Here is a 132,988-nt window from a genome sequence, read left to right as displayed (position 1 = left end):
TTCTGTCAATTTTTGCTTAATTCATTTTAAGCTATGTTATTGAATACATACACATTTAAAATCACATCTTTCTAGAGAATTGACCCCTTTATTATTATGAAATGTTCCTTTTTTCTCTAGTAATATTTTTTGTCTTTCAGAGTACTTTGCCTGATATTAGCATAGTTATACCAACTTTTTTGGGGTGAATGCTTGAATAGTATATTTTTTCCCATCCTTTTACTTTTGATGTTTCTGTAACACTATAGTTAATTTGTATCTCTTATTAAGTTGAAGATAGTTTTAAAAATATTCAATTTGCCTTTCTCTTTTTTAAAAAAACAATTTTTAGGTAAGTTTGTGTTTATATCTACTACCTTATTATTTGCTATTTTGTAAAACTTACCAGTTTTATTTTCTTCTTTTCTTTCTTGCCTTTTTTGTATTAATTTAAAAAATCATTTCATTCCCACTCATTTCTTATTTATTAGTTATATGTTCTTTTACTATTTTTCTATTTTAGTAGTTACCATTGGAGTATACTTAAGTATTAAGGTTCTCCAGAGAACTAACAGGGATGGAGATGTGGAGGGATAGAGGGTGGGGGGAGAGAAAGAGAGGGAGAGAGAGAGAGAGTGAGGGAGGGGCAGAGGGTTAGGTAGGTAGATAGGTCTTAAGGAATTAGTCATATGTAGCTTTGAGGTGCAATCTCAAATCTGTCAGCTAAGCTGGTGTGTTGGAAACCCAGGAAAGAGTTACAGTCCAACCAAAGGTAGTCTCTGCTGGCAGAATTCATTCTTCTTTGGGAGAGGTCAGTATGTTCTATTATGGCATTCAACTGATTGGATGAAGCTCTCATAATGGAGGGTCATCTGCTTCACTCAAAGTCCACCAATTTATTCATCCAAAACACAGCTACACAGAGACATCCAGATTAATATTTGAAGAAATATCCGGGCACTGTGGCCCAACCAGGTTGACACACAAAATTAACCATTACAGCATGGAACTTTGAATGGTTACATGCTAATATAAATGGTTAATTTTACAATTTCCTTGACACAAACAGAACATTGGAATACTTAATTCTATTTAAACCCTTCCTGCCTTTGCATTTTTGTTATCCTAAACCTTAATTTGTCTCTATATTTTAAACCTTGCAAGTTGAATTGATGAAGCCTATGTTATGGAGGGTCATCAGCTTAACTCAAAGTCCACCAATTTACTCATCCAAAACACAGCCACACAGAGACATCCAGATTAATATTTGACCAAATATCTGGGCACTGTGGCCCAACCAGGATGACACCTAAAATTAACCATTATAGCATGCAATTTTGACTTGTTACACTCTAATATTTCTAATTACTTTTATTCTTTCCTTGACAAAAATAAAACTGTGGAATACTTCTGTTTAACACTTTCCTGCATTTGCTTTTTTGTTGATCTACACTTTATTTCTCTCTATATTTTAAAATGCACAAGTTCAACTCTTAATTAAAAAGTGTTAGTTCTTTGATACTAAAATGCCATCTCTTCCAAGCTTCATCTAGGTGGACACTGGCAGACAATGTTGATAAGCTGGACCTTTGTGATTCACACATTAAAACTTATCCTATTTACATAAATTTTATCCTCTTTAGTTCTAATTTGAGAATGAGAATTTGGTAAAGGATATGTATCTACTGTAAGAATTCATTTGACAAATATAAATGATATTATGAATTATAGCATTGTTTTTGATAGCACATGTTAGAAATGATCTGAATGTGTATCAGTAGAGGGATAGTTGAAAAAACTATGGAACAGCCATACACTGAGTACAATGCAGCCATGAAAAAGATGAGGGCTATTCCTATTTACTAATATGGGGTAATTTTTTGGATATATTGTTTTAAAAACGATACATAGAGAATCAACATCCCCACTGGCTAGGCAACAGTGCTGTCTCGGGATGCAATGTCTGGTGAGTCATACAAAATATCTCATGAAATGCTCTTGCCTAAAATGTTTACTCAGACTCTAATTAAGACTTTAGGTTTAACTTCAATTTACAGAAAATACAGGAAATGCAGGAAAAGAAATCAAACCATAAGGGAAAAAAAAGTCTCAAATGTGTCTGTTATATGCGATAATTGGTTTGGTTTCTTAGCAGAAAAAAAATGAGAGCATTGTTATTTCAATTAAAAGAGACTTGGAAGACACATTCATCAAATGTAATGTGCAACCATAAATTAAATTAAGGACAAAAATTATACAAACAACTCAATAGATGAAAAAAAGGCCTTTGAAAAAATTAATCATCCATTCATGATAAAAACACTAAGAAAACTATGGATAGAAGGAAGTTACCTCAACTTCCTAAAGACTATATATGACAAACCCATGGGTGGGGTTGTAGCTCAGTGGTAAAGCACTCACCTACCATGTGGAAGGCACTGGGTTCAATCCTCAGCACCACATAGAAATAAACAATAAAGGTATTGTGTCCATCTACAACTAAAAAAGGTTTTTTCTTTTTAAAAATGTTTTTGATAGACGAATGGATAAAAAATGTGGCATTTATACACAATGGAGTATTACTCTGCATTAAAAAATGACAAAATCATAGAATTTGCAGGGAAATGGATGGCATTAGAGCAGATTATGCTAAGTGAAGCTAGCCAATCCCTAAAAAACAAATGCCAAATGTCTTCTTTGATATAAGGAGAGTAATTAAGAACAGAGTAGGGACGAAGAGCATGAGAAGAAGATTAACATTAAACAGGGATGAGAGGTGGGAGGGAAAGGGAGAGAGAAGGGAAATTGCATGGAAATGGAAGGAGACCCTCAGGGTTATACAAAATTACATACAAGAGGAAGTGAGGGGAAAGGGGAAAAATAATACAAGGGGGAGAAATGAATGACAGTAGAGGGGGTAGAGAGAGAAGAGGGGAGGGGAGGGGAGGGGAGGGGGGATAGTAGAGGATAGGAAAGGCAGCAGAATACAACAGACACTAGTATGGCAATATGTAAATCAATGGATGTGTAACTGATGTGATTCTGCAATCTGTACACAGGGTAAAAATGGGAGTTCATAACCCACTTGAATCAAAGTGTGAAATATGATATATCAAGAACTATGTAATGCTTTGAACAACCAACAATAAAAATTAAAAATAAAATAAGATGTTTTTGGTTGTAGATGGACACAATACCTTCATTTTTATTTATTTATTTTTTACATGGTGCTGAGGATCGAACCCAGTGCCTCACATGTGAGAGGTGAGTGCTCTACCATTGAGCTACAACCCCTAAAAACAACAAAAGACTGTATATGACATAATGAATCTCACTACTATGTATAATTATAATGCACCAATAATTTTTTTAAAAGAATATGCGGTGCTTGGTTGGACATTGGTTTGATTAAACCCGTCATAAAACACGTTGTTTTTTGGGGGTCGAGAATAACTGTTAAATTTGAATATCTCTAGGTATTAGAAAACTATTATGAATTTCATTAATAATAAGTAAGTAGCAAAAATGCTATTGTGATTATGTAGAAGCAGGTCCTTGCATAATAAAATAGAAGTGAAACATTATGTTATATGTTATTTAAAATACTTGAGCAGAAGAAAGCAGAAAGAAACAAATATGGCAAAACAATTTCAAAATCTAAATAATAGGAGTATAAGTGTTCATGATAATATTTTCTCCCCTTTTCTATATGTCTGATGATTTCAAAAGCAAAACCTGGAAGAGATGTTTTATAGCTGTCAGAGAACTGAAATGTCTGGCTGCCTGAGCGTGTTCTTGGTTTGCCTTTGAGATTAATGGAGAGGGAACTGGAAGTTATTGGCTAGAGTGATAGGATTTCCCATCAACTTGATGTGAGCCCTGAGCCCCTAACTATAATTTGGAAAGCGGCCAACAGGGTGGCTGTCTAGGACACAGAAGGCCTCTGAGCACTTCTTCCTGTGCTCCATCTGGTCCCAGGGATTTGGGTTCTCTGTAGGGCTCCATGTGTCCTGGAGAGAGTCTCTGAAAGGGTGGAGCATCATTGAGATGGTATTTGACTGCTTTTGGCCTCTCCCAAGCCTCATTAGAGAGGTTCACCTGGCACAGGTTATCTATCTATTATCTCTATTCCTGAAAGTTCACATATACCTATGTCCTTGGTCTGATAGAAAGAAATTGGGGCTAAGGAGAAAGTATGAGGCTGATCTCATAGATCTGAATCACTGTCTTTCCCTGAAACTCTAGATTTATGATAAATACTAGCTAATACTCTAGTTTCACATGTCAGTGGTTTATACATGGATTCCCTGTAGGACACAGCTGGAAATTCTAGGTTGTCCTCTGTATCATTTTACAGATGAAGATAACCAGGTGCAGAGAAGGTAAGCAGTCGGTCTCAGACCTTTCCATTTGTTCGTGGAAGGGCTGGGGCTGGAATGCACTCTGCGCACAGACCCTCTCCACCTTCACACTTCCTATTCCATTGCTCCAACTTCTTTCTTGGAGCCGCAGGACGTTTTCTAGATATTTACGCCCTCATGCACCACCTTGAAACCTACTCTGGTAAATTTAAAAGACCCCATGGTGCTCTACTTGGAAAATAAGAGACAAAATAGTAACTCAGAGCAGTGTAGGCAGAGGGCTAGTGAATGGTGAGTGCCGATGTCAGAGGATGCTGCTGAGGGTTTGGGTGGTTTCTCAGTGGGATTCTCAAATGGCAGTTAGTCTTGCAGGGCAAGAAACGTAGTTTTGCCTGTGTTTCTAGAGAGTATAGACTGTTTAGGTCCTGCCTATTCAAGTGAAATTTTCAAGAGATTGCTATAAAAAAACAGAAGTCCATTCATGGATTTTCAGAGGAGACTGTACGTGTCCAGGGGCCAAGATATTTGTGTCTGTATTCGGGGGATTCTTTCCCTAGAGATGGGGAGCTAAAGCCACCACCAACATTTTGCCTGGTAATTTTTGAATGAGCAAAATATTGAGTAGACACGGAAGGCAGATCACCTTAACGGGACCAGGCCCGTCAGCCTATTCTGTTCGGTGCTTTTGCTGTACTTCCTTTGGACGGAGTGGACAGGTCACTGCCAAACTTGCTCTTTGGCTCCTTTTATTCATATATGTTAATGGAATTGATTAAACAACAGATTTCTTCCCCAAATTTATTTATACATTGATTTGACTCCAGGTCACTCTCCCTGCTTTGATCAAGCAATCATCACGTCCCTCTAGGTGAAGATGTCATCCAATTCATGAGACTTTTGCTAGTTCAGTGCTTAGGTGGTAAGTTATTTCAAAGTCCCAGGATGTTCCACTTAGCCCCTGATCAGGAACTAAACTAATGGGAAGGGATGCAGGCCAGTGTTTCATAGACAGGGAAGCCACAGTGGCTGCGACCCTGAGAACGTTTTTCTCGTTCGGAAGTCATTTACGAAGCTCAGTCTAAGGGTGAAATGGTCCTGTTGCCATTTATCCACAGCTGTTGGCAGCTCCTCCATCTCTGAAGGACCATTTTGAATAGGACTCTCGTGTCACCCGTCTCCTTGGCAGGGTGGCCTCTCTAGGAGCCCGAGTGGAGTTATGAAATGTGCTTAGGAGGGCACGCTCACCTGGAGCAATGGCGGTGACCAGCAGGCTTGCAGGGTTACTGCTGCTACCTCACTGACAGCACATGGTACACCCGAGGCACGTGGATGTGAGGTGAGATGAGATGGCACAAGGTGATAATGCTTCAACATTATGTCACAAATCAATGAGAGAAGCTGGCATGAGACCTTAGAAACAACGCCAGCATGTTTTCAGCTCCAAATATCATTCCTAAAGGCTAGAAATAAGTCAGGTCTCAAGGCTAGTTTACAGCCAGGAAACAAAAGCTGAGCACCAAAGCAGACCTAAACAAACGCCCGAGGAGAGGGGCACACCTTGCCCAGGGCTCCTCAGAGCCCCCTTGTCTTCCCACCTGGTGCCCAGGGTCAGAGCCTGCCAGGCCTCTCTGAAGCTGTGCTGAAGCCTCAGTCAGTGCGGCTGCCTCTCAAGCAGGGACAGGGAGATGCCACAGGCTGTTGGAAGTCACCTCATTTGTGGCCTCCCTGGTTGCACTCTAAGCTTGTCTCTCTCACCAGTTTATTGGTGACTCTGAGAAATCCTGCTTTCTGTGAGAAAGTGTCCCTCATGAAACAATTACTGCATCTGTACTTTGACCCTGCTTTCTCCCCCGGGTCTGAGCCAGGTCTGTCTTTGGGGAGAAGAATGGCATGAGCCACTCTCCAGGGAAAAACCATGCACAAATAACACCAAAGGTGGGAGGTTAAGGAAAGATCCATCGACAATACAGCGAGGCTCGCCGCTGAGGCCTGGAAGGGGCACAGGCTTTTCTCCAGAGCGGGCATGGAGCCTCTTCTGATGACTAAGCCAGCTCAGATTCCTGGGTGACAACAGGGTCCTGCGACATGAGCCCAGCGTTTGAACTTGGTTCTGGAGCAGAGGTTCCAGATGCTCATTCTCTGGGCCATTCCAGCCTTGTGACATTTTCCCTGGGGTACTACCAGCTGTCAGCATCAGGTTGTCAACAGTTCTTTCTAGAAGGAGAAAGACTGCCTTTTTTTCTGTAATCATTTTTTTTAATGTCAAAATAACATTTCTTCTATGAAATTGTTATAAGAGCCAACAATTTATTTAAAAGGTATTTTGTTAGTGAAGTAAAAAGTTGGCAATTCTTGGGTCCCAATTCTAAAATACAGTTAAGTTTAGTTTGTGAAATGTTAAAGTGTTTATACCACTGTTTTTGGTATTCCAAGGAAAAATTGGTTTCTCAGAGGCTTGGGCTCAGGAGGGGTGTTTTAGAAGAGGGAGGTACAAAGGTCCTTGTGCCAGGATGCTTTCTGCTCCTCACCTTCATGTTCCCTATTCCTTCCGAGACCTCGTGTGCCCTTAGCCTTGACCAGCTTCCTCGCTGTGCAGACCTGGTTCTTCAGAACACAGTGAACTCGGCACAGTTGAGCTGTGGTCTGGGTCCACCCCCGGAGCTTACATCCTTTGATGTTTACACTTCCGCCTGACTAATGGCCTGTCCATTTTCCTTCAGGACACAGAAGGAGATGTCTCTTGTTCTTCCTAATGGTATTTTTGGCCGACTACTAGAGAAAAAAGATCATATTTAAAACATAACATGTCTCATGGAACAGATTCTAATTTGATAATATGATTTGAAAGCTCTGTGTAACCTTCAAATACTTTCCAGAAATTTCTACTACCATGTCTCAAATCCTCACTGAGTCTTTTCTTTCTTTCTTTTTTTTTTAGTGCTCTTCTGAAGGAAAAAAGAAAAATTAAATGTAGTTGAAGTCTGATATCAAGTAGAAGTGGTAGCACATTGGCCTAGTGTGACAGAATTGTAGTCCACAATCATGAAAGAAATTATTTGATCATCATTTCTTATCTCATTTAGCCTATCACAGGGCCCTGAAGGAACAGGAGAGGAGCAGATAAGTTTTGATGCAGAGATGAGATGGAATGTGCATTAGGGTTTTCTTTTCTAATTGGCTTATGTTTCCATTTTGGGTGCTGAAGAAAGTCATACTGTGTATGAGTGTGTGAGAGTGTGTGTGTGTGTGTGTGTATGTGTGTCTATCACAGGGAAGTGATGAAGACTGATGAATAAAACAACAGTAGGGTGAGGAACAGCCCTGCCACTAACATTTGTGGGGCTAGGCAAGAATCATATGTATTCAGATTTCAAATGTATTTAAAAGCATAAACCAAGCCAGTGAACTATTAAATAAATATGCTTTACATTCCTAACTTGATAAATATATAGTTAATCCTCATTATTTATGGATTCTATATTTTCACATTTGCTTACTGGCTAAAGTTTACTCGTAACCCCTAAACCAGTACTTACAGCACAAAAACTTCATGGTGATTCTTGAATAGGCACAGCATGGTTAAAAATCAGGGTTGCCAGTAACCACGTTGCCGACTGAGGCCAAGCAGGGTGACACCTGCCTTCCTGTTTCAGCTTTTGTAACTGTAAACGTGTCCTTTGCCTGGTCTTTTCTGGGCTATTTTGCACATTTTTTTTCTGCCTTTTTGTTGGTTGATTTTGTTGCTGAGAATGGACTTGAAGTGTAGTGCTGACGTGCTGTCTGCTGTTCCCGGTACAGGAAGGCTGCCGGATGCCTCATGATGAAGATGTACATGGATGTCATGTAGGCATAGTTGATGTGCTGTTAGCTGTGAGTTCAGTGTTTATGAATCAACAACAACAACAAAAAGATGTCTTTAAACAGAAAATCACACAAAATGTTGTTATGTATTGATTTGTTGCAATAAGAGAAATCAAGGGAAAAGATTGCTCAGTTGACAAAAATGTTGAGATCAAAGGTTTACAGGAACCTAATCCTGTGTTAGGTTTCTCTCAAGTCAAAGATTCACTATTCACACTTGTTAACAGAGACTTTATAGAACATATCTACCGTGAGTAATGGGAATGGCCCAAACCTTCAGGGTGACAGAATTTAAAAATATATGTAAAGCTATGGTTTGTGACTTGAGCTCATCAAAACGTCATATTGAGTTTAACTTATATCTGGATGATCTGTAGAAAGCCTATGATACTTGGATAAATAATAAGGTTATGCACAAAACATTACTTACTATAATTTATTTTACAGTATTTATTTTTCTTGTTTGCATTTCAGTAAAGTTACTATATTGTTATAATCAATATTTTTACTTAATTGTGTTCTATTAACAGTAATGATAAAACACTTAAAACTGTAATGGTATTTTAATTGGACACAATATGGATATAGTTTAGTCATCAAGTGTAACTTTATGCAAGGGGAAAATTTAACAATTTTCAAAAATATTTTTCTGTTAAAATATTAAAATTATTTATTATAGATAAAAATTAAATTACAATTGGTGGGTATCAGCATTTAAAAATCAACCTTAATATATCTGATTTACAACAACTATTTAAGAATTTAATGAAGCTGTTGGATATTTTCTTTTTTTGGGGGGGTACCGGGGATTGAATTGAGGGACACTCAACCACTGAGCCACATCCCCAACCCTATTTTGTATCTTATTTAGAGGCAGGGTCTTACTGAATTGCTTAGTGCCTCACTTTTGCTGAGGCTGGCTTTGAACTTGCAATCCTCCTGCCTCAGCCTTCTGAGGCACTGGGATTACAGGTGTGTGCCACTGCGCCTGGCTTGGATATTTTTATAAAAACAAACCTCTTTGCAGTTCTAGTGTTTGGCATTCATCAACTGCCATTCTGTTGTTGTCATACATATTACATCTAGACTTCCAGATACACGGAATGTAAGAATAATGTTGTTTAATGTTGCTTCAAACTTGACACGTGGAACTGTTACAGACTTTGTAATTATTGAATACCTCTAAATCTGAAGTAAAACTTGAAGTAAGAACATGGACTCAGCCTTACTTGAAAACTGTGCTTTCTCACTGAAGAGTCCATGGGAGATAAACAAGTGTCCACTGGGAAGGCTGGTGGACTAGGCCTGCTCCAGTGGAGACAGTTTGAAGTTCTCTCCTGCCAGATAAGCATAGTTTGGCAATCATTTTGACCTTCCTACTGAGATCACAGGAGAGCCACACGTTAGGAGAATAAAGCCTGTTATAGAAACAAATGGCTTTCCCTAAGACTAAGGGCAAGATAAAGATGGAGCTACCAACAAACAATATAAAAAGCAGGACTTCACAAGTTCAAAGTGATCAAGGTGAAGAGGACCAAACACAGAATCATTACCAGGTATTCACCATGTTTAGTAGGCAGTAAAATAATACTAGACACATAAAGAAACAGGAAAATGTGATCCACAGTCAAGAGAAAAATCAGTTTATAGAAGCTGACCTATAAGTACCCAGTGCTTGAATAAACTGTCTTTGGATTGAATTGAAATAGGTTAAAATATGTGGAAAAATATGAATCGAAGTTTAGGGAATTTTAGAAGATAAATAGAAACTTTAAAAAACAACCAAATGGAAATCCTAGAACTGAAAAAATATCTAAAATAAAAAACTCACTGGATGAAATTAGCATCAGAGAGGTATTACAGAGGAAAGGATATGCATTAAAAGGCAGGTCCATAGACATTATCCACATTGAAGTACACAGAGGAAAACAAGGTTGAAAAATATGTAATACTACCTTTTATTGTTTTACCCCTGCCCCCGCAACCCCCCAAATTTGAACTTCCCAAGAGAAACCTTTCGGGGGTAATGCCCTGGACTCCAATAAAACTTTTGGTTCCCAGGTTCCTTCCTCTTTCTCTTGAGCTCATGTGTTCTGGATGGGTTCCCCCTTCTCATTGGCCCTTTGAAGTCTTTGAAGTGTGATACGCTTTTCTCTCTGGAATCTTTAAGTATAAATCTGCTGCTTTTATTTCCTGTGCTATGTTGAGTGATCTCCTCTGTGTCTATCTAACCAACACCCCTGAACCAATCTTCTATCCGTGCAAGGCTATCTCAGCAAGAATAAACCGGATACAGATTGGACAAGAACTAGTATCAACTAGTACCAACAGGTTTCCTATGAGAGGGACATCTGGTCACAGGTTAGACATGTAGAAATTTAACCACCCCCCAGGATAGAGAAGAATCCTGTGAAAGGAATACTGGAAATAATCTATGACTACATCACCTGGATTCCCAGCAGGGAAGGGCTAGAGTTTATAACTTCTCTCCTAAGTAAGACCTTAAGACTAAAGTAGGAAAAATACAACATTGTGATATGAACTCATCATTTAAAAAAATACACTTTTATTTTTGACACATAGTAATTGTACACACTTATGGGGTGTACTGTAACATTTCAACATATGTACACAACATACAAGGATCAGATCAGATTAACTGACATATGTATCATCTTAGATGTATATTATTTCTTTGTGCTGGGAACAAAGTTCTCTATACTAGCTATTTTGAAACATTCAAATCTTTATCACTTTTAAGAACATTTTTACTTTTTTGGTATAATGATGTTCTAATCTCTTTTTGTACCTACCCTGCATCAGCCTTTGACTCAGTCATCGTTATGAGGAGTTCTAGATCCTTGTAGTAGGAATGGTATTAGACTAAGATTTGGGCACTAGGTGTGCTTACTGCTATGGGATGTTTTTGCTTCTTGTTCCTTAACAGACAGCTAGGAAATATATGCAAATATATAAGCATATACACATATCCATACAATATAAACACATGCACAAATATATGTGTTTACATATATGCACATAAAGACACATACAACATATATATTTTAGGAATTATGAAGCCACACCAATACTTCTAATTACAGTTCTTCCCCCCAGGGTGGTTTTTTCCATTCTCACATTCGATTGTTGAATTTAGTCATTTCTTTCACTGTGAGAAACATACTTCAACAACTCATTTATATAATTGCTCATTTGCTTAAACCTATATTATTCCTAAAATATTGTACTTTGCGCCACAATAAATGATACTACTAAAAACAGTTCTCCATTGAATAGTTTTGGTATCTTTTGTTGAAAATCAACTAACCTCTTTTATGTGAGTCTATGTCAAAGCTTTTATACTCTTCCACAACCCCTGTTCCTTCAAGTGTGTTGCCTTTGTGATACACTATTGGATTCATTCAAAATAACTAAGATTTTGTTAAGGATTTTTGCATCTATGTCCACAAGGTATAGTTGCCTGTTATTGTTTCTAGTAATATCTTCATCTGGTTTGGGAACCAGGATAATACACACCCCATAAAATAAAACTGAAAGTGTTTACTCCCATTATATGTTCTTTATTTTAAACATCTGGAAATATAATTTATATACATTAAGCCTAACAATACAAAATGTAAAATTCAGTGGTTTTTGATAGGTTCCAAATTATGAAGTCATCACCCAAAGCAAACTTCAGAACATTTTCATCACCCAGTAGAAAACCTCATACCCATTTGTAGTCACCCCCCTCCTCCCCTCCTCCCCTCCCCTCAAGCCCTTGTCAACCACTGATCTAATTAAAGCTTTATAGATTTACTTACTCTTACTCTTATTTACTTACTCATTTTATTTTAATGAAAACATATACCATATGTCTCTTGTGACTGGCTTCTTTTAACCTATTTTTTTGAGATATACATTATATCACATATCAGTACTTCATTTATTTTTATTCCTGAATAATTTTTCATGGTATGGATAAATCAAATTGTATTCAGCTATTCATTTATAGATGAATGTATGAGTTGTTTTCACTTTGGGGCTATTATGAATTATGCTGCTATGAATATTCTGTGTCTGAATTTTTGCATGAATGTATGTTTTCATTTCTTTCAGGTACACATACAGGGATGGAATTACTGGGTGATATGGTAACTCCACATTTCACTTTTTATTGATGCATAATAATTGCACAGAATACAGGGTTTCATCGTGGCTCTTCATATATGCACATAACATAAATTGATCAATTTCGTTTCTCAGTACTCACCTTCTGCTCTCTCTTTGATCACTTTCTTCTAGACTAATAGTTTCTCTTCTACATTTATAACATCCTTTCCCGTCTAAATTCCATGTATAAGAGAAAACATACAGTATTTGTCTTTCTGAATTTGGATTATTTCTCCTAACATAAAGATTTTCAGTTCTGTTCTTTTTCCTGCAAATGACATAAGTTCATTCTTCTTTGTGGATGAATAATAATACTCTGCTACATAAAAAATGTGAGATATATATATATATATATATATATATATATATATATATACACACACACACACACACATATGTGATAGACATCTAAATCACATATTCTTTATTCATTCATCTGTTGACAAACACCTTGGCTGATTCCATAACTGGGCTCTTGTGAATTGTACCATGATAAAAATGGGCATGCATTTATTTCTAAAGTATGCTAAATTTAATTCTTTCAGATAAATACTGAGAAATGGTATTCCTGGATCATACTGTAGTTCTACTTTTAGTTTTTTTGAGGCATTTCCATATTGTTTTCCATTGTGGCTGTACTAATTTATATTCCCACCAACAATATATCAGGGTTTCTTCTTCCCTGCATCCTCCACAGATTTTATTATTATTTGTATTCTTGATGATAGCCATTTTGACTGTGATGATATAGAATCTAACTTTTGGTTAGTTGGGCTAAGAGTTTATCACCTTATTTATCTTTTCAAAGAACCCACTCTTGGTTTCATTGACATTTTGCATTGTTCTTTTATTTTCTATTTAATTTCTGATCTTTATTATTTACTTCCATCTCCTGACTTTGTTCTTGTTTTCTAAGTCCTTGAGATGTATTTTAAGTTATTTATTTGAGATCTCTCTGATTTTAGGAATGTACTGGGGATTGAACCTAGGGGTGCTCTACCACTGAGCTACATGCCCCCTCCTCTGTTTAAAATTTTGAGACAGGACCTCACTAAGTTGCTCAGGCTGGCCTCAAACTTGCAATCTTTTTGCCCTAATCTTCCAACTCTTTGATTTTTTTCTTTTTCCTGTAGGGACTCATAGTGATAAACTTTCCTCTTAGAACTGCCTTTGCTGAATGTGCCAAAAATAGATCTTGGGGGAAGAGATAGGTTTTTAAACAAATATTGCTGGGAAAACTGGGTATTCATATGTAGAGGAAGGAAACCAGATCCCTATCTCTTACCCTACACAAAAGTCAATCAAAGTGGATCAAAAACTTAGGAATTAGACCAGAAATTTTGAAACTGCTAGAAGAAAACACAGCGTCTATACTCCATCATATTGATGCAGATACTGACTTGCTTAACAAGACCCCTAAAGCTCAAGAAATAAAACCAAGAATCAATAAGTGGAATGCCATCAAATTAAAAAGCGTCTGTACAGCAAAGGAAATGATTAAGAGCATGAAGAGAGAGACTATAGAATGGGTGAAAAATCTTTGCCAGATACTTTTCTGATAGGGTATTAAAATCCAAAACATGGAAAGAACTCAAAAGGCTTAATATCAAAAACCAAAACAAAAGACCAAATAATCAAATTAATAAATGGGCAAAATAAAGAAATAGACATTTCTCAAAAGAAGAAACACAAATGGCTAACAAATATATGAACAAATATTCAACTTCTTTAGCAATCAGGGAAATGCAAATTAAAACTACACTAAGATTTCATTTCACACCAGTCAGAATAGCAGTTGTCAAGAGTACAAATAATAATAAATGCTGGTAAGGATTTTGGAGAAAAGGTACATTCACAGATTATTGGTAAATACATCACAGGGAATTCTGCCTTTATATATGAAAAAAAGCACCAACAATAAATAAACAAATGAACAAAAGAAAGATAAATAGAGGAAGGAGAATGGGGGAGGGAGAGGGAAGGAAAGTGTGGGTGGGGGACAATGGGAACTGAAATGGAGTAAATCAAATTCCACACATGTATGATTTTGTCAAAATGAACCCAACTACTATGTAAAACTATAATGGAAACAAGCAAACCAACAAACCAAAAAAAAAAAAAAATAAGGACAAGCCTTTGCTATATCCCACATATTCTCATACGTTGTGCTTCTATTGTCATTTGTATCTAAGAGTTTTTTAATTTGCCCCTGATTTCTTCAATGACCCATTTATAATTCAGAACTGTATTGTTTAATCTCCATGCATTTGTATAATTTCTGTAGTTTTTCTTCTTGTTTATTTCTAATTTCATTCTATTATCTTTCTCAGCCTCTGGGTTATTTTAATCTTCCTCTGTGTGTAAGTTTATTTTAAATATTTTCTGTAATGGTGGTTTAATGGTCATAAATTCCTTTAGTTTATGCTTATCTTGGAATGTTTTTATGACTCCTTTGATTCTGAATATAGTTGGCAGCTATTTTCTTTTTTCAAATGTTTTTATTAGTTATCGATGGACCTTTATTTATTTATTTGTTAATATGTGGTGCTTTACACATGCTAGGCAAATGCTCTACCACTGAGCCACAACCCCAGCCCAGCAGTTATTTTCTTTCATGGCTTGAAATACATAATTTCATGCCCTCCTGGACTTTAGAGTTTCTGCTAAGAAATCTGTTACTCTGATGGATTTGCCTTTATAAGTGACTTTTCATTTCTCTTTTCAGCTTTTAAAATCCTTTCTTTGCTCTGAATTTTTGACATATAAACTATAATATGTCATGGAGAAGTTTTTTTTTTTTTCTGGTGATGTCTACTTGGAGATCTAGTCCAACAGATATCTGTTTCCAAGGTATCCTGCCAAAACTCATGTGAGATAACGCAAGAAAGTTTAGGGGTGAAATGATTGGATTGTGGGAGCCTTAACCTAATCAATGCATTAATCCACTTGAATGGATCAAGTGGGTGGTAACTATAGGTGGGTAAGATATGGCTGGAGATGGGTCTCTGGGGGTGTACCTTTGGGCTATACATTTTGTCTCTGGTGAGTGGCGCTCTCTTTTCATTCTGGTGGCCATGTTCTGAGCTGCTTTCCTCTTCTGCCAAGATGTTGAAGCTAGCTATCTATGGACTGAGATCTCTGAAACTGTGAACACCAAATAAACTTTTCCTCCTCTAAAATGGTTCTTTTCAGGTCTTTTGGTTACAGTAGCAAAATAACCTGACTTAGATGTGTGTGACTAACACATCCAAGATCAAGCAACATTTCTATAATTATTTCACTGAATATATTTACCATGTCATGAGCCTGTATCTGCACTATTTCCTCACGATCTCTAAGTCTTGGTTTGGTCTATTAATGTTGTCCCAGAGGTCTTGCATTTTCTGTTCATAGTTTCTTTCTTTTTTTGGATTGAACTCAGGGGCACTTGACCACTGAACCACATCCACAGCCCTATTTTGTATTTTATTTAGAGACAGGGACTCATTGAGTTGCTTAGTGCCTTCTTTTGCCGAGGCTGGTTTGGATCTCGTGATCCTCCTGCCTCAGCCTTGCGAGCTGCTGAGATTACAGGCGTGCACCACTGTGCCCTGCTGTTCATAGTTCCTTATTCTTTTTCTGTTTGAATATTCTAGCTCATCAATCTTATCTTTGAGTCTTGATATTCTTTCTCTTGCTTGATCTAGTGTATTGATGAGATTCTCTACTAAACTTTATATTTGGCTTATTGAATTTTCATTTCCAAAATTTTTGTTGGATTCTTTTTCAGAATCTCTGTTTATTGAAATACTCTTTTATTTCCTGTATCACCCTCCTTAGTTCATTTATTCTTTTAATTCATTGATCATTTTCATAATCAACCTTTTGAATTCTTTGGCATTCCCTACACTTCAATATATATGATTTCAATTACTGAGTCATGAACTTTTGGAGGAATCTTATTACCTTGCTTTCTAATTTGCTGTATTTCTTTCTATGTTGAGATTTGTGCCTCTGTTGGAATGGATATCTCTTCTATTTTTATTTGAGGGCTTTTCGGCAAGCTACTTTCTCTTTGCCATGTACCTGGGGCTGGGGGGTATATCTCAGTTTCATAAATCTGTTCAATGTGCTTCAAGTGCTGTGTTCAATCCCCAGCACCACTTTGAGGGAAGAGAATAACCACCCCAAATAGCAACAGCTTGAAGCAAACTGCATACTGACTTATAATAAGAGCTTTTTGAAAATTTGCTCTATGACTCCACAAAGAGAAGAAAATGGGAGTAATAATATAAAATAGGCTGAAAATTAAGCAATAAAGAATATAAAGTTAATATTAACTGATATAGAAAAAAGAAAAGGGAAATAACGTAAGGCAAAAGAAAGTTAGAAAAAGGGAATAAGAAAAGGAAGGAAAAAGACAGATGAAGAAAAATAGGAAAAGAAAAAACAGACAAAATAAAAGGGGAGAGTATAAAAAATGAGAAAGGAGAAAAAGGAGACTAAAACCTATTAATGAATTTTAAAAGAAGCCTAAAATTAAATGAGTAAAACAAATAACAAATAATGAAGGAAACCAAAACAATCTAGCGCAGAAGACACTGCCAGCAAAGTAAAAAACTAATATTAAAAAAGACTAAAATGTCTCCTGCAGAGGTATTCAAAGCAAAGAGAATTTTTTCCCCCCAGAAACTTCCTGTTTTGGTATACACCAGGTACTGGAGCATAACAAATGATCAAGATTTGGCACATGTTCTTGACTGTCTCTGGGCTTGGAGGCGGTGCTGAGTTGGAGTGCTGTATATACATATTTATTTTTTCCCGTGTCTAGATCAGTCTTCTGCTTTAAAAAAATGCATGGAATTTGGGCTCTGACGCCTACCCACACAGTCCTCACCCTTCCAGCCCTGGCGTGCATGGACGTGGCTTTTGTAGCTCCGTGAGGGCCCACCAGTGTGTTCTCTGGTAGCACAGAGAGGACAGCCCTGGGTGTCTGTGAGCCAGCACCCAAATTCCTTTTTGGTGCAGGTGGCTGCTTTGTGTGCTGGGGGGTGAAGCATAGCATAGGAGGAGCTATTAATATAGACCTCACTCCACCCTTCTCCGGTGTAGCCAAGATGGTCCTGAAACTCTGCAGCATGCACCAGGAGCTGGAGACCCTCCTCTTGTGCACAGAAGATGATGCTGGAGTGTTCTCAATCCAGCAGGCTGACCCCTTGCAGGTGAGGGCAACAGCTGTGTGTGTGTTCCTGGAGTTCTCAGGGAGATATAGAATAAATAAAAGATGTGGAGACCCTGGAGATCTTGGTGCACAGGGAGAAGCGCAGTGCACTGTGGCTTTGGAGTGTGCCCTGTCCAACTCTGCTCTCTCTACCTGCTGGAAGTGACCTCAGCAGCCTTTGGCTTCCAGGGATCTCAGTGTATGTATCAATTAGATGACTTTCTTCAAAGGTCTTACCCCCATGGCAATATTTGCTGCCATCTCCAGGAGAGAAGAAGATGAAGGGATTTCTTTTTCCCAAAGCTGCAAGCTTAGATGTGACCCTCACAAAGTGGCTTCCTGCTGCTACTCTCCACTTGCAAGAAGAGTGGAGCACTTCTCCCAAACCAGTTTACTATGCCATTGAGCCACACCCCAGCCTTAAATCCCACTTCCTAACACCACAACATTGGAGGTTAAAAATTTACCATATAATCTTTGGTTTTGATTTGTATTTTCTTAATAACTAGTTGTATTGAGCTTCTTCTCATGAGTGTATCTATCATTTGTATATTTGTTTTGGAGAAATGTTTATTCAGTACCTTTGCCTTCTTAAAACTGGATTATTAACTTTTTCATTGTTGAAATGTGAGAGTTAATATATATTAATATATCTATATATCTATATATCTATATCTATATCTATCTATCTATCTATCTATCTATCTATATATATATATATAGATATGACTTGAAAATATTTCTCCCACTTTGGGGGTCATCTTTTCTTGGTGGTATTATCTGCAGCAAAAATTTGTTTGGTTTTAATAAAGCCCAATTAATCTAATTTTTATATTGTTTCATGTTATACCCAAGAAACTTGTTTAATTTAAGGTCACAAGTATTTACACATGTTTTCTACTAAAAGTTTCATAGTTTTGACTCTTACATTTATGTGTTTGATCCATTTTGAGTTAATTTTTGTATATGGTGTGAGGGTTCCAACTTCATTCTTTTGTATTTGAATATCTAGTTGTACTAGCACTATTTGTTGAAAAAACCTTTCTTTTCTCATTGAATGAACTTGGCATCCTTGTTGAACACCAGTTCACCATAAATGTATAATTTATTTCTGGACTCCCAATTCTGTTCAGTTGATCTTTGCATCTTTACTTATGTCAGTACTACATTATCTTGATTACTGTTTCTTTGTGTTAAGTTTTGAAATTGGAAAGGTGTGTCCTTTTTTTTCCTTTAAAGATTGTTTTGTATATTATTTTGTATATATTATTTTGTAATTTTTCTTACATTTCCATATGAATTTTAGTATCAACGTTCCCATTTTTTAAAAAAATATAATCTCAAATTTTGATAGATTGAGTTGAATATGTACATTAGTTTGGGGAGTATCTTAGTTTGCTCAGGCTGCCATAACAAATACCAATAGGATTTTTTTTCACATTTCTAAATAGGGGTCAGTGTTTGGCTAGATCTCTCTGAGTTGCAGATGGCTGCTTTCTTTCTGTGTCCTCCGCTGATAGAGAGAAAGATATTTCTCTGTATAAATAAAGCCACAGGACCATCAGACCCATGACAGACCCCAGCCCCAGGCCTAGGACTGCTCCTGCTGACCAGCAGACTCACCTCAGGGCCCAAGCTTAGGCCTAGGACCACCCCACCAACCCACACAGGAGCCAAGGACAAGGTTAGTCCCAGGACTGTCCATGCCCACCAGCAGACCCATGGTGGAACCCAGGCCTACTCTGCCTCCATTTTGGGATCCTGCAGCCATCACTGCAGCCCTCCCCATGCAGTACCCTCCATTTTGGGACAATAGATATGGCCTAAAGGCAGTTGCATCTTGGAACAGGCAGCCCAAAGCCATTGTAAGGCCCACCCTTTCAGCCCTTTCTCTGAAGGTGGTTGCATCCATTTTGGGACACCCCACTGCTATCTTGAATTATTTCCACTATGGCCACCACCACCTTTAGTTGCAGTAGCATTTATTGTGGGACACCTGCTGGAGTCTACAAGCCCAGCACCAAGGTGAGGTGCAGGTAATCTGCAGGGACACTATAAGATTATAGGGTAGAAACTGTAATACCCCAGATCCACATTGTAAGAAGGGAAGACACATAGACAACATGAAAAAACAAGGGAGGTTAGTACCCCAAACAAATCAAGATGCTACAATAATAGAATCCATGGACAGTGCAGTTGATGAAGTGTCAGGGAAGGAGTTCAGAATGTTCATAATTAAAATAATCTATGAATTAAAGAATTATCTAAGTGAGCAAATACAGACAACCATTGATCACACCAACAAAGAGGTAAGGGAGAAAATACAGGTAGCAAAAGACTACTTCAATAAAGAAATAGAGAGTATGGAGTATGAAAAAAAAAACAGAAATCATTGAAATGAAGGAAACAATAAATAAAATAAAAAACTCAATAGAAAGCATCATCAACAGACTAGGTCATTTGGAAGGCAGAATGTCAGATAATGAAGACAAATTATACAATCTTGAAAATAAAGTTGACTACATAGTGAAGATGGCAAGAAACCATGAACAGAACATCCAAGAATTATGGGATAACATCAAGAGACCAAATCTTTTGTGATAGAGGAAGGCACAGATTTATTGGGATAGAAGAAGGCACAAAGATTCAAACCAAAGGAATGCACAATCTCTTCAATGAAATAATATCAGAAAATTTCCCAAACATGAAGAATGAATTGGAAAATCAAATACAAGAGCCTTAGAGAACACCAAATGTACAAAATTACAACAGATCTACACCAAGACACATTATAATAAAAATGCCTAGCATACAGAATAAGGATAGAATTTTAAAAGCCACAAGAGAAAGGAATCAGATCACATATAGGGGGAAACCAATTAGGATCTCCGCAGATTTTTCAACCCAGACCCTGAAATCTAGCAGATCCTGGAACAAAATATACCAAGCTCTGAAAGAAAATGAATGCCAACCAAGAATTTTATATCCAGCAAAATCAAGCTTTGGATTTGATTATGAAATAGAAACTTTCCATGATAAACAAAAGTTAAAAGAATTTACAACTGGAAAGCCTGCACTACAGAACATCCTCAGCAAAATATTCCAAGAGGAGGAAATAAAAAACAACAATGAAAATCAGCAAAGGGAGATATTTCACTAAAGGAAAAACCAATCAAAAGAGAAACCAAGTCAAGTTAAATACCAAAAATAAACAAAAAATGACCAGGAATACAAATCATGTCTCAATAATAACCCTGAATGTTAATGGCTTAAATTCACCAATCAAAAGACATAGGCAGATTGGATAAAAAAAAAAAAAAGAATTACGGATAACGTTAAAAGACCAAACAATATGCTGCTTTCAAGAAACTCATCTCATAGGAAAAGACATCCACAGACTGAAGGTCAAAAGTTTGGAAAAAAAACATACCACTCATGTGGACTATGGAAACTAGCAGAGGTTTATATTCTCATATCAAATAAAGTAGACTTCAAGCCAAAGTTAATCAAAAGGGATAAAGAAGGACATTTTATACTGCTTAAGGGAAACATACATCACCAAGACATAACAATTATAAATATGTGTGTCCCAAACAATGGAGCATCTACATTCATCAAACAAACTCTTCTCAAGTTCAAGAGCCAAATAGACCACAACACAATAATTCTGGGTGACTTTGACAGACTTTTTTTTTTTACCACTGGATAGATTTTCCAAACAAAAGCTAAACAAAGCAACTATAGAACTCAATAATACAATCAGTAGCTTAGACTTAACAGACATATATAGACTATTTCATCCATTAACTAGTGAATACACTTTCTTCTCAGCAGCACATGGATCCTTCTCTAAAATAGACCACATATTATGCCACAAAGCAACGCTTAGCAAATGCAAAAAAAGTAGAGATACTACCTTGCATTCTATCAGGTCATAATAAAATGCAATTAGAAATCAATGATAAAATAAAAAATAGAAGCTATTCCAACACCTAAATAATATACTGTTGAATGAACAATGGGTTGCAAAAGACATCAAAGACGAGATTAAAAAATTCTTAGAGGTAAATGGGAACACAACATATTGAAATCTCTGGTACACTATGAAGGCAGTACTAAAAGGAAAGTTCATGGCATGGAGTTCATTCCTTCAAAGAAGAAAAAGTCAACAAATAAATGACCTAACATTACATCTCAAAGCCCTAGAAAAAGAACAAATCAACACCAAAAGCAGTAGAAGACAGGAAACAATTAAAATCAGACTGAAATCAATGAAATTGAAATAAAAGAAACAATTCAAAGAATTGACAAAACAAAAAGTTGGTTCTTGAAAAATAAATAAAATTGATAATTCCTTAGCCATGTTAATGAAGAGAAGGAGAGAGAAAACTCAAATTCCTAACATTCATGATGAAAAGGAAATATCATGATGGACACTACAGGAATACAGAAGATAATTAGAAACTATTTTGAAAATTTGTATTCTAATAAAATAGAAAATATCGAAGGCAGTGACAAATTTCTAGAGTCAAATGATTTGCCCAAACTGAATCAGGATGATAAACACAAGTTAAACAGATCAATTTCAAGCAATGAGATAGCAGATGCCATCAGCCGACTACTACCCAAGAAAAGCCAATGACCAGACAGATACACAGCTGAGTTCTACAAGACATTCAAGGAAGAACTAATACCAATACTCCTCAAATTATTTCATGAAATAGAAAAAAGAGGGAACACTTCCAAACTCATGATTGTCACCCAGATTCCAAAACCATACAAAGACCCATCAAAGAAAGAAAATTGCAGACCAATATCTCTAATGAATATAGATGTAAAAATTCTCAATAAAATTCTGGCAAATCAAATACAAAAACATATCAAAAAGATAGTGCACCACAATCAAGTGGGTTTCATCCCAGGTATGCAAGGTTAGTTCAACATATGGAAATAAATAAATGTAATTCAACACATCAATAGACTTAAAAGATAAGAATTATATGATATCTCAATAGATGGAGAAAAAGGCATTCAACAAAATACAGCACCCTTTCATGTTCAAAACACTAGAAAAATTAGGGTAATAGGAACATATCCTAACATTGCAAAAGCTGTCTGTGATAAGCCCATGGCAACATCATTCCAAATGGAGAAAACTTGAAGGCATTCCCTCTAAAAACGGGAACAAGACAGGGATGCCCTCTTTCACCACTTCTATTTAACAGAATTCTTGAAACTCTAGCCAGAACAATTAGATGAAAGAAAAAGTGGAGGCTGTGCTGGGCTGGTCCCCAAAAGGGGCAGCAGTGTGACAGGATTGCAGGATGAGGACACTTCCAGACAGAAAGAGCAGCCAGGGACACTTGGAACAACAGGCCCCAGGCGTGTCTCCCTGAACCTCAACTTCTCACCTTGTGGCAGCTTCTTGTCCCCGAGCGGGCGTCAGAGGGAAGTGAAAGTGGGAACTACAGTGGTTTCCACAACAGAGATTTCAGGTTCTATGACAGAGTGTTGAAAACTCCTTGATAGGCTAGCAGGTCATTTTAAAGGGTAAAAAAGATAAGTAAAGTAATGTAAACAAACAAACAAACAAACAGGTAAAAAAGAGCTCAAACTATCACTATTTGCCAATGACATGATTTTATACCTAGAGGATCCAAAAAAATTCACCAGAGAACTTCTAGAACTAATAGATGAATTTGGCAAAGTAGCAGGATATAAAATCAACACCCATAAATCAAAGGCATTTCTGTACATCAGTGACAAATCCTAGGAGGGAGAAACCAGGAAAACCACCCCATTTACAATAGCCTCAAAAAACCAAAACCAAACAAACAAACAAAACCTTGGGAATCAACTCAAGAAAAGAGGTGAAAGACCTACACAATGAAAACTAGAGAATACTATAGAAAGAAAATGAAGAAGAGCTTAGAAGATGGAAAGTTCTCCCTTGTTCTTGGACAGGCAGAATTAATATTGTCAAAATGATCATACTACCAAAAGCACTATACAGATTTAATATAATCCCAATCAAAATCCCAATGACATTGCTCATAGAAACAGAAGAAGCAATCATGAAATTCATCTAGAAAAATAAGAGACCCAGAATAGCTAAAGCAATCTTTAGCAAGAAGAGTGAAACAGGTGGCATCACTTTACCAGACCTTAAACTATACTAGAGAGCAACAGTAACAAAACAGCATGGTATTGCACAAAAATAGACTTGTAGACCAATGGTATGGGATAGAGGACACAGAGACAAATCCACATAAATACAGTTATCTCATACTAGACAAAGATGCCAAAAACATGTATTGGAGAAAAGATAGACTCTTCAACAATGGTGCTGGGAAAACTGGAAATCCATATGCAGCAAAATGAAATTACCCTGTCTCTCATCATGCACAAACTCAACTCAAAGTGGATCAAGGACGCAGGAAATAAAAACAGAGACCCTGCAGATGAAAGAAAAATTGGAGGCTGTGCTGGGCCGGTCCCCAAAAGGGGCAGAAGTGTGACAGGGTTGAAAGAAGAAAGAAGAAAAATTAGGCCCAAATCTTTATCATGTCAGATTAGGCCCTGACTTCCTTAATATGACTTCTATAGCACAAGAAATAAAACCAAGAATCAATAAATGGTACAGATTCAAACTGAAAAGCTTCTTCTTAGCAAAAGAAACAATCAGTGAGGTGACTTGAAAGCCTACAGAATGGGAGCAAATTTTTACCACACGCACGGCAGATAGAGCAGTAATCTTTGGAATACATAAAGAATTTCAAAAACTTAACACCAAAAAAACAAACAACCCAATCAGTAAATTGGCCAAGGAACTGAACAGACAGTTCTCAGAAGATGATATACAATTAATCAACAAATATATGAAAAAATGTTTAAAATATCTAGAAATTAGAGAAATGCAAGTCAAAACTAAGATTTCATCTCACTCCAGTCAGAATGGCAGCTATAAAGAATAAAAACAAGGGGGTGGGTTGTGACTCAGCAGTAGAGCATTTGCCTAGCTTGTGCGAGGCACAGGGTTCAATCCTCAGCACCATGTAAAAATAAATAAAATGAAGATATTATGTCCAACTACAACTAAAAAAATATTTTAAAAAAAGAATATAAACAACAATAAGTGTTGGCGAGGATGTGGGGGAAAAGGCACACTCATACATGGCTAGTGGGACTGCAAATTGGTGCAACCAATCTGAAAGCAGTATGGAGATTCCTTGGAAAACTTGAAATGGAACCACCATATGACCCAGCTATCCCACTCCTCAGTTTATACCCCAAAGACCTAAAAACAGCATACTCCAGGGACACAGCCACATCAATGTTTATAGCAGCTCAATTCACAATAGCCAAACTATGGAACCAACCTAGATGTCCTTCAGTAGATGAATGGATAAAGAAACTGTGGTATATATACACAATGGAATATTACTCAACATTAAAAGAGAAAAAAATTATGACATTTGCAGGTAAATGGATGGAGTTGGAGAATATTATGCTAAGTGAACTAAGCCAATCCCAAAAAAACCCAAGTGCTGAATCTTTTCTCTGATATGTGGATGCTGATCCATAATGGGGATGGGGCGGGGAGCATGGGAGGAATGGAGGAACTCTAGATAGGGCAGTAGGTGGGGAAGAGATAAGGAGTGGGCATGGGGTTAGGAAAGATGATGGAATGAGGTGGACATAATTACCCTAAGTACATGTCTAAAGACACAAATGGTTTGACTCTACTTTGTGAACAACCAGAGACAATAAAACGTGTGCTCTATATATGTATTATGAATTGAAATGTATTCTGCAGTCATGTATAATAAATTAGAGTAAATAAATAAATAAAGCCACAGTCATATCAGACGGAGCTCTGCCCTGAGGACCTTAATTAACTTTAATTATCTACTATAGACTCTGTTTCCAGATACAGACACACTGGGGATCAGCTTCAACATATGAATTTTGGGGGAACACAAGTCAGTTCATAGCAGGGAGAGTGACATCTAACAATGTTAAGTTCTCCAACACATGGGTATGGGATATCTTTCCATCAATTTAATTTCCTTCAATAGTGTTTTGCAATTTTTAGTATATAAGCCTTAAACTTAGTTTGCTAAATTTATATTTGAATATTTTATTCTTTTTGGTGCTATTATAAATGGATTGTTTTGTGATTTCATGTAATTCATGTGTTTTTTTTTTTTTTTTGGTAATTTCATGTACAGGACTACAATTGATTTTGTTCTGTTGATGAATTTTGTAAACTTGCTGAACTTATTTATTAGTTACAAATTTGTTTTAGAATCTTATTTACAAGGTAATGTCATCTGCAAATACAGTTTTGTTTTCTTTCAGACATTTCCAAATGTAACTTCCCAATGGAGTTATAATTGTAATATACTACTTCATATCAAAAATAAAAATTTTGCAACATTATAAATTTATATCTCTTGTATCCTTTATGTTATAATTGTATATGTGGTATATCAACACACATTAGAAATTTTATAAAGCAATGTTGTAACAATTACAAACAGTTATATAGTGTCTTTGGGCTACTATAATGAAATATCATAGAGTAAGTGGGTTAGACAACATTTTTCTTTCCAGTTTTGAAGTCTGAAAATCCCAGGATCAAGGGACAGGCAGATTCAGTGCCTGGTGAAGGCATTCTTTTAAGTTTTTAGGTGGCTGTCTTCTCACTGTGTCAATAAATGGTTAGGAGAGATATCTTTCTTCTTAGATGGACACTAATCCCATTCATGAGGGCTCCACTCTAATGGTCTGATTACCACTTCCTAACTTTATTTTTTGTGGTGTTTTGGATCACACCCAGGGCCTTGTGCTGCTAGACAAGTGCTCTGCCATTGAGCTACAGCCCCAGTGTACAAAACCACTTGTTAATACCATGACATTGCAGGTCAATACTTTACCATGTAATCTTTGTGGGGCATAAACATTCAGTACATAGCATATAGATTAAAAGGATTAAAAGAAAAAAAATGCTTAAATTTTTTTTTACATTGGCCCAAATGTCCATTTCTGACACTCTCCTTTTTTTTTTGTAGAAAAGCCCTATTTTCATCAGATATTTTTGTTTTTTAGTGAGAAATCTTTCTTTACAGTGTATTATTCAGTAATTATGAGTCCTGAGATTTTTTTAAATCTGAAAATCTTCTTATTTTGCCTTTATGTCTGGATATTTTTTGTGTGATATAGGTGGAATTGGGGGTTGCCTTTTTTAAATTTGAGTCTTTCTGAAGGTATTATTGTGCTCTTTTCCGGGTTGCTTGTAATCTCATGAGAAGTTAGCTATCAATCAGATTGTTGTTCTCCATAGAAAGTGTGTTGATTTCCTGTACCTGATTTTAAGATTTGCTGTTTGTTTTTAGCCTTGAATAATTAAATACGTTATGCCTCAGTGTAGAATTTTTTGCATTTTTTTTCCTTTTGGCTCAATACAAACCTTTCAATTTGTAAACATTGGCCTTTTATCAACCTCGGGAATATTTAAGCAATTCTTTGCAATCTTTTAATGTCTCCTTTTTCCTACTTAATTCCAATTCACATTTTGACTTCATCTATAAAGTCACGGATGCTAAGTTTTTCATCTTTTTTCTAACAATCATCTTCAAGTTCAATGTACTTTCCATTGTCTTTGTTCAGCAGTTATGTGTAATTCCTAATATTTAATTTTAGAAACTGCAGTTTTGGGTTCTAGATGTTTTATATTTTTAAAAATTGTTTCTATTATCTCTATTGAGCTCTCCTATTTTTCTCTTAGCAATTTCATGCATCAAAGAATGTTTTTTACCTTAAGTTTCTACCTTTATTTATTTTGTATTCATGCATACTAATGATACAGAGTGTTTTAGTCCACTTTTTCACTGCTGTGTCTAAAAGACCTGACCAGAACAATTTTAGAGGAAAAGTATATTTGGCATCAGAAGTCAATGCAACATGCCTAGTAATTTGAGGGTTACTGGATATTGTGAATGTTACTGTGTTTATCAGGTTTTTGTCACAGTGACCAAAATACATGAAGGGAAAACTTAGAGGATGAAAAGTTTACTTTGGGCCCATGGTTTCAAAAGTTCAGTCCATGGGTAGCTGACTCCATCAGGCAGAGCGTCATGGTGCAAGGGCATGGTAAAGGAATGCTGCTCAGCTGTTGGCGACAGGAAGCAGAGCAAGATAGAGTGTGAGAATCCAGGAATAAGATATAATCCAAGGGCACGCCCCCAGTAACCTACTTCCTCCAGCCATGTCTCACCTCCCTTTAGTTACCACTCAGTAGTCCATTCAAATTATTAATCCATCAAGTGGATTAATTCACAGATGAGGTTGCAGCACTCATAATATAGTCATCTGAATATTCCAACACATGAATTTTTGGGGGAATAGTTCTAGATCCAAACCATATCAGCTACATTGTTATTTGTCTGGATTTAATTGTCTTCCTTTAAAGAGTGTTGTTTTTCTCTGCTCCATTTTACTCATCTCTTCTAATAGCCTACTGCTTATTGTATTGCAGGGGTTGCTATGGTAATGAGGAGAAGCTAAATTGAGAGAAGACTGAGGTTGAGGGAACAATAATCTCTATAAATATGTCAAAATTTTACTGTTCAAATGCTTATTCTTACAGACTGAATGTTTGTGTCTCCCCAATTTAACATTTTGAGGTCTTAACCTCTAAGTGTGACTGTAATTGGAAACGGGGCCTCTAGGAAATAGTTAAGGTTAAATGAGTTCATAAAGGTGCAACCTGGGTCTGACAGAATTAGTGACCTTAGGAAGAGTCACAAAAGTGTCTCTCCTCTCCCCCTCCCCTCCCCCTCCCCTCCCCCTCCCCCTCTTCTTCTTCTTCTTCTTCTTCTTCTTCTTCTTCTTCTTCTTCTTCTTCTTCTTCTTCTCTCTCTCTCTTTCTCTTTCTCTTTCTCTCTCTCTCTCAAACTTCATGAATGCACTGAGGAAAGACCATTTGAAGGCATAGCAAGAAATAGCTCTATGCAAGCGAGGAAGAGAGCTTTCCTCAGAAACTGAATTGGTTAAACCTTAATCTTGGACTTCTAGCCTCCAGAAATGTAAGAAAATAAATTTCTGTTATTTAAACTATCCAGTCTATGGTATTTTGTTATTGCAGCCTGAGTGCACAAATACAGACATCAAAAGTAAATAAACTGTAGTACACTCACATAGGGAATGCTATACAATATTGAGAACAAACTACAACTATATGCAACTATATGAATGGATCACACACATGCATGTACATACATGCACACCCACAGTATTGTACCCACAGTATTAATCATGCCTTGCTGATACTGGAGGGATTGCCCCTTGCAGGGCTAGCTAATTCCCAGAGATGTAAATGACTATCTGTGTATCTTTCATATGTAGACCAAACAATATTTTTTATTAGGTTCTCAAACTCTGAGCCACATATCCTTGCCTCAATCAGCCCAGGGTCAGACAGACAACCAGAGGCAGCCCCTATGCCCCAGAGCCACTGGAAGCATTCAAAGTAGCCATTTCTAAACCTGCATATTCTGCCTCATCCATGTCTCTCACAGTCCTGCTGACCCTGACCCTTAGTGTTTCCTGCTAGTCTTGTATGGTGTACTGTGTCTCTCCCTATCAGTGATTTGTAAATGTCAACTTTTTCCTTCCTAAAAATAATTTCTGTGCATGTTTACTCTGTTTGATTAAAACAAATTCTAAGTACCATTAAAACATGCACAAGGAGTAAATACTGCATGACTCCATTTGTATGAAGTTCAGAAGCAGACAAAACTAATTTATGGTATTAGAAGTCATGGTAGTGGTTATTCTGGGAAAAAGATGCAAGGAGATTATAAGGGGAGCTCTGGGTATGGTAATCTGCCTCTTGGCCTAGGTGCAGGTTGTGAAAGTTTGTTCACTTTGTGCATGTCCATCAAGCTGCAAATTTAACATGTGGGCACTTTAAAAATAAATGTAATACAGAAGAGTTGCATTACTGACTCCAATTCTCTGCCTATATTTTTGCCCTTTGCTATGTAACTAAGCAATACTTAACCACTGTGGCTCTGGAACCAAGTCCATCAGGTGACTTGATTTGATCTATAGAATGAAGAGGAAGTAAGCATTTACTAGTTCCTGGTCAGAGTCCCAAGGGGGCTTGTGTGGTTTTTTTTTTTTTTTTTTTTTGTGCTCTTGAGTCTTTATTACTTACATAGAATGGTGGGGCAAGCTCACTAATTCCAGGAGCAGAGCCTCAGCTAAAGCTCCAGATCAAAATCTTGCCTCAAGCTGGGCTCTAAGATGCTTCACAGAAGAATAAACAAGCACATTCAAGATCAGCAAAGCCCAGCCTAGACGAGTGTTGACTCCTGGCCAATCCACAGATGTCTACACTGAAGATGATTGATTTTTTATTAAACTACTGATTTTTAGGAAAAGAGCAAAAACTTTTAGGTATAACAACAAAAACTGTTATACTAGTGAAAAAGAATAAGGAAGACCAAAATTGGGCCAAAAAATGAAAAAAAAAAGAAAGAAATTAAGGCAGGAGAAATTTCATTTAAAAACGTTATTCCATTGAGCTTGGTTTGAAATGTCATACTGCTTGTTCTATTGCTGTATGACATCATGAAACTTATAGCTCCCTGACTCAACAAACTGGTCCTCCAGGGAGGCTATAGCTATTGAGGACAGAGAAGTGGTAACAATGAGGAACACAGAGGGCAGATTTGGGTATGGGTAGTGGAGGGAAAGATAAATGGGGTTCAGTTTGGGGGAGGTTGAATTTGATGTCTTTGAAGGGCATCCAAATTGGGTTTTCTAGCAGGGAGAAAATGCAAATATAAAGCTTAGGCCTTTGCTGGTGATCTAGTTTTGGGCATCTTCAACAAGCTGGTAGTAACTGAGGAAGCTAGGACTGGACTGAACAGTCAAGCCAGCGCAAACCCAGCTGGAAGCAGATGTAACCACTATATTTCTGGTTATTCCATAGAAAGTGCCTCAGTCAGTCTGAGTGATTCCTAAGTGGTGATCAATTAAGAATTGCAGCAGGTGTACTGTTTAAGTTTTAACCAAACAGGGAGAAGATAAATACCTCTTGGTCATTAGTCAACGATGCCCTGAGGCACTAAAGCATCACCATATGCCACAGTGTCCCAAGAGTCAGAAAACATCCGAAACCATAGAGGATGAGGGACTGTGCCTTTTCCTGCACCAGCTGGTAGGCGTGGCTGGAGTGGATGGGGAAATATAGAGAGGACCTTCTGCAGGTGTTGAGTGGAGCTAAGGGGGAATGGTGAAGAAAGCTGCAAAGGAAGAGAAAGAGAAAGGGGGAGGTCCTGGGGTTGAGCAGGGCCCAGAGGGGAAAATAGGGATAAAGTAATCAAGGAAGGCGAGCAAACAGCAGGCAAAGAAAGCAGGTCAACCTAGAAGGAGAAACCCAGGTCAGAATAAGAAGGAAGGAAGAGGGTGGGAAGAAAAGGAGTGGGGGCACAAGGCAAAGGAGGAGGCAGTCAGGAAAAGCTGGACGCTGGATCAGGGACGGCAAGAGGTAAAACGAGGTAAAACGAGGACACGGAGATTGAGAAGGATGGGAAATGGAAGAGAGAAAGCACGGGACCAGTGCACGAAGGCTGGACAGATGTTCGGAGGTCAGTGGCATCTCCAAGTTCACCATCATAGGAAACCTGACACACCCACTCCAGAGCTGGGAGTGGGAGTCCCGCGGGAGAAGCCCTAGACTTTAGCCCGAGTCTGTGCCAACTTCAGGGCAGGAGGACACTGCTGGCCCAAATTCGTGCCTCCACACCTGCGCTCAGGGAACACGGCTCTCACTGAAGTGGGCTGCTCCGGACACACGTGCAGATACAAAGAAAAACCGCGGGGGAGTTTGGGGCAGGGAGAGGCTGGGACCTGCCTGGGAGTCCTGCTGAGGACTGAGCTGACATTGACGCTAAGAGTGGCAAAGGAGCAGGGCAGACAGCCAATAGCAGAGCGGACGGGGGACGGTCCCAGCGCCGGGATGCGGAGTCCAGGGGTGAAGGAAGGATCCTGGGTGGAGAGGGAACTGTGGGAGTGAGAGCAGGAACCGCGAGGAGTTGGGGAGATCCTGGCTTGGGGGTTCGAGGGCAGGGGCTGCGTGGCGAGGAGGGCACAGATGTGTCTGGGGAGCGAGAACTACCTGGCCAAATTGTCTCAGTGTTTTTCTCTTCCTTATTGCTTAGACCCAGAAGTTACGGCAACAGAGGTGGATGGGCGAGGAGCAAGTCATCGAAGGGCAGCCTAAGGGGAGACGAGTGCAAAGCGGTAGAGAGGGCAGGCGCGTGGGCGGGGCAGGGACCCCAGGACAATTTTTGGCTCCACGAAAGCCTTAGTTGTCCTCTCTGCGGTGTCTGCAGCCGAAAGAGTCAGTCCTGAGAAAGGGGCATCGCTGCTGAGTCGAGGCAGGGCCGGCCGCGCCGAGGTGGGAGGCACGACAGAGAGCCCAGGCCAAAGGGGCGGACACCGGGTGGCGTCTCCGGCTTCATAAAGGGGCCGTGGGGGCCGCGCTCTTCTCTGCGAGGGGCGGCAGTCACAGGCAGTGAACACGCGCAATGCCGGTTCGGTGCCAGCAGAGCCCGGTGCTGGCAGGTAGCGCCACCATGGCCACCCTGGGGGCACTGATGCTGTACCTCACCAAGCCCTTCAGCTACGGGAAGCACATGGAGATCCCGGCGCCCTGGGGTACCTCCTGCCTGCCCGCCCGCACCGCCTGGTTCCTGCAGGAGCTGCCCGCCTTTGTGGTGTCCGCAGGGATCCTCGCCTGGCAGCCCCGCTCTCTCTTCGGACCGCCAGGGACTTTGCTTCTGGGTCTCTTCTGCGCACATTACTTTCACAGGTAGCGTTTCCCCCTGCGGGAGCGGAGGGCTGCACCCAGCCTGGCCCCGGAGCGCCGCGCGCGGAGCGCACGGAGGAACGTCGAGGGGGCGGCGGGGACCGCTGCCAAGAGCGCGGAGGGGGGCTCACTGGTGCACCTGGCAGCGCTCGGAGCTCTGGGCCGACGCCGGGGAGGTGGGAAGCGGCCAGGGTCCTGCGCCCCTCTCAGCAGCTCCAAACCGTCTAGCTGCACAGGAGAAGGCGGTCCGGCCTGGCGGGAGGCGCGCTGTAAAGCTCTGGCTGGGCAGAGCTATTGTCCCGCACTGTTCTGTCTCCAAAGGCGCGAGGTCCGCGTCCACTTTGCCGCGTCCCTTCTGTTGTTGAACCTTTCCACTGAAGGTGGGGCCAGATTGGCTGGGGATCTTGGGAGAGTCTTTGGGGTTGGTACCCTTTGAAGGAACCTCAGCTCAGATGTTTTAATTAGTCTTTGAAGGTGTGAGGCGGCATGGGGGCTGAGCCCAGATAAGGACCTCACGGGGAAGAGAATATCATGGGTTACCACTGACTGAAGCCACCCTCCCCCCACCAGCCCCACCTCTTAGGCTCCACCCAAAAGGGACACAAATTACTTTTAATTAATGCATCTACCTTTCCAAGTCCCCAGGGACTTAACAAATGTTCTTTTGATGAAACAGAATATTCTGAGTTCAGTAGTACTTGGCCTTTCTGGTCTGGGAAGGAAAAACAGGAAGGATACCAGAGATATCAGGATTTTAAGAATGACTGGAACCCCAACAAAGACAATGAATAGAAGAACTCATTACTAAATTGTCTACCATGCCCAGTTCTTTAGTGTCTGTTGTCTAGTTTAGCCCCATAGTAACTGTGCGAGATGTGTCTTTGTTATGCCCACTTTACAGACAGACTGAGGTTATGTGACTGATGAAGATGATATACCTAGTTCTCAGCAAGATTCACATCTAAGCCTGTGAATCTCTTAGTTTGAGCTATGTAAAGTAGGTAGATATTTCATGCAGAGGAAGAAGAGAGTCCATGGGAAGAAAAAGGTTGCCAGACCAAACCAAGACCTGAATAGAAGCACTGCCTTATTTTAAGTAGAGAATTCATAGGGTCAAAAGTTGAAGGAAATTTAGATTACAATGATAAATAGTGGCTCTTGTGAACAAGATTCTGGGCTAGTTATCAATGACTTTATTTTACCTAAATTTAAATGGTTTAATTTTCACAGAAAGAAGGATATTGGATGTAGGACCCAAGCAATCAGCTGCTGGTTTCACTGATTTTGAAATAGACATTTGGCAGAAAATATGACTGTATTGACAGTTATTTTCATCTTCGGATTAATTGCTGTTGTCTGATAGGTTCATGAGGTCATTTCATATTAACGATTAGTGTTTTTTGACAATCCTATGAACAGAATTTTTAGATTTATTTTTAAAACCAAAAGGCACTTTGCACAGTAAGTTATGATGAGAGCATAAAAGGAAACCAAGGAAGTAATTACCCATAAAATAAATGTGTACATACTGTTCATCTTCAGGGGAAAATTTAAAATATGAGTAACAGATTTGGGATTGATTCTGTGAGGGAAAATTGCCCAGTGGAAGCACAACTCTGAATTACTTGCCCCTAAGACATCAGAATAGGATGTTTGCCAACTTTTCCCTTTGTTTAAATTTTTCCTTTGAGCCCCCTGGAATATTGGAAGAATTATCATTTTGAATACTTACTGGTAATAACACTTTATTGCCAGGACCCTACATGAATTACCTACTAGTTGTCATGCCAGGTTGTTAGGTAGGCACTATTATCACCTCCATTTTGCATATGGGAAACTGGGCATGAAAAGATCCAGTAACTTGCCCAAGGTCACACAATAACTTGAGGAATCAGAGTTCAGGCCCAGGCAATTTGGATCCAGATCTCAGGTTCTTAGCTGCAGTGATAGGCTGCTTTACACTTGTTCTTGCTACTTCATGTTTGCTTAAAAAACTGCATCATTTACTTATAAAAATAATGTGAAAAATTCACAAAGAAAATATTCTTAATTTTTACATCTAAATATATTAATTATTAATGTTTTGGAATATTTCCATAATGTTTTATCTTTGTCAGTAGATTTTTTGTTCTGCTTGACTTCCTAACATTTTATAAAACTTTTCCCACATTACCTAGAATCTTTGTAGACACCATTTTAATGGATGCTTGTTATTTCTTCTCGTGTAAAAAATAATTGATCTATTCATTTGTAGCTATACACTTAATTGTGTGTGTGTGTGTGTGTATGTGTGTGTATAGGTTAAATGAAACTGTGATGTGCATTTTTGCATGTAAATTGTTTTCAGAATTTAAGTCAATTTTCATGGTTAAGATTTCTAGAAATGGGATTGGGAGTATAACTCAGTTGTAGAGTGCTTGGCATACATGAGGCCCTGGGTTTAGTTCCTCCTCTGTGTGTGGTGCGCGCGCGTGTGCGCGCGCGCGCACACACACACACACATAGGAGTGATTCAAAAGCTGTGAACATTCTTTAGGGTCTTGATACACATCTGCTTTGCAGCTTCAGGAGTCATTTGGCTTGATGATAAGGGCATGTTAAGGAAGAAGCATTAGGCTATCCTGGCTTTACTCTGTCCTATTCACTGCTGTGACACAGAGGGTAAGATAGAGGGATGAATGGCTCAGGTTTGGTTGAGGCTCTTTGGCAAAACATTCCTTGGGAACTGTTCAGTACAGTCTTATGGGATGGAAGTTAAAATTCATTGTACTTTCTCAGCACAAGGATAACACACGAGCATCTAAGTTCTTCCATAAGGGCAAGGATTTTTGTCTAATTTTTTATGGCTGTTTTTCCAGTGAACAGAAACATGGTTCTACATAGTTCGTACTCACTAAAATTTATTGAATGCATAAATGAACTCTACTTGCAAAAATAGTACAGACAGGATTATGAGAGTACTTGCAATTATGTAGGAATCAGTCCTGCTGAGATTGCATGCCTAGGTCAACTCAAATCACTCTCTTCCCTTCAGAATCTATTGTTGTAGATTTTTGGATTGTTTAGCCAGATGAATATGGCTGCTGCCTAAGCATGTTGCCTAATCCCACTGCCAAGTCGCTTGAAGTCAGAGTTATCTCACCTCTTGCTGACCTCTGCTACAGCCCTGGATGGCTCTTTGTCCAGTGATCTTCACTTCTCAAAGAAGTCTTGGTGTCATATGCCTTGGCCATCACACAATGTGTATGCCTGTGGTAGCTGATGTCTTTTTAAAGATTTGGATGTGAATTTGATAATTTGTTGAAAAAATATTTTAAAAAGAAAGAAAAAAAAAGGAAACTGTTGGGAAAAGGTGCTTGGCAGTGTGAAACACACACATTAGAATCTGTTTGAATTCAGAGAGAGCTTTCTGGGGTTTAGATGCTGAAATATTTTCCTGATTAAACAAATAAAATGATGGCTATAATAGGATGCATTGTTGCTTTATTGGTTAATTCTTCTTCATCCTTTGAGATGAAGAAGAATTAACCAAATTCCTCTTCATCCTTTGAGACTCAGATCAGGCATCATTTCCTCCAAGAAGACTTGTCTAAGTCCCTTCTCCTCTGTGAATGCAGTTATGATGCCATTCTTTGGGCTTTTGTAGTTCCAAATACTCGGAACACTGGCTAATAGTGATGTATTCTAAGGAAGCTTAGTTCTTGCCTGCCCAGCCTCACAGAAGCAAAGCACAGGAAGTTAAGCCAATCAGGAGGAAGAGGGGGCTTGGCACTGAGTTTCCTACAGGGCCCTGCCAATGTGTCACTTGTTTCCTAACCAGATGTGGCAGCACAGGCTCGTAATCTCAGCTACTCAGGAGGCTGAAGCAGGAGGATTGCAAGTGTCAGGGCCAGCCTGGGAAACTTAGTGAGACCCTGTCTCAAAATAAAAAGTATGTGTGTTGGGGTGGGGGGGTACTAGGGATGCAGATCAGTAGTAGAGCACCCCTGGGTCCAATCCCCAGTACCAAAAAATAAATAAATAAAATACAAGGAAAAAGAAAAAAGTACAGCTGTTTAAGATATTCTGAAGTATCAAACCACACTTAGGAAACTGCTTATTGGCTGAGAATCACAATGATAATGAATGTCTGTATTGGAAATGACAACTCTCCCTTCTTACAGATTACAAGAAAAGTCCAGACAAGATAAGCAACATTCTTGTAGTCACTCGTGTGTTAGGGACATTTGAGAGACATACTGTGAAAGTTAAGGTTCACCTGAAAGATTTTTAGAATGGAAGTCAGCAAATTTTTTCTGTACAAAGCTAGATAATACTTTGTAGCCATATAGTTTCTGTTGCAATAAACTTACCCCTGCTGTTGTAGTAGGACAGCCACTACAGATATTATGTATGCCAGTGAGTGCACTTGTGTTCCAATAAAACTTTATTTATGAAACCAGGTAGTAGGCCAGATTTGGCCTGGGGATTATAGTTAGCCAACCCCTTAAGAAAAGTAGGAGGAGCCTTACATTCAGTGCTCTGCTAATTCTCTAATAAAATTGGTTGAATTCTGCAGTGAGTACATTTTAGAAAATTTCTGTTACACAATTGGGGACTTGGTTGCAAACATTCTTTTATGAGAATTATTGGATTCTAAGTCCTTTATTTGAACCTTTATGGGAAATAGGAGTCTTGGTGGGTGACAGCACAGCTGAAAAATATATAGCTATGTTTGCTAAAAAATGTAAACAAGTTTTAGATCTTTCTTTTCTAAAAAAATATTTATTTTCTAAAAAAAAAATAATGTAGTTGGACAAAATACCTTTATTTTTATGTGTTGCTGAGGATCGAACCCAGGGCCCCGCCTGCATCAGGAGCGCACTCTACCGCTAAGCCACAACCCCAGCCCCTAGATCTTTCTTGACTGTTTCACTTTTACCACATTGCAGAAAGGACCAACTTATTGCTTATTTTAAATCTAACAGTGTCACTTAAAAACTCATTTTGAATTTAACAGTGTCACTGAAAAAGAACAAACACAATGAGGAACCTGAGATCCAAACTGGTGAAGTGACATGCATCAAGTTACATGGCAAGAAAGAAGAGAATGGGATTTGAACCCAGCTCTCCTAACTTGATCAGAATTCTGCATGTTCAGGTCTTATAGAAGACACTAAGGTACACAGCTGGTGTTCCCTTAGGAAGAAGGCAGGAAATAACCATCATGGTATACCTGTCACTGTTTCTGGTGTGAAACTTCAGTGATAGCAATGTCTGTTTCAGAGTACCAAACAGGTGGACATATGTAAAGTGAACAGGAAGAGGACCTGGAATGTGGGGAGACACAGTCATGTTACTGGAAAACACTGAGTACCCTGGTGTCTGTCTGTCTGTGCCTGGAACAGAGGCCGGATGGTGGGTGGTTTTGAGGAAGCCTCCAAATAGACTCCTCTTCCCCACCCAGGTTCAGAACCAGCTGAGACAGACCCAAGGCTTAGGTGACGGAGACACATCACCACCACACATAATCATAAAGCTGGTTTTGGGGAAAGTGATTTGGATTTTGGATCGTGTGGGCCTTTTATCACTGTATCTCAAAGATACTCAGCCACAATGATCTATAACCAGAGGCCTTTTCCAGTGGTTCTTATTCTGAAAAGACAGAGGGCTGAGCTGTTCACACTCTGAGATGTCCTCTTCTCAAATTGACCTGTCAGGTCATTCCCATCTCTTTCCTTGAGGAGGAGTGGGTAAGAGACAGTGGAAAGAACAGGAGGGTCTTTTAGCAAGTGGGAGGGGGAGCAGAAATGTTTTTGGATTCTACAAAGTAGACACAAATTTTCTACCTATCCATCTTGCCAGAGCCTGGCAACTTGTCTCCGGAACCTGGGACACTTTCCGTTCTGTCACTGCCTCCCTGCCTTGTGTGGCAATGGGACCACAAAGACCAGGCTCAAGATGTTTAAAAAGTTTCTGTCCTCAATCAGGGAGCCTTTAATGATACCCAGCTCAACATAGGAGCTCTAAATTTTAAAAACCTCTGAACTGGAGCCAACAGTGCAATTTGCCTTCCATTTGGTTATGGATGGGGAGAAGGCAAGGAAAAGCCAATATTTATTGCCAATATTTATTGAGCCCTTGCTGTTCCAGTCAGTATGTGATGTGTTTTACATTGGTTATCTCATGCTGTGCTTGATCATTGGTGCTCTTTCACAAGGGATTGCAGTGGGGACGATTGGCGGGGGTGAATGAGTGAGGATGGAAAAGGTAAAACCTTGAGCTAGTCCTTGAAGGATGGTCTCTTTCCAGACTTTTGGGTGGGAAAGTGAGTTTCTGTAAAGAAAGCGGCCCATCTGGTAATCTGTGACTTAAAATTGCCCTGTACTCCATATACTGAGTTCTGGAATATCTGTTCACTTTTTAATTCCACATATCTTCTGTGTCTATGCTGTACCACCCAGTCCTACTCCCTAATTCTTAAGTCAAGCTCTGGGCTGTTTTCAAAATTGTTCCATCATATTTGCTCCATGTTGTCCAGGCCAGTCCTCAGAGTTGCTGTGAATAACATGCTTCTGACCATCTCCAGATCCCTTTCTGTGGGATGTGTACACCCCATTTCTCTCCCAGCTCCTCTCTGCTTGTCCTCTTTTAGTAGCAGTATTTGATCTTCTGTTCTTCAAAACTTGCATTCAAAAGTTAGTAACAGTTTTTTTTTTTTTTTAGCTCCAAACTGGAAACAATCTAAATGTTGATCAGTAGGTGAATGGGTGAACAAACTAAGGTATATAATGCAATATTACTCAGAAATAAAAATGAATGAACTACTGATGCAGGTTGCAACATGATGAAAGACCAAATAATTATTCTGGGTGAAATAAACTGAGCAAAAATAAATCATTCCATTTATATAAAATATTCATATAAAATTCTAAAAAATTAAAATGATCTACAGTGTCAGAATACTTCAGTGGTTTCCTGAGGACAGGCGAACAAGAGGGTGGAGCCAAAGGGTATGAAGGATCTTTTAGTGGTGATGGTTATGCTCAAAGTGTTGATGTGATGTAGTTTCATATAAATTACATCAAATTGCACACTTAAAATATGTTTGGTCCATTATATATAAAATAAAATGAACCAATTTCAGTGGGCCTGTGAGCCTGTGACACTGAGAATTGTTCAAACTCATTGTGAAGTCAACTGAACATCTTTAACAAGCTCTGAAAACCTTCACTTTTTTTTTTGTATGTGTGTGAGGAGGGCAAGGGAAAAATCTAGGAATGCAACTCAAGAAAAATAATACAAAGGAAACAAATAAGCCTACATGGTCATAGTATTGCCATGCACAACTGTGAAACACCAGAAGTTACTTAAATGTTCTAGGACCAATTATAATTAAATATCACATATAGTTCAAAAATATTAGTTGCAGGGACTATATCTGTGTTTGGTACTAACTAAAGTCATTTGGTTAAAATATACCCATGAAGATCACACTCAACAATCTATCTCCACAGTACGAATTCATATTCATAGTGATCAGAATATAAAGTGATGGGAAAGTTGATATTTGAGGTTTGCATTTTTCTTCTGATATTTTTAATGTATTTAATAGTTTAACACCTACTATAGCTGATAAAAGAAATGTGTTGGTCAATTTGACCAAAATACCCAAAAAGGGCAACTTAGAGGAGGAAAAGTTGATTTGGGCTCATGATTTCAGAAGTCTCTTCATCCATCGTCAGCCAACTTCATTGCTCCGGGGCTAAGGTGAGGTGAAGCAAACATCGTGATGGAAGGGTGTGGCAAAGGAGCACTTCTCCATTCATAGCAACCAGGAAGGAGAGAGAGAGGGAGGGGAGAGATGAAGGGGGAAAGGGAGAAGGAGAGGGAGGAAAGAAGAAGGGAAGGGGCTGTAGGGAAGATGATCCCCTCCAGGGCATGCCCCCAGTGACCCACCTCCTCCAACCATGCCCCATCTGCCTAGTCACCACTGCAAACTAGGGTGGACTGATCAAGTTATGGCTCTTAAAATCCAATCATTTTACCTCCAAACATTCCTGCATTAACAGAAGAATTTTGGGGGGACATTTCACATCCAAACTGTAATATCCACCCCTGGCCCCCTAAAGCTCATGCCCATCTTGTAAGACTGGAAGACGCCACACCACACGACACAGATCACCAAAGAGTTTTCTGCTTTATTACAAATGGCTGTGTGTTTATATAGGTCTAAGGAGAGGTCGCCGGGCTGAGGTAGATAACAGGTCGCCCGTTTATTGGCAAGCTCTTCCATATGTCAGTTCCGGAGCCCAAGAAGTTAATTCTAATTGGGGCTAAGGCTTCCCACCAGCAGGGTTTGAATGTTGGTGCCGGCGGGAACGTTTCGCGCCAGTGAAAGAAACAAAGAGGAGAAAGAGGGTCCTTAGATGCCATGCTGGGGTTTTTCTCTGGGGTGCTGCTGCCGTTATATGTTTTCCCAACACATCTCACAATGCAATATGCATTTAGTTCATCTCCATGAGTCTCCATAAGAGTCTTAGAAATAATCCAATAATCTTCTGTCCTTCAAAACTTCCCACATCGTCCAAAGTCTTCTCTGAGACTCAAGGCAAACCTCTATAAAAATATAGAGAACCTCTATAAAAATCACGAACCTCTTTAAAAATCAAAAGCAAGTTGTATACATCTAAAATACAATGGCACAGAGTAAACATTCCCGTCCCAAAAGATGTCAGATCAGACAAGGCAGGCAGCGGCCAAAGGAGGCCGATTTAAAAGGGCCGCTGAACAGGCTTTATTGAGATATCACTCCTGGGCGGAACTCGATCAGACCCACAGAGGGGACAGGAGAAGGGTCTGAGGAGAAACCGCGTGGAAGCTCCACCGGACTGGACTTTTATGGGGCTTACAGCAGGAAGGGAAGGGCTTGGGACAGGAAAAGGTGTCTCTAGGGTCCCTTGCCCCCTTGGAGTTGGTCAGGGGAGTTGGCTGAACTCCAGGATTGGCCAGGGGGTCCTGCTGATTGACAGGCGTTAGTCAGGAGATCTGGCTGATTGACAGGCGTTTCCGCCGGCATCTGATTGATGTTCTTTTCCTGCGCGGGCTGCTTTGTTCTAAGTTGCCACTAAGTCGCCACCAAGTCGCTGCCACCGACCTAACAAAAGAGAAGAATAGGAACACAGAAAGAAGGGATGGGACTAAAACAAGACTGAAATCTAGTCAGGCAAACAGGTCCTGTAACTCCACATACAGCAACTAGGACACATACCTGGTGGTGAGATGTGCCTTGCAAAGAACCTGGGCAGCCCCACCCCTTTGGCCTTGCTATCTGCAGTGCACATGGGTCCTGTTTCTCTCTCAGCCAGCAGCTTTTCTCAGCAGACAGTCCCCATTACTGTCACATTGATGACAGTCATCATTAATTCCTGGGGTCTCCATTCCAGCTTGGCGCCACCTTCAGAGCTTCATTCATTGACCTCTCAGGGGCAGCTCACAGGGATTTCAACCCTGCTACACTTTGTCTGGACTCCCAGGACTTCCTTTGAAATCTTGGTGGAAACCTGCAGAACCAGCATCACAGGGATGAGGCCGAGACCTTCTGCCAGCCCTCTGCCTGGAATGATGGCGGCAGTGGCTTCCTAGAGCCTGAGTGGCTGAGCGTGGTGAAACAACTTCCTGTGCGCCCCTCTGTGTGATCAGGATGTCCCCGTGATCTTTTCTCAAAGAATTTTCCCTTCTACACCCTTGAACCTGCTGTGGGTGAGGTGATTCCTGAGATGGCCTCAAGTCATCTTTCCTTCTGTCTGTGTAAGGCACTTAGGCTCTCTTTAGGGGCTATAATCTTCCAGTAACCACACCTTGCTCAGCCCAGTTTATATGCGCTTTTCTGGCCAAGCTGTTAGTTTTTAAAATCCTTCAGCTCTGCTTTTGGTTCCTGATTCTCCTAGTTAACCTGGCTAAAAGCTGTCAGCAAAATCCATGCCATTGCTTGAATGCTGTGCTGCGTTGAAATTTCCTCTGCCAGATTAGTTAGTTGATCACTTAAACTTCAGCCTCATTGGGCTGGGGATGTGGCTCAAGCGGTAGCACGCTCGCCCGGCATGCGTGCGGCCCGGGTTTGATCCTCAGCACCACATACAAACAAAGATGTTGTGTCCGCTGAAAACTAAAAAATAGATATTAAAATTCTCTCTCTTTCTCCCTCTCTCTCACTCTCTCTTTAAAAAAAAAAAGATTTAAAATTCAGCCTCATGCAGGACATGGGCAAAATGTAGACCAAGTCCTTTGTCAGAATATAACATGAATGGCTTCTAGTCCAATTCTAAATAGAATCCCAACTCCCCTCTAAAACCTCATAAGTACAATATTTACTGCCTGTATTTTGGTCTTCTGCATTTCCACCCGAATCACCCATTAAGCTCCACTTACAACATTCTAAAGTTTTTCTCTCAGGTGTCTCCAAACTTTTCCAAACTCATCCTACAAACCAGCTCCAAAGGTTTCTGAATCACCTGGTTAGGTTAGTCATAGAAATGACTCCACTTCTAGGTACAATTTCCTTGTGAGCGTTGCATCACTGTGATCGAAATACCTGACAAGGAAACCTCAGAGGAGGAAAAGTTTATTTTGGTTCATAGTCTCACAAGCTCAGTCCATGGTTTAGTGAACCCATTGCCTGGGTCCAAGGTGAGGCAGAACATCACAGTGGGAGGATGTGCAGAGGAGTGCTGCACCACTTATGGTCAACGAGAAGCAGAGAGGAAGAGGAAAGGAAAGCGCAAACCCCCAATGACCCACCTCCAGCCATGCCCCACCTGCCTGCAGTTAACCACCTAGCTAATCCAAACTAGGATGGGCTGATTACCTTACAGCTCTCACAGTCCAACCGGTTTTACCTCCAACATTCCTTCATTAACCTAGAGGCTTTTGGCGGGACGCCTCATATTTAAAACATAGCAAGAAATAATACAGATATTATAAGATTTTAAAAAGTACCCTACGTATTAATTATGCCTTTAAAATCTCAACAGGGTTCAATACATCCTATAAGCAGGTACTGCTTTGAGAGATTTCAAAGGCCACTCTTCCTGTGTAAGTCTCCCTCTTTAAGACACCATGACACCACAGCTTCTGAAATTGTCATCCTTCATATTGCTCCTTTGAGTTAAGAAGTCAATGATTCCTTAAAACGAAAGCATATTATGTGGCAAAGTGTCTAGGTAAATATCCTTTTTAATATCCTTTGAGTCTGAGGGGTTGTTGCTGCTGAAGTCTCGCCAGAACATCATGTACCCCTTACCCCTCCCCCTCCTCTCTGAAGGGCGCCAAGCCAAAGAGTGCCAAATTCAAGAGTTTCCTCCACCAATCCCGTTCTGAGTCACCCTGCCAATCAGCGCCCGCCCCGTCATCTATGCAAGCCTTTTTAAGCTGAAGCTTGCAAGCTGACGCCCTCTGCCCTCCTCCTCTCTTCCTCTCCGCCCTCTTCCTCTTCTTTCTCTCCTCTCTCTGCTCTTCCTCTTTCTCTCTGCCCTCCTCCTCTCCTCTCTGCCTCTCCTTTTCTTCCCCTCCAGGCAGCCCCCCAATAAATCTCCTGGTTGAATCTCCGTCTTGGGTGAGTCACTCGCCTTTCACCTTTCTCATTCTCAATAATGGTAATTCATATCTTCTCACTTCCTCCCTGATATGAATGACTAGAGCTTTATCAATTTTACTGATATTTTCAGAGAACCAGATTTTGTTTCCATTGTGTTTATGAATTTTCTGTTTCTTACTTGTTTTATACTTTGATCTTTGTTATTTCTTCTGCTTGTTTTGGGTTTAATTTGCTCTCCTTTTTTTTTTAACTGGTTGTTGAAAACATTAAGAAGCTCATGACATATCATCTTTCATACATTAGATTCAAGTGGGTTATGAACTCCCATTTTTACCCCAAATACAGATTGCAGAATCACATCGGTTACACATCCACATTTTAACATAATGCCATATTAGTAACTGTTGTATTCTGCTACCTTTCCTATCCCCTACTATCCCCCGTCCCCTCCCCTCCCATCTTCCCTCTCTACCCCATCTGCTGTTGTTCAATTCTCTCCCTCGATTCCCCCCCACCTTTCCCCTCACAATCTCTTATATGTAATTTTGTGTAACAATGAGGGTCTCCTTCCATTTCCATACAATTTCCCTTCTCTCTCCCTTTCCCTCCCACCACTCATCTCTGTTTAATGTTAATCTTTTCCTCATGCTCTTCCTCCCTGCTCTGTTCTTAGTTGCTCTCCTTATATCAAAGAAGACATTTGGTATTTGTTTTTTAAGGATTGGATAGCTTCACTTAGCATAATCTGCTCTAATGCCATGCATTTCCCTGCAAATTCCATGATTTTGTCATTTTTTAGTGCTGCGTAATACTCCATTGTGTATAAATGCCACATTTTTTATCCATTCATCTATTGAAGGGCATCTGGGTTGGTTCCACAGTCTTGCTATTGTGAATTGTGCTGCTATGATCATTGATGTGGCAATATCCCTATAGTACGCTCTTTTAAGGTCCTCAGGGAATAGTCCGAGAAGGGCGATAGCTGGGTCAAATGGTGGTTCCATTCCCAGCTTTCCAAGAAATCTCCATACTGCTTTCCAAATTGACCGCACCAATTTGCAGTCCCACCAGCAATGTACAAGTGTACCCTTTCCCCACATCCTTGCCAGCACTTATTGTTGTTTGACTTCATAATGGCTGCCATTCTTACTGGAGTGAGATGGTATCTTAGGGTGGTTTTGATTTGCATTTCTCTGACTGCTAGAGATGGTGAGCATTTTTTCATGTACTTGTTGATTGTATATCCTCCTCTGAGAAGTGTCTGTTCAGGTCCTTTGCCCATTTGTTGATTGGGTTATTTGTTATTTTATTGTTTAATTTTTTGAGTTCTTTGTATATTCTGGATATTAGGGCTCTATCTGAAGTGTGAGGAGTAAAAATTTGTTCCCAGGATGTAGGCTCCCTATTTACCTCTCTTATTGTTTCTCTTGCTGAGAAAAAACTTTTTAGTTTAAGTAAGTCCCATTTGTTTATTCTTGTTATTATCTCTTGGGCTATGGGCGTCCTATTAAGGAATTTGGAGCCCGACCCCACAATATGTAAATCAGAGCCAACTTTTTCTTCTATCAGATGCAGAGTCTCTGATTTGATATCAAGCTCTTTGATCCATTTTGAGTTAACTTTTGTGCATGGTGAGAGAAAGGGGTTCAGCTTCATTTTGTTGCATATGGATTTCCAGTTTTCCCAGCACCATTTGTTGAAGATGCTATCCTTCCTCCATTGCATGCTTTTAGCCCCTTTATCAAATATAAGATAGTTGTAATTTTGTGGATTGGTCTCTGTGTCCTCTATTCTGTACCATTGGTCCACCCGCCTGTTTTGGTACCAGTACCATGCTGTTTTTGTTACTATTGCTCTGTAGTACAGTTTGAAATCTGGTATCGCTATACCTCCAGATTCACACTTCCTGCTTAGAATTGCTTTTGCTATTCTGGGTCTTTTGTTTTTCCATATGAATTTCATGATTGCTTTATCTATTTCTACAAGAAATGCTGTTGGGATTTTGATTGGCATTGCATTAAATCTGTAGAGAACTTTGGGTAATATCGCCATTTTGATGATGTTAATTCCGCCTATCCATGAACAGGGTATATTTTTCCATCTTCTAAGATCTTTTTCTATTTCTCTCTTTAGGGTTCTGTAGTTTTCATTGTATAAGTCTTTCACCTCTTTTGTTAGGTTGATTCCCAAGTATTTTATTTTTTTTGAGGATATTGTGAATGGAGTGGTTTTCCTCATTTCCATTTCAGAAGTTTTGTTGCTGATATACAGGAATGCCTTTGATTTATGTGTGTTGATTTTATATCCTGCCACTTTGCTGAATTCATTTATTAGTTCTAGTAGTTTCTTTGTAGACCCTTTTGGGTCTTCTAGGTGTAGGATCATATCATTCGCAAATAGTGATAATTTAAGTTCTTCTTTTCCTATTTTTATGCCTTTAATTTCTTTTGTCTGTCTACTTGCTCTGGCTAGTATTTCAAGAACTAATTTGAATAGAAGTGGTGAGAGAGGGCATCCCTATCTTGTTCCAGATTTTAGAGGGAATGCCTTCAGTTTTTCTCCATTTAGAATGATGCTAGCCTGAGGCTTAGCATATATAGCTTTTACAATGTTGAGGTAAGTTCCTGTTATCCCTAGTTTTTCTAGTGTTTTGAACATAAAGGGATGCTGTACTTTGTCGAATGCTTTTTCTGCATCTATCGAGATGATCATATGGTTCTTATCTTTAAGTCTATTGATGTGGTGAATAACATTTATTGACTTCCATATATTGAACCATCCTTGCATCCCAGGGATGAATCCTACTTGATCATGGTGCACAATTTTTTTGATATGCTTTTGTATTCGATTTGCCAGGATTTTATTGAGGATTTTTGCATCTAAGTTCATTAGAGATATTGGTCTGTAGTTTTCTTTCTTTGAAGAGTCTTTGTCAGGTTTCGGGATCAGGGTGATGTTGGCCTCATAGAATGAATTTGGAAGAGCTCCTTCTTTTTCTATTTCTTGAAATAGCTTGAAAAGTATTGGTATTAATTCTTCTTTGAAGGTTTTGTAGAACTCCGCTGTATACCCATCCGGTCCAGGGCTTTTCTTGGTTGGTAGTCTTTTGATGGCTTCTTCTATTTCTTCCTTTGTTATTGGTCTGTTTAAATTGTGTGTGTCTTCCTGACTCAATCTGGGCAGATCATATGACTTAAGAAATTTATCGATGTCTTCACTATCTTCTATTTTATTGGAATATAGGGTTTCAAAATACTTTCTAATTATCTTCTGTATTTCTGTAGTGTCCGTTGTGATATTGCCTTTTTCATCCCGTATGTTAGTAATTTGAGTTCTCTCTCTTCTTCTCTTCGTTAGCATGGCTAAAGGTCTGTCGATCTTATTTATTTTTTCAAAGAACCAACTTTTAGTTTTATCAATTTTTTCAATGGTTTTTTTTGGTTTCAATTTCATTGATTTCCGCTCTGATTTTATTTCTTGTCTTCTACTACATTTGCTGTTGTTTTGCTCTTCCTTTTCTAGGGTTTTGAGATGAAGTGTGAGTTCATTTATTTGTTGGTTTTTTCTTTTTTTGAGGAATGAACTCCAGGAAATGAATTTCCCTCTTAAAACTGCTTTTATTGTGTCCCATAGATTCCAGTATGTTGTGTCTGTATTGTCATTTATCTCTAAGAATATTTTGATTTCTTTCTTTATGTCCTCTGTAACCCATTGATCATTCAGTAAGATATTGTTCATTTTCCAGGTGATGCAGGATTTTTCCTTCCTTCTTTTATCATTGATTTCCAGTTTCATTCCATTATGATCAGATAAGGTGCATGGTATTATCTCCACACCTTTATATTTACTAAGAGTTGCCCTATGGCATAATATATGGTCTATCTTTGAGTAAGATCCATGTGCTGCTGAGAAGAACGTGTATCCACTTGATGATGGTTGATATATTCTATATATGTCGGTTAGGTCTAGGTTATTGATTGTGTTATTGAGTTCTATAGTTCCTTTATTCAGCTTTTGTCTGGAGGATCTCTCTAATGGAGAGAGCGGTGTGTTGAAATCACCCATAATTATTGTGTTGTGGTCTATTTGACTCTTGAACTTGAGGAGAGTTTGTTTTATGTATGTTGCAGCACCATTGTTTGGTGCATACATATTGATAATTGTTATGTCTTGTTGGTGGATGGTTCCTTTTAACAGTATATAGTGTCCTTCTTTATCCCTTTTGATTAACTTAGGTTTGAAGTTGATTTTATTCGATATGCGTATGGCCACTCCTGCTTGCTTCCGAGGGCCATGTGGGTGGTATGATTTTTCCCAACCTTTCACCTTAAGCCTGTGTATGTCTTTTCCTATCATATGAGTTTCCTGAAGGCAGCATATTGTTTGATCTGTTTTTTTAATCCAGGTTACTAGCCTATGTCTCTTGATTGGTGAATTTAAGCCATTAACATTTAAGGTTACTATTGAAATATGGTTTGTACTTCCAGTCATGTTTACTTATTTATTTATTTTAGTTTGGCTAGTTTTTCCTCTTTTGTTATTTTTCTCCCCCTTTACTGAGATACCTCCCACTATTAGTTTTGGGTGCTATTTTTCAATTCCTCTTCTTGTAGTATTTTGCTCAAAATGCCTTGCAGTGCTAGTTTTCTGGCTGCGAATTCTTTTAACTTTTGTTTATCGTGAAATATTTTAATTTCATTGTCAAATCTGAAGCTTAATTTTGCTGGATACAGTATTCTTGGTTGGAATCCATTATTTTTCAGCATTTGAAATACGTTGTTCCAGGATCTTCTCGCTTTCAATGTCTGTGATGAAAAATCAGCCGTTAACCTAATTGGTTTACCCCTGAAAGTAATCTGCCTCCTTTCTATAGTAGCTTTTAATATTCTCTCCTTGTTCTGTATGTTGGATATCTTCATAATTATGTGTCTTGGAGTTGGTCTATTATGGTTTTGAATGTTTGGGGTCCTGTAGGCTTCCAGGATTTGGCAATCCATTCCATCTTTCATATCTGGGAAGTTTTCTAGGATTATTTCATTCAATAGGTTATCCATTCCTTTGATTTGAACCTCTATACCTTCTTCTATCCCAATGACTCTCAAGTTTGGTTTTTTTATGACATCCCATATCTCTTGGATAGATTGCTCGTGAGTTTTAAGCATCCTTTCTGTGTTGACTATATTCTTTTCAAGTTGATAAACTTTGTCTTCATTATCTGATGTTCTGACTTCTACTTGATCTAGTCTATTTGTAATATTCTCAGTTGAGTTTTTAATTTGGTTTATGGTTTCCTGCATTTCTAGGATTACTGTTTGATTTTTTTTTAAATCTCTATCTCCTGGTAAAGCTCGTTCTTTGCCATTTGAATTTGTTTATTTAATTCCTTTTCCAAATATACTTTCATTGCTTGGACTTGCTGTCTCATGTCTTCTCTAATATTCCGTTCCATCTGAGTTAGGTATGCCTTGAGTTCTTTCTCTGTCCATTTTTCTGATGCCTCTAGGTCCTCCTGTAGATTTAAGTTGTCCTGCATTGTTTGTAATCCTTTTTTCCCTTTTTTTTCCATGTTGTTCACGTTACTTTCCAGCTCCGTTTGACTGCTGTGTTTCTGCTTTCTCCTATAAATTTGTTTTGGTTTTGTATATCTCTGTTGTCTCTCCTTTTGGTGGGAGACTATGCCTAGAAATGTTGGGCTTTATTGTACTTTAAAGCTGATTCATTCAATTCATAAAAGGCTTCCGGATTCTGTATGCATATAGTGATTTGTTGTTTGTTCTTAGGACTTTATGTTTAGGTTAGGTGCTATGATGGTATGAGGGTTAGTATGTCTTGGCTACTTTAGAAAATTGCTCTACTGAAGGGGGATATTAACAGGCGATTGGATCAGGGTGTTTGGTAGTAGCTAGGTATTTAGGAGCCTATAGACAGCCTCGAGACATTCACCTATTTGCATTTAGACAATTACACACAATGGAAGACGTAATGCTTGGGATGAAAGTTGGGAGGTAGGGGAAGGAAGGTGCTCTTATAAAGAAAGAAGGAGAGAGAGATAGATAGATTAGAGGAGAATGGAAGGAACAATAAAACTTGAAACGGGAAAGAAAGAAAGAAGGAAAAGGGGAGAAAAGAAAAAAGAGAAAAAAAAAGAAAAAAATTGAAGTCTTAGAGATCTATTTTCTTCTCTTCCCGTAGGCGGAGCTGTGCCCTCCGAGCCGAGCTTCTGCCTTCTATGTGCTGACAGCAAACCCTGTAAGGCGGCTCCTGGGAGTCTCTCAATCCTGTTAGTCCAGCGCCTTTTCACTTCTCCGGCCCCTCCCCCCCTTCCTCCTGCCAGCCAGCCAGGTCCTGTTCACTGGAGGCGGTTCCCCAAGGATCTGGTTACACTTGCAGCCCACCGTGTGCCCTATTTCCCGAACGACTGAGCACTCTCTCTGTCATTCATCTAAGCCCCAGTGCTGTGGAGCGGTGATCTGGGAACCGACAGTTTAATTTTTCTGGACCCCTTTGGTGGGCATGCCCCTGGAAACTGGCGGCTAAGACCTTGGGTGTCACCGCTGGTGGTAAGGGGAGTTGGGGATCGGGAATCCCCTCTGCTTCCCTCGGCCCCTACTTTCACGTCCACTCCGCTGGCGGTAGGAGGAGTTGGGGGTCAGGAGTCCCTTGGCCCCTACAGTCACGCCCCCTGAGAGATTCCTGAGGTTTCCCGGCTGCTTGTATCTGGTGGGGGTGGGAGTCACACACCTGCTAAAGTGGATTCCGCTGGGAAGGAATTCCGTCGGCCGAACTCTGGTGACGTCACCTCTCTGCTATGGCGGGCCCCAGGCTCCTTGCCGGAGTGTCCGAAGGGAGGGGTGGGACTGGTCTGTCTCTGGTCTGACCCAATCTTGGTTGGCTTCAGTTCTCGGTTCGCTATTTCATGAAGGCTTGGCTAGAGACCTCTTCCTAGAGTCCCTGCGCCGCTCCTGCTGAGCTGCGCCTCGGAGGCTGGTCGCCGGGTTGCGCGGGCTGGGGCCAACGCGCGGGCGGGCGGCTGATGGTTGCCAGGTCGCGTGGGCGGCGGCTGGCGGCTGGCGGGTCTGGTCCTCTGCACTGCGTGGCGGAGACTCACTCGTTTGGGGCAAACTGTCACCTCCAAAAATCCTACTAATTCCTGGCTGGTCTCTCTTCATTGGAATTTTGCTAGAAGTTTCTCAGCAGGTAGAATCTAAGCGTATCAATGCGTCTCTCTGACCCCGTTATTGAGGAGGTACTGAAAGCGCTGCTTCCCCGCCTGCCGCCATGTTGGATCCCCTAATTTGCTCTCCTTTTGCTAACTTCTTAAGGTGAAAGTTGAGATTATAGAGTGAGACCTTCTCTTTCTTTTAATATGGACCTTTATTGTTGTGAATCTAACCCTAAATATTGTTTATGATACCACAAATTCTAATATATTTTATTTTAATTCACTAAAGATTAACTTTTTTTTGCTTAATCTCTTACTCATAGGTTACTTAGAAGGGTGTTAATTAATTTCCAAATATTTAGGGATTTTGTTTTTAATTTCTAACTGTATTATGGACAGAGAACATACTTTATATGACAGAAATCCTCTTAAAATTATTGAATTTGGTAAATGTTCTATGTAAATGTGAAAGAATGGTTATACTTCTTACCTAATAATCTTAATTGGATGGTCAGATATGTGTCTTATTGGATGTTAAATAGGTTTGTATTCCCACAAATAAGCTTGAGCTCTGTTTTGGAATGCAGTTAAATTACTTGGAAACAATCTGATCCTTTCATGTATTCATCTGATTTGTTAGGTGGTACCCAAAGAATCCTAGTGCTAGGCCCACCTAATGCTCCTCTCTAGCAAGGCTCTTTTGTGTGCTCTACCAAATGTCTCATGTATTATGGGTTTTTCTATCTCGCTGGTGAAAGTGGATCCTAATCCTGGCCACATGTAAGCATTGGTGCTGTTCCTTTTGATCTTTTTGGTGGGTTCTTTCCTCACAAATGCATGAATTAGCGCTCTAATGAATATGCTTGAAAAAGACCCTCTGTAGGCTTCTACATGTCTCTCTCCTCTTTGGCCTGGATGATAAATCTAATTTCTGTTATCTAGTGTTGACTGGAAGCATAAATCTCTCCAATGGGATTTAACATTTATTTTTGATAATTTAATAATCTGCAACCCTGACTGATTTGTTAGTGTCAGTGGCCTCTGCTTGTATTTGTGTCATGTTTAAACTGAATGGTTTGTATTTATAAACTTTCCATCAATTTTTTCAGGTATCTGCTCTGTTCCATTGTGACTCTATTTTTTTTCCACCAGAGAACATGGAATGTTAATATTGTTGTGCTAGTACAGTCTTGGAGCCTGCAAACAGGGAGAACTGGCACTGTACATACTGTGCCATGTGTTTCTCCACTGAGGATGTATTTGGAGAGGAGCTTAATTCTAGAAAAAATAAGTTAAATAATGATAGGATCTCTTGCTTCTCCTGTCGGGGAGAGAAAGGGTACATTTATCTATTGTTTTTCGTATTTTTGGGGCCTTGTAAAATGTTTTAGGGGGAGTATTTGCCCAGGAAAATGAAGGGATTTCTACCTTTTTCTGCAACTGCTCTTTAGATAATATGTAGCATTTGCCTGTCTCCCCTTACAGTGTGAATGTGAGGTGTCCCCTCAAAAAACCATGTTAGACAATGCAGGAATGTTCAGAGGTAAAATGATTAGTTTATGAGAGCTGCAATATATTCAGTGGATGAACCCATTGATGGATTAGTAATTTGAATGAACTAACTGGGTAGTACCTGGAGGCAGGTAGGGCATGGCTGGAGGAAGTGAGTGGCTGGCAGCATGCCCTTGGGGATTATGTATCTTCTCCCTGGCTCCTAATTCCCTCTCTATTATTCCTGACTGTCATGAGCTCTCCTCTGCCATACTTTTCTACCATGTGTCCTGCCTCATCTTGGGCCCAGAGCAATGGAGTTGGTCGACCATGGACTGAGACCTCTGAAACCATGAGCCCAAACAAACTTTTTCTCCTCTAAGTTGTTCTTTTCAGGTATCTTGGTCACAGTGATGAAAAACTAACTAATGTATTCCCAAAACTTGGTGTCCATTACGTTTTGATTTTATTTCTAACCGTAGCCCATTTTTGTGGAGAGAATGAGTAACAAGTTCTAGAGGTAATATGTGACAAATTCTATAGGGCTATAAGATTATAGAGAGGCTACTCAGAGAGAGGGCAGAGACAAAAATAACATATGCATAAAATAATGGGGGAAAGAAGTCAAAAGAGCCACAGTACAAAGTAGGAAATGTGAGAAAAGATAAAGAGATGAAGCACTTCATAAAAGATTGGGAGAGTAGAGAGAGAGAGAGTGGTTGCAGGTTTTTTACGGGCTTATCTTGAACAAGTTACACTTGAAGACTAGAGTCTGAAATTGAATCCCTGTCCTTAAGTGACAAGGACTCACTCCCAATTCTGCTATTTCTTAGCTGTGACCTGTGCGAACTTAATCTCACTGTGACTTATTTCCTTCACTGTAAAATAAGAATCATGATCATAATACCTAATTCCTAGGATTGTTACGAAGATTGAAGCACTGAGAATGTTATCTGTTAGCAATATTCAGGCATTATATATGAGTTGTTTGTGGCCTTTTGTTAACCTTTCCCTTACTGGATGTCTGAACTTAAAAAAAAAAAAGAATTTCGGTGGTCTAACATTGCTCTAATAAGGTGTTTTAGTTCCTTGTGTAACGAATCAGCACACACAAAAAAGACATTTTTTTTTCCTTTCAATATTCTCAAGGCCAGAAGTCTGAAATCAAAGCATTATTAGGGCATTGCTTCTCTGAAAGCTCTGAAGGAGAACCCGTACTTTTCCTCCTCCTAGCATCCCTTGGCTTGTGGTCACATCTCTCTGCTCCATCTTTACAGTAACTGCTCCTTTGTCTGTATTTCTTCTCTGCTTATATCTGTCTTATATACAGACACATGAGGTTGCATCTAGGGCCCACCTGGATTATACAGGATAAGTTCCTTCTGTTGAGATTCTTAGTTTACTCATGTCTTTTCTCATATTAGGTAATACCAAGTGTTTTTTTTTTAACTATAATAAGATAATATTTACAAGTTCCATGGAATTAGGATCTAGACACTTATTTGGGGGTCACCATTCAGCCCATTTCACAAGATACCGTTATAAAGTGAGCTTGAACTGGCTGCTCCACTGGCTCATTCTGTGTTCACTCACCCTTGTGCTTGGCCTGGGCATTTCATTCTCCAACACGTCCCAGACCAGGATTTACATAACAGGCACCAGCTTTGCATTCAGTCAAGTGAGTATTTATTTTCAATGATTGGGTTATTTCTTTGCAGTGACCCAGGGAACTGGGCAAAGGTTCAACAAGGATAGGCCTCTTGGTGGGCTTGCCTCTGAAGAGAGGAATTTGGGGGAAACTCTATTTTATGCTCAAATAACATCAGTTCTGGATTTACAATCAGAAAACTGTGATGCTTATTTCAAAACAGTGAAATTCCATATTAATCAGGACTCTTTCAGTTTCAAGTGACCAGAAAACTAACTTGAGTAAGTTTGAGTGACACCCTAATATATGAATTCTCATAACTGGGAAATACCAGCTTCAGGCTTAGATTGAAGCAGTGGTTCCAAAGATACCATCAGGACCTGGGTTCTCTCCAGTTCTTTTTGCTCTACTTTTACTGGCTCTTTTTTCCCCCCCAGAAAGGCTGTCCTTTGTTGGTGGTTAAGACTACTGAAGTATGTAAGACCATACTCCTTATCAGGTTCAAGACTCATGGAAAAGAACAGTCCTAGAAAAAATGTTAACAAAACTTTACTGTTTTTTTTTTTTGTTCATTCCCAAGATAGTGTGATAAGACCAGCTCCTGTCTGGAAAGCATGACCCTGTTCTGTTGCACACAAGAGTGACTATAGTTCATAATAATATATTTTAATACTAATACTATACACTAATACTAGTATATTTTAAAATAGAATAAAAGACTCTGAATGTATCACTATAGAGAAATGATGAACATTGATACTTTAGGTGATGGATATGCTAATTACCCTGGTTTGTTAATTACACAATGCATATACAGGCATCAAAACATTGCATTGTACACCATACATTCTACAGTTATTGTGTATCAGTTAAAAAGACAATAAAAATTAAAAAATGTGTTATTTAATTTCCCCAAATTTGTAAATTTCCTGGTTTTATTTTATTATTGATTTCTAATTTCATCCTGTTTTGTTCACAGAAGATGGTATCTATCTGCTCAAATCTATTAAGAACAAATTGTCCCATGCACATTTGAAAAGAAAGTGTGTGCTGTCCTTGGCTAGAGTGTTCTATGTATGCCTGTTAGATCTAGTTGGTTTGTTGTGTTAGGTCCTCTACTTCAATGTTTATGTTCTAACTGGCCACCTGATCCATTTCTGAGAGTGGTGTATTGAATTCTTCAACTATTACTGCACAAGTGTCTTTTTCTTCTTTAAGTTCTTGCTTCATATATTTGGATGGTCTGTCATTAGGGGTATAAATGCTTATAATTATCATATCTTCTTGTTCTGTAGAAACTTTTAATATTAATGTGCTTTAAATCTTATAACATTTTTGATTGTCTATTTTATCTGCTATTAAATATATTCAATCCTGTTCTTTTTTTCTATTTGAAACATCTCCTTCCTTCATTTTCAATCTATTCAAGTCTTTAGATAAAAGATGAATCTCTTGACAGCATATATTTGAATCATTTAAAAAAATCTATTTGCCAACTTCTATTAACTTTTGATCAAAAAGTCTAATCCATTTTCACTTAAAGTAATTATTGATAAGTAGGGACTTCTGTCATTTTGAGAGTTATTTTCTATATGCCTCATACCTTTTTGTGTTTAGTTGATTTTTCATGGTAAAATGTTTAAGTTACTTTCTTGTTTTCTTTTGAATGTACCCTATAGCTATTTTCTCCATGGAGACAATTGGGATTACATTTCATATCCTAAGGTTATAACTCTGTAACTTGAATTTATACCAGTTTGACTTCAATAGTATAGAAAACCTCCGCTCCTTTGACAGCTCCCTCCCTACCCTTTTTGGTTGTCAAAGTCACAAATTATGTGTTTATACATTTTTGTGCTCCAAAGCACAAACTAATAGTTCTCTGAAATGCATTAGCCTCTTAAATTATATAAAAAACACGTGGAGTTACAAAACAATGTCACAATAGTACTAGCTTTTTAAACTAATAATTATTTATAAAAAAATCTATCAGTGTTTTAAATTATGTAGAAAAAGAGCAGTTACACACCTCTGTTGTTCTGCTACTTTTATGTAATAGCCATGCATTTACCTTTACTGTATTTCTTTATGTAGCTTCTTGTTACTTTCTAGTGGTTTTTGAAAATTATTTACAAATGCATAATAATTACACCTAACAGTGGGATTCATTGAAACATTTGTACTTGCACATAATAAAATTTCTCCCCAATACCTGCCCTTGTTCTTCACTCCTCCCTTCTCATAACCTCTACCTCTACCCTACAGGTCTCCTTTCTATTTTCCCTCCTTTCTATTTTCACAAGATTTCTTTTTTCTTTCTTCTCTCTAGTTTCCACATATGAGAGAAAACACACGATCCTTAACTTTCTGAACCTGGCTTGTTTTGCTTAACACAGTGTTCTCCACTTCTACCCATCTGCCTGCAAATGACATAATTCTTTATATTCATAATATTGTGCCATATTCTACTTTATGGCACAATAATATAAATTTATGTACACAAATATATAATAATATACATATAATACATGTTATTTTATATATAAAATGTCTCTCTCTATATATACATATATATATAAAATTTTGTTTATCCATTGATCCGTTGATAGACACCTAGCCTGGTTCTGTAACTTCCCTATTGTGAATTGCACTGCTACAAACAGATATGCATGTATCATTATAATATGGGGGGGCTGGGGTTATGGCTGAGTGGTAGCGCGCTTGCCTCTCAGCACCACATATAAATAAATAAAATAAAGATCCATCAACAATTAACAAATATTTAAAAAAATTATATGCTGGCTTTAATTCTTTTGGATAAATATGTGGGAGTGGAATAACTAGGTTACATAGTGGTTCTATTCCTAGCCATTTGAGGAAATTCCATTCTGATTTCAACAGTGGCTATACCACTTTACATTCCTACTGACAGTGTATAAGTGTTCCTTTCTCCCTCATCCTCAGGAGCACTCATTGTTATTATTATTATTCTTTTTGTACTGGAGATAGAATCCAAGGGTGCATTATCACTGAGTTACATTCCCAGACCTTTTTATTTTTATTTTTTAAATTTTGAGACAAGAGCTCCCTAAATTGCTGAGGTTGGCCTTGAACTTGTGTTTCTCCTATCTCAGCCTTCTCAATTGCTGGGATTACAGCTGTAGTCCACCATGCCCAGTATTAGTCGTGTTCTTGAGGATCGTCTTTCTGACTGAAATGAGATAGAATTTCATTGTGGTTTTGATTTGAGTTTTTTTGATTGTGAAAGATTTTTTAAATATATTTGTGTTTATACTTCTTTTGAGAAATGTCCATTTAGTTAATTTGCCCATTGATTGATTGGGTTATTTTCTTGGTGTTGAGATTTTTTAGTTCTTTATATATTTTGGATTGTATATATTTATATATTATATAAAATTATATATTAATTCTCTGTTGGAAGAGTAGCTGGCAAAGATTTTCTCCAATTCTGTAGAATCTCTCTTCATGATTTTTATTATTTTCTTTGCTGTGTAGAAGCATTTGAGTTCAATATCATTAATTGTTGGCATTTTCTGGGCTTTAGAAATACTATTGAAGAAGTCACAGTCTGCATCTATATGTTTTATTGTTTATCCCATGTTTTCCTCTAGAAGTTTCAAAGTTTCTGGTCTAATTCCTAGATCTTTGATCCATTTTGAATTTGTGCAGAGGGAGCCATGGGATCTAGTTTCATTCTTCTACATATGAATATTCAGTTTCCTTAGCACCATTTATTAAAAAGACCATCTTTTCTCCACTGCATGCTTTTAGTACCTTTGTCAAGTATCAAATAACTGAAGCTGTGTGGTTTTCTCTCTGTGTCTTCTATTCCAATGGTTTGCCTATCTGTTTTTATGCCAGTGCGATACTGTTTTTGTTACAATAGCTCTGTAAGTGTAATCTGAAATCAGGTATTGCTGAATTTCCAATATTGCTCTTTTTGTTCAGGATTGTTTTGGCTATTTGGGGGGTCTTCTGTTCTTCCCTATAAATTTTAGGACGATTTTTTTCTAGTTCTGTGAAGAAAGTCTTTTGTATTTTGATAAAAACTGCATTGAATCTATACATCATTTTAGGCAATACGGCCATTTTAACCATATTAAATCTGCATATCCATGAACATCAAGATCTTTCCATCCTCTAGTGTCTTCTTCTATTTCATTTTCAAGGTTCTGTAATTTTTGTTGTAGAGATTTTTCACTTCTTTGGCTAGATTTATTCCTAGGTATTGTATATTTTTAGGCTATTGTGAATGTAATTGTTTTTCTGATCTCTTTCTCAGCAGGTTCATTATTAGCATTTAGAAGAGTTATTGATTTTATATGTTGATTTTTGTGTCCTGCTGCTTTACTGAATTTGTTTACCAGATCTAAAAGGTTTATGGTGGCATCTTTGGAGTCTTCTGAGTATAGGATCAAATCATTTGCAAATTGGGACAATTTGACTTTTTCTTTTCCTATTTGTATTCCTCTTATTTCCTTCTTTTCCCAAATGTTCTGTCTAAAATTTCAAGTATTATAATGAATATGAGTGGTTGAAGTAGATATTCTCCTCTTATTTCTCATTATAGAGAGAATGCTTTGGATTTTTTCCCCATGCAGTATGATGCTGGCTTTGAGTTTGTCATACACAACATTTATGATATGGAAGTAACTTCCTTCTATCCCTAGTTTCTTCAGGATTTTTGTCATAAATGGGTGCTGAAACTTTTGGAAGGCTTTTTCTGCATCTATTGGATGTTCATGTGATTTTTATTTGGTCCTATTTATGTGATATACTATGTTTATTGATTAACATCATAGTATATATATTTTGTATATTGATCATAGTATAGAATTTTTGTAATATGTCATTGCATTTAATTTGCTAATATTTTATTAAGAATCTTGGTATATATTTATCAGAGTTTTTTGTATGTAGTTTTCTTTTCATCATGTGTCCTTATCTGGCTTGATATCAGGATGATACTGAGTTTGTAGAATGAGTTTGGTAGTGTTCATTCCCTTTTACTCTACTTCATGGATTTGAGGAATATTGACACTAGATCTTACTTAAATGTCTGGTAGTATTCAGCAGTGAATCCATCTGGTCCTGGGGTTTTCTTTGTTGCAAGACTTTTTATTACTGCCTCAATATCATTGCTTTTTATTGGTCTGTTTAGGTTTTCTATACCCTCTTGGTTCAATTTTGATAGATCATATGTGTTAAGAAATTTATCTATTTCTTCTAGACATTCCAATTTATTGAAATGTGAGTTTTAAAAATAGTCCCTACTGATACTCTAGATTTCAATTAAGTCTGTTGTGATAACTTCTTTTCATTCCTTTTATTTTATTAATTTGGATCTTCTCTTTTTCTTGGTTACATTGACTAAGAGTTTACCAGTTTATCTCTTGTCTATCTTTCCAAAGAACCCACTCTTTGTTTCAGTGAACCTTTGTAATTTTTTACTTATCTAGATTATAAATTTTGACTCTGATATTTATTATTTCTTTCCTTCTACTAACTTTGGTATTGGTTCAATCTTGTTTTCCTAAGTTCTTGAGATGCATCATTAGATTATTTATTTGGAATCTTTCTGATTTTTTTACAAACACATTTATAACTATAAACTTTCCTCTTAGAACTGGCTTTATTGTATCCCAGATATTCTGGGATACAATAAATTGCTTTCTATTCTTGTTCAATTTGAAGAATTTAAAAATTTACCCCTGATTTCTGCATTGACCCACTCATCTTTCAAAAGTGTATTGTTAAATATCCGTGTGTTTATATAGTTTCTTTTGCTTTTGATTTCTAATGTCATTCCATTGTGATTTGATGAGATGCAAGGAATTATATCAGTATTTTTGTATTTGTTAAGATTTGTTTTGTGGCTTAAAATATGGTCCATTTTGAAAAAAGTCCCATGAGCTTTTTAAAGAAAGAATATTCAGCTGTTGTTGAATGAAATATTCTGTAGCTGTCTGTTAAGTCCATTTGATCTATAGTGTGTTTTATGTCTGACATGTCTTTACTGATTTCATTTCTAAATGAGAGAGGTATATCGAAATCACCCTGTTATTACTTTCGGATCTCTCTGAACCTTTATGTTGATTAGTGTAATTAGCTTTACTAATGTTTGGGGTATAAATATTCACTATTATTATAATTTCTCGTTGGATTGTTCCTTTTACCAGTATGAGGTGACTTTTTGTGTCTCTCTTAATTTCTACTTAAAGTTTGCTTTGTCAGACATGAGAGCAGCTACTCCTGCTTGCTTTTGAGCTCCATTTGCATGCAATATCATTTCCCATCCTTTCACTTTCAGCCTGTTGATGTCTTCCAGTGAGGTGTAGCATATAGTTGGGTCTTCTTTTTAAAAAATAGTATCTGCCAGTTTATGTCTTTTTTTAAAAATATTTTTTAGTTGTAGTTGGACACAATAACTTTATTTTATTTATTTTTATGTGGTGCTGAGGATCGAACCCAGCCCCTTGCACGTGCTAGGTGAGCGCTCTACCACTGAGCCACAACCCAGCTAGTTTATGTCTTTTAATTGGAGAATTAAGGTCATTTACATTTAGTGGTAATATAGAGAGGTGTTTATTTCTTCCTGCCATTTTGATTTATTTTTGATGCTTGATTCAAACTTAATTCTCATTTGCTTATCTGTTCTTCTAATGGAATTTATTTTTCCCAAGTTCTCTTGTTTTTTTATCTTTTGTCTGTAGAATTCCTTTAATTTTCTTCTTCAATGCTGGCCTAGTAGTCATGAATTCCTTTAGTTTTTACTTGTCTTGGAAAGTTTTTATTTTTCCTTTGATTCTAAAGGATAGCTCTGGGTCTAGCAATCTTGGTTGGCAATTAGTTATTTTCCTTCAGTGTTTGAAATACATTATTCAAAGCCCTCCTGGATTCGGGGATTTTTTTCTTAGAAATCTTATGCTTTTCTGATTGCTGTTACTCTAAATGTGACCTAGAATCTATCTCTTATTGCTTTTAAAGTTCTTTCTTTGGTCTGAATTTTTGGCATTTTATTTATAATGCGCCATGGAGAGGACTTTTTTTTCCTGGTCTTATCTATTTGGGGCTCTAAATGTTTCTAGTATGTGGATGTCCATATTGTTCTCAAGTAGAAATATCAGAAAAATTTTCTGCTATTGTTTCACTAAAAAGGTTACCATTGTCATTAGCTTTTTCATCTTTTTTATCTTTTTACTTCTTTTTTCCTGCAATGTCAGTGAGTCTTAAGTTTGGTCTCTTAATGTTGTGCCAAAGTTCTTATATATTCTGCTCAGAATTTCTACTTTTTTCTTTAATACTGTTTGAATGTTCAAGGCAGGCCACCTTGTCTTTAACCTCTGAAATTCTACCTTCTACTTGTTCTAATGTTTTGAAGTGACTTTCAGTTGAATTTTTTATTTGATTTATTGAGTCTTTCATTTCTAATATTTCTGTTTTGTTCTTTTCCAGTTTATCTCTTAGTTGAAATACTCTTTTGCATCCTGATTTTCCTTAGCTTTATTCATTCCTTAGCTGTATTTTTAATTCACTGATAATTAAAAATTTTTTAATTGTTTTCCCGGGATTTTATCAACTTTGACATCTGTGGATTCAGCTATTGGGGGTTATAATTTTTTGGAGATATTTTTTCCTTGTTTTCCCAGGTTTCCTGCATTTCTTTCTTTCTTTTTTTTTTGGTGGGTGGTACCAGGGATTGAATTCAGGGGCACTTGGCCACTGAGCCTCATCCACAGCCCTATTTTGTATTTTATTGAGAATTTAGGGACAGGGTCTCACTGAGTTGCTTAGCACTTTGCTTTTGCTGAGACTGGCTTTGAACTCACGATCCTCCTGCTTCAGCCTCCTGAGTTGCTGGGATTACAGGCAGGTGCCATCACCCAGCAGTTTCCTGCATTTCTGTATTGACATTTGTGCATCTTCTGAAATGGATCTCTCTCTAGCTGTAGTAAGAGGTCTCTTTTAGGGAGCTGCTTTTTTTTAAACCATTTTCCCAGCCCTGGAGTATATATCTCTGGGTCACAGGAACCATGCAGCATGTTCATGATGCTTCTATCAATCTCTAACACCATTATGAAAGGAGGTGATGATCACCTGTACCCTATAACTTGAGGTCAAACCACAAACTAACGGGCTATTGCCTCAGTCCGGCTGCAGCAAAATAACTGGGGGGTGACGAACAACTTGTGTAGATTGATACAGCAGGAGTGGAAGCCGTTTATTGTAGGACAACAGAGGTATTTATACATTTTACACAGCTTATTTAAATTAGCATAAACTAGATACATCAGTCAACCAATAAGAAATCTCCACACTTAATGGCTTGCTGGTGTTACTTCACAAACCACTCCCTCTGGCATTTTGCCAGATGCCATCCAGACTTGTTTACAGACTCTAACATTTTCCAGGTGCCATCCTGACTTGTTTACAGACTCTAACAATTCTCCCTTTTGTTTAATTTAAATAAGGACCATAGTGGTTTTTACAGAAACACCATAAATAACCTGCTACAAACAGAAGGGGAGGATACAAAATGCCACAATACCAAGCCAATTGATGGCTCCATGCAAGAAGCCCTTGGAAAAATTATACCAGCAATGACACCATTAGCAAAGATACCGAGTTACAATTTGTTGTAGATTACAGTTTGTTGTCTCAGTCCAGGTAAAGCAGTGTCTCAATAGATTAACTCACAGTCCAGGTAAATCACAGTCCAGGTAAGTTCTGCAGGCAGCTAGCTTAAATCACAGTCCAGGTAAGTTCTGCAGGCAGCTAGCTTGATCCGAAGTCTCGTCCGGTTCACAGCAACACTGGAAATTCTTCCAACTTTGATTTCACTGGCACTGGAACGAAGGCAGGAACTCCGGAAGGCTAAAGAAAATCCTGTAGCATTCCACTAAGAAAACAACCTTCTGAACAATTTAGTACATTATCTCAAGGTTTTTTACATTTGCAATAAGCCTTAATAGTGCTCATTACTCATCAGCCTCCAGGTGTGGGAGAACCATTGTAGCTTAGTTATTGGCATTGAAAATGATCAAACTTTGCGGGGGCGTCTTCTGCCCAGCTGCAGCGTCCCAGGCAGCCCCAGATGGCCCTGGGGAGTGTCCCAGACTCAAACTGCTTCTGGGCACAGGTTTGGATTTGGGCTCTCGCAGTGGTATCCCGCTCCCTGGGTGGGGGGCGGGGAAGAGCCGGCTGCCGCCGCTTGGAAAGCCCTTGCTGCGCCATGAACGTTTTGCGCAAGCGATTCACGCACCCTCCGGTAACGAAAAGTATTCAGTAATAGCCTTTTGCTGCAACTTTTTTCCTGATAATCCTTCTTCTTATGAACTTCCTTTTTCTTTCTGACTAGAGTTCCTGGGCTCTTATCAACACATGCCCTAACTATTCTTGGTTCCACTGGGGTGCCTTCTTCCCTTAGTAATTTACTTCTCACCCCTTCCATATTTTCATCACAAAGACAATACAATACACTGAGACAAAACAAGACACAAACATACTGTATCAATTTTCTCCAAATGGCCATTTTTCCTCTCGCCCTATCTGCCTAGGGACGAGCAGATTTTCTCCCGTCCTATCTAGGGACGGACAGCTTTTTTTCATCACTTACAATATTGTTAGAGTCTGTAAACAAGTCAGGATGGCGCCTGGAAAATGTTAGAGTCTGTAAACAAGTCTGGATGGCATCTGGCAAAATGCCAGAGGGAGTGGTTTGTGAAGTAACACCAGCGAGCCATTAAGTGTGGAGATTTCTTATTGGTTGACTGCTGTATCGAGTTTATGTTAATTAGATAAGCTGTGTGGAATGTATAAATACTCCTCCTGTCCTACAATAAACGGCTTCCACTCCTGCTGTATCAATCTACACAAGTTGTTCGTCACCCCCCGGTTATTTTGCTGCAGCGGGATTGCGGCAGGCTATAAAATCTTATTTAAATGTTCCCCACAACGTTACTAGTCTAGAAATGCAATAAGGGAGTAATACCCTATAATAGGCTAAAAAGTTAGTTTTAAAGAAAGTAGAGTTGTTATACTATGTAAGGCATGAAAAATAAAAGAGAAAGAAAAGGCATGAAAGGAAAGGGAAAGAAAAGACAGAAAAGAGAAGACAGAAGAAGAAAAAAATGAGTGTTGGAAAAAGAGGGATCAAGAATATAGAAAAGAAAAAGAAAAACATAGAAAGAATGAATCCGATTGACATATTACCATGAAGAACAAAAAAAGAAAAAAGAACAAAAAAGAACAATAGCAACAAAAAAAAACAACCAACCAAATCAAACCAGACAGAAAAATTAAACAAACAAAAAGAAAAGAAAAGAAAAGAAAAAAAAACAATCGGGGGGAGGGAGAGAGAAGAAGAAAAGTGAAGAGAGAGAGAAGAGACAGGGAGCACTTAAAGAGGAATAAAGATTGAATGAATAAATCCCATCAACACTATGAGATTGAGGGAAAAAAGTTGGGCATGGGACACACACCCGCAACCCAGCTATTCAGAAAACTATTGCAGGAGGGTCACAAGCTCAAGGTCCCTGTTGGGAACCCAAGGAGACCCTGCCTCAAAACACAACCAAAAAGGGCTGGGGAAGCAGTTCAGTGCAGAGCATCTTGGGTTTAATCCCCAGCACCATGGGAAAATCCAATGAGATAAAACAACAAAGCAAACAAAAAACTAGGATTTGGGAGAGAAGGGAGACAGAAGAGAAAAATTCAAGGAGAGAGAGAGAGAGAGAGAGAGAGAGAGAGAGAGAGAGAGAATATGACATGAGTGAACACTTCCAATTAACATATTATTTTTAAAAAATATTTTTCTAGTTGTTGATAGACCTTTATTTTTTTATTCATGTGCTTATACATGGTGCTGAGAATTGAACCCAGTGCCTCGTACATATCAGGCAAGCGCCCTACCACTGAGCCACAATCCCAGTCCCCAATTAATGTATTATAACATTAAAGAAATGTACATAAAATTGGATTAAAGAATTCAATATCAAGTAGTGGGAAATCTATTAAATCATAGAAGATCTATTAAATTATAGAAGATAATACCAGTGAGACAAGAAAAACTAACACTGAAGAGTTCAAAATTACCCTTTGCTGAAGTATTAGAGATGGAGGAATTTCTCCCAGGGTCTTGGAGGGATGATACCAGATGTTGGGAGGGGTAGTAGACACTCAGGCTTCAACTGCATACCTCTGAGTGCCTCTGGGTATGGAGATGCCCTTTAGTCTGTTTAGCCCTTGACCTGTCTGGATCAGTCATCTGCTTCAAACACTGCCCCAAACTCGCCTTCCCATGTTTCCCCATACTGACCTGGTGGCCCACCTCTGGTATGGTCCTGTGTGGCTCCAGTATTTCCACGATGTTCTTGGACACCTAAAAGCTCCCAGGAGGGTTTGCGGGACTAACTCTGATGAAGCTCTGCTGCTGGATCGTTCCCTGGCTGGGAGCGCGTCTTTGTTTCCTGTGGAAAAAGCCATGCTCCTGGGGTTGACTGCACAGTTCTCTGCGCTTCTCTGGGGACAGTCAGGTGACTCTGAAAGTCTCAGAATAAATCCTGCCGATTGAGATCTGGACAGTTTAATCGGTTCCAGATTGCAGCTGGAGTGTGTGGGCCTGTCTAGATCTAAATCATCAATTTCAAAGATCCTGCCATCGGCCTGTCGCTATCTAGAGCTCTCGGTGGCTTCAGGCCACGGTCTCACTTCTGATAGGAGAATGATGTTTGGTTTGGGCACTCGCTAACCAAGCGAACAAAAGAAAGAAGTGAAAGAAAAGAAAAGGAGGCTGTTTGGTCTTTGGGATTAAAAAAAAAAATCAGAGGCAAAAAAGAAGAAAAAAAAATGTGTGCTGGGATTTCTGATTTTTCACAAGGACAGCCTGGACAAGGTTGTCGCTTTTAAGGTTCCCAGCTCTCACCAGCTCCAGAGGAAAGTGTGGCAGGCAGTGCAGACATGCTCTCCAGCCCTGCTGTGTTTAAACCTCCGCTGCTCGTATGGCATGCCTGCCCAATGATAGAGTCCACATTTCTTGATATCTTTATGATCTCTCTTTTCAGCTCTGCAGAGGGGAGCTTCCTCTCTCCCACTGAGAAGCCATGTGCTGGTGCTGGTGGAGTCTGTTTTCCTTTTCTAACTCTAAAAAAACCACTATTCCTGGGCTTCACCTGCTGCCTGGGTTGGATGGATTTCCAGGCTTCCCTTCGTGCCCCCATCTCAGCATGTAGCTGCACACTGATTTAATTGCACTATCAGGCAGCAGCCAGTGTGCCGCGGGTGTTGCTTGTCCACCACTTTAAAATCTCTCGTGTTTTTTTTTTTTTCTTTTCACTTCACTGTACAGACCTCCCTTGAGGATTCTTGTAGTACAGATCTATGGTAATAAACCCCTTCTGGTTTTGTTGAAAATGTTTTCTTTTCTCCCTCTGTTTGAAGTCTAGTTTTGTTATATATAGGATTCTTGGTTGACAGGTTTTTTTTTCCCCTCTTAGAACTTTAAAAATATCAGCCCATTGCCTTTCACCTCTAAATGAAAAATCTGTGGATAATCTTATTTGGTGTCCCTTTTATGTGATGAGTGGCTTCTCTTTTGCTATTTTCAAAATTTCTCTTTGTAGGACTGGGGTTGTAGCTCAGTGGTAGAACGCTTTCCTAGCATGTTGAAAATGGGTTCAATCCTCAGCACCATAGAAAAATAAGTAAATAAATAAGGTATTGGAGGGGCTGGGGTTGTGGCTCAGCAGTAGAGCACTTGTCTTACATATGTGAGGCACTGGGTTCGATCCTCAGCACCACATAAAAATAAATAAACAGAATAAAGGTATTGTATCCATCTACAACTAAAAAACAAAAGTTTCTTTTTGTCTTTGGAAAGAGAAATCATGTGTATCAGTGGGGCCTCTGAATTCATCTTGGAGTTTATCCTGCTTCTGGAATGTTTATATTAATATCTTTGATCATATTTCAGCCATTATTGCTTCAAATGTCCTTCTCACGAGTTTCTTTTTCTCTTCTGGGACTCACACAATGTGTATGTTGGTTCCCTTGATGGTATCCCACAGGTCCCTTGGGTTCTATTTTATTTATTTATCTTTTGAGTAAGATTTTTTTTTAAAATTATAGCATTATAGTTATACATAGTAGTTGGGTTCATTTTGACAAAATCATACATGCTTACGATTTGAATTACTCAGTTTAATCCCTGTTCCTCCTTTCCCCTCTATCCTATCTCCCCCAGTTATTCTTTAAAATTTTTCTTCAATCTTTTTTTTCTTTCTGTTCCTCAGACTCAATAATTTCTAAATAATTTCTATTGTTCTATATTTAGGTTTGCTGATTATTGTTTTTGCCTGCTTAATTTGCCTTTGAATTGAATTTCTCTAGTGAATTTTTCTTTCTTTCTTTTTTTTTTGTTTCAGTTATAGGACTTTTCAGCATCAGAATTTCTTTTTGGTTTCTTTTTAGATTTTAATCTCTTTCTTGACATTGCCATTTTGTTCACACATCATCTTACTGACTTTATCCATATCTCTTTGAGTTCTTTGAATATGCTCAAGACAGTTATTTTAAAGTTTTTGTTGAGCTGACCTAACATTAGTTTGTTTTTTTTTTTTTTTTGGTATCAGAGACTGAACTCAGGGGCACTCAACCACTGAGCCACATCCCCAGCCGTACTTTGTATTTTTATTTAGAGACAGGGTCTCACTGAGTTGCTTATCACCTTGCTTTTGCTGAGGCTGGGTTTGAACTCATGATCCTTCTGCCTCAGCCTCCTAAGCTGCTGGGATTATGGGTGTGAGCCACCATGCCTGGCTAGGTCTTTTTCAGTGACAGCTTCTGTTTATTTTTTCCTTAGAGTAGGCCATATTTTTCTATTTTTTTGAATACCTTGTGATTTTTTTTTTTGAAAAATGAACATTTTAACAATGTGATAATCTTGGAACTCAGATTCTCCATTTTCCTTTGGATTTGCCTTATTTTGTTACTGTTTTAGATTTTTAAAATCATTTTAGGCTATCACTGTGCAAGGAATCATCTTGATGTATGAACCTTAGGTCTTTTATGAGCCTGCATTTCCTCTTGGTTATGTGTAATCACTCAAATTTTCCCTATATATTCAGTTGTTTATGAATATTCTCATCTCTACGGTCTGTCTCACAAAAGGGGAAAAAGAGAAAAATAAATGAAATAAAATGAGGCACTGACTCTTTAAATTCCTTAAAAGTCACATCAGTCAGAGGGCCTACAATAATGTGCTTACATTAATGGCTAAAGATATAGTAAACAACAATAACTGTCTATCTGTACCTCTGTTATCAGAAGCGAAATCATCTATCCAAGCACACATCCATGATATTTGGAGGGTAAGGTCCTTTTTACCTACATTGGTCCTTTCGAGTTATTCCAAAAACTTTTACACAGCTACCTGCCACAGGGCTGAGTGTGGGTAGCAGATGTCTGCTACTGTGCCTACAGATAAAGTTCACTGAAATAAACCACAATTCAAGTTATGAAGTTGTAAGCCTCCAATAGACTCCAGCATTTCAAAATAAGTTACATTAGACAGATTATGCCAGTATAATTGTTGTCCAGAAGGGGAGACAGATTCCTGGTGATTCCTATTCTACTTTCTTCTCAGAATCATCTCCTTGCTTTCTTTTAATTAATGTTTGCATGATATATTACCCCCATTTTCCCTTCCTTCTTTCCTACCTTCCCTCTTTCCTTCCTTCTTCTTTTTAACTTTCATGAGGTCTGTACTGTCATATTTGGAATGAGTTCTTAACCACTGAGCCACATCCCTAGCCCTTTTAAAAATATTTTGTTTAGAGACAGGGTCTTGCTGAGTTGCTTAAGGCCTTGCTAAGTTGCTGAGGCTGGCTTTGAACTCATGATTCTCCTGCCTCAGCCTCCTGAGCCGCCAGGATTATGGGCTTATGCTACCAGGCCTGGCCTCCAACTCTCTTTCAATTGGTTTATTTGTAAAGCTTTTTTCTTAGTACTGGGGATTGACGCCAGGGCCCTGTCCCTGCTAGGCAAATCCTCTTCCATTGCGGTATATCCCCAGCCCTAATTGCTGTACTTGCATGATTTACATTTATTGTAATTATTGATATATTAATAATTAAGTCTGACATTTATTTTTTGTTTTCTCTTTTTGCATTTTTCACTCTTTTTTTCTGCTTCCTGTGGATTACTTGAACATCATTTTAGAGTTCCATTTTGATTTATCTGTAGCATTTTTGAGACTGTCTCCTGTACAGCTTTTTGGTGGTTGTGCTAGAAATCATATTATATATTCAGCACTTTACATAGTTTACAGGTGTTGCTGTTCTACCTGTTAGAGTGTAGAAATCTTACTTTTTATGTCTCTTATCTTCCCCATTTGTAATAGAATTGTCTTAAATCTTTCCTGTCCATAATTTAGAATTACATAATATAATATATTGGCATATATTGATTTTTTTCCTTTCAGTTTAAGATATTCCTGGTTTTGATGACTGATTTGCAAATGAAACCTGGACATTTGGGGAATTAAAAGAGGCCAAATCTTGTTTAACCCCCATCCCTCTTTTTTGTGATGAAAATTGAACTCAGCACCTTGTGCATGCTAAGCATGTACTCTGCCAAAGCTGCACCCCCAGGCTTCTGTCTCATTTGTCCCTTCACAGTGCTCGGGCTAGGGAAGAGGGAGCTCCGTCTGCCTCAGGTGCTGTTAGGTTAGGGTAGACGTTCAGGTTCCTTGTTCACCTATCAACATACCTGAATGTGGGGGAGGCTTTTGTTTTGACTGTGTCGGGTGGAAGTTGTTGTCCTCTACTAGTCCTTCACTGATATCGGCCTGGCTGAGATTCAGGAGTGTTGACTTTCTCTTCCCAAATGATCTCCACCAACACCATGGAGCAAGGGGTGTATGGCCTCCTGACTGCTGTAAAGTGGTGACTATCCCAGCTAGGACTTCTGATACCACCCAGGACAGGAGGAAGATATGGGGTGCAAGTACTCCATACATATTTCCTAACACTGTGAGGACATGGGGAGAACTGGTTATTTCCCAGTAGCAGTGAAAGTCCTGGTTCCCTACCAAGCCTTTCTAACATAGCCTTACAGGGGAGTAGAGTGCCTTTCACAGCTTGGTGAAGGGGAATCTAGGCTCCCGATTGAACTTGTTCCATGGGGTGGGAGTAGGGCTGGTCCACTCCCCGCTCCCCCACTTGAGCGTTTGGCTATGGTACAGCAGGTACTGTTTTTGTTTTTCTAGGTTGCCCCTTTTTCTGGTCCCTTGGCTCGAGAGAACATGCTTTGTCTGGGCTTTTTGTCTTGTGCCTGTTGGATTTCATGGTTGCTAACTTCATCAGCTCTAAGTCTAGAACATATGAGGCAAAAAGAAACGCAGGAACTCACTGCCCTGATTTTCTTCAAGTACCAAGGTTTCTAGTGTGTGGACCTTGACCTTGTCATCTTCCAGAATCTTCTTATGTCATATATATGGAAGATAATGTATATATTGTTCAGGAACTTAGTTATATATGGTAGGAGGATTAAGTGAAAAGTACATGTAATTCACCTTCCTGGAAGTGAAAGTTGTGATACATATTTAATGAGGTGTGATTTGAAGATCTGCATGCATAAACTATATACTACCTGTAGCCTATGATAGACTCTTTCATTCGGCATTCACTCCAGGCCTTCTGTGAGCCAGGTGCTGTTGAAGTCACGGCAGATACAATGGTGAACAGAAGTGATAGTGTTTCACTCCTGGGGGACCATACATTCTTGTGAGAAGACATGATGAACAAACAAAATATTTTAGGTTGGGTAGTAAAAAAGGCTATTGGGAAAAGTAGAAGTTTTATGAGAACAATGAGTGCTAGAGGCACTGGGGGTTTGTGTCTTACATTGGTGGATCAGGGAAACATCTGAGCCGAGACCCGGAAAAATTAAAGCCCAGAAATGAGCCCTGTGGATATCTGGGAAGGAGCTCTCCAGGCCAGTGACAGAGATCTGAGATGGTAAGTACTGGCCCTGTCCCTAGCAGCCAGGGAGGTCAGAGTGGCTGGAGTGAGGTGGGAAGGGGGAAGAGTAGTAGATGACATTAGGGATGTAGCTGGGAAACCAGACTGTGTAGAGAGTTGAAGGCAATTACAAAAGTTCAGGCTTTTCCTTAGTCATTAGGGGGCTTTCAGGGGGCAGTAATATGGTCCAGTTTAAAGCTTTACTTAGTATGCTTTATGAAGAACAGAAAGTGAGGTTTTCAAGTGAGGAGGCTTTTGCAAATATTGAGAAGAGGTTTAATGATGACTTGAACTCAGAGCACTGGAATTGGAGATGTGACCAGATTCTGGAAATATTTTGAAGATATAAGTGACAGAATTTACTAACAGGTTCACTTGCAATATGAGAGAAAGAAGGAGAGAGATCAAGGATGGTTCAAGGTCCTTAGCTTGATAAATTGAAATAAACTTGATATTTTTTGGAATGGGTAAGACTTGGGGAGGTACAAGTTTGGGGAAGGTTGGGGAATCAGAGGTTTTGTTTCCGATGTGTTGAGATTGAAATGTCCATTAAACTGGGTGTCTAGCAAGGACTTGGCTCTATGAATCTGAGTTCAAGGATTGCAGTCATCCTTCTGGTGACATAATTTGGGAGTTGTTATTAGATGGATGATTGTCTTAGTCTGTTTCGTGTTGTCATATTAGCACAAGACTGGGAAATTTATAATGGGAAGAAACATTTCTCAAAGTGTTGGAGGCTGGGAAGTCCAAGACCAAGACACTGGCATCTGATAAGGGCCTTCTTGTTGTGTTTTCATGTGACATAAGCTGGAAGGGCCAAAGAGAGTGAATCCACTCCCACAGGTCCTTTTATGGTGGCATTGATCCATTTGTGAAAGTAATGACCTAAATACCTCCCCTGTGACCTGAACACCTCCCCAACACCCCACCTACCAACCCTGTTGCAGTAGGACACTAGATATTATCACATTGCTAATGGCTGTAAAAAAAAAAAGTCCTGAGCCCCAGGGATGCTCTAAGAGTTAAAGGTCAAGAGGATAAAAAGAAACCATCAAAGGAAAATAAGGAGAAATCAGTGGCATAGAAGAACCAAAAGAGTGTGGTGTGCTGAGTGAAGACCCCGTCTAGTGGGAGGAAGTGGTTAGGTAGGAGAGAGCTGAAGTCGGCCGCCATGCTGGAATGTGCCAGTCTCTGCTGGCCTCGTCAAGACTTGTTTCTGTGGGGAAGGAGGAAAGAAGAGGAGGAGAGACACAGGAATGGCAAATGTAGACACCTCTTTGGAGGAGTTTTGCTATAAAGGAGAGAATGAAAGTGGGATAGTGGATGAAAGAAGATATGGGGCCAAGGAAGGAGTTACTACTATAATAGAACAGCTAATTATAATACCTGGAAACTTTGTATTTATGTATATGAAATTTGAATTTATTTTGATTGACAATGAAATCTAAAATTTCATATAGTGAAAAGTCTTCAGGTGACTTGATAATCTTAGCAATAGCATTTATATTTGAGAAAGACTTAGTTAAATATGAGTTGGTTTATGCAAGATGTGTAATTTCAAAGTTTTTTCCTTTGGTTTAATTTGGATTTGCAATTTTGGTTAACCCTTTACAATGAGAGTTCCCTCAAATGAATATTTACTGAGCAGTGATAGAAAACTTTATATTTAAAGAGTACTTATCAGTCTCTGTATTAGAATCAACATAAAAGAATTAAAATTGACATTAGAAGTATAGGAGGGGATTAAAGAGACCAGAGAAATGGCATCTCAAGTTGTCCTGAGGTGCAAACAGGAAACTCTCCTCAAGCTCTGCAGTACTGATTTGCAGCCTATCAGGCTAATTGACTCTTCCCCTTTTGATCATTTTTATCTTTTTGTACATAGAGACACTTATTTTGAACCACCTCCAGCGTTCTAACAGCAAGTACTCTAGAACCTTCTGTCTGGGATATATGCACCAAACTTCTTTACCTTTTTCCTCTGGAAAGCCCAGGAAGCAATATTTCCCAGTCTCCCTTGCAGTTGTCAGAGGCAAAGAAATGCAAGTGGAAAAATTTATGCCATTTCCAGCCTGAAGTGTGACCCTAAGAAAACCTACATGGTCCACACTCTGTGCTTTGTCTGTTGGTCAGAAGTCGCAGATCCCCTGGGAGAGGCTGGGTCCTGAATGACTGCGGAGCACAGCATTGCCCCTGCACAGTGTTGTGCTCTGCTGCCAGCTAGGAACAAGCTTTTAGTACATGGAAGCTTTGGTACTTTGGAGTTGTTTGTGACAGTAGTGAGCCTACCCTGACTAAGGCATGCTTCTTCAGAGGAGATGCAGTGACTGTGAACTTTGTATTTGGACTTAGAAGGCCCAGAGGGTAAGGGTCGAGTGTGTACATTGTATAATTTGGAAGCATCATGCTCTGGTTTTTGGATTTTATCTTCTGACTTTTTTGGGGAGCACTGTTAGCACTGATGAACCTTCATCCAGAGGCAAACAACTGTTTTCTAATGACTTTATGTAGCTTCGCAGGGCCTGTGACCTTCGAGAGGTTAAGCTCTCTTCAGGCTCCCAAAGCTCTCATGGGACATGAGGTTGAGAAGAAACAAATATTTAGCAGAAATCCTACGTCAGATGCTTTTTCTTGCATTGCATTATTTAATTTTTATAATAATCTAAGGAAATTATAAAGTATCATAAAGAAGTATGATCAACCTCAATTTACAGAAGAAGAAATTTGTCCAAGATCATGGAGTTATGAAAGAGCAGAACCCTTCAAGCAAGGCCTTTTTGACTGAGAAATGCTTGCTCTTTCCACTTCGTAATTACTCTATTTCCCTCTGGGGAAGGAGGAAAGAACCTGAATTGAATTTGCTTATGCACATGGTAGTATAAGAGACACAACCTCGTCTTTCCTCTTGAGTGTATTTGTATTTTGAAGGAGGTGAGAAACAGAGAAGCCAATTGTTTACTTAAAGAAATGAATTGTAGGTGCTGTTGTGACTGAGCAGGGAGGAAGGGACTCTTCAGATGACCTAGAGGCCTGAGCCCAGACAGAGGGAAGCCACCGGTGGCTTTAGTTTTGGTTTAATTGGAAGCTGACCTTTCTTTCCTCTTCAGCTCTTTAATACAGAGAATTGAAAGTCCTCATGATCCAGCAACTGGCCAGGAGGCTGAATGGTAGAGGTGAGAAGGTTTAGCATCTGATCATGTCTGTGGAGAGTCTCTGTTCCTATAGAGTTGGCCATGTTCAAGCCAAGAGAGGAGAGAGGTGGAACTTCTGTTGTTAAGGGGGGAAGTACAGTTCCTCAAGACCATCTTGACTATTTTAAATCTATAAAATTTGGCTTCCATGTAACACAACACCCTCATTTCTGTCTGTTTGCTAACCACTCTACAGTTCAAAACATACTTTTATGTAGATTATCTAATTTGATCCTCGTAGCAATCTTGGGAGGTGACAGGGAAGGAATTATCATTCCATTTCCAGGTAAGGCAACCACGACCCAAGTTCTCTAACCTGAAGTTCAGGCTTCCTGCTTTTGATAGAGGGATCTAAGATAAACCTCACAGGCTTTGAAGCTGAAATCCATATTTGAAATGTAACTGTGGTCATCTATGACAGTCTCCAGCCTTGTCTGTTCTTTGTTCTACAAATGTCCAATGAATGCTTGGAGGTGTGTGGGGTTGCTTGTAGTGTGTGTGTGTTCACTCTCATGACATCTGTATGCAATGGATGTGAAATTTACAAAATCAAGTATCAGTTCTTGTCTTAGTTCATTTTCTGCTACTATAACAAAGTACTGGATACAGTGTAATTTGTAAAGAACAGAGGTCTACTTATGTCATGGGTTTGGAAAGTGGGAAGTCTAGACAGCATCTTACTAGCATCTACTAAGCATCTGGTGAGGGCCTTCTCTCTGTATCATAACAAGGCAGAAGGAATTGCATGGCTAGACAGAACTAATGTACCAGAGAGCTGTTCCTATAACAAAGCCACTCCTTTAATAGCCCATTAATCCATGAATAGATTGATTTATTCAGTAAGTTAATCACACATCTATGGTTTAATCTCCAAAAGCAATTAACATATGAATTTTGGGGTTAAGTTTCCAACCCATGAACTTTTGGGATACAAGGTTCAAACCATAACGGTTTTCAAAGCTTCAAAATCCAACTGTCAACATAAGATCATCAGTCAAATTTTGGAAGCTGTTCTTCAGAGTTGAGCTCTAGTTCCATGATGAATGTGGCACCCTGGTGTGTTCTTTGAAGAGTCACCATGTGCTTAAGTATGTTGAGGCTCCAAGGCATGAACATGTAAATAAACACAGTGATTCCAAACTTAAGTATATAAAGCCTCTTTTTTTGGTGTATCACTTGTCCATGTGGAGTGACAGAATATCTTTTGAAAATGTCAGTGCAGATGACAAGTTTTACTGTTTTCTCTCATATATGGGAGCTGGTGGGGGAGGTGAAAAGACAAAGTGAGTGTAAGGTGGAAACTCTAAGAGGAAGGGGATCATGGGGAGGGAAAGGGAGGGTGGGGGACTGTAAAAGAGGGTGGATATGATCAAAGTATGTTATTTGCATCTGTGAATATGCCACAGTGAAACCCTTTTTTCTGACTAATTGAAATGCACACACATACACACAAACTACGATGACTAAAACGGTATGGTCTTAGCAATAAATATTTCAATGGAACAGAACCAAAAACCCAGAAGAAGAACTGACACATGGGGTAAGTTAGTATATAACACCAATGACAATGCATATTGTGGAGGATAGATATTTAGTAAATTTACTTGCATCAGAAAAAAATATGTTAGATTCATATAAAACCTCTTATAACAAAGGACACTGTGAAAAATCAAAGGTTTAAACATAACAAGAAAATAATTAAAATAACAGGGAAGTTTGGAGTTAAAACAAAATAATCCCAGTGTAAAAACCACCCAAATATCCATCAAAGTAAAATAAAGTGAAAGACTTTATTAAACAGAGGTGGGAATACAACAATGGAACTGAATGAACGATAGCTGGGCACAGCAATGTGTTTAGCCTCATATGCATGATGCGGGCGGGGGGGAGGTCCAGAATCTTCTAAGAATCACAGAGTTTGATTCTATTTATACAGAATTAAAAATGAGCAAAATAAACTTTTTTTAAGGATACATATGAATGTTATAGCATTGTAAAGAAACTGAAGGTAATGATTATTACAAAAGTGAGATAGCCATTATTTCTGGGCACTGAGAATAGGGAGGGCACATGGGACCTCGGGTGGTGACGGTGTTGTTTTTCTTAGTTATTTTCTGTCTGGGTGTTTATTTGGTGGTTATTCATTAAGCTTCTCACAAAGGTTTATACACTTTCCTGTTTGACTTTTATGTTGCTCTCCATGAAAAATTATAAAAAGTCCAGAATTTAGCCACATGTCTTGGGTACATTTTTTTGAGTACTTTTATTTTTATTCCCTTCTTTCTAGATGACTCTAGAGTCATAATTTGTAACATTTATAGGAGTCTCTTTTTTCCAGGGATCCTACTGTCCACTTTATAGGGGATGCTATAGTATCAGTAAATAAATATACTAGAGAAATTACAGAGAGTCCTGTGGTCAAGTGGCTGCTGTCCAAATGCTGTTCTGCTGTTTGTGGGTAAACCAGGCTTTACTATTCTTCTAATATATTTGTAAAATTTTTATTCATCATCATTCTTATTGTTGTTGCTATTTGCAGGACTGGGGATTGAATTCAGGATCACACTTACCACTGAACTACACCCCCAGCACTATTTTTTTTTTCTTTTGTTTTGAGATGGAGATTCACCAAGTTACTCCAAACTTGAAATCCTCCTTCCTCAGCCTCCTGGGCAGCTGGGATTACAGGTGTGCACCACCATGCCCAGCTCCAGTCTAGTATAAATTAAATTTCACTTCAAGATTTGTAGAAAACTAATCTCCAACCCTAGGCTCATAAAATTTAATTTATTAACTACTGGATGGAATGGCTTTTACCTTTCAAGACTGTTGTGAGAATAAAATGAGATGCTGAATGGTAGCTACTATGAATTTAATGAAATAAAGCAAATAATAACATAAATGGTTACTCTGGAACCAGATAGTAACATTCTTCCATTGCATATATTTAAGGAAAAACTGTAACAATGCACTTAATGTAGTTATCTGTTTTAAACACTGTCCTCTCATTGTTTGACTGTATTTCTTTTCTTTTCTTGTTTGATGGTAGATTCTAACTTTTCCCTCCCTGTATCCCAGGACTTTTATTTATGCATTGCTCACCAGAGGGAGACCTTTTCCAGTTGTCTTCCTTTTCAGAGGAAGTATCTTCTGTGTTGGAAATGGATTCCTTCAAGCCTACTATCTGATTTACTGTGCAGAATACCCTGAAGAGTGGTACGCAGATATCCGGTTTAGCCTGGGTAAGTGAATCTGACCAGCTCTCACCCACTACCCAGCTGATACCCCTTTCCAAGGTGTACATCACCACAGCCTCCCTCCATCCTACTGTGGTAACCTCTGAATGATCCTGTTCTCCTCCTCCCTCCCCCCCTGGTCTTCCCTCAGTGTGGAACTCATATAGAGGGATCTCAGACCCTTCTAATAGATTTCCATGGCTCTCAAGACCATATGCATATTCCTTACCACAGCCTGTGAAACCAAAAAGTTGTTCCGAGGCTCCAGCCACATGGTCCTGCTTCTCTCTCCCTCATGTCCTGGGCTAGCCCCAGGACCTTCCTGCTGTGCTGGAAACAGTTAGCCTGTCCTGCCCAGAGCCTTTGTGAAGGATTCTCCCCCTGCTTAGAATGCTGTGCTGCATGTGTCTATGGAACTTGGTCCTCACTTTATTGAGGTCTCTAACAATTCACATCTCCTCAAAAAGACTTCCTGACTGCCTATCTAAAAGAATGGAAGACATTGATCATTGGTTTGTTTTTCAATTTTTTTGTAAGCTCACTCCTTTGAATACTGTTTTGACTCAAAAAAAAAAGGACAATATAGATTATTCCTAATCCCTCTTAGTATCACAAATCACATTCTACCCATCAATTTTATACTTCTGGATCTGTCTCCAGAACATGGGACAACTGGACTCTCTTCTCCCTAAGCTGTATTAATTTCTGTTTAGTCCACAATTGCCTGGACTTCCATAGCTCCAAAATCAGTTTTCTGCCTCCATCCTTTCCTTCCACAGCCTACTTACATTTTCCATATAGCAGTCAGGGTGAACACTCAAACCCACAAATGACCAAAGGGTTTGTTGCATGAATATGGATGCATATCCACCATAGACCACACCACAGACACAAAGACAAAGAAACAAACAAAACAAAGCAAAACCAAAAAAACAAGGGAGTGCTCTGTGCATTCATGCAGAGACACCTCTGGGATATGTGGTTAAATAAAAATAAATAAAAGTGTGAACTGTGTTTATAGCATGCTATTTTTTATGTAGAAATAGGATAGAGGAACGTGTGTGTGTGTGTGTGTGTGTGTAACTGGGAAGGAAACACTGGAAATATAAAAGTCTCCTACATGCCTCTGGGTAAAGAGATCAGGTGGGTATATCTCACCATATACTCAACTAGTGATGTAACCACACAAGAAAATAGCCAGTTCACAGGAAGTGTGGGACACAGGCAAGTGAAATACCTCCATGAGAAAGTAACCAGTCGTATCTAGAAAAATGGACATTCTGAAGGACAACGGTCTAATCTCTTCAATGAGTGAGAGTCCTAAAACAAACAAACAAACAAACAACAAGAAGAATTAGGAGGAGGAGGAGAAGAAGAAAGGCAGGAGTCAAAATTAAAAGACATAACATCCAGATGTAAAATGTGGCCTTACATTGGACCTTGGTTTGCACAAACCACTTCCAAGGGGGATCTGGGAGACATCTGAGGAAATCAGAATATGATCTGAGTATTAGATAAGGTACTTATCAAAAAAGAATCTATATCTTGGCATCAGCTTCTTCAAGAGAACTTTTTTACTTTCAAATCTTTTTATTATTGTTGTTCTGATGGGACAAGCCTCAGTCCATCTTGAAAAGGTATCTTCTCTTACAAGCAAATATCTGAAGTTTTCCCAGGGAATGGGTATTTGAATACAGTTTACTTGCCAATCATTGAAGGGCTGTGTTCCTTTTACAGTAAGCTGCTTTTCAGTCTTTGGATTGTTCTGGGCATATATGACACAGTTCTGATTTAGCCACTAAGCAGCTGGATCTGTGACCCTCATATGAGGGCCTGATGACATTCACCAAGGTGCTCCCTACACAGTGAACATTCTCATGTAGGTGCCAGACCAGTGCTTCAGGCAGGAGGATGAGCCCATGGGAATCCTGTTTTTCCACTTGGCAGCGCTATCCCAGGAGCCTACACTCTACTCTGTGGCCCATTTCCCATCCTCATCAATGTAAGGAGACTGGTCTGATTCAAGCTGAGGTACCAGGGAGCTGATAAACAGTTTGCTCTTTGTGGCTCTTTTGGTGGCTATATTGGCCTGATTTCACCTGCCCATGGAAGGCCAGTCTTCTGCTGACTGGAACAGTGCATGATTACTGCTTGCTTTTGTCTGGCCATGGCCCCTGTCAATGCTGGTATTTTAAGGGCATGTTTAATGTTCTTGTTTTTGGCAGTGAGGATCACTCTTTCCAAATGGCTGAATGTGCAAATGCTATTATGAAAGCATATTTTGAGTCAGTGTAAATATTTACCCTCCTTCCTCTGAGTTCTTCTTAAAGCAATGTGCTTAGCTTTCTAGGCTTGTGCTCCTAGCCTTGACTTCTAATACCATGGTTCCAGTTCCCAGGTCTGGAGTTTATTCTTTTAGTGAACAAGGAACACAAATCTTAGACTGGGATGGGAAACGTATTAATCTTGTTTCTCCTGCTGTTAGGGACAGGGAGAAGGAAAGGAGGAAGAAAAAGAATAAAAACATCACAGTTTTAAAATAAGCTACCAATGGTTGAGCAGCAAGTTTTATGCTCCAAGCACGAAGGGAGCTCGCATTACAACACTGCTTGGAATGTAACGTTTGGGCATGTTTAGTCATCTTCATGTAAAGATGGAAGCCATGGAGCAGTGAAATGCTACAGTTAAAATCACACAAACACAAACCTGTAAAGACTATTGCTATCAACAAGTCTAATTTGGAGGGCATCAACATGGTAAAGTACTCTCCTAAGCTTAAGGCTTGTACACTTGGGGAATGCAAATGCACTTCACGTACAAGATAGCCAGTAATAACCAGCACCACAGATACATGCAAGTCCTTTATAATACACCAATTTGGCTTTTACTTTTAAAGAAAACCTATGTATTGGTAGGATAACTATGATAGTATTGCTTTGCTTTTCAAACAGTTCTATAGAAGTTGAAAAACTAAAGGAACCCTTCAAATCTGGCTCCAACCATTAAAAAAAAATCACAACTTAGTAATGACCATTTTATACATTCATTCAGATGTGATGGCTATTGTGTAAAAGAGAACACTTATTGGTTACATGTCATGAATTAAATCGTCGTATCTTCAACTCTACAATTTTTTGAGTGATGTTTAGATAAAACTCAGATACATGGAATGCCTTGCCCCCATATATACACATACCTTTAACAAAACAAGAAAAACTAAATGTATTATTTTACATGTTCCAAAATATCTCTTTTTTGTACTAATTAAATTTTCTTCAGTATAAAAAGGACTTTTTATCTTAAACATCTAACAAAGAAAAGTACAATCCTGATTGGTCAGATAGATACCAAGACAAAAATGTATGCTTACAATTCTGAAGAGATTTTAATTTTTATTTTACCAATAAATTTAAATGAACACATTTGCTCACTCATTTATCTGTAAGTCAATTTGAATAGAATTTCCTAGGAGATTTTATTATTATAGACATACAATTAACCCAAAATTTTCAGGTCACACAGAGGTTGAGTTTTAAAAGATTTTTTTTTTCTTCTTCTCTCTCCTTTTCTTTATCTTGGGGCAGGGGAGCTCTTTAGCATCTCATCTCTTTTTTACACGTAGAGACATGTAAGTACATATGCTCAAAGGCACCAGAGATCCAGAACTGGGTACAAAGTCCAACAATGATCTCAACTGCCTTTCAGTACCAAGTTTCAAATGGCTGAAATGCTAAAATGGTGAGATTCTCACCTATACAAATGCTACCAAGTGTAAATGGCAGAAGTGCCCAGATGGCAGAGAATGGGACGTCCCAGTGTGCACATCAGAGTGACTTACCCAGCCTAAGAGCCTACTAAAGGAACACTTGAATGCCAATTGCTTGCATCAACACAAGGTGCTTGGTCAGCCTGCACCATGAATGATGAAAACAAGGGCGAGTTCCCAGAATAAAAAGGGGTAATGCAGCTATTAGAGTTAGTACAGAGATTTCCCCCATCCTGGGCGCTGGCTGTGCCACAAGCAGCAGTCCTCCTGGCTGGCTCACCAAATTTGTCATGGGAACAAGTCAGGCTGCTTACCCTATGACCGGTCAGTTAAGTTGGAAAGATAAAATATTGAGGCAAGGAAGGTAGTTACTCCAGAAGCCTGCTAGAAGAAAAAGCCCTTCTTGCTTGGATGCTGATTTTAGGGGAATTTTATACAGATGGTTGATGGTTGTTCCTTACATAGTTCAATTCATGGTAATGCATAAAAACACCTCCAATGCCGATCTTCAGAGTGACTTACTGTAGGGCACACAGACAGCTGGTCCGAGGTTCCTTTTATCCCCCACTGTTGTGCATTCTCTTTTCCCTGCTTTCCTCCTGCCCTAGGTAGGTCACCTTTCTTTTAGTCCATTGATTTTTTTTTAGAGAGAGAGAGAGAGAGAGAGAGAGAGAGAGAGAGAGAATTTTTAATATTTATTTTTTTTTTTAGTTTTCAGTGGACACAACATCTTTGTATGTGGTGCTGAGGATCGAACCCGGGCCGCACGCATGCCAGGCGAGCGTGCTACCGCTTGAGCCACATCCCCAGCCCAGGTCATTGGTATTTTGATAAGAGAAGGTAGAAAAATCATGATTTCACATCATAGCAAATTAAGTGAAATTAGATCTGATTGTTTTACTTAAAACTTTTCTTGATTTTTGCCTGCTGAATTTTGATCTGCACAAACACATTTTATTGAGAAGTGTGGTTGGGCCTCTAGGTGGGGACAGAGAATGTTTCTGGACTGTAGTACTGCCCATTGGGATGAAGGACCTAGCATGCTTGATCCTGGAACTTCTTACCCAAGACCAGGACTATTTCTGTACCAGTGGATGATATTCATGGAGACACCTTCAGGATATGTGGTTAAATTAAATGAAAAAGCTATGAAGAGTATACATACTATGTTCATATTTTTTACATAACAAGAAGTTTCCAAAGGAAGCTGTCTTCTGTGTTCCTTTGGTGGCTTACTGATGCCACTAAAAACCCAGACACTTCCTATGTTAATGCTCTACTGTTCTTACCTGTAGTCTTACCTGTAGACTTCATTTTAGTCATTTTATAGTTGCAAGACACTGGCTGCAGCTCAAGATATTACATCTGCAATCGAGTCAGGATGAAAGAGGAAGTAGAAGCATTGGTCCCGTCTGTTCCCTTTATCAGAAAAACAAAAGATATCCAAGAAAGTCCCTAGAAGATTCCCCCTTACATTTTCAGGCAGAGTTAGGGGATTTGATCACCGTTCAGATTTTCAGCCTCTATAGTGGACAAAAAAGAGGAAGGTAGAATGCCTGTTGAGTTAGCCAACCAGTTGATTTGAATGAACCCAAGGCTGACTATTATTCTTTCATGTATTTGATTAGTTATTTAAGTATGGCACAATGTTGTTGCCTCTTGCTGTCTTCTCTTCTCCCTCCTGTCTCCACCTGACATGCATCACGGTGTATGTCAACATTTTGGTTTAGGGAACAATAACACACCCGCCCCCCAAACTTGGGACCATATCTGAGTACCATTCCTACATTAATTCCTTCGTTTTTTAGAAAACAAACAAACAAACAAAAACAACATGTCTGAAACATATCGAAATCAGGACACATTTTTCAACTTTCTTTCTCTCTTATTTACCAAGGTATCTTCCTATTTATTTTGGGAATGGGAATCAACATTCACAGTGACTATATATTGCGCCAACTCAGGAAGCCTGGAGAAATCACCTACAGGATTCCACAAGGTAATGCCTTCCCCACCCCACCAGGTTCCCACTCTCCCTTGGAGCCTGTCCCAGGGATTAAGCTCTGACAAGTGGAGATAGAGTATCAAATGCACAAGTATGCAACAAGTCCTGGCTTGCTCCTGTCTTCTCCTCCACTCCCTGTTCCCTCCACAGCACATCTGCATTTCTCATATATACCCTGAAGCTCAATAGAGCTACAAGAATCATCAGAAAGCAAGATCACAATATCCTGAATGTGGAAGAGGGTGCCAGGCGTGGGTAGGGTAGGAGTAGATTGCAGTCTAGTTGTAGTAGATAAGATAGTTCTGCACCTAGAGTGTAATCCTTTCTGAGTTAACAAATGAAGCTTAAGATTTTATTGCTGTGTCAACATCATAGAATGCACTCACAAGAACCTAGATAGTGTAGCCTACTAAAATCCCTTGGCTCTAGCCGGCTTTTAATTTTTTTTTAACTGTGCATATTTTTACCTTTCAAACTTTTTTTGTTAAAAACTAAGACACAAACACACATTAGCGTAGGTCTGTATGGGTTCAGAATCATTGAAATCATGCCTTCCACCTTCATATCTTGTCTCCTTGGAAAGTCTTACATGTAATAACACACATTTAGCTTTAATCTCCTATGATAAAAATGATTTGTTTGTTTTTTGGGGAATACTTGCTTAAGAATGTTTTACAGTTAATTTTTTGGTATTCTAAAATAACAAATAATACAGCATAGTAAATTTATGAACATAGCACAGTAGTTTATTAAATTACGTCCTGTACATAATTTAATGTGCAACACTTTTATATGACTGGCAGTGTGGTAGGTTTTTTTACACCAACGTCACCATGAATACACAAGTAGTGCATTGTGTATGAGATTACACTGGCTATGATTCACTATAATTATCTAAAGGGTCACCATTGTATAAGCAATCTGATGTTGACTAAAGCATTGTTATACAGCACCTGGGTATATATTTTTGGAGATATTGAATATTTTGAAGATGCCGAATGTTTGAAATCCTAATTATTCCCAAGAAAGGAGGGTGTGAGATAAACAGATAAGCAGGTGGGAATGGATCAGTTTCAGTAATCCTTTAACACATTGGAAGATTCCAGAACAAATAATCCAGGAGAACCCCACAAAGCTCCTGTGCTTGTAATGGGAGTCTCCAACCCCACCTTTGTTCTAGCTACCTTTATGTGTTCTGGAACAACACATAGAGGGGTACAATGTCACAAGGATGCAGCTCTGATCATTGACCTTCTGATTCTTCTGCACACAGGTGGTTTGTTTACATATGTTTCTGGAGCCAATTACCTTGGCGAGATCATTGAATGGATCGGCTATGCCTTGGCCACGTGGTCCCCTCCAGGACTTGCGTTTGCCTTTTTCTCACTTTGTTACCTTGGCCAGCGAGCTTCTCATCACCACAGGTAAACTTGTCAATAAACGCAGTGGAACCCAGGTAGCTTTCCTCTCCAGACATGCCTTCTAGCACAGGGAGTCTGATTTAGAAACCTTATTTATCTTTTTTTAAGGTAAATTAGATACCATAATCTGGGCTGTAAAATTCTGAAATTTAAGGATTTTGCTGTCATTGCAATTTAACTGGATGACCCAAGCAGTAAATATTTTTCTAAGAGCAAAAACAAACCCATGTAGATGGAGGCCCCTAAGGTGACAGTTGGGAAGCCGCTGTGTCTACCCTTTGAAGAAGCCTTCCCAGCAAGGGCACCTTGTATGCAAGTGACTGTTGACCCGGGTTCTGTGCTTGGGGATGGGTGCTACTTGGCAGTAAGTAAGCTGTAGATACTGAGTTAAGAGACAAAAGAAGTCACCTTCATTTCCATGCCCCAGTCCCCTTCCTCCATGATTCTGGAAGTGTGTTCTGTTGGGGAGACCAGGGCCAGCACCTCCCAAAGGATTGCAGATAATTCTGAGGTACAGCCTGGATAAAGAACCTCTGGGAAGAAGTACTCTTGGTGTCTATGTGGATGTTCTTTTTGGGAGCTAGTTTTAGTTCAAGGCTTGGTGTTAACAGTTCAGGTAATCACAGAGTCCTGTAATCTGCAGAAGGATTATTTGTTCTGGAATCTTCCAATGCTGGGCTTCTTCTGGTACTGTCCTCCTTCCTTTACCCCTCTCCATCTCTCATAGCCAAGGCTATGGTAAGGTAGAGTAAGCAATTGTGTGGAGTGTGCAATTGTTGGACTGTCCCCTCTGCTAGTCATTGCTGGGATTGCAGGCATCTAGACCCTTTCCTCTGCAGGTCTCGTCTACAGCTTCACTAACCCCACTAGGGGTGGGGTGGGGACAAAAAGGGATAACTGAAAGTATCGCTGGAAGGAAAAAGGGTGACATATGAAGTTGTTATCTGACTTTAAACCTGAGTGTGACCTTCATATCCATTTCCCCAAATGGCTTTTGGGGAAAGAGAAAGCCTGTGATTCCTGGAGACCCAGAGAGGATGTTGAAACAGTGATCCACTTTACCTTTTGAATATAGCCCTGGCTGCTCATTTATTTTATTTTTTAAGATTTTCTTTTGGTAGTTGTAGATGGGTACAATACCTTTATTTTATTTATTTATGTTTATATGGTGCTGAGGATCGGACCCAGGGCCTCACACGTGCAAGGCAAGCACTCCACCATGAAGCGACAACCCCAGCCCTGCTGCTTATTTTTAAAGGGACATATTTTTCTTTTTCTCTTCTCCCTCTCCTTCTTCCTGACCTGGGGAACTAGATTACCTTGAGTTATCTGTGCTTCATAGGAAGGAGATGTCACTAGAAGATCTAGGAAGAGACTGTGTCCCAAATTAACAAGTGAATTTCAACACACCTTCAGGGCACACGTGGAATGGAGCCTTTGAAGAGCTTCTTTCAAAGCCCTCTGTTTTCCCTGAAGAGCAGAACCACAGTGTTTCTCCTTTGCTAACAAAGGATTAAACCTTCTGTTTTCCTTTACTCAAAACCATGTCCTCATGATTAAATTGGCATGAATTGGCATTGGGGACAAGGACCAAGCTTTTGGTAACAAAATTGGTGACCCAGGTGGGACCCGAGAGCAGCCCCCACTCCGGCTTTCTTGGGCAGGCCCAGCACTCCAAGCAACCAAACTTCCATGCTGAGGATGTAAGGCCAACTTTTTTGAGAACTGACTGCTGGGAAGTTAGGAGATGGGCAAATGTACCTGGAGTTGAACCAAAGAAGCTATTCCTGTGAGTAGAGGGAGGGACTGAGGGATTGTTCCAGCAGTTGCTGAAGCACATTTTGCTTCAGGGAACTCCCACCTTCCTTCCCTGAACTATATGGATTTCTCCATCTTGGTCTACTTTGAGAAAAAGTAAACTGAGCACAGTAAAGTTGTGACACCTTGGCCATTCAGTAAGCTCCCTCGGGGTGCACACTGAGACCCTCGATTCTACACACGTTTCCCCTTTGTGGGACATCTGTGGCACCGGTGGTGTAGAAGTCATAGTTAAGTGGGAGTTGGGAACTTTGGGGGATTTTCCTCTATTGGTTCTGTTTTAAAGGTTCCCATCTGTTGGACATGGTTTGGGGATTGTCTCTGTCTGTCTCTATTTTTTGTTTGTTTGTATCTGTTTCTGGCCCTTTAAGACATGGGTATTAATACTGTTTTGATCCTATAGGTTGTTTCTTGGGAAACATATGGCTGAATGGGTCACCTATAGATATAAACCTAAGAAAAAGATGACGTTTTACTGTAACAATCTGGTCTTCGAATGGTTTTCTGAATTATTGTACAATCTTGCAGTTGGGAGTTGGTCTGTCAGAGGTAAAATAAGTGAAAGATTCTGTATGTACAAGAACATATGCAATTACATAATAAGGAGTCTTAACAGTCAAAACCAAAGTTGGATATAAAAAAGTGCTGCCTCAAATGTGTGGATATAGCAGGACACCAAAAGAGGATTAAAAAAAAAATTTTTTTTTAATTCCTTTCAACCTAGTGCTGACAGTCTAAGCACTGCTTCTCATCCTGGCCCCAGGCGGCTGCAAATCATCCTGCTGTGGGTCAGGGACACCAGTCCTGGGATAAGGGGGGAAAAAATCCCAGGAAAGCTGCCTGGTCTATAGAGAAATGGGTAAAGAGGACCTGGCCTCTACCCTGCTTTCCAGCCGTTCTTTGCCCATGGAAATAAAATCAGAGTTTGAGAACAAGGCTCAGTTTGCAGACAAATGAAATCTATGTGGGCTGTAGGCCTCACTGATTTCTTTCTGGGTTCTTGTCTCATCAGTTCAAAGAATGAAATCCGTGGATGGTGGCAGAGGACAAAAATAAAAGAAATAAAATTAGTTTTGAATGAGAGGAGAAAAAGTGAAATTCCCCAGGATGTGAGGGGGAAACTGGTGGAAAGCTTTGCCCATTGAGGACACTAGTCTGGAGACGTAAGGCTTCTGGACAAAGGCATTGACCAGAGTCCATGCTGAACAGACACTAAAACGTGTTGGGGCTGTTTGTTGGGATCTGTGCTATACAGATGTTAGGAAAGTACCAAGGCTAGTGGCTTGACCCATGACTTTCTATTTGGCTGGGTACTTTTAGTCCTTAAGTTACTTTTTGTAACCTGCATTTAGGTCCACCCCCATTTCAATTTTCCCACCACTTTGGGACAAAGAAGTGGACTCAAATGCTTAACCTTCCAGGGTTGCCTTTACATTTGAAAAAACCTTATTTGCCACCCATTACACTCATTGATTCACTATCTATTTTATGGGGCTGATGGGGATGGTAAAAACTGCCAGTCACAAAGAACTTGGCAATGGGTACCAGCACTATTAAATTGTAACCTGGGGACAAAATAGTCTCCTCTTTTAAGATCTGACAGGGTAACCCAGGGGACATTTGACATCTGACAGGGGACATTTCTGGGTGTAACCCTGCCTGTTGCCCACAGAGCTAAAATACAAGGGCCTCCTGAGTCGCCATGTATGCAAGCATCTCTGTCTGGGCCCTGATGATTTCTGCAGAGACAGGTCCCTAAAAATCTCTGTAATGGTCAATGTGACCTTCACTGGACACAGTGCCATAGATGTATATGCATATAAAGAGAGAGACTCTGGGTGCAATTGACAGTGGGACAGTGGGGGACTCACTTGTTGATGGCGTTATGATGATGCTAAGGGAGACTAGTCAAACAACAATACCTGTGCTCAAACCCCTTCAATGCAAACTGGAAGGAAAAAAAGATTAAGGCACAGTTTTTTTTTTTTTTTTTTGTATATGACAGACTGTGATCCCTCTCTTAGGATAAAATTTGTCATGTAAATTAAATGTACAGATAACATTCTCATCCCCAAAGCAACAACTTCTAGAAAAAGAAAACAGGACTTGCTGTGCTGGAGGTCTACTAGAAGTAAGTAAGACCTTTTAGGCCAAAGAGACCCTGAGAAAGGTGATCAATGTTATCCTAACCAAGATTTGTTTTAGGAGGAAATAACTTGTCCCAGGAAAAAATAAAATAACCCTTAAGAGAGAGGCATTAATGGGGATTCATTCTGTTCTGGACAATTGTTTAAAATGTGTATTGCTTCAGTTTTGCCAGACATCTACTGTGCCTATTCTGCCTGTTGAAAAACCTCACACTGATGAGAGCTAATTAGTGCAAGACTTGAGAGCAATACTAGAGACAGATACATCTGAAACTAAATATGTTTGTCTGAGCTTTATCTAAATGTTCTGTAAAAGTTTATAAAATAAAAGTTCAGGGCTCGGGATGTGGCTCAAGTGGTAATGCGCTCACCTGGCATGCGTGAGGCACTGGGTTTGATCCTCAGCACCACATTAAAAAAAATAAAGATGTTGTGTGCACCTAAAACTAAAAAATAAATACTTCAAAAAAATAAAAGTTCATGTGGATTTATCCAATAAGAGCTCTCTTTTATCTGGCATAAAAGGGTCACACTGCCATTGGGAAAACTGGCTTATGTCTATCTGATCTATCTGCTTTGACTAAGTCTAGTTCTGATCATTAACACCATTCCCTAAATGTCTATGAGATTTAAGGCTATCCTTGATTTTTGCTAGTAGTATTGAAGTCTACAAGCTTGCAATTATCTGCAAATTCTGAATTCTATTGTGAAAATAAACCTAATTAATATAAGGGCATTTGTGTAATGTGATGCTAACTATTAGTTCTTCTTTGTATACTGAATACATTTACGTTCTTTTAGTATAGGTTTTAAAATATAAAGTTTAGGAAGGCACTTTACAAAACTTTGGTGTTCTCCAAACTAATGTTGTCTGTAATGGTAATTTTAGACTTATAGAAATAGCAGATTTAATTGGGGACTTGTTTATATCATTTAACGTTCTGTAACTGAACTTGTTATCAATAAGGTATATGTAAAATTCATGTTACTTTTTATACTGTGGTGAAAATTTAAATGTACTTTTGAAAGATATTGAAAGCCTGATCTGTTTAAAGGTTAATATTGTGAAACATAAAAACATTTTGCCACTTTCCCACAAAAGGGTGTTAAAAGCTTTCTTAGCTTTTGTTTGATTCATGTTTCAGATATAATGTTATGTTAACTAACATTCATATAGACTCAGGATACAGTTTATAAAAACTTTGTAAAATGGGATTTAAAAAAAGAGGTAAAGATCAGCTTCAGAAATAAAACACTTATATGTAAGATTTGTCAAGAGCTCCGCCTCATCTGAGCAAGACTCTGCCTCTCATCTTACTCAGTGTTAAGATGATTTCAAAGTAGACTAGACTTAAGCTCTTTAAAGTTATGTTCAAAGGATAAATTTTTGTCATAAAGATGACTGTGATCTCAAAATAAACAGGACATATAATATATAACTAAGGTTTAGAATTATAAAAAATTATGTTTCTTGGATCATAGCCATTATCCAAACTAAATATGTTTCTGCTATTGGTAATTTCAATTTGTATTTTCCTTTAAAACGTTACAGCTGTTGCCCGTTAATGTTTTTCAGAGGTACTCTTTCTAATTGAACAACCTGAGTTAATTTGAGATAATAAACTTTCACTGATGGGACAGACATGAAATAAGGCTAACTTCCAGTGCTAATATTGATCCCCAATTAAATGGAAGGGGTAACTATAAAATTAAAACCCATTACTCCCATTTAAACCTGGTAAAACTGGTCTGATGGATGTTTAAAACCCCAAACTTGGAGACTACAGTCAAGAAAGTAAATGGGCCAAGGAAAAAGCAGCCAATGATGGAACTCCTCCAAGGGCCCTGCAACTCCAGTGAGTTACCCAATCTGTCAATCAGGCAGATTGAGAAGACCCTAGAGAATGGGAAGCCAACCAGTGCACATTCTGCAAAGAGGTTGGTTTGACCTACCTAACCTAAGAAGAAAGGCTTTTTACAAGATGCATCCCTTTCCTAAGGCTGCCATAAGAGAAGACCACAATCTGGGTGGCTTGAAACAACAGAAATTCACTGCAGTTTGAAATTCACTGCAGGCAGGGCCATGCTGTCTGGTGGCTTAAGGGAAGAATCCTTTCCTGCCTCATCCCAGCTCCTGGTAGTGGCCAGCCATACTGGGTGCCCCTGTAGTATGAGTTCAATTTTGTCCCCCAAAACAAGTTGAAGTCCCAACTCTCAGCACCTGTGTCAGCCTCACTGTAACCTATGCCTCCATCTTCATGTGGCTGTCCCTCCTGTGTGTCTCTGTCTTATGTTTCTTTTCCTTTTCTTTTAAGGACACCTGTCATATTGGATTCAAGGCCCAGGTTGCTCCAGCATGACCTCATTTTAATTTATTATGTCTGCAAAGATCCTAGTTCCAAAATAAGGTCATTCCCAGATGCTGGGAGTTAGTACTTCAGTATATATTTGGGGAGGAGGGAATTGAACCCATCACACAAGGGCATTCCTAGGTTTCATGAAGGAATATTTTCCTGGGAATATGGCCAACCATCTGGGATTAACTTTGACCATTGTCTTTGGGAGTTTTGGTTTCCCTGTATTTCTCAGCTGAACCCAAATGGTGCTTCTTTCCATTACATTAAAAAAATTCTGGTAAATTAATATACACATCTTAAAGTTTGCCATCTTAACAGTTCTTAAGTGTAAAATTCAGTGGCATTAGGTGTGTTTGTTAATGTTGTACATCCATCACCACTGTCACTGGTGATTCCTTTTTAACTCTCAACATAAGAATTGTCAACATTTATAAGAGATGGGTTACAACAAAGAGAAAAGGATACCCAAATGGCCACCTGGAAGAGCCAGGCCCTAAATAACTGTAGGTCAATTTATAACCAGGGTTTCAGACACAATGACCTTGACTGTTGGCTGCTGTTCCATTGTATTTGTGATTATTCCTTTCCTGTCTTTTAGGTTCTACCTCAAGATGTTTGAGGACTATCCCAAGTCTCGGAAAGCCCTTATTCCATTCATCTTTTAAAGAAACCAAATAAAAAAAGGAGCAAAGCTACCATAATACCAAGATGCTGACTCTCAAGATGTTGAAACTATAATTTGTAAAGTTTCATTATATAAGTATGTATGTATAAAATGTGGTAGTTATCCTTCTGCCAACTGGCTTGGGGACTCTGCGTGATGCAGAATCTATCCTGATCTCCTATTGGAGTTTCATTTTCCAAGTGGAGACATTTTCTTCTTAGCTATGCCTCCTAGAAAGTGTAGAGCTTCCTTTTTTTTTTTACTGGCTAATCCCAGTACCTGTTGCTTTTTCCTTCTCTGTATCAATGCAGGACAATTCTGTAGCCAAGAGTTTTTGGGGTGAGGGCAGTGCTTATAGAATTTATGAACGGCATACATTTTAAACCTATGCAGAGTAGCAGAGGATTAAATTCCAAAGCCACACATGCTCAGAGCACACCTACTCCTCAATGAAAACCTAGTCACATCTCCCTTTTCCTTAGTTAATTAGGAAAGATGTGAAAAGGCAGAGTCATATCTGCCTCCTTACATTGCCAAAAATATACTGACACATTGACCCAAATTCAAATTTGTACAGTGTCTTAATCAAGGGGTGCCTCAGTCTTCCAGAAGATTCCACAGTCCCCATTAGAGATATCAACCTAACCCAGAAAACTAGTGTGACCTTCTTGAAGGTCAGCTGCATTGTTTTGTTTTTGCTTCATGTTTCTGGGGATCAAACCCAGGGCCTCATGCATGCTAGCAAGTGCTCTACTAACGAGCTATATCCCCAGCCTGAAGTTCAGATTTTAGAGACAAAGAAAAGAATATGACCCCAAATGGCTACTGAGAGAGTAAAGAAGTGCTTTGCAATATACATCACAAACTCTCATGTTCTTGGAAACAAATGAGAATAACCAATAAGGGAAATTCACGAGTAAGATCCTGTGGTGTTTGTCCTGATGAGATCTACAAAGGTAGGAAAGACAACAACAGATCCCGAGCAGCTTTCCTTTTCTGGAATTTCAACCTCACAGTGCTCAATGCCTGTCAAGAAGATGTGCCCCAGGGGTGGCTTGAACTTCAGCCTTCATGGTTCCAAGGACAGAAGATGAGAACGGCAGACAGAAACAACTGGGCAGAAGATCTATTTCATCATGTTTACAGTTTCACACCTAGTTTTTTTTTTTCCTTAAATTTAAAATTTCTAAAATTTAAAACTTAGGAAGTTCTGCATAAAACTCTGCCATTCTAGTTCCCTTCAGCAACTCCAAGGATCTAGGCTCACAGCCTGCATTCCTACATGAGAACTTGGGACTGAGTAGCAGATATGCATTTGAATCTGCAGCGTCTTGTGAGGGCATGGCCGTGCTGGACTCAAAGGAAAGGGCTGAGCACTCAGAATCTGAATATGTGCACATGTTTGTCTCCTAGGCCTGATTTGTGGTAAGCATTGGCACTACTCAACAAACCGTTCGAGAATGGACCACCAGTTTTATCAGATGTGGTGCTAACATACAGAAACTGACTGTGTAAGACACATAGAGAACTTGAAAGAGATGGGGATAGAGTAGGTAACTGAAAAATACAAATTGTAGTGATATAAATACGTGTTTTCCTGTTCATTAAATGCCTCTCAAGTCACAGATGTTAAGTAAATTTGTTTGAATTAAAGATCCTGGGACTTCTGGAGGTTTTTATAATGTATTAAGTTGTATTTCTCTCCATCTCCTGTACCAGTTTTTTTTTTTGTATGTGTGTGTGTTGCTTCCTTTTTTTGGGTCTTCTCTTTTCATTTTTGCTAACCTGAAATTAGGGAACTGTGAGCAGGAAATGAAGTATGACTTACAAGGTTTCTTGATCACAGTTCAGAATTCCAAGGAAGTACAATAAATAAAGGAGTGAGAAAATATGCTGTTTTCAGGTATACACAAGGGAGAAAACTGTGTGAAGTCTTCTGTCACTATAACAAATACCTCAGATAAATCAACTTATAAAGAGTAAAAGTTAGGCTGGGGTGTAGCTCAGTAGAAGAGTGCTAACACATGTGGAAGGCCTTACTTTGATCCTTAGCACTGAAACATTTTTAAAAAGAGAGGGGAGAAGTTTATTTTGGCACATAGTTTCAGGGATGTTAGTCTATGATTGCCTGGTGCCATCGCTTTGAGACTGTGGTGAGGCTCTAGGGAGGAGCATGCGGTAAGGTACTAAGGCTCACCTCCTGGCCAAGAAGCAAAATAAGGAAAGAGACTGAGTTCCCATAATCCCTTGGAAAGCATAGCACCAGTGACCCAAAGACCTTCCACTAAGCCCCATATCCTTGAGTTACTACACCCAGTAGTGCCAAGCTAGGGACCAAGCCCCTAGCACATGGGCCTACTGGGGCTACTCAAGATCTGAACCATAGAACTCACTGAGATAAATGACAGCTTGAGCTCACTTGAAATAAAAGACTTCTAATTCTCTTATACCTTGACACTTCCTTTATTAAATCCTTTATCTTTTTTCCAGGAAAAACCCAGGACAGTCCCTGAAATGTATTAAATGCCCGATAAATCACAGCTACCCTTCCTCTAGTACTTTTGATATCAGGACAAAACTGCTATGTGGCAATTCCATATTTTTGCCACAAGAGGGCACTTTCCCAAAATGTTATTCAGGTCCATGATCCTGACTCATTTAGGTGATTTACGTTATTTGGGTGTAAATCCCCACAAAATTCCTATCTTACTGCCATTCCAAGTTAGCATTATTACATATCTTCTTAATGTAATATGTAATATAGAACAAACTCCATGTAATCTGAAATTTTCTCTGGATAATTGAGTTATTGTCAGTATTGTAGGGCCATTGTTTTTAACTCCAGTTTTATTTGTTTAGGACTAGAATAGAAATATGGATTAACTATAATAATGAAGTCTGAATGTATGCTCATTCTTAGAGGTATTTCTCCCCATCTCTCCTAAAAATGGAAAGCAAAAAATACAATAAAAATAAATATAATAAAGCCAATGGAGGTTTCCACAGTTCTTTTGGTGAAAATACTACAATGATGTCTCAGCTAATAAGGTACTCTGTCTTGTTCTTGTCGAAGAAGCTTTCATGGAGAAATTGTTTTCTGCTGATTTTGCAGAAGATGCTGTGTTTTATTTGTTTTTCAGAATTTAGACTTAAAAAGCTGAAGCAGCCCTTCAACATCAGCTAGCCCCACCCCTTGGGCTCATAGCTGGAGACGTTGACACCTTGGTATGAAAATATGCAAGGTTAAAACAAATGTAAACCCTGCATGAAACCTGCATCCCCAGGGTTCACAGTGGTCTGGGCAGCAATCTCATTTTGTCCCGTGGAAGATCAGAAGTTTTTTTTCTCTTAAATACAGAAAACTTTTACAAGAGAGATTCAGCAGAGGCTCCAGGGTCTGAACACACTCATTCAATGTTCACTTATTAGATATTTACTAAATGCAAAACATTAGTGGGTGGGAGGAAAATATTCTTAAGTTTTTATTTCTTTTTCGGCGCACACACATACCAAGTGTGTGAGAAGTGTGTGCTACCACTGAGCTACACCGGCTGCTCTGAGGATATTGTTGAACTAGACAAGCTGCTTGGCCTTTAGGGGCTGCCACTTGGATTTCTATAAAAACTATGATCTGGCTACTTTTCAGGAGAAAAATAGCCAGATCATAGTACCGGACCTCAATTCAGACACACCTGTTATCTTGCCCTTGCTTGTGAGCAATCTTTCTGCCACTCTGAGGGTGTCTCTCTCAAGGAGAGTCATTTCCTTCCTTCCCAGCCTTTGATTCCCTAAGAGCCTGTGGGCAGAAGTCCAGGCAGAGCAAATCTGCAGGGTTAAAAACAAACCTGTGCCCTTGCCGTGAACATATTTGCCATAATGAGTGGTTTTCCTGCCCTGGTTGTTAGAGGCAAACTTTGTGTTCAGTATGGAAAAGGTCTCTGTTCACAAACTCCCCTTATCTCAACCTTAACTTCACGAGAGCTTCCCTGACTCCACTTGTATCCTAAAAGGTTAAAAAAAAAAAGGCTAATGAAAAATTTGCAACTAAACAGTGATTTAGTGGCTTAAACTCTTCCAAGAACAAATAAATAAACCTGGGGTTTTACAGCTGCCGGCCGCCTTGGCTTTCAGAGGTTACCTCATGGCATTCTCACCGAGAAGCAGACCGGCCAGCCAGCAAGCTCTTGGTGTGTGAAGGATGGACTCAAGGAGAGTCGTTTCCTTCCTTCCCGGCTTTTGATTCCCTAAGAGCCTGTGGGCAGAAGTCCAGGCACAGCAAACATGCAGGGTTAAAACAAAAGTAAAGCGGATCCTCCTTGAGAAGGCTGCTGAAGGTTTTACAGCATACGCACTCTCCTCTGATCAAAGAAAGAGGCCTGGAGCCAGCTGCCAATACGGGGGCCGGGGTGATTTCATAGCCTGTAGAGTAGGTTCGTTTCTAAGTTCACTCCCTCCCAAGTTCACTGAGTTGTGGTCTTATCAGGCTCTTCCATTTGTTTTGTTCCTTATTTCTTCCCACTGACCTCAGTTTGGAGTTTGGGTGACTGAAGTATCTGGGTGGGGAGGGCTAAGGTGCTCACCAGGCTGTGCTGGCTCCTGGGTTTGCAGGGTTCCAGGCTTGGTTTTGTAGGCTGCAGTCAGAGGCTGGTGGGGAGCGGGGTGTCCAGTATCCCCTCCCACATGGCAGGAGGAGCACGGGGGGCAGTGAAGACAGGCGAGGAGTTCTGTGGGGGCCCCACACGGCAAGGCTGGCCATGAAGTAAGGCAGGAGCCTCGGGAGAGGGCCCGGCCCAACGGAGTGGGTCTCTCCCCTTTCCTTGTGGCCAAACTGCATGAACCTGATCCTTTCCTTACCCTTCCAGCAAAAGAGGTCCGAGGGCGAGAGAGAGGGGGAGGGAGAACTCTTCTTTGAGCTCCATTTTCAGGGAGAAGCTGAACACAAGCCATATGGTTGTGCCTCATGATAAATAATTTAACTGTATTTCTGTCAGCTCACCTCGTAAAGATGGTTTTCAGTTTGCATAGCAGTGACCGTTATGAGAAAGAGGTGAAGTCATGGTTCTGGGAAGTGTGTGGTGCCATCCAGTGCCATGAGGTCAGTAGGGAGAGGGGAGCATCCAGAGGAGTGAGCATCCATCCTACCCACGGCCATTTCCTCTTCTCCAGGGGCTCCAGACAAAGCCACCTTCCAGATGGGGATGCATGCTTTTCTTTTTTTTCTCTCTCCAATGTTGACTAGAAAGTCAATACCAATTAAATTTCATTCATTCATTAATACTTTCCTTTGTGATGAGTTGTCTTTTAGACATTGTTTTATCAAAATATTCTTTGTGGTGGTTTATAACCGAATGCACTGTCAATAGATGAGTGGAGATATGCAAATATAGGAATAATTAATAAAATCAGAGGTAAAGCTAGAGAGCAAAAGTGCACAGCCAGAGATTACGGACGTGGTTAAGAGCGAGGAGTCGATTGGGTGCTGAATCCTCAAAGAAACGAAACCAGGTAAACTTACTGAGCTCATGAGACTAAAAATCAAACGCAAACAAAACAAAACCAAGGAAGTACCTGTCCTGAGATTTTGACTATGACTGGTTTTGAGGCTGATGATACATTTCTTCACTGTGATGTGGGGAACACCTTTACAACAAATGCAGTGGTCAGTTTTGTCCAGCTTCTTATCATGCCCTCCTGAGAGGACTGTAACATAATGCCTCAGTTCAATTCTGTAAAAGTAAAGGGGCTGTTTTGTTCCCACTTAGTGTGCGGAAAGCCGAACAATGAGAAATATCCAGCCAATTTACAGTCGTGGCTATTGCAGAGCCCTTTAATGAACTGAGATAGAAAAGCAACCAAGGAGCAGGATTCCCAAAGGTGAGCCCAGCACATCAACCATTTCACTTTGGGCAAAGTACAGAAGGAAGAGGGAACTGCAATAAGAGTAGGAAAAAAGTGAATGAGTTCTTAATAGCTGAGTGGGGCCTTGTATGAGCCTTTAGAACCCCTGGGAGCCTTGGTCACAAATGACTCTACAAGGATGACCAACCATCCTGATCTGCCCAGGACAGAAAAGTCCCTGGGACACAGGACTTTCATGCTCTGGGAAAGTCTGGGAAAGTCTCAGGCCAGTCAGGATCAGATCTTAGCCTCTGACCCAGACCTCCACCTGTAGATTACAAGACAAATGAGACCCAAGAAAGACCCTCTTGATTGTGCAGTCATAAAAACTCATCGTCTTCCAGATCTTTCTCAAATATAGTGCAAAGCCAGGTGCTATGGCACACACAGGTAATCCCAGGAACTTGGGAGGCTGGGGCAGGAAGATTGCAAGTTCAAAGCCAGCCTCTGCAACTTAGCAAGATCCTCTCTTAAATAAAACAATTAAAAGGACTGGGGATGTAGCTCAATGGTTCAGTGCCCAGTACCAAATAAGTAAATAAACAGATACTAATTAATTAATAATGAAAAGTTTAAAAATGGAAGAGTTTTGGGGGGAGGCATAGGAACCCCCCACCTATGCCTTCTCTGAGGGCCCAAGTAAATAAAGGTCCCCTTTATCTCCAGGGGAGGGGATAAGGAAAAACAGGTACCAGCAAGGAGGAGATTCAGTAATCTGTCCTATCCCCAGTCCCAGTTCCTGGTTATACTGCCCCAGGGAAAGGGAAAGAAGTAAACATTATTTCTTTGGAGAAGGGACAGAAAATTCACCAACTCCCTCCATGAGCCTTGTGCCTAGTGACAAGCATTAGCTGTCTGCTGCTGGAGGAAGGTCATAAAATTGTCCTGAGTCCTAGACAAAGTTACGCTGCTGCTGCTGCGGGAGGGGTAGATGCAAAAGCTATCTGCCCCAGTGGAGAGGGCAGGAAACCCCCTTGGGATCAGAATCCTGTGGGGATGCCAAGAAGTGGTCTGCATCCACTGGGAGCCTGCAGGGCAGGAAACTCCCTCCTGCCCAAGACCCCCACAGACAAGAATTTGGCTCCAGAAGGGTGGGGTTTGGAGCAGGAGGGCTGAGAAGACCCCATCACGATGGCCCAGTGCCTGGGTCCAGTAAGGCTGAGGCTGGAGCAGAGGAACCAAGAACGTCCACTATGCCCATCAGAAACCTCCTACTCAGCCACAGGCACCAGCAGTCTACCAACGGAGAGCGCAGGAAGACCCCCTGCCCCACTGCGGCAGATAAGAAAAAGGAACAATCTCTCTGGCTCTGCAGGCCTCACGCTGTGACTGGGTTCTGATCCTAGGAGGCCCATCTCCACTCTCTACTTCCTTCTTGTCACATAAATATTCTGCACCCATCCTCCCCTCTGAGTCTTTGTTCCTCTTCCAGACAAACCAGAAATGTCTCCCACTCCCCATTTCTTTTCCTCAGCAAAACAAAATTCTTTTAACAAAGTTTTAAAAAATTTGTTCTGATTAGTGATACATGACAGTAGAATGCATTTCGACACATCGTGCACCAATGGAGCCTGACTTCTCCTTCCTCTGGCTGTACATGGTGCAGAGTGACACCAGCAGTGTAGTCATACATGTATAGGGTAATGACGTCTGTCTCATTCCACCGTCCTTCCCACCCCCACAGCCCCTCCCCTCACTCCCTTCTGCACAATCCAAAGTTCCTTCATTCTTCTCTACCCCCCCTCCCACTAGGGATCAACATTCTCTTATCAGAGAAAACGTTCAGACTTTGAAAACCCAATTCTTCTTTAGAACCCGTTGCCAGCCTCCTTTCCTCCTTCAAAGCTCCCCTGATGTCTACCAACGTAGAGGAGGGACAAACTCTTTTCTCCTGTGTAATTTATTGTTAATACTTTTGCAACCGTCGTGGCCCACAATGTGGTCCTGATGACCAGCCTGCCTTTCCCCTCCGCTGCAGCCTGACGTCCAGAATAGTCGAATGCTCCTTTGCTAATTGAGCCTTTTTTGAAAGGACCAGTTTGTGGCCTTTTGAATGGGCGAGAGGCTGCCTAGGCCGGTGGATGCTTCCTGGGGTGGGGGAAAGAAGGAAGGTGCTAGAAGAAGCCCGGCCTCTCTTGCTTGTCATGCCATTTTTATCCTCAAGGTGCCTGTATTGTTGTAAAAGTGAACCTGGGTCTGGGGAGTGAGAACGGATCCATATATCAGCTGTTATCCAACTGAGATGACCTTATGCCGTCTCCTGGGAGCCCCCAAGATTAGCCATTTTGGACTGTCACAGCTTGTCCAGGAAACTATGCAGAGGGAAAACTCCAAGCAAGAAAACCATGTATCGCTGCAGTTTTTCTCTCAAAAACTTAGTGAGCTGAGTTGGTCACACAGCTTCAGACTGGGCTAAGGATGACATCGAAAGCAGGCCGAGGGGCCTTCTTGATCCCCTTGACCTGGGCTGTTCTTGATTTTCAGTCTTCCAGATGAGGAAAGGTAAACAGAGATAAAGTCAAGGAAGAGCACATTCATGCACCCCCTGCTCTTTCCTTCTCCTTCTAAGTCCAATAAGAATAAAACTATAAACACAAGTGACTTTGTCCCTGAGGAAAGTGAACAGCACTAACATAACATTTTGGCAGAATGGCATTTAACCAGAGCTTTATCCTGTAATGAACACCTGCATGATTGATCTCACAGAGTTGCTAATGAAGACGAATTCTGTGGGAAGAGTTCTCTGAATTCTTATAGTCTTGCTTCTTAAGCAGTGCAGTTGGTTGTGGGTCTTTTCCTCGTTTTGGCAGGTCTGAGTAGAAAAGACCCAGCCACAGCGGTATCTGAAACCAAGAACTGGCACTGCAGAGAGACTAGATATTCTTTATCAGGCTGCCCTTAAAACCAATTGCTGATGAATGACAGCTGTCAGAATTGACAGTGATCTTCAGTGCAATCATTTCAAGTGTTCCCCATAGATATGCAAAATTGAAGTAACATATTCCTAAGGTAGACAGCATTGTGCTTGCTTGCATGTTCCAGGGACAGGCAAAACTGCCCAATTTCTTCTTCTGTGGGTCAGTCCCTACATCTGTCTATTCGTATAGCCATTCATCCTTCCAACCACAGAAGGGAAATCAAATGCTAAAGGAGAGCCTACCTTGTGTCAAGTACTATGTTAAATGCATTTTACATGCGTATCTCATATAATCAGATTATTATGTGCCAGGCATTATTCTGAATACTAAGAGCATTGAGGTCAATGAGGCATAGCTCTGAGTCAGAGACGTTGGCAGAGTAAGTGGGGCAATAATCTAAGGAACTAATAAGGCACAAAGAAAAGCTATGGGAATCAGGGAAAAGATGTCAAAGTCAGTGGACAGTGTCAGGAAATGAAGTGGAACTGCTTGTCATTTGGTCGTGAAGAACCCAGCGACTGGGCAGGGTGCAGAGCATGCCAGTGGAGGAAAACGCCCACCGGGTGAAGGCCCTGAGGAGGGGAAGGTCAGCCTGGGAGAGAATTGTTAACCCTGAACTGATGAGGTTGAAATCACAGGTGCAGGATTTTTACTAAAGGACTTAATTATAATTCTCACAGAAACTCATTTTTTCCATATTTTTATTGGTGCATTATAATTATACACAATGGTGGGAATCGTTGTTACACATTGGTACCTGCACGCCATATAGCAATATAATTCCTCAGTATTTACTCTTTTCCTCCCCTCCTCTCACTCCCTGATCCTTTTACTCCACTGTCTCTTTTCAGTTTTCATGACACCTCCCATCTTTCTTCTCCTTTTTCCTCTCTAGCTTCCACATATGAGGGAAAACATAGGACCCCCTTAACTTTCTGAGTTTGGTTTATTTTGCTTAATATAATGCTCTCAAATCCCATCCATTTTCCTGCAGACAACATAATTTCATTCCTCTTTATGGTTGAATAAAACTCCATTGTGTCTTATATATCACATTTATATACCACTCCATATACCACATTTTCTTTATCCATTCATCCATTGATGGACACCAAGGCAGGTTCCATAGTTTGGCCATTGTGAATTGTGCTGCTTTAAACGTGTCTGCAAGTACTGCTATAGTATGATCACTTGACTTCATAGACGATCAATCTACTTGCAGTAGTCAACCACCCCAAAAGAATCTGTCTCCTACACTCTTAAACACATCTAGCTCTGATCATGTAAAATTAGATACTTAGGACATAACTGAAACTATCCAAATTGTGAATTTCTCTTACCTACAGTGTGATAATCAAGGTCCCTAATTTTTTCCCCCTGGGTGGAGAATAGGGATCACATAAAAGTTCTTGGCTCCTGAAAAGATTAGTCAGGTCAGAGACAGCTTGCTTACAGAGATGGCCTAGAACCAACAGGAGACAGAATCGCACATGCTGGAGCCAATAGGGTTCAGCTTCTTCCTCTCCTGCTGTTTCAGGTGCCCCCACACACTGTCCCTTGCTCATCTCCAGGAGAATGTCTCTTCTTCCTCCGCCTTTGCAAGAAATCTTGATGCATCAGCATCTCTATGTGGTCTCTGTCTCCAAACTATTGTTCTCTATTGGCTTTTCCTTCTCCAAATAAAAGCAAGATTAAGTTCTTCCCTTTAAAGAACAAAAACAATCAAACTCTTCCTTCTTGCCATATCCTTGGTTTTTTTTTTTTTTTTTTTTTTTTTTTTTTTTTTTTTTTGGTCAATCACCCATCAATTCCTCCCAATAGAGTTTTGTGAAAGAGTTCTCCACATTTTCTTATTCCATTTCCTCTTGTCTAAATCCCCATTTAGTCTAAGTGTGTCCTGGGTTCCACCCCCTTGCTCCACTGGAACGACTCTTCCTGTATGGGTTACCTATTGCTGTGTAACAAAGTTCTCAACTACTTAGCAGTTCACAACAGCGGACAGTTGCTGGCTGCTCACACATTTTCCGAGGTTCGGGAGTTAGGGAGCGATTCAGCTGGGTGGTTCTGGTTCTAGGTTTCTTGCAGGCTTTCAGTAAAGCTGCCAGCTGGAGCTTCAGTCACCTCAAGGTTCACCTGGGGCTTGGCAAGACTTCCCCATCCCCTCACCTCACCATTCCCTCCTCACCCCTTCTCTCTTGGTGTCTAATTTTCTTCTCTCTGGGTTTGTTTCCCACTTCTCAGGCTTAACTCTGACTCTCCACTCCTCTTCCTTATTTGTCTCCTACATATTGGCATGCTCCCCAGAAGAATGTCCTTTTGCTCCTAATTTCCTCTCCTAAACTTGGTGGCATCAAGGTGAACTCATAATGTTTCTCTTAAACCTTGTCCTCCTGTGTTGACCACATCAGTGGCTGCTCGGGAACTACAGCTCTCCCCAACTTTGGGAATCTCAGCAATGCCAGAATAATTAGCTGAATTGGAGGCTGCAAACCAAGGAGCCTTGAGCAGTTTATTTAAACTAAGCAGCATTTACAAACTCTGAAAAATAACAAAAATCCAGGTTTTTCATCTACTTGTGAAACCTGAGTTTCTGCCTGACACAATAGATAGAAGCCAAATGACAGCCACCCTGTTTATTCTAAGCATGTGGCATCCAATATACTGTGCAGTTTGCCATTGGTATACTTAGCAAACTTTTCTGTTTTTTTTTTAAAGAGGGAGAGAGTGAGGAGAGAGATAGAGAGAGAATTTTTTTTAATATTTATCTTTTAGTTTTTGGTGGACACAACATCTTTGTATGTGGTGCTGAGGATCGAACCTGGGCCGCATGCATGCCAGGCGAGCGCGCTACCGCTTGAGCCACCTCCCCAGCCCAACTTTTCTGTTTTTGTTACCTGCATAGATTGTGGTAGAGTATGTCTTAGTGTATCTAGAAACATGGAGACGGTATTTTGAAAAAATGTTTCATATACAAAAATATAGGTACTGATATAGTATAGGAAACACAGACTTTGCATTGCTCCAGATCAACTTCTAAATAAAGAAAAGGAAGTCAAGTTCTGTATGAGTGAAGAGTGGTGTATTCTAGTACCCATGGTGGCTGCTCTCTGTCCTCTGAAGTTGTTAACTGCTAATATAAAAAATAGCTATCTGATTAATTGGCACTTGCACAGCATTTGGAAAGATAACTTAGAATATATTTGGTCCAAGGACTATGAAAATGCTCCATTCCAGTCAATTATCAAATCATCTAAGCTAGCATGGCAATTTCTTCCTTCTTGGTTTGACTCAATTATTTGAGTCAATGAACTTGTTGATGGTCATCAGCTCTGATGGGAATGATGTGTCCCTTTCCTACACCATGAACTTATTCCACTGGGGGTGAGCATTCACCTCTCCAGAGCTGTGGCTATAGGTAAGAGATGGTGCCAGGCTTTGGAAACCTTGGTTTATGGTTTATGGTTGGGTAACCTTGGCCCCATAGACCAAAGTCTGAAAAACTGTTCTTTATAAACAAAACAGAAAACTATATTTTTGAAAACTCCAGAGATTTATTATATTATTCAACCAGGGATAAATAACATGTAGGACAAGATTATAAAAGAAGAAATCTGCTCTCAAATGGTAGTTTGTTTAATCTGTCTCATTTCCCTGAGAATATTTTGCAGGTGCAATTAGGGTCCTTCTCTGATAAAACTAGGCTTCCAAACACCTCCAAATACCTCCAACCATCTCCAAACACCTCGTCTGCCTGCAATTCACTGGTTATATTTACGATTTTATTTTTCCACATATGAAGAGCTTCAGGAGCCTGATTTTTCAGGGATCTTCATTCCCTTACAAAAGTTATCTACTCCTTCCCTGTTTCCTTGTATAAAATGGGGAACACAGTTTAACACTAGGTTTCTTTTAGAAGGTCTGCATAGAGCATGTGTTTTCCTTCTCTACTGTACTAAAATACACTACATCAATAAAAATATGGCACGAGCCAACACTCCTATTTCAACAGAACAGTTTCTGCAGGCACTGAGATTTAAGTATCCTATCAAACGAAATCAGCTCCACACTGCATTTCCCCTCTGAGTGACTATATTTCAGAGATCTCATTACCCTTGGCAGCAGGAGAAACTTGTCACTCTTCTATGGACAGACAGGGGAGTAATACCAGGTCTCCTCAACTCGAGTGAACCCAAAGAATCGAGTAGCCTCAAATGGCACAATTTGCTGTTTTAACCTAAGAGTCTTAGCTTGTAAGGTTTGGGATTCTAAACAGGTGGGCCACTTAGGTTTCTTAGGTTTCCACTTCTTCAGCTTTGTGTACATAAAGTTGACTCTCCATTCAAGAAGAAAGGGAAAATAAATAGATCCTGGGTGGAGGGAGTAAGAACAGAAACAAGGAAACAGTATAACCAGGTATCGATGTCATAAAATCTTGATAAGAAGGTATTGTGCTTGTATCATTTTTTTGTGGGGAGGAGAGGAGTGTGTTATTGATGTAAGGTATGAGACTTTGAAAGACATGATGACTGGCTAGGGTTCTATCCTGGGTCTATCTGACCCACTCCCCAATCTATTTTCTTTCTGTTATCCCATACCACCTGGTTTCTTTTAGAAGGTCTGCATATAGCATCTGTTTCTCTTCTCTACTATACTAAAGGAAAGGGGGAGAGACAACTTCAGGGTCCTGTCCAGTGAGGATTGAGTGGCTAAGGGGAAGACGACAGGCTAAGAAATACCCAGTTACAAGGCAGAGAAGTGAACCCACCGTCCAAGGAGAGCCGAGAAAACTTTGAAGACCTAGTTTTTACATTTTGATGGTTTTAGAAGGCTTTTTTGGTTCCTTTAGCCTAAAGTGAATGGTGCGTGATGGAGAAGGCTGTGTGTTCTACCCAGGAAGGAGGAGGAGTGGCGGGTAACAGACTTGTGTGCTGAGAGAAGGGCTGTACTTCCTGCGCAGAGCCAGAAAACAGGGGCTCAAACAGAGAACTAAGGAAAGCAGTCAGGGTGAGGTAGGGTGGTGTAAGAACCAGGTGGAGGTGGCAGACAGGGTGTCAAACGGCTGGATTTGGATTGTATTTTAAGGTAGAGGTAATGTTATTGCTGGTGGATTGAATGCAGTGTGTGAGTGAAAGAAAGAAATCAAGACTCATGTCAAGATATTTTCTGGCTAAGAAATGGGTTGGAAGACTATTAACTGTTATGGAGGAAGACCAAAGCAGGAACATTTTCAGAAAGGTAGAAGGGAGCCCAGTTCAGATAGGGATATAATTACTTGAGTCCGTCTATTAGTCATTCAAGTGAAAACCTGGGGAAGACCATTGGATATGAGTCTGGAGATGCTCTACATGAGTAGCATGTCAGGGGCAGGGTATGACAGCAATGTTAGGCATTTAAATCCATGGGATTGAGGGTAGGCACCAGGGGAGTGAGTGTAGAAAGAGAAGAGGGGAAACCCAGGGACTGATGGCCACTCAAGGTAGAGTCACTACCTTGGCACCATCCTCAATTTCTCTCTTCTTGCATCCCCATCCAATCCATCAATAAATCTCTCTTTTCATCACTTTCACGGCTATCCCCCTATTCCTGCCACTGTGATCTCACACATCAGTGATCGAAGTAGGCTTCTGTCTGCTTTCATTCTTGGCCCCAATCACCAATTCTTCCCCCCACCCCACCAATCGCCAATTCTTAACACAAAAGTCAGAGTGCTCCTTGCAGAATGTAGGTCAGATCATGTCACTGCTCTTAAACTCTCCTAGGGCTTCCCTTGTCATTCAGTGTAAAAGAAAAAAAAAATCCTTACAATGACTCATAGAGTGGCTATGCATTGGTTAGTCTGGGATAATTCATTTTATGCCTGTCGTCCTGTATAGTTATTATAAGATTACTATAGTTATAGTCATTAATAGGATTACTTCCTTTATTCTCAAAATGCCCTGGGTTTGTACACATTATTTTATCATTCACATTATATATGTTCTGGGAACTGGTGCCCTGACCACCTCTCTATTTTCATTTCATACTACTCTCCTTTGTCCATTCCATTTCAGGTACACTGCCTTTTGGATTCCTCAGATGAATCAAGCATGGTCCCCCCTCAGGGATTTGCAACTTTCAGCCCTTGGGTTTAGAATGTTTTTGCTTTCCGCGTCTGCAGGGTTGCCCCTCTGTTCCTGCATGTATCTGCTCACATGTTATTAGAAAAGCCTCCACGCCAGGCACATGGTCGGTTCTCAGTTGCAGGACTGCCCTCTGTGTTCTTCCCTGTGCTGCAGGGACTGCATGCCAGAGTCTGTTCCCAGTAGACATGTAGCAGTGTTCCACCAAGGGAGGCATTTGTGCAAGATTACTGACCACAGGAAAGAAAAGCCATTCTGTTTATGGTAGTGACAGCATCTCCAGCAGAGGTATTTGTGGCCACAAAAGGGGTTCCAGCATGTCACAGCCTTTGATGATCTCATCTGGGACAGCAGGAACTGTGTGTGGCTTCTGAGGACCTCAGTGCCAGAGGCAGGAGTCATAGCACCTGGGTGAAGGGCACAGGAGCATGGAGATAGAGGAGCAAGGAATCAAAGGAGTGTGGATTCCAGAAGCCTTTGAGTGGCAGGACAGGTTCCCTGGGGGGTCACTTGTACTTCTACAGGATCCTGTAGGAGTAGGTAGGTAGTGAAGCAGGCCAGTGTGGACCCCTTCAGAGGTTGTGGGCTGAATCTTGTTCCCCTCAAACCTCTAAGACTGGGTACCTCATAATGTAACTGTGTTCAGAGACAGTCTTTAAAGAGGTTGAAATGAAGTTGAAATGAAGACCTTGGAGAGGGCCCTATCTTAATCTAACTGGTATTTTTAAAAGAAGCAGAAATAGGTTGGAGGTTTAGCTCAGGGGTAGAGTGTTTTCCAAGAATGTGTGAGGCCCTGGATTCCATTCCTAGTAAGGGGTTGGGGTGGGGGGAAGAAATTTGAGCCCAAGTATGTACAAAGGGTAGACCAGGTGAGGACCCAGGGAGAAGATGGCTCTGATAGCTGATTTTATGTGGCAAATATTATGGCTAAATATTATTCTGGGTGTGTCTGTGAGGAACTGTGTTTCTGGATGAGATTAACATATGAATCAGTAACCTGAGTAAAGCAGATTCCCTTCCCCAGTGTGGGTGGGTCCTTCAGATTTGTTTAAAGACTGAATGGAACAAAAGATGGAACTGAGGGAGAATTCCCTCTCTGCCGGACTGTCTTTGAGCTGGGACATTGAGTCTTCTGCTTTCAGACACAAACTCAGCCCGAAACTTACACAGTCCACTTCCTGGTTCTCAAACCTCTGGACTTGGACTGGAGCTACACTACATCAGCTTTCTTGGGTCTCCAGCTTGCTGACTATGGATCCTAGAACTTCTCATCCTCCATGACCTCATGAGTCAATATTTTATAATAAATCTCTTCATCCATCCATTTATTGGTTCAGTTTTTCTGGGCAGCCAGACTAATACAATGGCTGTATGCAAGGCAAGAAGAGAGGTCTCAGGAAAAACCAGTTCTGCTGATACCCTGATCTCAGACTTGTAGCCTCCAGGACTGTGAGAAAATAAATTCCTGTTGTTTAAGCCACCCATCCCTAGCAAAAACCCACTCAGGTGAGAGTGGCTTCTCACATTACCAAATCTCTCTTCTCCCTCCTTCCCACTTTCAGTGCCTTTAACATGTAAAACACTGTCTATTCTATTAAGTCACTTTATGCTTAAAAAACCTAAGGTGGTTTCTTTCCCATGACTAAACCTGACTGATAAGTATTTGCTATCAAGGATGACAGCTCCTAATGTTGGATCAAACTGCATTCATTGATAAGGGTGCAATTTTAGAGACTTTGCAGTCGATGTGTTACCATGGACCACTGGAGGGCTTACTATCAGTTTGCTTGTTCAGTGGTCTGAAACCTGGACTTGCCAGCGGACTAATTCAGTTTTGAAGTTAAGGTGCCTTGAATTCTCTAATGTAATTGGAAAGAGGGACTCCAAAGGCTTAGAAAGAGGAAGGTTGAGATAGATTTCTCAGTTATGACCTTGTTCTATGTCCCCGGGAAGACCCAGAACATTAAGAAACACAATAATGAGGGAAACACAGTGATTCTGTAAAGCTCTGTAGTATCTGTTTCCTGGACAATGTGGGCCCAGTTACTGAAATGGTGGCCAGGGTGGAGCAGAAATCAGATGCTGTGATCCAGGGAGGCTCTTGGATCCAGCATCTTACTGATCTGTGGGCACTCAAATAAACTAGTACATATGATCAGAAATGATTGAGATCTGAATAACAGTCACTATTGTCACCTTGTTACCACAGCAGGGAATTGTGGTCTTTCACTCTAGTCCCTGAAAAAGCCAGTTCAGAAACTAGAGGAGAGATTGAGTGTCTTTGAGCAGGCTGCCATATCACCTTGTGATACTACAGTGTAAGTAGTTCTCTACTTATAGCGTAAAGTAGTTCTACAGTGTAAGTAGTCCTCTGAGGTTTCCCCAAAGGACCCTCATCCAAACATAATATAACTGTGAGTTGAGGAAGAAGAAAAAACAAGATCATGAGGAATTACAGGCAAGAAATTGAATTAATGTTAATCCCTGGGGACCTGAAACACATTCATGATCTACCAGTGTAGGGAATTATGGAGTTAAATGGAGTGCTAGTCTAATACTATATCAGAGTAGGTTTTAGAAAGTCTTTGAATTTTGAAAGTTCTTGAATGTCTGGTTGGAATAGACCTACTGGTACCAGGCAGAACCACCATGTTGGTTTCCTGACTTGTCACCTAAGGATCATTAAGGTAGGAAGATCTAAGCAGAAACCCTTGGAACTTCCTCTCCTTACAGGTAGTGCACCAAAGCCAGTGCCATACACCTTTTAAACTGTGTCACTATCAAAGACTTGAAAGATTCAGGATGTTGATTGCTCCAATAGCCCCACTTGATCTGCCTATCGGCTTGGCCAAAAGGTAGCTGAGACAAGGAGAATGACTGTATTTTTGAAAATTTAATCAGATGCAATGTTTTTTTGAAAATTTAATCAGATGCAATTTTAATTGCAACAGTGATATAGTGCAAGCAGATGTCATGGAGACCAGAGCCACCTGTTCATCCAACTGACTTCTGTTCCAGGACCATTCTACTTTTAATTATGGCTTGCTGCTGTGCATGCCCAATGCTGCAAGCTGGATTTCAAATAATAGCAAGCTGATAATGAGTGCTGGGCCGATGGTATTTTGGGTTTCATGGTCAGACCTTCAGTCTCAACTAGGACTCAGTACTAAGCCAGGAACTTTTCCCTTCGAGGATAATAATTATTTGGGTAGGAGAACATAGCTCTGCTCTAGGTGGAGTCTGTATCACCCCTGCTTACCCGAGATTCTATCACTGTCCTTATCTGCCCTAGACACTGGGAGCATCATTGGAACTTCTAAATTATAAGTCCCAAGTAGTTGAGCAGCTTTCACTAACTGGGCAAATTGCAGAGTCCTCTTAATTTTAGCTTCATTTACATTTAGCATGCATATGGGCTTCATGGCCAATGAGTCAGAGCAATGCACTTAAATGTGGTGTAGTGTAACATGGGTTTACATCCTAATTTGCCCAGGCCAGTCTTAGTTGATTCTAGAAGATGTAATCTCAACGAAATAAAGGGATACTTAATGTTTTATTCCCTGGGAAAAAATGCTTTCACTTTTATAAATCTTCACTTATATAGATTTTCCCCTGGGGGTGTGTGTGTGTAATACATTATGTCCCTTGGGTAAATATTATGAATTTTTATAGATCCTTAATATTTACTGGGCAAATGTGTTCTTTTTTGAATGTATACTATCAGTACCCATTTCAGATATCCTGTTTGGGAAAGTATCTAATCTATGAGGGTAAAGTCTCATCCCACCATCCTGCCAAAGTCTCATTTCCCTATCAGGGATCTTGTTCCTCTGATGATTTTGAAGAAATTCTGAAAGGATCCTCAGCTTAGGTTCATATAGGGAAGAAATGCTGACGTATAAAGGGTTTGGTAGTCCAAGCCTGAACTGGTGCACAGTCACCCTCTTTCTTCCTGAAAAGAAGTTTCTGCCAATAAGAGTCTTCTGTGTCAATTCCAAGTCTTGGGTCGTGTATTTCTACAACAATCCTCATATGACTTCCCATCAGAAGCTTTTCAAAGCCTACATCATGAAAATCTTGGTTGAGAAATTGAATTTAAAGATACTATTTATTTTCCAAGTATTTGTGTTATTTTCTAAGTATGGGAACATATATTGGTCCCCACTCAATTTCTCCATTTTCTACATAGACGGAGTATAGAACACAGGTTTGGAGGCCAGAGAAAAGTCACAGCGCCAGAAGAGAAGTCATCTGGGACTCGACCTGATAGGACTCTGGGCACATGCTTAGCTCAGTTAAGATTTTCTTTCTGGTAACAAATTGTAGTTGCAAACCTTAATGGGATATTATCAATTATAAAAAGAAAAAAAATCTACCCGATCTGGTGGTCTACAGAGTACCACTTTGAACAGGAGAACTACCAAGGTCTAGTCACATCAATGGGACCATTTAAAAGGCCTCAGTAGCATGCCCTTCTTTATCTTTCCTTCCACAAATATCTCCTATATCTTGGTTAATACCTAAAATCCCTTTTACTGGGAATTGCATTATTGCGACTTCAGTGAAAGTTGTAGAAGCACCTTAGAAGGGAGACAGAGCAGGGGTACATCATTAAAAAGAGAAGAGCCTGTGCAGAAATTGTAACAGATGCCTGGTGCATTTGGACAAGGATTATTTAAGCCTAGAAAGAACTGAATTATTTAGGACAGTTTTGAAATCTTTCTGGAGATGGCCCCAGCCCTTCCTGCCTATTGCAGTGGGATTGGGCAGTCCCACTTGAAGGCAAGGGCATGGTATCCTTGGCCTCATCTCCAAGCGGGAAACTGGAGATTCTATCTCTGTGGGAAGGGTTAGCTAACACAAAGGCTCATGGACATACAAAGTTTCCTCCCAACTCTGAGTCTTCCTGCATGTGGTTCCCTTTCCTCTTTGCTGAGACAACTTCTCACATTTCAGTTTAAATGTCTCCTACTCTGGCTGGGACCCAACTAAGCTAGGTGCTGCAATTCTTCATCTTTGTAGTGCTTTTTTAAGCACTACAAAGTAATGTAATTTAAGCATTTATTTGTGAGACTAGTTACTTAAGGCATGCCTTTCACACTAGATTAGAGAGTCCAGGGAAGTCAGGATCATGTCTGTCTTTGTCACACTGCTGTGTCACAGCACATGGTATTTGGAAAACATTAAGAATTAATGGAACGATTTAGAACCTTGATGGCTCAACAACAAGCATCGTGCCTTACAGAATAAAGGATCTCAATCAGTGACGGTGGAATTAATGGAATTCCTAGTTGTCTGATGACTCTGAGCTCATTGGTGGCCTTTCTAGAACTTTCTCTCTATAGCTTTCTTTCCCTGGCTTTGCAGGAAACCTGCTGGCTCAGCTCAGCTTCTTCTCCACTGAGTCAGGAAGCCTGAGGAGTCTCCTGGAACAGGCATCTAATAGAGTCAGGGATTTCGGTGCTGGTCCCGCTGCAGTCCTGATGGGACCATGAGCAGGGGTTGAGAGAACAGCCTCACCTTAGGGGCCCATCTTAAGGCCAGATGCACTGTGGAAGATCAGTCTATGGAGAACACACAATTCAGTCAGCTATCAGCACAGCTCCAGGAGCACTAGACACTGTGCCCTTCCAGGCCTTTTGTGTTTGGGGACACCACTGCCTCCGTCTGGGAGCCTTTCCTCTCCTTGCCCACCTGCAAACACCTGCTTACCTTTCCAGACTTGGTCCAACCCTCACTCTCTGTGGACCTTTCCAGGCTCCACCCTTATCCCCTGCCTCTCCCAGGATGGGCCACTCAGTTACTGTGCCTGCTCCTTTCTGTGCCCCAAATGGGCTTCAATAATTCCTCCTAGAAAAGCTAGCATGGGGCTTTGCCTACATGTGGCTCAGTTCCTTTTAGGAATGCTTTTGCGTGCAGATGCAAGTGAGAAATCAGCAATTTTTAGGTCAGTGTCTCTTGGATGATGAGAGCTAAGGAGTCCAGCTTACTATTTCTGCCCCTTAGGCCTTGGCATTTGCTGGGTGCTTAATAAATGCATGAATACACCTTGTCATTGAACTGACTAACATGCTGTGGCAATGCCATCTGGGGTAGGGGCTAAGAGGTGGACTCTGGAGCCATACTTACCAGATTGTAGTCTCCTTCTTCTTCTAGCTCTGGGACCCAGGGCAAGTTACTTGCTATGGCCCGGGTACGGCTTGAGTATTCCCAAGAATCCATTGTGGTGGTGGTAATGAGAAGTGCTGTGAATTCTTTAAGAGATGGGACCTTGTGGGAGGTCCTCAGGTCAATTGGGGACATGCCCTTCAAAGGAATTGTGGGACCCAAGTCCTTCGCTTCTTCCTATCCAAGAGGCAACCCCTTGCTCCTCTATGTGCTCCCCCTCCCCATGATGTTCTTCCATCTGCTGGCCTCATCACAGGCCAAACCAATGGGACCACCAAATCTGGGACTTAGAATCTCCAAAACTGTGAACTAAATAAACCTCTTTTTCTTCATGAGCATCCTGTGTCAGGTATTTCATTATATGACACAAAGATGACTAATGTATTTCTTTGTCTTTCTGTGCCTCAATTTACCCGAAACAAGGGATAAGAAGAGTATCAGTCATATTGAAGATTGCCATAAGAACTAAAGAGTCATATATAAAAGGTTAGTATCTTTTTGGATGATTATTATTTGGCCCCAGTGGTTAAATTAGCTGCCTTTCTGTGTAGCTGTGCACAAATCTTTATAGGAAAGCTTAGGCCAGCGTTGTAAAGTTTTACAGGGTGTGGCTACTGGGGCGGTAACAGGAAGCCATGCACTGGGGCCTGGCCTTGCTCTTGTGAGGTTCCTTGACCAGGAGCTCCATGTGTGTGGGGTTCTTAACTCTCCTCTCCCCATTCCTGTTTCCTTTCCTTTTAACCCTTCACACCACACCCTGGGTTCACAGCAAGCCTGCACGCACACACATGCCTATACCCACACCTTTGTCCCCAACAGTGCCACATGGCCCTAGAGAAGTAATCAGGTCTCAGTTCTCATTAGTCCTCCAAGTCTTGAAGAAGGCTAGCCCCAGAGGTCACTGTGTGTGAGCAGCTCTCCCTGCCATTCAATATGGCTGTTCCACAGGTGGGAGAACTGGCCCCTTGGCTCATGTCTTCTTGCTCACCCTCATGTGCTGGGGAAGTTGTGGAATATGTGGAAGGGTTTCATCCACTGGAGCATGCGCTGGAAGGGGCTGTGGGTCAGTGAACTGTATCAGATGGTAAATATTTTATGCTTTCCTGCCCACGCAGTCTCTGTCGCAAATACTCAATTCACTGTAGCACTAAAGAATCCATAGACAATGCATAAATGAGCAAGCATGGCTCTATGTCCCAATAAAACTTTATTTATAAAAATAAATGAAGGATGAGATTTGGCTTACTGACCATGGTTTGCTGACCCCTGTCCTGGAATATCCTAAATCAAACAAATTCTGACATTAAAAAACTCAGCATTCTCTTTCACTTCGCTCCGGGCAGAGAAGCTGAATGTGTAATCAGCAGTGGATTGTAAGTACCCGAGGCAAAGAAAGCTCAGTGCGCCCCGCCTTTTTTTTTTTTGAATATTTTTTATACAGGGAGAGTCTGTGGATTGGGATTGTTGGCTGGGCTGTGGTTTCTGTGCCGAAAATCCACTCCGCGGGAGCCGCCATTTGCTTTCTGCTTGCTGTCTTGATGGCTCTGTATACATTGTCTGGCAGCAACATCTAGAGGTTGGAGCTGGGCTGCGTGCCGAGCCCTGTCCTCCGAAGGCTGGACCGCAGCCTCGAGCGCCTCGGTGGCCTGTTCGCCGCTGCACCTTCGGGCAGAGCCTGCTCTGGGGTCGTTCTGCACCACCCTGCCAGGGGACCCGTGCTCCGGAGGAGGGGGACGGAGAGCCGTGGCGGCAGCCGCTTGGGCCCCAGGGGCCGGGCACCGGGCTGAGGAGCTGCGGAGGCCAGGGCGGCTCTGCTACGGTCGCAGACGAGCGCGGCGCCCATGAGCGCGGCCCAGAGGCGGAGGCGACGGCGGCAGGGTTTCATTCCTAGAAATCTGGACTGGAAACAGAAGCAGCAGTTTGTATAATCCCAAGAACTTGCTTATGCCAGGAAGCTGTAAGGGCAACATGAATATCATTGAGGAGATCTAACATGGTGGCAGGCGCAGAGAGATCAAGTCTCTGACATCTTCAACTGCGCGGGCATAGGGAGCCGTAAACTGTCTAAATGCTGTTTGCTCAGGATCACTAGGCAATGCTGAGCTGACGTGGATCTGGGGTGTACAGGCTGGGCTCCTCAGAACACACACACAGAGCCCGAATCGGAGGCAATTAAGCTCCGGTTCTCCTGCTTCGTGTGACTCAGCACTAACGATCCCGCTGAAATAATTGGTCGGCCCTTAGGAACTTACAGAGGTAAAAGCCAACCGAGCCTTCATAGGCAGTGGCCACAGGACTGAAACGGGGATTGGGAGAGACAGTCAGGACCCACCCATTGCATTGGTCACCCGGCAAAGGGAACGAACGGTCACCATTTGCATGGGATACCACCATGGCAGAGAAATGGCGTCACGGGCGGAGGAGATAACTGCATTGAAACCAGCGTGACAGGTGTGTAATCCCATAGCCATCTCTCTCCACACAGCAGGGAAACCTTAAGGGCCCCTCCCAGCTCTCCTGTGAACGCAATAACCAGACCGAGGGAATCAGGAGTGTCGCGGGACTCGCGGCGCGGAACTCCCAGCTACCGCTCCCACCAGTGCTGACAACTGAGGTCTCTTGCACCAGCTACCGGGGGCGTGGCTACAGGAGGGCAAGCAAATTCGCTGGGGGATCTCAGCCCCAAGCTCTACAAACTTAGGGTCTGAGGGAGGCAAACAGGGAGAGTGAGCCCAGGTGTTCATGAAAACAGGGCTCCCAGGAGCAGCAGACCTGGCGTGTAGACAGTATTGTGGTGAGCGCCACAGGTGAGCAGGGCCTGGCTTGAGGAAACACAAGACAAGGCCCTAGACACTCAGGATTGGAGACCCGCCCAGTCTGTGAGGAAGAGCTGCTGCACAGTGAATGGTTCCCACCTATTGAGAGGAGAAGCTTGGCCCAGTGGGCACAGCTCCACCTACTGGAAGAGAAGTTAATAGAATTCTAGGACTGCTTTTATTATTATTATTATCATTTTTTTTCTTTTTCTTTTTTTTCTTCTTTTTCTTTCATTTTCAATTTTTATTTGTTGTTGTTCTTTAACATTTTTTCAATGTTTCTAATTTCTTTTTAATTTTTTAAATTTTATTATTATTATTATTTTTTAAATTTTAATTTTCATTTTTTTATTATCATTATTATTTTTGTTTAAAATTTTTTTTCTTCTTTTCTTTCTTTCTTTATTATCTAATCTTTGTTATTTTTGTTTCTTTTGTCTTTTCATTTCTTTTCAATTTTCTTATTCCCCCTTCCTTGAATTCTACCTGCCTACTCTCATTCTCTTTAGTGACTTCTTCCCTTCCCTTCTAATATCTTCCCTCCCAAGCATCAAATAAATTTATAAGAGTAAACAGTAACTCAGCAGTCAAACAGAACAAGAAGTAACATGAGCAGCATAAAAAAGCAAGGAAGAAAAGGAGTACAAACAATGAAGGACAGCCTAAATAATCAGGAGGACCTAGAGTCAGCAGAAAAATGGTCAATAAAGAACTCAAGGAATACCTTAGACAGATGGAATGGAACCTTAAAGAAGATACGAGACAGCAAATCCAAATAGTGAAAGAACACTTTGAAAATGAATTACATAAACAGATAAAATAAGAAGGTAAGCATCTTTATCAGGAGATAGAGATTATAAAAAAAATCAAACAATAATTCTAGAAATGAAGGAAACGATAAACCAAATTAAAAACTCAATTGAGAGTATCACTAACAGAGTGGAGCAAGTAGAAGCCAGAAAGTCAGATAATGAAGACAAAATATATCATCTTGAAAAGAGCCTAGCCAACTCAGAAAGGCTGGTTAAAAATCACGAGAGAAACATCCAAGAGATATGGGATAACATAAAAAAACCAAACCTACGAGTCATCGGGATAGAAGAAGGTACAGAGATTCAAACCAAGGGAATGAATAGCCTGCTGAATGAAATAATTACAGAGAACTTTCCAGAAATAAAACAGGAAACGGATATACAAATTTTAGATGCATACAGGACACCGAGCACACAAAATCACAGTAGACCAACGCCAAGACACATTGTTATGAAGATATCCAATATACAGAACAAAGAGAAAATATTAAAAGCTACAAGAGAAAGGAGGCAGATTACATTCAGGGGTAAACCAATAAGGTTAACAATGGATTTTTCATCACAGACGCTGAAAGCGAGAAGATCCTGGAACAACGTATTTCAAACACTGAAAGACAATGGATACCAACCAAGAATTCTGTATCCAGCAAAATTAAGCTTCAGATACGACAACGAAATAAAAATCTTTCATGATAAACAAAAGCTAAAAGAATTTGCAGCCAGAAAACCAGCATTGCAAAGCATCTTGAGCAAAACACTACAAGAGGAAGAAATGAAAAACAATAACCAAAACCATCAGTGGGAAGTGCCTCTATAAAGACAGAGGGCGGGGGGAAAGCTAACCATGGAGAAACAAACTAAATTCAAAAAAAAAAAAAGAAGATAAATAATCAAACATGGCTGGAAGTACAAACCATATATCAATAGTAACTCTAAACGTTAATGGCTTAAACTCTCCAATAAAGCGACATAGGCTGGTAACATGGATTAAAAAAACAAATCCAACAATATGCTGCCTCCAGGAGACACATCTGATTGGAAAAGACATACACAGGCTGAAGGTGAAAGGTTGGGAAAAAATATACCACGTACACGGTCCTCGTAAGCAAGCAGGGGTGGCCATCCTCATATCGAATAAAATTGACTTCAAGACTAAATTAATCAAAAGGGATAAGGAAGGACATTATATACTGTTAAAAGGAACCATTCACCAACAAGACATAACAATTATCAATATTTATGCACCAAATAATGGTGCTGCAACGTTCATAAAACAAATTCTCCTCAAGTTCAAGAATCAAATAGACCACAACACAATAATTATGGGTGATTTCAACACACCTCTCTCACAATTGGACAGATCCTCCAAACAAAAGCTGAATAGAGAAACTATAGAACTCAATATCACAATCAACAACCTAGACTTAACTGACATATATAGAATATATCAACCATCATCAAGTGGATATACTTTTTTCTCAGCAGCACATGGATCCTTCTCAAAAATAGACATTATATTATGCCATAGGGCAACCCTCAGTAAATATACAGGGGTGGAGATAATCCCATGCATTTTATCTGATCATAATGGAATGAAACTGGAAATCAATGATAAAAGAAGGAAGGAAAAATCCTACATCACATGGAAAATGAACAATATGTTACTGAATGATCAATGGGTTACAGAAGACATAAAGGAGGAAATCAAAAAATTCTTAGAGATAAATGAAAATACAGACACAACATATCGGAATCTATGGGACACAATGAAAGCAGTTTTAAGAGGGAAATTCATCGCTTGGAAGTCATTCCTCAAAAAAAGGAAAAACCAACAAATAAATGAGCTCACACTTCATCTCAAAGCCCTAGAAAAGGAAGAGCAAAACAACAGCAAATGTAGCAGAAGGCAAGAAATAATTAAAATCAGAGTGGAAATCAACGAAATTGAAACAAAAGAAACAATTGAAAAAATTAACAAAACTAAAAGTTGGTTCTTTGAAAAAATAAATAAGATCGACAGACCCTTAGCCATGCTAATGAAGAGAAGAAGAGAGAGAACTCAAATTACTAACATACGGGATGAAAAAGGCAATATCACAACAGACGCTACAGAAATACAGAAGACAATTAGAAATTATTTTGAAAACCTATATTCCAATAAAATAGAAGTTAGTGAAGACATCGATAAATTCCTTAAGTCATATGATTTGCCCAGACTGAGTCAGGAGGATACTCACAACTTAAACAGACCAATAACAATAGATGAAATAGAAGAAGCAATCAAAAGACTTCCAACCAAGAAAAGCCCAGGACCGGATGGGTATACAGCGGAGTTTTACAAAACCTTTAAGGAAGAATTAATACCAATACTTTTCAAGTTATTTCAGGAAATAGAAAAAGAAGGAGCTCTGCCAAATTCATTCTATGAGGCCAACATCACCCTGATTCCGAAACCAGACAAAGACACCTCAAAGAAAGAAAACTACAGACCAATATCTCTGATGAACCTAGATGCAAAAATCCTCAATAAAATTCTGGCGAATCGGATACAAAGGCACATCAAAAAAATTGTGCACCGTGATCAAGTAGGATTCATCCCTGGGATGCAAGGATGGTTCAATATACGGAAATCAATAAATGTTATTCACCACATCAATAGACTTAAAAATAAGAACCATATGATCATCTCAATAGACGCAGAAAAAGCATTCAACAAAGTACAGCATCCCTTTATGTTCAAAACATTAGAAAAACTAGGGATAACAGGAACTTACCTCGACATTGTAAAAGCAATCTATGCTAAGCCTCAGGCTAGCATCATTCTCAATGGAGAAAAATTGAAGGCATTCCCCCTAAAATCTGGAACAAGACAGGGATGCCCTCTATCACCACTTCTATTCAATATAGTTCTCGAAACACTGGCCAGAGCAATTAGACAGACGAAAGAAATTAAAGGCATAAAAATAGGAAAGGAAGAACTTAAATTATCACTATTTGCAGATGACATGATTCTATACCTAGAAGACCCAAAAGGGTCTACAAAAAAAAACTACTAGAACTAATAAATGAATTCAGAAAAGTGGCAGGATATAAAATCAACATGCATAAATCAAAGGCATTTCTGTATATCAGCGACAAAACTTCTGAAACGGAAATGAGGAAAAACACTCCATTCACAATATCCTCAAAAAAAATAAAATACTTGGGAATCAACCTAACAAAAGAGGTGAAAGATTTATACAATGAAAACTACAAAACCCTAAAAAGAGAAGTAGAAGAAGATCTTAGAAGATGGAAAAATATACCCTGTTCATGGATAGGCAGAACTAACATCATCAAAATGGCGATATTACCAAAAGTTCTCTATAGGTTTAATGCAATGCCAATCAAAATCCCAACGGCATTTCTTGTAGAAATGGATAAAGCAATCATGAAATTCATATGGAAAAATAAAAGACCCAGAATAGCAAAAGCAATTCTAAGCAGGAAGTGCGAATCAGGCGGTATAGCGATACCAGACTTAAAACTATATTACAGAGCAATAGTAACAAAAACAGCATGGTACTGGTACCAAAACAGGAGGGTGGACCAATGGTACAGAATAGAGGACACAGAGACTAATCCACAAAGCTACAACTATCTTATATTTGATAAAGGAGCTAAAAGCATGCAATGGAGGGAGGATAGCATCTTCAACAAATGGTGCTGGGAAAACTGGAAATCCATATGCAACAAAATGAAACTGAATCCCCTCCTCTCGCCATGCACAAAAGTTAACTCAAAGTGGATCCAGGAGCTAGATATCAGATCAGAGACTCTGCGTCTGATAGAAGAAAAAGTTGGCTCCGATCTATATATTGTAGGGTCGGGCTCCAAATTCCTTAATAGGACACCCATAGCACAAAAGTTGATAACAAGAATCAACAAATGGGACTTACTTAAACTGAAAAGTTTTCTCTCAGCAAGAGAAACAATAAAAGACGTAAATAGGGAGCCTACATCATGGGAACAAATTTTTACTCCTCACACTTCAGATAGAGCCCTAATATCCAGAGTATACAAAGAACTCAAAAAATTAAACAATAAGAAAACAAATAACCCAATCAACAAATGGGCCAAAGACCTGAACAGACACTTCTCAGAGGAGGATATACAATCAATCAACAAGTACATGAAAAAATGCTCACCATCTCTAGCAGTCAGAGAAATGCAAATCAAAACCACCCTAAGATACCATCTCACTCCAGTAAGATTGGCAGCCATTATGAAGTCAAACAACAACAAGTGCTGGAGAGGATGTGGGGAAAAGGGTACTCTTGTACATTGCTGGTGGGACTGCAAACTGGTGCGGCCAATCTGGAAAGCAGTATGGAGATTCCTGGGAAAGCTGGGAATGCAACCACCATTTGACCCAGCTATTGCCCTTCTTGGACTATTCCCTGAAGACCTTAAAAGAGCGTACTACAGGGATACTGCTACATCGATGTTCATAGCAGCACAATTCACAATAGCAAGACTGTGGAACCAACCCAGATGCCCTTCAATAGATGAATGGATAAAAAAAATGTGGCATTTATACACCATGGAGTATTACGCAGCACTAAAAAATGACAAAATCATAGAATTTGCAGGGAAATGGATGGCACTAGAGCAGATTATGCTTAGTGAAGTTAGCCAGTCCCTAAAAAACAAATACCAAATGTCTTCTTTGATATAATGAGAGCAACTAAGAACAGAGCAGGGAGGAAGAGCAGGAAGAAAAGATTAACATTAAACAGATACATGAGGTGGGAGGGAAAGGGAGAGAAAAGGGAAATTGCATGGTAATGGAGGGAGACCCTCATTGTTATACAAAATTACATATAAGAGGTTGTGAGGGGAATGGGAAAATAAACAAGGAGAGAAATGAATTACAGTGGATGGGGTAGAGAGAGAAGATGGGAGGGGAGGGAGGGGGGATAGTGGAGGATAGGAAAGGTAGCAGAATACAACAGTTACTAATAGGGCATTATGTAAAAATGTGGATGTGTAACCGATATGATTCTGCAATCTGTATTTGGGGTAAAATTGGGAGTTCATAACCAACTTGAATCTAATGTATGAAATATGATATGTCAAGAGCTTTATAATGTTTTGAGCAACCAATAAAATAAATAAATAAATAAAAAACTCAGCATTTTTCAAAACCTAACTAAAAAATCCCACTAGATGGATTCTCTAGTCACTTTTTTACTTTCTATCACTGCCCTCGTGAACCCACTTCTCTCCTTATTCCACTTGGTTCCATGTGCAGTTGTTAACACTATAATTAGTTGCTTTCCTGTGCTGGTAATTCTCTTGCTGTGCTTCTTATTCTCACCCCATTACATATTTGCCAAACTCTTAGTCCTGAACAATTGACTCTTGGCTTTCTGTGCGACTCTGCATCATCCTGCAGACTAATCTTGCTCTAAATTGATGTCCCCAAGTTTATAATAGGCCCCTAGCCACCTACTGTGATTTGCTCACCAATTGCCTTCCTACTCTTAGTCACCTTGTCCATTCATACATGCTATGGTTTGGATGTGAGGCATCCCCCAGAAGCTCAATGCAAGAAAGTTCAGCAGAGAAATGATTGGGTTATGAGAGCCTTAATCCAATCCATGAATTAGGCCCTTGATGGAATTAACTGAGTGGTTACTGAAGGCAGGCAGGGTGTGGCTGGAGGAGGTGCGTTCTTGGGGGCATGCCTTTGGGGTATATATTTTGATTCTGTTGAGTAGAGTCTCTCTCTCTCTCCTTCCTGATCATGTGAGCCACTTCCTGATCATCATTTGAGCCACTTCCCTACATTACACTCTTCTGCCATGATGTTCTCCCTCACCTCAAGCCCTGAGGAATGGAGCCAGCTGTCTATGGACTGAGACTTCTGAAACTGTGAGCCCCTAAATAAACTTTTCATCCCCTAAAATTGGTCAGTTCTTTTAGTCACAGCAGTGAAAAAGCTGACCAAACCAGTACATTTGCTTTTGTAAATAGCTTTATTCCCTGAACCTGAAAGTTATTGTTGTAGTTCAGTTCAGTCCGGTATGGATTCTTGCTTTTTCTTATATCATATATATGTGGAGAGTTCATCTGCAAAACAGAGTTGACAGCATCTGTGTTGGGTTCCCTGCATTGGGCCGCTCAGCCTCCATCTCAGCATGGAGAGGCCAGAAAACTTAAAAGTGTCTCTCTTATACTTTTCTAAAGTTAGAGTTCAGGAGGTGAATTTGGTTTTGCCAATCATACAATTTGACACCTGTGCATTTTCTTTTTTAAAATTGGAGGTGAAGTGGAGGCTATATTCTTGCAAAGAAAATTGTAAAAACATATGGCATTCCTACAGATGGTGCCAGAGTTCACCCTGCAGCTTCCTGTGAGTAGAGTGGCACTGTCCACGGCTTCATGATCTGCCTCTAATCCTAATTATATCCTGGGCTGTCCACTCTCCAATTTTGTGGGTGTGAGAGGCAGCCGACAGGGCAGTGGCTTTTGCTTCTATAGCCATAGTGACAGTCTCCAAGGTGTCACTCTCATGGCAGATCTGTTCTACGTCTCTGGAGGATTGTTCCAAGAGGACCGGTTTGGAACCTGATCTTTAAGCCCGTTCAGTGAACTTGAAAAGATCCAATTCTCTGAATTTAAATCCCTTACTGCTTGAAATTCTCAAAGTACTTTCTATTTTCTGAACCAAAGAATGGAACCCATGGGAAGGCAGGAGGGGCATTGCCTGGGAAAGGCCAATTGGCTCATGATGAGGAAGGCTCCCAAGGCCACGCAGCTCTTCCTTCTGTGAATGCACTCAGGGTAGGCCCTGAGCTCTCTTCCTACGACCAGCTATCCTAGGTCTGATGGGGCCGGGATGCTGACTCATGCTCTCGAGGTGAGGATTTATGAAACCAAAATGCGGATTTAACAGTTTACAACAAGAAGAGCAAATGGTGCAAGTGTTAGCTTGACCAGCATTTCTTTGGAGTGTGGTCCAACCACCCAGATGGGAACTCAAATTTTTAAAGACTTTTCAAAGAGATGGCCAAGGGAACAAAGGAAGAGCGAGAGCAGGGAAGGACTTGCTCCCTGGGCCAGACTAACTAAGGTCTTGGGCATCCTCTTCCTTGGATGGTGCTGGAATGGACTTTCCAAAATGGTGTCTCTGAGTTCTTCTTTTTTGCTCCCCAGGAGAACTTTCCTTCTGATCCTACCAGTGGAAAGGCAGGCAGACAAGGGGGGAAAGTGCCATGTGAGCCTAGATTGTGTCTCCTCAGGCAATCTCCCAATGAGAGGCTCAGCCTTGAGAGTTTTCTGTTGGAATAGAACTTTGCCCTAATTTCTGTCTAACCCTCACTATCTTAAAAGAAGTGTGCAAAGATTGAGCAAAGGTCAGCTCTGGTCAGGAAGAACAGGCTTAATATTGATAATGAAGAGTAAACTCTGCCTGTGAGAGAAGGGATTGTATTTAACAAAACATCTCAATGCATTGTTTTTTGACATCAAAGAGTACCCTTTGGAGATTGGCGTGGATTGATTGGCATCCATCAGATGCTGAACTCTACTGCACAAATAATGAAGGCAGAATTTTGAGTGTTAAAGGGCAACTTACGAGGGGACAAGATGAAGGCAGACCCTTCGTCCTCTGTCTTCCTCCCTTCATCCAAGCCACAAGGACTAACCTAAGGAAAAGGGGAGAGAGATGTGGGGAGAGGACCTAATAAAACTATATGATACAGAAGGCGAGAAGCTCTATATCAGCACCGTGGCTTCCTTGCTAGTGTTCCAAAATCTTCAATAAAACCCTACTCTTCATACCTGCCCATGTGAATGATACTTTGGGAACTTAAGAAAAAAAAAAGGACTGAGCCCCAAGTTTGGAAATTTATGCAAAGTGGAGAATGAAAAACTTCACCAGGGAAAGAATTCTGTGAAAGGAGGGATTAGGACCAAGCAATGGCCAGGAGAATTATGTCTCTATAAACTCCCAGAAATTGTGGCAGAGGGAGGGAGAGTACTGAATGCTTGTCATCCCTAGGATTTAGTTTGGTCTGCTTTTATTTAAATCTGAAAGGCCTGGATAAACATGGTGAGCTGGAGAACTGGGTGCAGCTTGGACCAATGCCGCCCAGAGCTGTAAGTTTGGGCCTAGAGGAGGAGGAGGACGTCAGTTACAAGAGGACGTAATGTAGAGTCTTGTGTCCTGCACATGGAGCAGATACTTTGTTCTCTTGGAAGGAGCTAAGAACTTACCTTTCCAGAAGTGGAAGCTTTGGTTCCCTAAACTCTTTCTCTTTCCCACCCCATGTGGTTTGACCAGCCAACGTGGTTTCCCTCTTATTCCTAAGAGTATCCCTGGACTCTCTTCTCACTGTAGAGTATGAGATCATGTCAATTTCATGCTTCTCTGGCTTTAAAAGAAAACAGGTTACCACCTCTTTATTCTTAAGGAATTTTGACAGAGAGCAATAAAATTCCATCCCAGTAAAGACAGTAATTGCAGGGTGTTAAGTATCTGATGAAACACTCTTTTCCTTGAGAGGAGAATATTTTCTTCCAATTGGGAAAAGCAGATCCTGAAGCTCCAGTCATACTGCTTCCTGCCTGACGCTCACAAGAAAGCTTCCATACCCTCCTCACTTGGGTCGAAGTCCTGGGATATAAAGTTTCTTGTCATGGAAGAGAGCAAAGCTGAACCAGGAGAGTAACAGACAGCTATGCGTGCCCTCTGGAAGACTCTATGTGGCTGCCAAATGCTTCCCCTCAAAGAGTGTATGTAATAGAGTGCCTGTGAGAAGGTTTGGCACCAGGATGTTTAAACTTTTAAGTGCCTTAGCTAGAGCCAGGAATTTTTATTCACCAGAAAGGATTTTGTGGGTAAAAGGAAAGTTTTGGACTTCTTCTTTTCTTTCTTTCAAGTTCAAGAATAGTACCAGAGTAAAATTTATAGGAAATAAAGATTAGTGAATCACGGCACCATTTTTTTTTTACAATAATCTAAACATGGAAGAAAGCCAAATGTCCAAAAACAAATCAACCAAAATGTGGTAAGCATAGTGAAGCATTATTTGATTTTACACACAGGCCATAACATAGATGAACTTTGATGCCAGGGTTTATGCTAAGTGAAACCAGCCGGTCGTAAAAAAGAGAAATAGTGTATGATCCTACGAGGTATATAGTAGGCAGAAAATAGGACAATGGCTGTCAGGGCCTGGGAGGAGGAGGGAATGGGGACCAGTTGTTTATTGGGTATGCACTTTGAGTTTTGGAGATGGATGATGTTTGGTGATGGTTGCTCAACAATGTGAATGTATTTGAATTGCACATTTAAAAATGGTTAAAACGGTAAATCTTATGTTGTGCATATTTTTCCAGAATAAAAAGAAGAATGTTATTTGCAAAATTTTGCATTTCTTTTTAATTTATATTTTTTAACCTGTGTTCGATGAAACTACTCATGGTAAAAAAAAAAAAGAACATTCTTTTGTGTGGATCAGCTATGAAATCTCCTCATAAAGCACCTTAACCAGAAAAAAGTTTCTGAGAAAGCCCGCTCTGTCTAACTTTGTTTAACCCAGCATTTATATGTATATTATTTGACCTTAGGACCCCCATGCCCCAGAGATGACTTAAATACCTATCGGAATTAGTTTTCTTCAAAAAATATCAGTTTGGAAAGCACCATTTTAAATCACTCTCCAACCTATAGAGTAGATGTGTCCAGAAAGCAATGAATGCTTTCCTGGATGGACCTCAGAAGCTTAATTCCTTAAGATCTATTTTGTGAACTTTGCAATTAGCAAATAGAGATTAATTTTGTTGTGCTTTGTTATTTCAGTAAAGAGGTTATAAATAAAAAGCTTTCTATGGGTTGACCTGCTTACTTGAAAACTAGTTGTTTGGATGCTGCTGATATGAGGTACCAGGTGAATTATAGGCAAATGACTTGCAATTAAAAGTCAATAAAATGATAGTAATTGTCCCATAACTGTTGCCAGGGGTCCCCTTCACCTTGCCTGATATAAGGGGTCTATTGGTTCTCTTGCATGAAGAGGCTTATGGAAGAAACAGTCTGACTCTTGCAGTTATTATTTCATGCTTAGATTCTCCCTTGTCCCTCTAGCCACAGTTGTAGGAAAAGAGATTCCCTTATAGTGTGTCTCATGTCCAAAATCAGCATTTGGGGGAAATATTTTTTACTTTCTGGAAATGAGGAACTTGAATTAGATTACAAAAGTTCTGGATAGCCCCCCACCCCAAATCACTTTTTTCAAGTAAAAGAGGGATTTTCCTTTTTCTTGGTAAATCAATGTTTCTGTCTTTACATCACGGAAGTTTGAAGTCTAGATGCTTCCTGTTGTTTGGATCAATACTTTTTATAAGTATTTGGAATTTGGATACAGTTTCTATTTCATAACCACAAAACCCTTTTCTTGTTCTTTTGCTATTTCTATTGCCAGAGTTTTGACAGATCATTCTTAGAAAGGGTGAAAAATTTTAAAACTTTGAAAGCCGAACACCTAAAAATGAAACCAGGCAAAGTTTCAAAACACCTGTACATAGGAACATTCAAGAACAACTGTTAAAAGAACCAAAGTAGAGTCAAAGCTGCCAAATCAGAAATAAAAAAAAGTAACGGAATAAGAAAACAACCATGTTACAAACTGAATATTTAAAAACCAAGTAAACTGTGGAACCAACCTAGATGCCCTCTAGTAAATGAATGGATGAAAAAAAAAACATGGCATATACACACAATGGAATATTACTCAGCAATAAAAGAGAATAAAATCATGGCATTTGCAGGTAAATGGATGGCTTTGGAGAAGATAATGCTAAGTGAAGTTAGCCAGTCCCAAAAACCCAAATGCTAAATGTTTTCTCTGATATAAGGAGGATGATTCATAGTGGGATAGGGAGAGGGAGCATGGGAGGAATAGAGGAACTCTAGATAGGGAAGAGGGGTGGGAGGGGAAGGGAGGGCTCATGGGGTTAGAAATGCTGGTGGAATGTGATGAACATCATTATCCAAAGTACATGTATGAAGACATGAATTGGTGTGAACAAACTTTGTATACAACCAGAGATATGAAAAATTTGTGCTCTATATGTGTAATATGTAATGTATTCTGCTGTCATATATAAATAAAAAATTAATAAAAAGAAATGAAAAAAGAATCTTATAAAAGCAAGCACAAAGGAAACTGGTAGGAACAAGTCTAAATAATATAATAATAAATGTAAATGAGTTAAATATGTTAGAACAATAGATTTGAAAATCGTTCACAAAATTCTGCCATGTGCTTTGACAAAAGACACACCCCCAACTTAAAGATTTGAACAAGTTAAATAACAGCAAAACAGATAGAAAAAGAACACATGAAGATCCTAAATCAAAGGAAGCTGGTGGCAAGACATTAATTTTAGGTAAAACAGACTTTAAGATAAAATGCACATTTAGGAGTGAAGGGGTCTCTATATAACATTTTAAAAACTGAAATTGCTAAAAAGATGTCTCAATATAGTTCTAAAAACATAAGGTGAAAATCAGCAAGGTATCTAGAATTACCAGGAGAAATTGACAAATTTAGCATCAGAGTAGAAGTTTTCAAGATAATATTTTTCAGTCCTCCAGAGATAAGACAGACAAACATTAGGGCTGTGATCAGTCTAACTGATAATGTATGTCATTTAGCTTTTCAATTTGGTGGAGTGCATAAGTTAGGGCACTAAGCCAGGTAGTATTCTAGACTTTGGATGGATAAATGACATACATATATGATCCCTGCTCTCACGGATCAGATAGTTCTGGCCCTGGGGCAGCACAGAGAAGGTGACCAGGACACAACCTCACAGGACATAGAATTTGGAGAGACAGAACAGTGGTTAGCTTTACATAGTTTAGACTTCGGTTTATGGGTCTTGTCTGTAGTTTATAGGAACTGCATGGCTAGGGACAGCAGTTTAATCTCAGCCTACAAAGTGGGATGCAATCCTCTCTCCAAGTGTTGGTGGTTAATGTGGCATGAATATTTGAATCTTTTATCATAATGCTTGACATAAGTACTCAATAATTAGTGGCACTTATTATTACTTGTTATTTACAAAAATGCTTTGAATCAACAGTTGCTGCTGAACTTGATAATCAAGATTTAATAACATTCTTGTAAGTGATGTACTTTGGGGATGGGTATTGAAAAGATGAATTTTTTTCCCCACAAATCTTAGTTTATGGTTTTTTATTCTTTTTAATAAACTTTATGGTTTTGCATATTTTTGGACTCACACTTGATGAACTTGAATGTTATTGTTACTTTTAACAATTTTTTTTGTGTGCTTAGGATTTCATAATTAGAATAATGTATTGTGTCTTCGTATCCTGGTCAAAATGACCACTTTTCTCAGGACATGTCTTGACATTCTAACATGATGTTTGCATAAAACTCAGAATTTGAAATTATTAACTTAAAAAGTATGTTATCAGTACATGTCTGGTTTTATGAGATGCCATTTCATTTTAAGAGATCAGCATCAGATGTGGCCAAGAATCAAAATGGAGACCCCAAGGCATTTCTGCCACCAGCAAATATTTATTACACGCTTCTAAAATGTCAGATTCTTTTCTGTCAAGAATGGTGGCAAATACAGCTATGAATAAGTTTTTCTTTAAAATTTTCATTTGTTCTTCTTAGTTATACATGATGTCTCATACATACATGGAGTATAACTTCCTGCTTTTGTTATTATACATGATGTGTAGTTACACTGGTCATGTTATTCCTATGTGAACATAGGAAAGTTACGTCTGACTTGTTCTACTGTCTTTCCTATTCCCATACTCCCCACTCCCCACCATTCATTCACTGGCAAATGCCATAATTTCATTCTTCTTTATGACTGAGTAATATTCCATTGTGTATATATACCACATTTTCTTTATCCATTCGTCTGTTGAAGGACACCTAGGTTGGTTTCATAGTTGACTATTGTGAATTGAGCTGCTATAAACAATGATGTGGCTGTGGCACTGTAGTACGCTGATTTTTATTCTTTTGGTATAGTCAGAGGAGTGGGAAAACTGGGTTCCAAATCGTGGTTCCATTCCAAGTTTTTTTGAGAAATCTTCATACTGCTTTCCAGAGTGTTTGCACTGATTTGCAGTCCTTCGAGCAATGTATGAGTGTACCTTTTTCCTCACATTCTCACCAACATTTATTGTTACTTGTATTCTTGATAATTGCCATTCTGACTAGAGTAAGATGGAATCTCAGTGTAGTATTAATTAGCATTTCTCTAATTGCTAGTGATATTGAACATTTTTTCATATGTTTGTTAGCTGATCATATTTCTTCTTCTGTAAGGTGTCTGTTCAGTTCCTTTGCCCTTTTATTGATTGGGGTTTTTTTTTTTTTGGTTGTTAAGTTTTTTGACTTCTTTATATATCCAGGACATTAGTGCTTTATCTGTTACAGATGGCAAAGATTTTCTCCCATTCTGTAGGCTCTCTCTTCACATTCTTGATTATTTCCTTTGCTGTGAAGAGGCTTCTTAGTTTGATTCCATCCTATTTATTAATTTTTTATTTTACTTCATGTGCTTTAGGAGTCTTGTTAAGGAATTCAGTTCCTAAACTGACATGATGGAGATTTGGGCCTACTTTTTCTTCTAGTAGGCACAGGGTCTCTGGTCTAATGCCTAGGTGCTTGGTCCACCAAGAGTTGAGTTTTGTACAAGGTGAGAGATAGTGGTCTACTTTCATTTTGTTACATATGGATTTCCAGTTTTATGAATAAATTTTGATTCCTAATATAAAGGGTCTTTGTAGTTACAGTAGAAACAAGATAAATATAAAAAGCTACTCTCTCTATAAGCAAGAAGGATGCCTACTGCATTGTTCTGGATGTCCTAACCAGTACAAAGCAAAAACTATAAAGAAGAATAAAAGATACAAACATTGGAGATAAATAATTAAAACTCCTCATCCTCAAAAATATTAGAATAAGTGAATTTATCAGTGTTACAGGGTTCAAGGTCAGTATTAAATGTATTTCTTTATATTAGCAATGAAGCATTGAAAAAAATGAAAATTTAAAAGTAATGCTACTTATATAACATAAGAAATTCCAGCCATCCCACTCCTTGGTCTATACCCAAAGGACTTAAAATCAGCATACTACAGTGACACAGCCACATCAATGTTTATAGCAGCTCAACTCACAATAGCTAAACTGTGGAAGCAACCTAGAAGCCCTTCAACAGATGAATGGATAAAGAAACTGTGGTACATATACACAATGGAATATTACTCAGCATTAAAAGAGAATAAAATTTTGGCATTTGCAGGTAAATGCATGGAGTTGGAGAATATCATGCTAAGCAAAGTAAGCCAATCCCTAAAAACCAAAGGCCAAATGTTCTCTCTGATAAGTGGATGCCAATCCATATGGGGTGGGGGACACTTGGGGAGAATGGAGGAACTTTTATTGGGCAAAGGGGAGGGAGGGAGAGGGAGAAGGGAGCAGGAACGATGGTGAAATGAGATGAATATCATTACCCTAGGGACATGTATGATTGCATGAATGGTGTGACCTTACGTCATGTACAATCAGAGAAATGAAAAGTTGTGCTCCATTCATGTACAATGAATCAAAAATGCATTCTGCTATTATGTATAACTAATTAGAACAAAAATAATAAAAGAAGAGAAAAAAAACCAACAGAAACCCCCCTAATACTTAGATGTCCATTGTTCCCTAATTGTTTTATAGAAATATAATCTCAAACAAAATCTCGGTAGACTTTTTTTTGTTGAAATTTATAAACTGATTTTAACACTTACACAAAAATACTATAACAGATCCAGAATAGCCAAAACAATCTTGAAAAAGACAAATTAGAAGACCTTTTCTTTTTAACTTCAAGGCCTTATAAAATGACAGTATATATGATAATGCAACCTGGGTATAAGAATGATAAATAGACTAACTGAATGGAACAGAGAGCTCAGAAACAGATCTACCCATTTTTAAATTGTTAAGTTGCCAAATGGATTGGATGGGATATCAAGTTATGAAAGTTATTTTTAAAATATTTTTAGATTTTTATTTTTATTTTTTTAAATTGTAGTTGGACACAAGACTTTTATTATATTTATTTATTTATATATTTTTTATGTGGTGCTGAGAATCGAACCCAGGGCCTCGCATGTGCTAGGCGAGTGCGCTATTGTTGAACCACAACCATAGCCAAAAAGTTATTTTAATAAATGATGCTGAAGCAGCTGTATTACTGTATGGGGAAACATGGACCTCAACTTACCTCATACCATACTCAAAAATTAATTTGATATAGGTCACAGACCAAAGCATAAATGCTAAAACTATAAAGCATCTAGGAGAAAACAGAATATTTTGGTTTTTTAGAGCAGATATTAATTTATTAAATAGAACAAAATTCATTAACCATAAAATAATTGATAAATTATACTGAAGCAAAATTTGAAACTTCTCATCAAGAGACACTGTTAAGGAAAAGAATAGCAAGCCATGGAGGGAAAGGAACCTCGAGATTTATGTACTTCTAGCAGGTGTTTGAGTTCAGAATGTGCACAGAACCCCTACAGATAAATAATGTAAAGGCAAAAACTTCAATTTGAACCATGGGATGCACAAAATATGTTATGTAAATATCCAGTAAGCACATGAAAAAATATTCAAATTTATGAGTCATCAGGGAAATGAAATTGGAAGCACAAAACACTACTTTACTCCCAATCCAATAGAAAAATGAAAGAGATGGATAATATTCAATATTGGGCAGGATGTGGAGTAGCTAAAACTTATATTACTAATGGGAGTGTAAAATGTTACACCATCTTCAAGGATAATCAAGAAATTTCTTCTGAAGTTAAACATCCCTCTGTTTTATTACCCAGCATAATAGAAGAAAGGATAAATAAACTGGGTATTCTTACAATGCAATACTATTTGGCAATAAAAACAAAAGAATGAATTGCTAAAGCACACAAAAGCATGGATGAATCTCAACATCATTATACTTCATGAAAGAAGCCAGACACAGAAGAATACATACTCTGGGTTCCTTTACATGAAATTCTGAAACAGACAGAAGTATTGTAATCTACAGCGACAGAAATATGAATAGCAGTTGCTACTGTTGGGGGTAAGGAGTGAGGGCTGATTGAGAAGGGGCATGGAAGAACTTTCTGGAAAGGTAGAAATGGGGTGGGAAAAGGGTCAAATACATT

At 39.8% G+C, this 132,988-nt stretch overlaps 1 protein-coding gene across 1 annotated transcript; it reads left to right on the top strand.

Moving 5' to 3' along the window:
- Positions 1-32,177: 32,177 nt before the first annotated feature.
- Srd5a2 (steroid 5 alpha-reductase 2) lies at positions 32,178-93,631 on the top strand. Its single transcript, XM_046441712.1, has 5 exons — positions 32,178-32,461; positions 77,643-77,806; positions 83,464-83,565; positions 84,845-84,995; positions 91,913-93,631. Exons 1-5 carry the CDS (start codon positions 32,178-32,180, stop codon positions 91,977-91,979), a joined length of 768 nt encoding a protein of 255 aa, XP_046297668.1. The 3' UTR covers positions 91,980-93,631.
- Positions 93,632-132,988: the final 39,357 nt, after the last annotated feature.

Source organism: Marmota monax, unplaced genomic scaffold, assembly GCF_021218885.2.
Source record: "Marmota monax isolate L192 unplaced genomic scaffold, Marmota_monax_Labrador192_F-V1.1 WCK01_AAM20220418_F8-fsc00010, whole genome shotgun sequence".
Taxonomy (NCBI): Eukaryota; Metazoa; Chordata; class Mammalia; order Rodentia; family Sciuridae; genus Marmota; species Marmota monax.
This window is presented reverse-complemented; position numbering and strand designations above follow the sequence as displayed.

What these genes read in the sequence shown, in the direction of transcription:
- Srd5a2 (XM_046441712.1), top strand. Translation starts at nt 32,178, where the DNA reads ATGCCGGTTCGGTGCCAGCAGAGCCCGGTGCTGGCAGGTAGCGCCACC. An exon ending in CACCTACAGGATTCCACAAG is followed by an intron (nt 83,566 to 84,844) that starts GTAATGCCTTCC and finishes TTCTGCACACAG; the next exon opens with GTGGTTTGTTTACATATGTT. An exon ending in CGAGCTTCTCATCACCACAG is followed by an intron (nt 84,996 to 91,912) that starts GTAAACTTGTCA and finishes CCTGTCTTTTAG; the next exon opens with GTTCTACCTCAAGATGTTTG.